A 144179-nucleotide genomic window follows, 5' to 3' on the forward strand; every position below is an offset into this window, starting at 1 on the left:
TAGCTACAGCTGTGGACTACCGTACTGCGTCTGCTAGTATAGAGATAATAATGATATAAAAAAATATATATATATCACTACTGCAGGTATATATAATATAATGACGGACCTGCTGGACACTGTCAGCAGACTCCTAAACTACTAGTATGAAGAAGATAGAAAAAAAAAACCCACCACAGGTAGGTATACAATTATGGACGAGCACTGACGACACAGAGGTAGCCACAGCCGTGGACTACCGTACTGCATCTGCTAATATAGAGATGATAAAGATGATAGAGATGAACAAAAAAAATATAACACTACTGCAGGTAAATATTTATATAATATAATGAATGACGGACCTGCTGGACACTGTCAGCAGAATGCGTTTATAGAATAAATAAAAAAACACCACAGGAGTGTTTAACTTTTTCAGGCAGACAATATACTGGTGGTCACTGGTCAGTCACACTGGCAGCAAAAGTGTGCACTGTACTCCTGCTATAACTGCACCCCAGTCTCCCCCACAATTCAGCTGTGTGAGCAGTGAGCACTCAGCACAGTCAGATATACATAGATGATATTATCATGCAGCACACTGAGGCTGAGCACAGATATGGTATGTGACTGTGTATCGTTTTTTTTCAGGCAGAGAACGGATTATATTAAATAATAAATAAAACTGGTGGTGGTCAGTCACTAGTTACTAACTATCAGCAAAACTCTGCACTCTGAGTACTCCTAATGCTCCCCAAAATTACTAAGTAATCAACTCAAGTGTCTCTATCTATTCTAACGGAGAGGATGCCAGCCACGTCCTCTCCCTATCAATCTCAATGCACGTGTGAAAATGGTGGCGACGCGCGGCTCCTTATATAGAATCCGAGTCTCGCGATAGAATACGAGCCTCGCGAGAATCCGACAGCGGGATGATGACGTTCGGGCGTGCTCGGGTTAGCCGAGCAAGGCGGGAAGATCCGAGTCTGCCTCGGACCCGTGTAAAAAGGCTGAAGTTCGGGGGGGTTCGGATTCCGAGGAACCGAACCCGCTCATCTCTAGTTTGGAGGCCATGTTATAATATGCTTGTGCTTGTCTACCACTGGACTCCATATGAATTCATAGAAACAGAGGTCTTCACCAATAGCGAGTTGCCTTTATGGTAGAGCATTATGGGGTCTATTTACTAAGCTTTGGAGAGAGCAAAAGTGGACGGAGGTACCATCCAAACAGCTCCTAACTGTCATTTTTCAATCACAGCCTGTAATATGGCAGTTAGGAGCTGATTGGCTGGTATTTTATCTCTCTCCAAGGCTTAGTAAACAGACCCCTATATGCTTAAAAACACATGGGTGCCTCTGGAACTTAAAGCTCAGAGCAGTAGGGACTTATCTAAGTTCCAGCTAGCATAAGCAGAAGGAGACTAGTGAGGTAGTGGGTAGACTATAGACAGAGAGGTACACCAGAACCAGGATGGATGGGTGAGGAAGAACAAGCAAGAACAATCAAAGCGTCAAGAAGATAGACAGCAGACAAGGAGAATCCAGTAGCCAAAGTACTAGAAAAAGCCTGATTAGGTAGAAATCAGAAGCAGATACAGCATGCATTAATATAACAGGAAATTATGGCAAAGAAGCTCTGCACTGACTGCCATTTAAATTGCCAACAATCAGAATGCTACTAAGGGGAGAACCCCTATTCATACCATCAAGCAACGTCCCAGTTGCAATGCAACAGCCTCCAATATTATCAGAGAAAGAGCCATAGTATCTGAAAACTGGATTTTCCATATTTCAAAAACATTTAATATAACTGTATAGCAGTCACATGGTTACACTTCATTTGGACTCCTACCTTTAGCAAGTAATCTTTCTCCTATTGGAGTAATAGGTTAATAAAGAGCTGAGGCTGGATCCAGAACTCTTCATATATTATATATAGTAAGTGGCAGAAAATTTTCATGCTACTTGATACAGAAATCCCTGGTCAACAACAGTGGAGGGTTACACAATGCATGGGCCTAGACCTCCACTCTTAAAATTATGTAAACAGGTGGTGGGGGGGGGGGGGGCCTAAGAAGCTGGAGCCCCTAGACTCCAGGATCCTCTCGTCTGCCTTCTCCTTGGACATAAAATAATCTCACAGGTTCATGGTACAAAAGGAGATTTATGGTAAAACTTAATATTGTTAAATCTCTTTCTGCGAGGTGCACTGGATTCCACAGTGAATAACATCGGGGTGTAAAGTTGGATCTTGATCCGAGGCACCAACAGGCTAAAGCTTTGACTGTTCCCAGGATGCACTGCACCGCCTCCTTTATAGCCCCGCCTCCAGGCATTGGAGCTCAGTTTTGTTAACCAGTCCAATGCAGTAGCAGGGAAGAGAGATGGTAGATGTTAGTCACATAGACCTACATTCTCATGACAGGAGAAGGGACTAGCAGCTAATGCCATACAAACCCAAAGAAAACCAAAAAGTACAAAAAGGGAATCTGACCTGCTGATAGAGGCAGTCCTTTCCACATAAATACAGAGTGCCCGTACCACATCCAAAGACCGCTTTTTGGAGGACAAACCAGGAGAGACAAAGGCCGGAGCCATAATCTCTTGGTTAAGGTGGAAAGAAGACACCACCTTAGGTAGATAACCAGGGCGAGTTCTAGGTTCATGTTCCTATAGATGTGATTAAGACTTACGTAGACTCTGAGGGACGTTTTTTGATTTCTGAAGTAATGCTTTCTGAAACTAAACTGATATTGTGTACTGTCTACGCACCAAATGTATATGTTAAATCTTTCTTTCAGATACTGATAGCGAAATTACTTACCTATGGTGAGACTATGATGTTGATAGGCGGGTGACTTTAATTTAGTGGCATCCACCACATTAGATAAACAAGTCCAGAGGGGAACCCCTCATAGGCTCCCGAAAATGGGGATTCCTCACTTTAGCAGGTGCCTTCAAGTTCTTGACCTTTGGAGATTGTATAACCCTACTGAAAAAGCGTATTCCTGTTTGTCAGCGGCTACAGGATTCATGTCCAGAATAGATTACATTTTTTGTTCCCACACTCTACTGAATAGAATTAGTGAGGTCAACATGGAAGCAATTTGTCTCTCGGACCACGCCTTGGTGTGGTGTGATTTTAAACTGGGAATAGAAAGAAGCCCTGGTAGGACGTGGCGATTTCCGACTGCTATCTCCAATTCTTTGAGTTTTAGACAAAAATTGGAATCGTTATGGGAGGAGTTTAGCTTAGACAATTCTGTATGTATGGTGAAGGATCCGCTACTTTTTTGGCAATCAGCTAAGGCTGTGCTTAGAGGTGAATTGATTTCACACATGTCTTCTATACGAAGATCTCTTAGGAAAGACCATGTGCAGGCCCAGACAATGCTCACTGAATCATTTCAGATGTACCAGTCTGCCCCTACACATGCTAATAAAATGTCATACTTAGAAGCAAAGACGCATTATAAAGGGTTGCTGAACAAGATGGAATTAACATTTTCTTTCAAAAAAGATCAAAGGTTCTATAGATATGGGAATAAGAGTGGTAAATTGCTCTCAAATATTTTGAAAGGTCAGAAGGCTCCAATGGTGGTCCGACCTTTGAGACAAGGGGATGACACTTTAACCAATTCAAATGCTCAGATTGCTTCAGTGATGTCTGCTTATTACACTTCTTTATAAAGGAAATATTATCTGCGCAAACTCCTTAAAGGAATGGGGTTTAGAATTTAAATTTGCAGCCGTAGGACAAACCGTTACCCTTAATGGTTATAGATTTAGAATGCGAAATCCAGGCGCAGCATTTAAATTGGAAAGTAGAGAAAGGAAAAATACAGAATATATGGAAATACCAGACTAAATAATAAAATTATAACACATTTATTTACCACAAAATTTAAATAAAAATTATATATGAGCACAATAAACCATATCTAGAATCTTTTTCCCATATTAGTCCATCTAAGTATAAATTGATCCACACAGTCACAGCCTGAACGGCTTAAAATGTCCTGAGACCTGATTTCCTTGGCCACAAGGGCTTCCGGTATATAAAACAGTGTTCTTTATGGATAAAAAAGTGGTGTACTCTAGAACGTCACACTAAGGTCCCATCATTTGTTTCTATGGCAATAAAAATAGGACCATATACACCCGATATGCTGACAGAGTACTATTTAAGTTTCCTGATAGCAAAACGTATTACAGGTGTACCTTCTGCCCTTTACTCCGTCTGCCAGCTCTCCGTCTCCGTTCAGACTCCCTCCTCGGTTATCTGGCCAGCCGCCGCCTCCCAGAGCCTCAGTGCTCCTTCGTCCTGCACTGCCGGTGGGCTATGGAACGCACCACTCTGGCTTCCGGTTTCGCGGTCCGTGGCTTCCGGGGGTGTGAGCGGGGTGTGAGCGATCAGCGTTCACTCGGGTGATTGATTCTCGATGCAGCTCCAACGCGTTTCCCCCCCCTCAGGGGCTTCGTCAGGGATAGCTGCAATCCCAATCTATGTACTTTATATATGCTGAGTCCAAGCCTTGATTGAACTTAATCATTCAATCAATTATATGGTTGTTCCATTAATTAAAGCAAATTCAGTCTGGCATAAAAGAGAAGAAAGGGAAGGGGGGAAAAAAGGAAAAAGAAGGGAAAGATCAAGGTAATACAGGGGCATTGATGTTCATATTTATAATGAATCATTTTTATACTAAATCGTTTAATCATTGATTCACAAGAAGGCTGCTAAATCAAAATCTATATATAGACCATTTGGTGTAATTGTGTCGATCTGATAAATCCATTTTGCTTCTTCCTTGGATATCTCCATTATCTTATCGCCACCTCTCCAGTTGTTCCTGATCTTCTTGATACCCACAAATTTCAGACCTGTAGGATCGCTGTTGTGGAAATTTGTGAAATGTACTGGGACACTATGTGTTTCCACGTTCTTTTTTATATTCCGTATATGCTCTGTAATACGTATTTTTAAGGGTCTGATGGTTCTCCCGACGTATTGTAGCCCGCATGGGCATTCCAGCAGATAGATGATTCCCTTAGTGTCACACGTTACAGAATCTTCAATTTTGAATTCTTTTTTGTTGGTATTTGAACAGAAGGTCTGGACGCCCCTTGTGCTTGTTTGCTTTAAGTTTTTACAGTTCTGGCATCGTAGACAGTAGTGGAAACCTTTTCTTTCCCCACTGTTCATCCAGGTCTGCGTTTCCACCTTATTTGTGTTGGAATGTAGGGCACTTTTTACTAGTGAGGATCTAAGATTTTTTGCTCTTCGATATATCAGGCGTGGTTTCTTAGGGAGTAGTTGGTTCAATTTCTCATCTTTTAGTAGAATAGGCCAGTATTTGGTTAGAATTCCTTCCAATTCCCTTGCCTGGGAGCTATATTGAGTAATGAAGGACACTTCATTCTTTATCCCCTCTTCTTTTTCTTTTTCTTTGTTCTTGGGAATCATGAGGCTATTCCTGCTAAGTCCACCTACTTCTTCGTGGTTCCTTTTTAATTCAGTTTTGTCATATCCCTTTTCCATAAATCTTTTCGCCATATCCTCGGCCTGCTTCTGATATTCATCATTCTTAGAGCAATTTCTTTTTAATCGCTTAAACTGGCCCTTCGGAATATTCCGGAGCCAGTTTGGATGATGGGCACTGGTCTTCTCGATGTAGGTGTTACAATCAACTTCCTTTATATGGGTTCGGGTCTCAAGTAGATTGTTCTCCACATAAATTTCCAGATCTAGAAAAACTACTTTTTCTTTACTGTAGTTTGCAGTGAAGCGAAGATTTAATTCATTCTGGTTCATGTATATAATGAATCTATCCAGATCCTCTTGTGTTCCTGACCAGATGAATATCACATCATCTATGAATCTTTTCCACAATTTTATATTATTTTTCATTGGATTATTATTCCAGATCCTTTGGTTCTCCCATCCCACCACAAACAGGTTCGCGTACCCCGGCGCGAATTTCGTTCCCATCGCGGTCCCGCGAACCTGCCTTTAACAAAAGAAATATAGAAGAGATCTTCAAGATCATAAGGAAGGCTATGGGAAAAAATCCATCAACAAACCTCAAGCCACTAATTATCAGCAATTTAATCAGAAAAATAAATCCATCGTAGTAATTATTATCAGGACCAACAATTCCGGGGAAGAGGTCGACTATATTCATCAAGAAAAACTGAATATGTAGGTAATAAGTGGAATTACCACAAAGGAAATTATGAGAAAAGTCGTAAAAGGCAATATACCTACCCTAAGGGGTATAGATACCAAAATGAATGGAGGAACAATGGAGGTAGGAATAAAAGTCAGAGAAGAGACAGAACGCCATTTAATCAAAGGAACCAGATGGGTAATCAGGATAGCAGATTAGGATTTGGTCAACGGTCCACCAAAGCATGGGAAGGTTATCAAAAGGGGATCAATGAAGCAAAGAAGGAAAGTGTCAAAACTAGAAGGGAACTCCTTATGAATTTAGAAACTTATACTAAAGGAGTAGGAACGATAGGAAAACATCGGAATGAAAAGAACGATCAGGATTACGAAAGTGCTGAGGAGAATATGAATCATTTTTTAGAGTTAGCAGAGCAGAGCATGCCTATGGAGAAAGCAGAGTGGAGTTTGACTCAAAAAAGAAAACTAAGACCAAGCGAGGAAAAAGAGGAGGAATGCGCAAGAGGAGCAAGGGCGAAAATAAGGAAGTAAAGACCGAAGGGATCTTCAACATTAGCAGTGTCACTTTAACGAAACAACAAGAAACAGTTTTGAGTAAAGGGTTAAAATATGCACCCCAAAAGAACTTAAACAAATTTGAAACGTATATTAGTTTACATAAATTCGTAAGGAATCTGACACTGAAAAAATACTTTATGAAAACCCGGGAGGAGAATGCTGGCGCAATGGAATCCTCCATCTATCAACACACCACTCTGAAAAAGAAGTCCAAATTCTACCCTATTCATCAAAAGGGTCCCTTCATAAAGACATTCCAACGTATGGTGGAGAAGGAACTAGAAGATCTTACAACACAAAAATAAGAAGTACAACTTGACAACGCAAGAGCACAAGGCATTAAAAGAATTAGAAGCTAATCTAGATATATGTATCAAACCAGCAGATAAGGGAGGCGGTCTGGTGATTATGGATAGGTCGCAATATTTAGGGGAAGCCATGAAAATTTTAGAAGACACTTCCACCTAGGAGAAGCTTTCCAAGGACCCCACAGGGGAATTTCAAAGAGGAATTGAAGATTATGTTAAAAGAAGCACTCGATTTGGGGATTCTAAACAAAAAGGAGTATGATTACATCTACCAAGACCACCCTAAATTGCCGGTGTTCTATATCCTGCCGAAAATCCATAAGGATAGGAGGAATCCGCCAGGCAGGCCCATAGTGGCAGGAATAGATTCCCTTACCAGCAATCTCTCAGAATACATCGACCAATTCCTTCAGCCACTAGTACCTAAACAACAGAGTCATTTAAGGGATTCCATGGATATTCTACAAACCCTAGCGGAGTTTGATTGGAAAGAAGGTTACACTCTAGTTACTTGTGACATCACCTCATTATATAGTGTGATTGAGCATGAAGAGGGATGTGAACACGTGGAAAAAATCCTATGTGAAGACAACATCATCCATCATCGACAGATTAATTTCATCATTGAGGCAATTAGATTCATCCTGAGCCACAACTATTTTTGGTTCAAAAATACATACTACAGGCAGGTTCGCGGGACCGCGATGGGAACGAAATTCGCGCCGGGGTACGCGAACCTGTTTGTGGCGGGATGGGAGAACCAAAGGATCTGGAATAATAATCCAATGAAAAATAATATAAAATTGTGGAAAAGATTCATAGATGATGTGATATTCATCTGGTGAGGAACACAAGAGGATCTGGATAGATTCATTATATACATGAACCAGAATTAATTAACTCTTCGCTTCACTGCAAACTACAGTAAAGAAAAAGTAGTTTTTCTAGATCTGGAAATTTATGTGGAGAACAATCTACTTGAGACCCGAACCCATATAAAGGAAGTTGATTGTAACACCTACATCGAGAAGACCAGTGCCCATCATCCAAACTGGCTCCGGAATATTCCGAAGGGCCAGTTTAAGCGATTAAAAAGAAATTGCTCTAAGAATGATGAATATCAGAAGCAGGCCGAGGATATGGCGAAAAGATTTATGGAAAAGGGATATGACAAAACTGAATTAAAAAGGAACCACGAAGAAGTAGGTGGACTTAGCAGGAATAGCCTCATGATTCCCAAGAACAAAGAAAAAGAAGAGGGGATAAAGAATGAAGTGTCCTTCATTACTCAATATAGCTCCCAGGCAAGGGAATTGGAAGGAATTCTAACCAAATACTGGCCTATTCTACTAAAAGATGAGAAATTGAACCAACTACTCCCTAAGAAACCACGCCTGATATATCGAAGAGCAAAAAATCTTAGATCCTCACTAGTAAAAAGTGCCCTACATTCCAACACAAATAAGGTGGAAACGCAGACCTGGATGAACAGTGGGGAAAGAAAAGGTTTCCACTACTGTCTACGATGCCAGAACTGTGAAAACTTAAAGCAAACAAGCACAAGGGGCGTCCAGACCTTCTGTTCAAATACCAACAAAAAAGAATTCAAAATTGAAGATTCTGTAACGTGTGACACTAAGGGAATCATCTATCTGCTGGAATGCCCATGCGGGCTACAATACGTCGGGAGAACCATCAGACCCTTAAAAATACGTATTGCAGAGCATATACGGAATATAAAAAAGAACGTGGAAACACATAGTGTCCCAGTACATTTCACAAATTTCCACAACAGCGATCCTACAGGTCTGAAATTTGTGGGTATCAAGAAGATCAGGAACAACTGGAGAGGTGGCGATAAGATAATGGAGATATCCAAGGAAGAAGCAAAATGGATTTATCAGATCGACACAATTACACCAAATGGTCTAAATATAGATTTTGATTTAGCAGCCTTCTTGTGAATCAATGATTAAACGATTTAGTATAAAAATGATTCATTATAAATATGAACATCAATGCCCCTGTATTACCTTGATCTTTCCCTTCTTTTTCCTTTTTTTCCCCCTTCCCTTTCTTCTCTTTTCTATTTTATGCCAGACTGAATTTGCTTTAATTAATGGAACAACCATATAATTGATTGAATGATTAAGTTCAATCAAGGCTTGGACTCAGCATATATAAAGTACATAGATTGGGATTGCAGCTATCCCTGACGAAGCCCCTGAGGGGGGGAAACGCGTTGGAGCTGCATCGAGAATCAATCACCCGAGTGAACGCTGATCGCTCACACCCCCGGAAGCCACGGACCGCGAAACCGGAAGCCAGAGTGGTGCGTTCCATAGCCCACCGGCAGTGCAGGACGAAGGAGCACTGAGGCTCTGGGAGGCGGCGGCTGGCCAGATAACCGAGGAGGGAGTCTGAACGGAGACGGAGAGCTGGCAGACGGAGTAAAGGGCAGAAGGTACACCTGTAATACGTTTTGCTATCAGGAAACTTAAATAGTACCTACTGCGATCCGGAACAACTCTGTCAGCATATCGGGTGTATATGGTCCTATTTTTATTGCCATAGAAACAAATGATGGGACCTTAGTGTGACGTTCTAGAGTACACCACTTTTTTATCCATAAAGAACACTGTTTTATATACCGGAAGCCCTTGTGGCCAAGGAAATCAGGTCTCATGACATTTTAAGCCGTTCAGGCTGTGACTGTGTGGATCAATTTATACTTAGATGGACTAATATGGGAAAAATATTCTAGATATGGTTTATTGTGCTCATATAGAATTTTTATTTAAATTTTGTGGTAAATAAATGTGTTATAATTTTATTATTTAGTCTGGTATTTCCATATATTCCGTCTTTTTCTTTTCTCTACTTTCCAATTTAAATGCTGCGCCTGGATTTCGCATTCTACACTTCTTTATACTCTGCCCTATACCTTCCCCACAAGTAGAAGTAGATCAATTCTGGGAAAACTTGCTGATACCCCAAGTACCGACTGCCCTTTCAGACTTACTGACTAAGCCTATCACAGATGACGAGGTGTCCGGGGCTATCAAGAATCTGAAAACTGGCAAGGCCCCAGGTCCGGATGTATACCCCCCGGAATTTTTCAAGATTCTTTCTTCTAAATTGATACCGTTGTTAACTAAGTGTTTTAATAAGATCATGCAGCTGGAACCTCTCCCGCTATACTTCAATTCGGCCATAATTAATGTTATTCCCAAACCCGGTAGGGATTTATCGAATCCTGGCTCATACCGCCCTATTTCATTGTTAAACACTGATTTTAAGTTGTTAACCAAAATAATGGCGGACCGTTTAAAACACGTATTGACACATGTCATACACAAAGACCAAACAGGTTTTATTATTGGCAGAAGCTCAACCCTTAACATACGTAGGGTACTGGCGGTGATAGAACAATCTCAAAACCCTGGGTGGGACTCCCCGGAAGCGATCTTGGCGTTAGACGCTGAGAAAGCTTTCGATATGGTACATTGGGAGCATCTTTTTTCGTCTTTAGATCGGTTTGAGTTCCCGGCTGGGTTTATTAAAGTGTTGAGGTCCTTATATACTAGACCAGAGACTCGGGTGCTGTGCAATGGTTATCTAACTGAGCCATTTCTTATTCAAAAGGGAACGAGGCAGGGATGCCCGCTTTCCCCACTGTTGTTTGTGGTGGCGTTGGAGCCATTGGCTATAACCCTGAGGCAGTCGCCTTTATATCAGGGTATCATGATTGGATCTACAGATCTTCGTCTGGCATTATTCGCAGATGACATGATACTATTTATGTCTAACCCACACTACTCCCTACCGATAATAATGGATGCTATTGCACAGTTCGGGACTCTTTCCGGCTATAAAATTAATACCAATAAATCTGAAATCATGTTACTGGGCCCCACTGATAAATCCTTGACGGTGACAGGTGACATTAAAGTAGTCAAATCACACTTTAAATATTTAGGGGTGCACATCCCGAAACAGATGTCAAAACTTTATTCTTTGAATTTTAAGCCTTTGATTACATTTGTGCTTAAGTTACTGGACTCTTGGCAATCTCTAACTTTATCCCTGATGGGTAGAACAGCCGTACTCAAGTCAGTTATCTTCCCTAAAATTATGTATACTATGCAAATATTGCCCATTCGATTGTCTGACTCAGACATAAAGAAATTATATAATGGTTTTAGTACTTTTCTCTGGAGATCCAAACGTCCCAGGATTGCTCGGGTTAAACTGCAGTTGTCCAGAGCACAGGGGGGCCTGGGTCTTCCAGACTTAAGTAAATTTTCCCATTACGTATTTTTTCATTACATATCTGACTGGCTGTTGGAAAGAGAGCTATTCTCAGTTTATGCATTAGATTGTTCGTTTAGCTTCCCATATTCACCGGGGGCATTACTTCACACACCGAAGCAGTCTCTACCACACTACATCCGCAATTTTTACAGATTTTCTACTATGCCTGATATTGAGACGGGAGTGGTGAGATTTTATCGAAAATGGGGACCGTACATAGAGTCTTTACCTGATAATACTAGACACAAGATTCTTCAGATTTTTGAAAATACTGACTGGTATCACTACCGGCAACTTTCTGAAACACGTATATAGCTGGAATGATATCAGATTGTCAAACAGTCTTACTTATTGTCAAGTTTCATATTTATAGAGAAGTATGCTAGTCAATACCTTAGTGATAACTCACTATATATACAGGAAGGTTTATTTGTAACTGAATTTATGAGGTTTCTCACACTTCGGCTTCGCCGCTAAAGTTGTGACATTCTAGTAATCCTTATGCGCATGCAGACATTTTTCATATTACTAATATGGTCAGTGGGGAAGACCCCCCCCCCCCCATCTTCCCTCCCCTTTCTTCCCTTTGTAATTGTCGTTTCTTCTTCTCTATTTCTTTCATATTTTCTTTGTTTATGGGATTTTTGTCTTATTTCAATAATATATTTAGTATATGGGATAGGAGACAGTAGCGGCATGTGTACCATTGTTTATACTTTTCCGCGATGCATCTGTTGTTAGAAGCCCTGATGTGCCTGTCTCTTATATGTCCAAATTGCTATCTTTATCTTTTGTATACACATTGAAAAACCAATAAATATATTTAAAAAAAAAAAAAAAAACAGGGCGAGTTCTAAGAACTGCCTGGTCACAGTGAAAAATCAAAAAGGGTGGACGACAGGACAAAGCGACTAAGTCTGACACCCTCCTAGCAGAGGCAATAGCCAACAGAAAAATGACCTTAAGCGTAAGACATTTAAGGTCCACAGACTCAAGAGGTTCAAACAGAGACTCTTGAAGGGCATTAAGAACAACAGACAGATCCCATGGAGCCACAGGAGGGACATAGGGAGGCTGAATTCATAGTATGCCCTGTGTGAATGTATGAATGCCAGGAATAGATACAATTTTTGCTAAAACCACACCGACACGGCAGAAATGTGAACCTTGAGGGAGGCCAGGCGAAGTCCTAAATCCAGGCCTTGTTGCAAAAAAGCCAGAATTCTGGAAGTACTAAACTTGTATACATCGTAATTCTTAGCAGCACACTAGGTGAAGTAAGAATTCCAGACCCTATAAAAAATCCGTGCAGAAGCCGGTTTGCGGGCCTTCAACATAGTTTGAATAACCGCCTCAGAAAAGCCTTTGGCCCTCAGGAGTGAAGCTTCAAGAGCCATGCCGTCAAAGCCAGTCTTGCCAGGTCCTGGTAAACACAAGGGCCCTGAACGAGGAGGTCTGGGCGTTGAGGAAGTAAAAGAGGACGCTCGATCGAGAGACCCTGCAGGTCTCAGAATCAATGCCGCCTGGGCCTTGCTGGAGACACTAGAAGCAGTATTCCTCCTTCTTGCTTGAACTTCCATAGTACCCTGGGCAGGAGTGACACTGGAGGGAACATGTATGGCAGCCGAAAATTCCATGGAATTGCCAGTGCATCCACGAACGCTGCTTGAGGCTTCCTTGTCCTTGCTCCGAAGAACGGAACGTTGTGATTGTGTCAAGACGCCATCAGGTCTACATCTGGTAGACCCCACTTGTCCACAATGAGTTGGAAGACCTCCAGATGAAGACTCCACTCCCCGGTGTGTACGTCCTGGCGACTGAGGAAGTCCGCTTCCCAGTTGAGGATCCCCGAAATGAACACTGCCGATATGGCTGGCAGATGGCGTTCCACCCATAGAAGAATTTTTTACACTTCCATCATTGCCATGGGGATTCGAGTGCCGCTTTGATGATTTATGTATGCCACCATGGTGGCGTTGTCTGATTGTACTTGAATAGGCCTGTTCTGTACGAAAGGCAGGGCCAGTGTCAACGCATTGAACACTGCTTGTAATTCCAGAATGTTTATCGGGAGGAGAGATTCCTTCCTGGTCCACCAACCCTGGAGAGAGTGCTGCTCCAACACCGCACCCCAACCCTGCAGACTGGCATCCGTCATTAGGAGGACCCAGTTGGAGATCCAGAAGGGACGACCTCTGCTCAATTGTTGGTCCTGTAGTCACCAACTCAGTGACAGACGAACCTCCGGAGTCAAGGAGATCATTTGAGACCTGATCCGGTGAGGCAGGCCATCCCACTTGGAAAGGATTAACCTCTGAGGGCGGGAATGAAATTGAGCGTACTCTACCATGTCGAAAGCCGACACCATGGGCATCCTTCTCTCCCCAAACTGCACCTTTTGTGTCATCCCACCTGAGCCCTCCCTCACCGTCTCCTCCTTTGAGGTCCACACTATCCACCTCTTCTATCCCATTCACCTCCTTGTGGCAGTGATCTACTGCCCCTCTGGCCACTGTTCACCTTTCCTTGACAACTTTGCTGCCTGGCTTCCCCACTTTCTCTCCTCCGACCTCCCCTCTGTCATCCTCTGTGACTTTAACACCCAGATTGATATCACTAATGCTGCTTCCACTAATCTTCTCGCCCTTTCCACCTCTTTTTGACTTTCTCAATGGACCTCCACCCCTACTCATAATCTTGGCCACTCCCTCGACCTTGAAAAGCAAACAAAAATTTGAGAGTTTTACTCCACCGGCGCTATATATAGCTGCCCTAAGTAATTTCCCACCCCAAGATGTCACCAAACATATAAGAAATACACAATATACAACACAAGTGGGGGGTATATAACCCTGGGCGCTTTAGATTGACATAAAGTTCTTATAAGTGAAATACATTCCTTTTCAGTTGGGTGTCTTCATATTCCTTTCTTGATCCTCTCTGTGCTTGATTTCCACTCAAAGTGATGCGGTGTATGCAAAAAAAGATTTTTGAACAAAAAAAATAAAAAAATATAGTGTAATACAGTTTTGTAAACAGTGTTCTTATGTGAACATATTTGATTCGTGGAAATCCAGCACAGAGAGGATCAAAAAAGGAACACGACGACACCCAATTGAAAAGGAATGTATTATACATATAAGAACTTTATGTCAGTCTAAAGCGCCCAGGGTTATATACCCCCCACTTGTGTTGTATATTGTTTACTCCCTCGACCTTGTCTTCACCCACCGATGTGATCTCTCTGATTTCTGAAACTCTTCCTTCCCTCTCTCTGACCACCATCTGCTTTCTTTCACCCCCTCATCCTCCCTCCTCCTCTCCACGCCCAGACTCACCACCACCAGACGCAATCCCGGGTCTCTCAACCCCACTTTCATGTCCTCCGTCAAGACTTTCCTCTCTCTTCTTTCCACTATGACCTGTCCTAACCAGGCAGCCTCCTTTTATAACTCTTCCCTAACCGCTGCTCTTGACTCTGTGGCTCCCCTCTCCTCTGTCCCCCTCCGCCGCTCCAAACCCCAACCCTGGCACACCAAACTAACATATTTCTTACAAAAATGCTCATGCTCCGCTGAATGCTCCTGGAAGAAATCTCACTGTCTGTTAAAGTTTATTCTCTCCTCCTACAGCTCTGCTCTTTCCCTCGCCTAGCAATCCTTTTTCCAAGTACTCATCTCTTCTCAGTCCTCCTGTCCACGCCGTCTCTTTGAAACTTTCAACACTCTCCTTCGCCCTCTCCTCCTCCCCTCCCATCCTCCCTCACTGCCACTGACTTTGCCTCCTTCTTCATCTCAAAAATTGAGGACATCCGACACGATATCTCCCGCCGTCACCCCTCTGCTACCCCCCTGCCCCTATTATCCCTCCCCTCCATCTATCCCACCCTGTCCTCCTTCCGTACCACTTCAGACTAGGAAGTACACTCCCTCATCTTATCCTCCCCCCCTCCACCTGCCCCCTGGACCCTCCCGTCTTCTCTGTTCCCTCTCCCCCACTGCCTACTCCCACCTTGCTCAGCTCTTTAACCTATCGCTCTCTACCAGCATCTTCCCCTCACCATTTAAACATGCTCTGGTCTCACCTATCCTCAAAGAAACCAACCTCGACCCTTCATCACCCACTAACTACTGCCCCTTCTCTCTTCTCCCTTTCGCCTCCAAATTACTTGAATGACTGGTCTACAGCCGTCTCACAAGCTTCCTCTCTGACAACTCCATCCTCGATTCACTACAATCTGGCTTTCGCCCACTTCACTGAGACTGCCCTGGTGAAAGTCACCAATGACCTGCTTTTGGCCAAATCCAGGGGCCACTTCTCTCTGCTCATCCTTCTGGACCTCTCTGCTGCCTTTGACACCGTGGATCATCCTCTCCTCCTCCGCACACTCCAAAATGCTGGCCTCTCTAGCACTGTCCTAGACTGGTTTTCTTCTTACCTTACTAACCGCTCCTTCTCTGTGTATGCCTCTGGCACCACCTCACACCCTTCCATCCTTCCTGTTGGTGTCCCTCAGGGTTCTGTCCATGGCCCCCTTCTGTTCTCCTTGTACACCTCTTCCCTGGGTGTGCTCATTAACTCATTTGGCCTTCAATATCACCTCTATGCTGATGACACACAACTCTACCTCTCCTCTCCTGATCTGTCCCCCTCTGTCCTCTCTCAGGTTTCAAGCTGCCTCTCCGCAATCTCCTCCTGGATGTCTGAGCGCTCTCTGAAGCTAAACATGGACAAAACTGAACTCATCATCTTTCCCCCATCCAGAGCAACACCCCCGACCAATATCTCTATCATTGTTGACAACACCACCATCTCCCCCGTTCCCCAACTCCGCTGCTTGGGCGTCACTCTTGACTCCTCCCTCTCCTTTGCACCCCACATCCAAGCTCTGGCACAATCCTGTCGGTTCCAGCTATGCAACATTGCTCATATCAGGCCATTTCTCTCCCAGAGTGCAACTAAACTTATCATCCACTCACTGGTCATCTCATGACTCAACTACTGCAATGTTCTCCTCACTGGCCTTGCCTGCACCCATCTTGCTCCCCTCCATTAGACTCTCCCCTACCTTGCAAATCTTCAAACTAACAATCCACCTATTCATCAAAGCTTACCCTCCCGATGCATAACCTAGTCCTGAGGCCACAACTCCATCCCCCAGCCTCATGCCTTGAACATCTCAGCTTTGCTTGCATACTGTCATCAGGCTACCTCCCGCTTGCTTGCACCTCATGTCATCTGTCTGTTGACCCTTTCCACTAGATTGTTAGCTCTTCAGAGCAGGGCCCTCTTTCCTCTTGTTATCTAAGCCCTCTTCTCTACACATTTCACTCGCAGCTCTCCCCTACTCAGCGACCATCTTTATCACTTTTTCTCCTGCTGGTAAAGGCTCATCTCCATCTATGTCCACCAGCCCCTAGTAGTACGATGATCACTCTCTCACTACTTACATCTTAGCTGTATTATGTTTTGAGAATGTGTGGTGCTCCTTGTTACCTGTACTCTATTTTTGTTATTTATTTACTGTAATGCTAAGTTTTGTCTCCCTGTACTGTCCTTTGCACGGTGCTGCAAAACACTTGTGGCACCTTATAAATAAAATGTAATAATAATAATAATACTTGCATCACCGAGTGTATCGACACTCTTTGGTGAGAGAGGAAGCATCTGATTCTGTCTTGAAGTTTCAGGACCTTCTCTGGAGACAAGAACAAATGTTGGTTGTGTGTGTCTAGTAATGCCCCCAGGTGCACCATGCTCTGAGCAGGGACCAGTGAGGATTTCTTTCAGTTGATGAGCAACCCGTGGGCTTGTAGGAATTGGACCGTCAGTTCCAGATGATGGAGGAGAACCTCTGGAGAGTTCACCAGGATCAACAAGTCGTCCAGATACGGCAGGATCCTGATACCCTGACGGCGGAGAAGGGCCGTCATGACAGCCATGACCTTAGTAAAGATTCTAGGAGCCGTGGTCAGTCTGAAAGGCAAGGCTTGGAACGGATAATGAAAGTTGCCAATAGCAAACTAAAGATATTGCTGATCCGACATGGCAATAGATATGTGTAGGTAAACATCCTGTATGTCCAGGAATACCATATAGTCCTTGGGTTCCAAAGCCAGTACAATAGAATGCAGAGTTTCCATACGGAATTTGGACACCCTCACAAATTTGTTCAAAGATTTGAGGTTGAGTATAGGCTGGGGGGATCCATTCGGCTTCGGAACTAGAAACAGCATAGAATAGTATCCCCTGCCTCTCTGAGACAGAGGAACCGGCACTATCACTCCTATATCCAGGAGGGATTGGACAACCAAATGTAGAGTTTGCGCTTTTAACAGATCCGAAGGGATAACCATTGAGCAAAACTGGTGAGGGGGACGTCTCTTGAAAGAGATTGCGTACCCGTGAGAGACAATTTCCTGCACCCAAGCGTCCGAAGTAGTCTTTAATCATGCCTGGTCGAAATGCAGATGTCGACCTCCCACCCTGGGGTCCGGTTTGGAAGCAGGCTAATGGACGGCCCAAGAACATTTAGGTTTGGGCTTAGAGGATTTGGAAGTGCGAGCCTTTCTCAGGTACGCCAGACCCTTTGCTTTACCTGAAGGTTGAAAGGAATGAAAAGTAGTAGTCTTAGCCTTCGGAACCGAAGGATTAGTACTTGGGAGAAGCACAGTCTTGGCCAACGCCAAGTCGGTAACAATCTTGTTCAGATCATCTCAAAACAGTATATCTCCCTTAAAAGGGAGCACCTCCAAGGTCTTCTTAGAGTCCAGGTCCACCGATCAGGACCGTAACCACAGAATCCGGCGAGCCAGGATAGACGTAGTAGATGCCTTGGCCGCCATAACGCCTGCATTAGAGGCCACCTCCTGAATATAGTGAGAGGCTGTGGTAATATATGACAGATATTGTCTGGCAGTGTCAGAAAAATTCAGAGTTAGCTCATCCTCAATTGCTTGAACCCATGCTTCAATGCCTTTTGCAGCCCTTGAGGCTGCCATAGTGGGTCTATGTACAGCACCTGTAAGAGTGTAAATAGACTTCAAGCAACCCTCCACATGCTTATCCATCTGTTCCTTCAAAGAGGTGACAGGCAGAGTAGATGACACCACAAGATGGGCTACTTGTGAGTACACTGGTGGCGGGGCTTCCCACTTGTTACTCAACTCCACAGAGATAGGATAACGAGCTAGCATCTTTTTAGACAGGGAAAAAAATTTCCTGGAGAAGACCAGGATTCCTGACGTTTGTCAATTAAATGGTCAGAATGTGGTAAGTCTAATTTAGTAACCTTCTGGCGTTTGAACTTATCAGGTTTCTTAGACGTATCAGGAGGGTCAAGCTCATCATCAATCTGAAGAATCAGCTTGATAGCCTGCTCTAGGTCAGGAACATCAACCTGTGTTGTAGAATCTTCATCCGAAGCAGCAGTATCAGCATCTGATGGATCAGTATATTCCCCATCTGAATCGGAAGAATCATCCAAAATATTAGTGGATTGTGAGGAAGAAATGACCCGCTTAGATGACCCTTTGGTCCCAGTAGGGCGAGGGTAAGGTTTTTGTTTAACCAAGGAATGATTTAATTGCTGTAACTGGGTTGACAGAGTCTCCGCCCATGGTGGATTAACTATGGGGACAATATGTGGCTGTAATGGCGCAGGAGGTCCCACAGGGGGCATAAGTCTTGTTAGAAGTATAGTCAGCATATTTGAAAATGCAGCCCAAGGTGGATCCTGATTTGCCACAGGTGCTGCGGGCTGACTAGGGGGTGCAGAACACCCAGTAGCTGAACCCTCATCAGAGGTCTTTTCCTCGGGTAAATCCGTGGCGCCAGCACTGCATGATGCAGGAGCATCTGCGGATTTCCCGCCCTGTGTAGCAGACATTATTGAGAATGTAGCCTTAGGGCGTATCAGAACAATATAGCCAGACAAACATAATACCTGACAAAACCCCCCTATGTTATGTGACCGCAAATGCAGAGCACAAACAGAGGATTTAAGTGGTATGAGGTGACTTAAACACACAGTGAAAAATACAAAACAGTATATCCTGTGGAACGCTATATGGTATATGAGACCCTGACGCACTTAGACCCCCCCAGGGCACAGAATATAGTGATAGCAATATGTGTGATACACAGAATAGAATCCACACAGCAGCTATAGGCACACACAGTCATAGGTACAATGCAGAAAGTATTGCATATAAAAAATAAAACTGCACTGGACTAGCAATACTACAAAAAGATATGCATGTATACATATATAACAATGCACAGTAACCAATGGATGTATATCACAGAATACTTGTACTAAATATTCATATAGAAGTGCACTTGTTCTTAACAAACGCTGTCTAAACGACATATAAAATACTTAAGTGTCTGTAAATACACAGCGCTGATGAGACAGGCGGCTTTACAGAGCAGACAGTGCCCAGCAGTCCCAGGATTAGTGCAGCTCTGTGAAATGGTGCCCAAACGCTGACAGGGACTGAGGGAGAGAGAGAGATGCAGCTCCACGGTGGGAACACCTGCTGTAGATGGCACCTGGAGCTGGGGGAGGGGCTACAGGTCAGCACCTTATCCCCTCTGCTGGACTTAACCACCGGGTACTATGGAGCCTATAATAAACGGATTTTAATAAATCCGACCTGTGCTCCCTGCCCTGGTGGATATAGTGGGGTCCCTGCGCGGCCACAATGTCCACGCCAGTGACGCGGTCCGTTTCCTGGGACCACGACTGGATCGCGATTTCGGCGGGTCCCACCTGGGGGACCCTCTTACCTCCTCCCTGAAATGCGACCACGCGATCCAGGAAAGCATCAGCGGTGCCTGATGACCGGAGCGCCTCCGCTGCAAGTACCTGGCAACCAGGGCGCGGGAGTATGCAGCACCTCTGGGGGAGGTGAAGGAGCCGCAGCACAGAATGTAAGCATGACATACACAGCATCTAGTGTCTGTGCTGCGGCCCTTGAAGTCTTCTTGCTTCTTAAAAAGCTCTTATTAGGGCTGCCTAGCGCAACCCCCCCTGTTAGTGACCTGCACTGCAGGCACCAACTTACAAACTAAGCTCCAGTGCCTGGAGGCAGGGCTATAGAGGAGGCGGTGCAATGCATCTTGAGAACAGTCAAAGCTTTAGCCTGTTGGTGCCTCGGATCAAGATCCAACTCTACACCCCAATGTTATTTCCTGTGGAATACCAGTGAACCCCGCTGCAGACATTCAGATTTCAGAATTTGAGATAATACTCAGAATTTCAGAATAGGGACACACCCCTGACTGCTATATCTTGGGGAACTAATAAGAATTTCACAAAAGTCAATGGCCTTTTTACTCACACAACTATATTCATGCAAATATGAAAATACATTCAGAATTAACACTTCAAAGTTTTAATTACTTTTCATAACGTTCAATTAAATGTCTGACTGCTGTGACTGGTGAATACTTTTGTTAGAAATTAATGCCTGGGAAGTCAATACATTCTGTAAGATTTAAATTATAAATTTAAATTTTAAAGATTTAAATTCCTAGCAAAAAAAAAACCCCTGCAGACGTTATGTTAGTAGTTTATCAAATTCAGTTGTTTTTACGTTGCTTAAGATGAATATTTCCAATCACTTGCTGGAAGCAGAATGGTAAATAGAATAGTCTTTATAGCAATCTAAGAAAATTAATTCACGTTATTGTCACACATCGGCATAATACAGTCTTCCCTTCCGTTTACTCCTCATATTCCGTGTAACCACCTGTGTATATGTTAGTTTCTTTTTTTGTTTTTTTATCAAACACTTGTCAGTTACCATACTGTAGCTCATTTATACTTTTCAAGCTGGTATAGTGAATAAGATCAGTTTATACTAGCAGTTGGTAAAGAGGCACCAAGAAAATGAAACTGTGGTCCATAGCTTTGTCCTCTGCGCTTATTGTCTACTTTATAGAGTTGAAAGTTGTAGCGGCTGCTTAGTGGGCAGTACCCCGGAACCAGAATAGTGATCAATGTCAAGATGCCGGTGCTGCCATTCCGAGTTATGTTGGGATTCCGGTGGCGGTATTTTGGCTGGGATCCTGACCGAATCCCATAACTTCTTCCACATTACATGACCTCATCCACCTGCTGCAGGATGGCAAGCAGCACATCCAATCAGAAGAGGCGGAGGGAGTACAGTGTATTTTCCACTATTGCTCTCCTTCTTCCTTTACTGCTGGCACCAAACTAAAGGTTAAGACCCAAATGTATTAAGCCTTAAAAAGTGATAAAGTGGAGCACTTAGAGAGTGATAAAGTACATGTAACATGGCAATTAGGAAACTGTTTGGCTGGTACTTTATCACTCTTTAAGTGTTGCACTTTATCACTTTTGAAAGCTTAATACATTTAGGCCTAAGTGTTTTATCTACAGCTCACTTAGGTAGTGAGGGGAGAAGCCTGAGTGGTATATGGCATGTGTCGAGGTCTGCGAGCTATGTGTATGGCATGGGGGAAAGGGGCGTCTGAGGGGTTTGAGGATGACATGGCAGGAGGTATGATAGGTATGTGGTGGAGCATGTATAGAAGTCTGTACTGTAGGATGATTACTCTATTGTATTGCGGGGACTGGATGCTCTCTTTATTATATGGCGTTCGCTAGGACCTGTAATTTCTAGAGGTTGCTGGGATGCTCTCTGTATTTTATGGTGGTCACTGGGGTACTCTCTGAATTGTAAGGAGGTTTTGTCAGATGTTGTTAGGTATGGTGTTGTGTGAGGAGTATATCAATTTGTTAGGTAAGCTGCCAGGGAGAGGTGATGAATGAAAGTTATTTCAGTGGTTAAGGTGTGGCGCCAAGTAATGGTGATTATTGATGACTGTTTCAGTGGGTGAGGTATGGTTTCAGGGAGTTGTGGTGAATGATGACTATCTCAGTGGGTGAGGTATGGTGCCAATGAGTAGTGGTGGGAAAATGGGATTTCAGTTGGTGAGGTATGGTGCCAAGGAGTAATGGTGAGTGACGGCTATTTCCGTGGGTTAGTTATGTAGGGTGATGTAGTAGTGATGGCTGAAGGATATTTCAGTGGATGAGGTATGATGCCAGAGAGAAGTGACATGTGAAGAGGCTTTCAGTGGGTGAGCTATGGTGTTGAAGAATAAGGATGGACCCCCACAATGAGATGTATTGTGAGTGAGGTGAATTTTAGCGTGCAAGGGATGGTGTCTGTGAGTAGTAATGGGTAAAAATGTATTGTATACTGTGTTTATAGATAGATGATACATGTTTCAGTGGTTAGGTGTTGTATTTAGTCAGGGGTAGGTGTGCTGTATGGTACAGTTAGCAGTACTTACCTCTGTGTCCTGTCCTGCACCTAGTTTGCCTGTGTTCTCTGCACCTCATTCCTCCACAGATGCTCTATTTAACAGCAAAGACATTCTGAATATCTCAGTACCATACAATAAATGCAGCAGGCGCTGTCACCTTAACAATGTGCTTAAAAATGATCTGTGCTTTCCCCCTACAAACAGTTCAGTCTTTACAATGGATACAACTGTGTTGAAGCAGTGAATGTGAGATTCACATTGTGTTATATAATATATGGCAAGTACAAAATTGGGGTTGGAAGGTTAAGCTGTACTTCAGAGGCTAAGAAAAATGGAATTTACTGTGTTATATAATAATAGACCCGTATATAAGGCGGTGTGAGTGACGTGCAGCGCCAGTGTTGTCTCTTTTCTCGGGCGCTACACTGCGGCAGCTCAGCTTTCAGTCAGTATCTCGGACTAGTTAATCTAGATTCTTCTTGAAATGTGGAAATCTTAACACATTTAATATAAAATAAAAAATAGATTATTAAATGAAATATTTATTTAATCCCGGCATGCTATCTGAAAAATAAAACATAAGTCATTTAACATATACATATAGTTTAACAACACAAAGAATAGCAAATTACATATATATATATATATATATATATATACACTGTGTGTATATGTATATATATATATATATATACACACAGACAGACAGACAGACAGACAGAGATAGAGGTGTTGTCTGGACCGGCACTCCGCTCTAATATGCACACAATGCTCCGGTGTCCCCAGTATAGAATGAGGTATTACCATATAGAAGAAAGTCTGCGGCACTCAGAGTCTTTGCAAATGGAAAACATGTATTTAAAAATTAACACTCCATACCAATGTTTTGGGGCTGGCACGCCCCAGAGTCTTTGCAAATGGAAAACATGTATTTAAAAATTAACACTCCATACCAATGTTTTGGGGCTGGCACATTGGTATGGAGTGTTAATATTTAAATACATGTTTTCCATTTGCAAAGACTCTGAGTGCCGCAGACTTTCTTCTATATGGTATGTATGTATATATATATATATATATATAAAATACAACACTATACAATAGATTAGCAATCGTTAAAAGTGATATCTCGTTTTTAGAGGGGAATAAAATAGATCATGTCTTAGAGGCAGAACGAACAATGGGGCAGATATATTAAGCCTAGAGAAGTGATAAAGCAGTTTTAAAGCAGTAATAACTGGAAAGTGATAACACTCCAGCCAATCATTACGCTTTGAGAAATGACAGTTAGGAGCTGATTGGCTGCTGCATTATCACCTTCCAGTTATCACTGCTTTATCACTTCTCCAGGCTTAATAAATTTGTTGGCGATTAATCTAAGTTAATTGATAGCCCTTATAACACATGGAAGAGAGTAAATGAGGTGGGAGCTTGCCAGTATATATCTCATTGCGGGGGTCCATCCTTATTCTAAAGCTCATTGTAGCACTTAAGTATACTATTCTAAATACATATGAAATTACAAAAAATAGACACACAGGGAATGGTTGTAAGCAAAGTAAATAAAATAATGTTGTCCTATAGACTCATGTATCCATCCAGTTTAAAATCCCCTTTTTTTATTTTTATCTTTTTATTTGTTACAGCAGAGAGAAAAGGAAGGAGAACTGACATTCAAAATAACTCATTGATAATAATGCAGAATGTGAATGAAAATCTAAACAGTCAAAAACCAAAAAGCACTAAGACCAGCTGTCAGGATATGGGCATAATGGATCTGCTGGAACTTTTTATTTTATTGTAAGCACAGTACCATAGAAATGGGAGAGAAAAAAGAAAGGAAGGAAAAGAAAGTAAAGGAGGAAGGGAGAAGAAAATAAACGGTATCTACAAAAATGGCAAATATATATAATGGAGCCATGTGGACATACACTTACTATTTTAATATCCAACCATAACACATTTACTGTTATGGCATATCTATATTTTATTTTCAATCAGGTCCTGGTATCATATATGTTAAAATTGTATACAAATATTTTGTGACACTTTTGTATTATGTGTCAATTATCTGAAACAGACGGTGTACATGGTTCTACATCCAAGCCAGAAGAAAACTGTGCCACCAAAACGGTTATTTAATATACAGTGATTAGACAGACAGCATTACCTTCTGCTGCATACATTTATTAAAACATACTGACCAATTATACTGCAGTCAAGCATAATACAAAAGGAGTGTATTTAATTAGAGCTAATGGTGAGGTTCATAAACAGATGGAATGCCATATTGCCCACTTAGGCAATGCTTGGGTGGAGCCGCTACATCAGCCACTACCAGGGTATTGCAGACATTTAGGGGTAAATTTACAAAGTTGGGAGTTCTACTTAAGATGGGATGTTGCCTATAGCAACCAATCAGATTCTACTTTTCATTTATCTAGCACCTTCTAGAAGATAATTCCTGATTGGTTGCTATGGACAACATCCCATCTTAAATAGAACTCCCATCTTAGTAAATTTACCCCTTAGTCACTCTCGCGGTGTGAGCCGCACTGTTATCATGTAATCTCAGATAGGGTAAAAATGCTCAAGTGCTTCCTTATTGGAAGGAAATGGTGCCAAGTAACAAAGTTTCTATTACTCCCATTCCTCTCCCCCCTACCTGAGTGGACAGGCAGTGAAGCTAACCTAAACCAGGTGAGAATCTGTTCAATCCCAACCTCAGCTTATAACCCTCAGCTTTCTGGAACGGAACCCAGTTTTAGCAGCACTTGAGGGGAAAAGTATTAAAAAAAACAAAAAAACAGCAAGAGCAAAAGGAGAATTGGAGAGTGTTTGGGATATAGGAAACAGAAGTTGGAGAAGAACACGTTAGTGAGTCTATAAGGGCACCATTCATTAAGGATCATAGAAGGCAAAAGACAAGAATCAGGCACGGACAGATTATTAATGTGAGGATGGGACTACCTCTCTTAGGCCTTCACATAAAAATAGGCCCATTATCATGATAGCATAACGAGGACCAGCTGCCCAGTTGTCCACACAGTTATAAATCACAATTATTACATTTGTATTTCTATTTTCCTCACAAAAATAATGCAATTTGCCTACTTTTATGTAATTAGAGAAAGATTGGGGCTGATAGAGTGAGGTGGGAGGTGGGTACACTTCTACATGGCACTGACCACAGCCACCCAGCAATGGCCACACCTCCTTCGCTTCCACACAGTAGGTCCTTGATTATTTGAGGCCTGGCCCGAATACAGAAGTATAAAGGTCTAATTTACCCTCCTGCTTTGTTCAGCCATAATGAAGTTATGCACACTGATGTAGTCATGAGTGAAAAGGAAGCAGCATTTTCCATTGGAGACTATGTGTAACTATAGACTGACTGGCTATTATTTCCATTCATATGGAGAGTTGGAGACCCTCCAGTTCAAAGTGCAGAGCGCACTCTGGTTATGCAGACTTCTAATGCTGTCCACACCTTCCTAATGTTGTCCAAACCCCCACCACTGTAATACTGCTCTCTCTAGGTGGCATGTCTCCTTACTGCACCTCTGCTGCTCACACATACAGTGCACATGCATAGTAGCCAGGTGGATGTTGCACTGTGCAGCCTGAATTACACTCACTCCATCGCAGTCTAGGCACCTATGCACATTAATTGGTCAATATACAGTATAGTAATATTTAAACCAAGGTTAAACTTGAAGAAAGTTTGATAGATTTTTTCTTAATGCATGCAATATTATACAGAGACATAACTATGGATATTGTAGAATCTTGATGCTCATCTTCACTTTTTATCCGTTATGTTCTAGTCACAGAAGAAATCGATAGCCTGCAATAGAGACATAAAGAAGATATTTGCAATTAACACCAAAAGGACCGTACAAGCAGTCAGTATATATCTATGCCATCAAAGAAACCTTTGGGGAACATGTACTAAGCAGTGATAAAAGTGGAGAAGTGAGCCAGTGGAGAAGTTGCCCATGGCAACCAATCAGCTGCTCTGTATATGTTTATAGTATGCAAATTCTAAATGTTACGTCAATGCTGATTGGTTGCCATGGGTAACTTCTCCGCTGGCTCACTTCTCCACTTTTATCACCGCTTATTACATGTCTCCCTTATTCACTAGAAAAGAGCTTTCCTTACCCCCTCATTCTATTATACAGAGGATTACTTCAGAAATAATGGCTGGTCTGAGCCCAATATCTTGTACACACAGTACGTATAATGACTGGCGTCACAAGGTGGGTGCGGGGGGTGCGGCCCGCACCCAGGTGTCACCCGCCAAGGGGTGACACAAAAGTGGCAGCTCCTGTTCAGTGACAGGAGTCGGGTGCTGGACTGTAACATTACGTGCAGCAACCCGGCTTCTGTCACTGTGTAGGAGAAGGCAACAGAGACACGCTAGTCTCCAGGGACAGCCCACACTTCCCGTACCCACGGAGTGACGAAAATGCGGGTCGGGACACGAAGCCACGCCCCTCCCGTGAAGCCATGGCGCCTCCAGAGGGACGCTTTCTTAGCCACACCCCCACAAAGCCACGCCCCTTTTGCTGCCTGCGGACGCACTGGGTGTAAAAGAGGTGAGTGACGCTTCTGAGTATAATGGATAATGATCAGTAACAGAAGTTCTTGCAAGTGATAATTTGGGCACCTGTACTCACATTATCATCATAGATCACTCATGCACCTAGCACAGGGCAAGACATCTGTGATGACACTAATGGTGCTGGTTGCAGCTGGTGGAAAATCAGTGGGCAGTGCGGGTTTCTGCTTGCAGACGCATGAACATTCGCATTAGCCTAATGGATTCTCACATGAGCATAAGGTAGTAAGGGGTCTATTCATGAAGCAGAGAAAAGTGTGGAGAAGTGAGCCAGTGGAGAAGTTGTCAATGGCAACCAATCAGCATTGAAGTAACATTTATAATTTGCATACTATACAATTGTACGTAGCAGCTGATTGGTTGCCATGGGCAACTTCTCCAAATGCTCACTTCTCCACTCTTTTAACTGCTTCATGAATAGACCCCTAAATCTGACTTCTGCAGCTGCTCGCAAGGCCGCAACTACAGCCACTTGGCTCAGAATCAGCCGCTATTAATGGTCTTTAGGCCTCTTATTCTTACGCTACCGGCAAACACCCGGTTACACCAGTTTAGTCCAAGTGGAGATGCAGGTGAGATAGGTTCTACTCTGATTCTCTTGCAGTCACCGGTAGTTGGGTATGCTCAGCTTGGATGCATACGCAGTGCAAAGAAGAAGAAAAAATCACAATATTTTAGAGATGAGCAGTTTGATTTTGACTCCCTTCTTTTTACTTATAGCATGTTTGGATCTGAAAACATCATCTTATTGGCTACCCATAGCACAATAAAACCGGATAGCCAATAAGATGATATTTTAAGATCCGAATTTAACAGAGTCAAACCGAACTGCTCATTTCTACAATATACACAAAATGGACTTGTGTGCAACTGTGAATCAGCCGCACAGTGCTCTCCATAGTATGGGTACAACAAAGTCAAAGTTGATTCAGATAGTATATGAAAATATAAAACTCTAAAAATCTCCCTTTCATTAATGGGTTGTTCTTTTCATATATGCTTTAACAGGGATCCGGTTATACTGACGCCGGAAACCTGACACTGCTTGGAACGCTGGCGCCGGAATCCTGACTGCCGGGATCCCAACCAAGGCTTTGCTATGTCTGCGGACAGATAAGCCATGGGGGGGGGGGGGTTAAGGTTTAGGGTGCGGGGTTAGGATTAGGCTCTGGGAGAGGGAGGGTTAGGGTTAGGCTGCAGGCAGTGAGGTTAGGTTTAGGCACCCCCAGGGAGGGTTAGGATAAAGCTGCGGGGAGGGAGGGTTAGGGTTAGGGGGACATTGTGGGAAGGTAAGTATACTTACTTAGCCCTGTCAGTATTCTCACCATGCAATTTATTAGTATTAGGCTTTTTATTTTTATTGAAGAGATGTCGAATAAATCAATACAGATCAAACAAGAGACGATGACACCAAATAAATGCAAAAGAACACACATGATATCCCATAGGATATGAAGAAACATAAAAAATAAGGGGTGCATCAGCATAACAATAGAAGTATCGACAACAAATTTTCTGTAATTCAACGATAGACGAGAAGAGAAAAGGAAAGAGAAGATCAGGGATGAAAAGAGAAAGAAAGGGAGAAGAGGGAGGATGGGGAAGGAAAAGGAGACCACTAAGGGGGTACCCCTGGTTACATTGCTACATGGGGATGGCCATAACTACCATCAGACCTAAACATAGTGAACAAATGCTCGAAGGATTTGGCCCCTAAACAATAAGGCTTCGACACAGTATATCACACCCGGGAAATAGAGGTTTTAGCATAATTGAACCAGGGTTCCCATGTTCTCATATATTTGTCCGACCTATCACGCAAGGAAGCTGTGATTTTCTCCATCGTGGAGATATACCATATTTTGGACAACAACATGCTCATGGGGGGGGGGATACTGGGCTTTTTCCAACATTTAGCAAACATTAGACAAAGGGAGGCCCAGCAAAGCCGTCCAAGGACCCAATGTAACTTGGATGCCAAGAACAGATCCAATAAGGTTCTCCACTTGGACCCAGAAAGGGCAGATTTTGGGGCAGGACCACCAAATGTGTTTGATTTCTCCAATCTGACCACACTTTTGCCAGCACAATGGGGAGGACCCAGGGAAAATCCTATGCAATGTCGCTGGGACCAGATACCATCTGGTATATACTTTATAGGAGTTTTCCTTTATTAGGGAGGAAATAGAGGACTGGGCGACATTTTGCCTAATGATCTCCCAGGAATCCTCCCCAGGTGGGGGGCCCAAGTCCTGCTCCCATTTGCTTTCATAAGGCGGTGTGTCTGCTGAGTTCAGTGAGCGTAACAGACTATACAATATAAAGATAATACCTTGTCGCATAGGAGAGTAAACACAGAGTCGTTCAAAAGGGGTAAGTTGGCGGATGACCTTGGACTTTGGAAGGGAACTTAAGAAAGAGCGGAGCTGTAGAAATTCGTATAGAACAGGTTGGGTGATACCATATTTGTCACTTAAAGCGTTTAAGGAGCGCCAGGAAGAACCCTCAATAAAATAAAAAAACAGTTCCGGACGTGGGTTCAGGTGGAACCACGAGTGGGAACATAGGGTGGAGCCAGGAGGGAAATCCTTGGTATCCCAAATAGAAGTGATGCGGGATGGGAACGTAGAGAGACCATAGTGCCGAATGCAGAAAGACCATAGGGAGCAAGTGAGTTTTGTAGTGGGAATGCACGATTGTATCTTCTGGTTAGGCTTAACAGATGTAAGTAAGGAAACCAGAGTGGAAACCTTGGCCGACAAGAGTTCAATTTGTATCCAGGGTAGGTGGGGTGTTTGAGAGAACCAGGTAAGTGCCTGGCTCAGGTGAGTGGCATGATAGTATTTGCGGATATCCGGTAAACCTCTGCCTCCAGCCACCGGGTTCCTTATCAGGGTGGAAGTCCTAACTCTAGGGGGTTTATTAGACCATATGAATTGTAAGAAGAGTTTCTGCATTCGACACAAAGCCTCCGCGGGGATGCGTACCGGGATTGTTTGGATCAGATATAAAAGCCTGGGTAAGATGTTCATTTTCACTGAGACTATACGTCCAAACCAGGACATGATCTGTTTGTCCCAAGCTCGTAGACCAGATTCAATACAATTAAAAAGGGTTGGGACATTTTTGGAATACAGAGACCCATAGGAACTCGTGATAAACACACCTAAATATTTAATTTTCTTGGAGCGCCAAGAGAAATTAAAATTAGTGGCAAGGAGAGACCTGGTTTCCTCACTGAGATGCAAGGGGAGGGCCTCCGACTTGGAATAGTTGATGCGGTACCCTGAATAATGAGAATATGATGATAGAGTTTTAAATAGGTTAGGGATGGATGTATGGGGAGAGGAAAGAGTTAACAGGACATCATCTGCAAATAATGATAATTTAAACTCCACATCCTCAACTAATATACCTTTAATATCAGGGTTCGCCCTAACCATACATGCCAGGGGCTCGATAGTCATAGCAAAAATTAATGGTGACAAGGGACACCCCTGGCGCGTACCATTGGTAATTTGGAATAAACAAGAGTCTTTGCCATTTACCCGAACTCTGGCCGAAGGGTTGGAGTAGAGAGCCTGAATGTCCTGGAGTAGGCTTCCTCCCAGGCCGAACCTACGCAAGGTAGCAAACATGAAGGGCCACAGTATTTTATCAAAAGCCTTCTCTGCATCAAGCGAGAGAAGGATAAAAGGCATTTTAGCTTTGTTAACAAGATGAACTAAAGTAATAGTTCTTCGGGTATTGTCTCTAGCTTGTCGGCCCGGGATGAAGCCCACCTGGTCAGCATGTATCAATTGCGGGAGAACGGAGTTCAATCTCAGGGCCAGGATTTTGGCGAATAGTTTAATATCATTATTTAACAAGGAGATAGGGCGATAACTAGAACACGAATTGGGGTCTTTCCCTGGTTTGTGAATTAAGACAATCCGAGCCTCCAGTATTAGGCTTTTTGAGTGTTGACACAGTGATTGCCAGCAGCCTTTTATTGGTCATTCAAGAGTCACAAAAATGTTGGGTTACATTAGGCTGCTACTATTGGGGCATGCCTAGGTGTTAGTATGCCTAAACATCACGAAGACTAGATATCTATGTATAATAGAAAAGCAATACACCTGAGGAAAATCAGCGTTTAAAGTTTACACAGAACTCTAGGCTAGATGCATCATCGCTTAGAAAGTGATAAAATGGAGAGTGAAAAAGCACCAGCCAATCAGCTCCTAACTGACATCTCACAGGCTGTGTTTGAAAAATGTCAGTTAGGAGCTGATTGGCTGGTACTTTTTCACTCTCCATTTTATCACTTTCCAAGCGATGATGCATGTCACAGAAATTGGGTATAGCAAAGAAAGAATTTGGAATATTTGGAAATTGAAACTTTATACTATACTCAGCAATCAGCATTTACTATGTCAACCGAAGAAAACAACTGCAGGTGATAGAAAAATTAACTGGGAAGAAAATCTCAAGAGCTTCAATCAAGATTCATATGGATTACATCTAATAAGGACTGAGTCCCAGGGCAATGATTGACTATGCATGACTTAGGGGTCTATTTACTAAGCCATGGATGGAGATAAATAGGAGAGAGATAAAGTACCAGCCAATCAGCTCCCAACTGCCCTGTTACAGGCTGTGTGAAAAGTGACAGTTAGGAGCTGGTTGGCTGGTACTTTACCTCTGTCCCCTTTATCTCAATCCAACCCTTAGTAAATAGACACCATAGTAAGATGACTGGATGTAACGTGACCTGGGTATAAACTCATGGGAGCATTGGACAGTGCTTACAAGAGTATTCTAGCTGCAGGTGCAGGTATGGTAACAGGGACTGAGTAACCCACAAGTGGTACAATACGTATATGTTACTGACTGTAAAACTCAGGAAGTCCTGAGCTTAGCACACTAGCTGGCAAATGTAATAGTAGACAATGACTGAGGCAGAAGTCTGGGTTAGATCAGGAGATCCAATACACTAATAGTCATTCCAAGAGGTGGCACCCTGAATCATAGTCAAAATCAGAGCTGGGTTTGGTACATAATCAGACACTTCAGGAGCAGACAAGGGCAAAGACAGATTCTAGCGGTAATGTTCTGGCCTGATACATAGGAGAGTAAGCAGTAAGGTTTGAACAAAAACAAGCAGAGTTCCAGTACACAGACGTCAGAGCGTGTAAAAGGAACAGACAGATGGTCACAACATTGAGCTGAGGTCAGTACACTAGCCATACCTCCCAACTGTCCCGATTTTCGTGGGACAGTCCCATTTTTTGGGGACTGTCCCGCTGTCCCACCCGCGGGCCACAGTGTCCCGCGGTGGGGGGGTCAGTTGGGAGGCTCTGTCAATCGCTGCTCTGCTTAGCGCATGCGCACAGCGTCTATTCAGTGGAGTCAGAGGGAGAGGGAGCATGCCAGCGGCTCACAGAGCGCTGGGCATGCCCCCTCAGTGATGAAAACGGGGGCATGGCTCGCGATCGCGGGTCCTCCCGCGAAGCCACGCCCCCTTTTCATAGACCACGCCTCCTTTTCGGGAGCACGCGCGGCTTCGCCGCGCGAGTGTCCCGCTACACAAAACTGCAAAGTTGGGAGGTATGCACTAGCTGACAGTAGAGCATCAAGGGGTAGATGTATTAAGCCTGGAGAAGTGATAAGTGAAAGGTGATAACGCACCAGCCAATCATTACGGGTTTGAAAAATGACAGGAGCTGATTGGCTGGTACTTTATCACCGTCCACTTATCACTGCTTTATCACTTGTCCAGGCTTAATACATCTGCCCCCAAATGCTAGTTTTGCCCCTGCTTTATAGCATCAGGGGGGAGGAGCCAAGAGCATAAGTTCTTGCTGCCAAATTGTACATGTGCGGTTGCACTTTCTTTTCTCCAGGCCTCACAAATTCTGTCACCTGTTCTCCGTAATGTTGATGCATTTCACATACAAATGTTCATGAATGTCCCAAGTTTACATAAAAAGCACCTTAACCACAGGTTTTCCCACTTACTTCTGGCTCTATTCATACAGTATGTCAACTCATTAAGGGGAAGGGGGAATGACTGACTTCTAAATGTAAAATAATACCTTTGTTTCTGCCCCTAAAATTGTGGAAGACCTTATGAAAAATACATATACTTTGCAGCAGGAAAATGTTGGATTTGTTTGCAAAAAAAAAAACTTAAACTGGGTTTAGCAAAAATCATGAAAAAGTGTTTTTTGCCTACTTTTCCTATATAAAGACCTTAAAATAGTAATTTATTGATATACATGAGCTAACAACCCTTTCTCTCCTGAAAATAAAAAAATTGCCGGATACAACTATAGAAACGTTACTCCCGGGGACACCAATGAATGCCCAGAACATAATGGGAGACAGTATGGCCATTTTCCTATATCCCTAGTTACTGGCCAAGTGACACCACTTAGTAGTTTATAAATGTCACTTATGACAAGACCTCACCATAAAAATGACATTTCAAAATGTCATTGTGCTTTTGATGGTGACAGTTTGTCACAATAATTGGAATAGAGGTATATATTCCTCTTACAAGTCTACATGAGCACACAGTTGTCTCCGCAGTCATGACTGGGATGACCAGTGACATTGGGCTTATAGCTGGGAACCGACAGGGACAGTTCCATGTCCAGCAATAACTGTGATAACAAAAGTTGAAAAGTAAGCAGGGTTGGACTGGCCCACAGGGGTACAGGGGAAACCACTGGTGGGCCCCACTGCCTGGGGGCCCACCTCCTCCTCTATGGATCGACTGTGCACTTGAATTGTACATTATACTTATTATCTACAGTGCATTGCAGTTATTAATCTGGTACATTATCATGCATGCACTAGCAGTATATACATAGGCGTGCGCACGGGGGGTGCCTGGTGCGCACAGGCACCCCCTAATGTCCGGCACCTCCTGCACGTCACGCCTGCGATCCGATCATCGCGGTCTGTGTGCTACAGCAGCACACAGATAGCAACGATCGGATCACTTGCATCGCTGCCCGGCGGTTACATCCCCTCCCACTGCGCCACCGCCGGTCACCGGCAGCTTCATAGTCTGAGTGAGTGACTCGCGATGTGACGTGCTGACATCACACCGCGTGCCCTCCCTCCCTGGCTGCCCTGTGCTGGTCTCCCGGCTCCGAGTCTTGCCCACGCTCAGTCTCTCTCCAGTCTGGTTGAGAGTCTGTGGGGGGGGGGGGGTAGAATTCAGTATATATGAAGGGTTGTTACTTTATGATATATATATATATATATCTGGACCAGCTGGACGGCGCTCACAGAGGCTGAATGAGGAAAATAACTGACAGCTCACAAGCTTGTGAGCTGTCAGTTATTTTCCTCATTCAGCCTCTGTGACTGCCGTCCAGTTGGTCCTTTGTACATACAGTTCTTCCAGGTCGGGCACCGGAGCATGGTGATTTATACAGTCCACGGGAGTGCCAAGCATTTGCATATATATATATATATATATATATATATATATATATATATAATTTATATATTGGCTGAGCCTACAATCTATCAGTGCACTCAGTAAACTACTGATTACTTGGCTCAGCTAATATATATATATATATATATATAGTAGTGGAGAAAAAACGTCACTCAGGAAACTTCAAAGTAGCAAAGATAATTGGTCAAGGTTTCGGAGACCTTTAATCTCCTTCGTCAGGACATTGGGGGTCATTCCGAGTTGTTCGCTCGCAAGCTGCTTTTAGCAGCTTTGCACACGCTAAGCCGCCGCCTACTGGGAGTGAATCTTAAAATATTAAAATTGCGAACGAAAGATTAGCAGAATTGCGAATAGACACTTCTTAGCAGTTTCTGAGTAGCTCCAGACTTACTCGGCATCTGCGATCAGTTCAGTGATTGTCGTTCCTGGTTTGACGTCACAAACACACCCAACGTTCGCCCAGACACTCCTCTGTTTCTCCAGCCACTCCCGCGTTTTTCCCAGAAACGGTAGCGTTTTTTCACACACTCCCATAAAACGGCCAGTTTCCGCCCAGAAACACCCACTTCCTGTCAATCACATTACGATCACCAGAACGAAGAAAAAACCTCGTAATGCCGTGAGTAAAATTCCTAACTGCATAGCAAATTTACTTGGCGCAGTCGCACTGCGGACATTGCGCATGCGCATTAGCGACTATTCGCTCCGTTGCGACAAAAAAATAACGAGCGAACAACTCGGAATGACCCCCATTGTCCTGACGAAGGAGATTAAAGGTCTCCGAAACGTAGACCAATTATCTTTGCTACTTTGAAGTTTCCTGAGTGCCGTTTTTTCTCCACTACTATATTTATTTCTGATTCTGGCACCGGGACCAGCTGAGACACTTGTTGGAGTGCCGGACACCTTTGTCTCCTATATATATATATATATATATATATATTAGAGATGAGCGCCGGAAATTTTTCGGGTTTTGTGTTTTGGTTTTGGGTTCGGTTCCGCGGCCGTGTTTTGGGTTCGACCGCGTTTTGGCAAAACCTCACCGAATTTTTTTTGTCGGATTCGGGTGTGTTTTGGATTCGGGTGTTTTTTTCAAAAAACCCTAAAAAACAGCTTAAATCATAGAATTTGGGGGTAATTTTGATCCCAAAGCATTATTAACCTCAAAAAACATAATTTACACTCATTTTCAGCCTATTCTGAACACATCACACCTCACAATATTATTTTTAGTCCTAAAATTTGCACCGAGGTCGCTGTGTGAGTAAGATAAGCGACCCTAGTGGCCGACACAAACACCGGGCCCATCTAGGAGTGGCACTGCAGTGTCACGCAGGATGTCCCTTCCAAAAAACCCTCCCCAAACAGCACATGACGCAAAGAAAAAAAGAGGCGCAATGAGGTAGCTGTGTGAGTAAGATTAGCGACCCTAGTGGCCGACACAAACACCGGGCCCATCTAGGAGTGGCACTGCAGTGTCACGCAGGATGTCCCTTCCAAAAAACCCTCCCCAAACAGCACATGACGCAAAGAAAAAAAGAGGCGCAATGAGGTAGCTGACTGTGTGAGAAAGATAAGCGACCCTAGTGGCCGACACAAACACCGGGCCCATCTAGGAGTGGCACTGCAGTGTCACGCAGGATGTCCCTTCCAAAAAACCCTCCCCAAACAGCACATGACGCAAAGAAAAAAAGAGGCGCAATGAGGTAGCTGACTGTGTGAGAAAGATAAGCGACCCTAGTGGCCGACACAAACACCGGGCCCATCTAGGAGTGGCACTGCAGTGTCACGCAGGATGTCCCTTCCAAAAAACCCTCCCCAAACAGCACATGACGCAAAGAAAAAAAGAGGCGCAATGAGGTAGCTGTGTGAGTAAGATTAGCGACCCTAGTGGCCGACACAAACACCGGGCCCATCTAGGAGTGGCACTGCAGTGTCACGCAGGATGTCCCTTCCAAAAAACCCTCCCCAAACAGCACATGACGCAAAGAAAAAAAGAGGCGCAATGAGGTAGCTGACTGTGTGAGAAAGATAAGCGACCCTAGTGGCCGACACAAACACCGGGCCCATCTAGGAGTGGCACTGCAGTGTCACGCAGGATGTCCCTTCCAAAAAACCCTCCCCAAACAGCACATGACGCAAAGAAAAAAAGAGGCGCAATGAGGTAGCTGTGTGAGAAAGATAAGCGACCCTAGTGGCCGACACAAACACCGGGCCCATCTAGGAGTGGCACTGCAGTGTCACGCAGGATGTCCCTTCCAAAAAACCCTCCCCAAACAGCACATGACGCAAAGAAAAATAAAAGAAAAAAGAGGTGCAAGATGGAATTGTCCTTGGGCCCTTCCCACCCACCCTTATGTTGTATAAACAAAACAGGACATGCACACTTTAACCAACCCATCATTTCAGTGACAGGGTCTGCCACACGACTGTGACTGAAATGACGGGTTGGTTTGGACCCCCACCAAAAAAGAAGCAATTAATCTCTCCTTGCACAAACTGGCTCTACAGAGGCAAGATGTCCACCTCATCATCATCCTCCGATATATCACCGTGTACATCCCCCTCCTCACAGATTATCAATTCGTCCCCACTGGAATCCACCATGTCAGCTCCCTGTGTACTTTGTGGAGGCAATTGCTGCTGGTCAATGTCTCCGCGGAGGAATTGATTATAATTCATTTTAATGAACATCATCTTCTCCACATTTTCTGGATGTAACCTCGTACGCCGATTGCTGACAAGGTGAGCGGCGGCACTAAACACTCTTTCGGAGTACACACTTGTGGGAGGGCAACTTAGGTAGAATAAAGCCAGTTTGTGCAAGGGCCTCCAAATTGCCTCTTTTTCCTGCCAGTATAAGTACGGACTGTGTGACGTGCCTACTTGGATGCGGTCACTCATATAATCCTCCACCATTCTATCAATGGTGATAGAATCATATGCAGTGACAGTAGACGACATGTCCGTAATGGTTGTCAGGTCCTTCAGTCCGGACCAGATGTCAGCATCAGCAGTCGCTCCAGACTGCCCTGCATCACCGCCAGCGGGTGGGCTCGGAATTCTGAGCCTTTTCCTCGCACCCCCAGTTGCGGGAGAATGTGAAGGAGGAGATGTTGACAGGTCGCGTTCCGCTTGACTTGACAATTTTCTCACCAGCAGGTCTTTGAAACCCAGCAGACTTGTGTGCGCCGGAAAGAGAGATCCAAGGTAGGTTTTAAATCTAGGATCGAGCACGGTGGCCAAAATGTAGTGCTCTGATTTCAACAGATTGACCACCCGTGAATCCTTGTTAAGCGAATTAAGGGCTCCATCCACAAGTCCCACATGCCTAGCGGAATCGCTCTGTCTTAGCTCCTCCTTCAATGTCTCCAGCTTCTTCTGCAAAAGCCTGATGAGGGGAATGACACTGCGTCTGAACTGACTTCACGTGTGGCAAGTTCAAAAGGTTGCAGAACCTTGCACAACGTTGAAATCATTCTCCACTGCGCTTGAGACAGGTGCATTCCACCTACTATATCGTGGTCAGTTGTATAGGCTTGAATGGCCTTTTGCTGCTCCTCCAACCTCTGAAGCATATAGAGGGTTGAATTCCACCTCGTTACCACCTCCTGCTTCAGATGATGGCAGGGCAGGTTCAGGCGTTTTTGGTGGTGCTCCAGTCTTCTGTACGTGCTGCCTGTACGCCGAAAGTGTCCCGCAATTTTTCTGGCCACCGACAGCATCTCTTGCACGCCCCTGTCGTTTTTTAAAAAATTCTGCACCACCAAATTCAAGGTATGTGCAAAACATGGGACGTGCTGGAATTTGCCCAGATGTAATGCACGCACAATATTGCTGGCGTTGTCCAATGCCACAAATCCACAGGAGAGTCCAATTGGGGTAAGCCATTCCGCGATGATCTTCCTCAGTTGCCGTAAGAGGTTTTCAGCTGTGTGCGTATTCTGGAAACCGGTGATACAAAGCGTAGCCTGCCTAGGAACGAGTTGGCGTTTGCGAGATGCTGCTACTGGTGCTGCCGCTGCTGTTCTTGCGGCGGGAGTCCATACATCTACCCAGTGGGCTGTCACAGTCATATAGTCCTGACCCTGCCCTGCTCCACTTGTCCACATGTCCGTGGTTAAGTGGACATTGGGTACAGCTGCATTTTTTAGGACACTGGTGACTCTTTTTCTGAGGTCTGTGTACATTTTCGGTATCGCAACCCTAGAGAAATGGAACCTAGATGGTATTTGGTACCGGGGACACAGTACCTCCAACAAGTCTTTAGTTGGCTCTGCAGTAATGATGGATACCGGAACCACGTTTCTCACCACCCAGGATGTCAAGGCCTCAGTTATCCGCTTTGCAGTAGGATGACTGCTGTGATATTTAATCTTCCTCGCAAATGACTGTTGGACAGTCAATTGCTTGGTGGAAGTAGTAAAAGTGGTCTTACGACTTCCTCTCTGGGATGACCATCGACTCCCAGCAGCAACAACAGCAGCGCCAGCAGCAGTAGGCGTTACACGCAAGGATGCATCGGAGGAATCCCAGGCAGGAGAGGAATCGTCAGAATTGCCAGTGACATGGCCTGCAGGACTATTGGCATTCCTGGGGAAGGAGGAAATTGACACTGAGGGAGTTGGTGGGGTGGTTTGCGTGAGCTTGGTTACAAGAGGAAGGGATTTACTGGTCAGTGGAGTGCTTCCGCTGTCACCCAAAGTTTTTGAACTTGTCACTGACTTATTATGAATGCGCTGCAGGTGACGTATAAGGGAGGATGTTCCGAGGTGGTTAACGTCCTTACCCCTACTTATTACAGCTTGACAAAGGGAACACACGGCTTGACACCTGTTGTCCGCATTTCTGGTGAAATACCTCCACACCGAAGAGCTGATTTTTTTGGTATTTTCACCTGGCATGTCAACGGCCATATTCGTCCCACGGACAACAGGTGTCTCCCCGGGTGCCTGACTTAAACAAACCACCTCACCATCAGAATCCTCCTTGTCAATTTCCTCCCCAGCGCCAGCAACACCCATATCCTCCTCATCCTGGTGGACTTCAACACTGACATCTTCAATCTCACTATCAGGAACTGGACTGCGGGTGCTCCTTCCAGCACTTGCAGGGGGCGTGCAAATGGTGGAAGGCGCATGCTCTTCACATCCAGTGTTGGGAAGGTCAGGCATCGCAACCGACACAATTGGACTCTCCTTGTGGATTTGGGATTTCGAAGAACGCACAGTTCTTTGCTGTGCTTTTGCCAGCTTGAGTCGTTTCATTTTTCTAGCGAGAGGCTGAGTGCTTCCATCCTCATGTGAAGCTGAACCACTAGCCATGAACATAGGCCAGGGCCTCAGCCGTTCCTTGCCACTCCGTGTGGTAAATGGCATATTGGCAAGTTTACGCTTCTCCTCCGACAATTTTAGTTTAGGTTTTGGAGTCCTTTTTTTTCTGATATTTGGTGTTTTGGATTTGACATGCTCTGTACTATGACATTGGGCATCGGCCTTGGCAGACGACGTTGCTGGCATTTCATCGTCTCGGCCATGACTAGTGGCAGCAGCTTCAGCACGAGGTGGAAGTGGATCTTGATCTTTCCCTAATTTTGGAACCTCAACTTTTTTGTTCTCCATATTTTATAGGCAGAACTAAAAGGCACCTCAGGTAAACAATGGAGATGGATGGATTGGATACTAGTATACAATTATGGACGGACTGCCACGGTTAGGTGGTATAAAAAAACCACGGTTAGGTGGTATATATTATAATAATAATACAATTATGGATGGACGGACTGCCTGCCGACTGCCGACACAGAGGTAGCCACAGCCGTGAACTACCGCACTGTACACTGGTTGATAAAGAGATAGTAGTATACTCGTAACAACTAGTATGACACTATGACGACGGTATAAAGAAAGAAAAAAAAATACCACAGTTAGGTGGTATATATTATAATAATAATACAATTATGGATGGACGGACTGCCTGCCGACTGCCGACACAGAGGTAGCCACAGCCGTGAACTACCGCACTGTACACTGGTTGATAAAGAGATAGTAGTATACTCGTAACAACTAGTATGACACTATGACGACGGTATAAAGAATGAAAAAAAAACCACGGTTAGGTGGTATATATTATAATAATAATACAATTATGGATGGACGGACTGCCTGCCGACTGCCGACACAGAGGTAGCCACAGCCGTGAACTACCGCACTGTACACTGGTTGATAAAGAGATAGTAGTATACTCGTAACAACTAGTATGACACTATGACGACGGTATAAAGAAAGAAAAAAAAATACCACAGTTAGGTGGTATATATTATAATAATAATACAATTATGGATGGATGGACTGCCTGCCGACTGCCGACACAGAGGTAGCCACAGCCGTGAACTACCGCACTGTACACTGGTTGATAAAGAGATAGTAGTATACTCGTAACAACTAGTATGACACTATGACGACGGTATAAAGAATGAAAAAAAAACCACGGTTAGGTGGTATATATTATAATAATAATACAATTATGGATGGACGGACTGCCTGCCGACTGCCGACACAGAGGTAGCCACAGCCGTGAACTACCGCACTGTACACTGGTTGATAAAGAGATAGTAGTATACTCGTAACAACTAGTATGACACTATGACGACGGTATAAAGAATGAAAAAAAAACCACGGTTAGGTGGTATATATTATAATAATAATACAATTATGGATGGACGGACTGCCTGCCGACTGCCGACACAGAGGTAGCCACAGCCGTGAACTACCGCACTGTACACTGGTTGATAAAGAGATAGTAGTATACTCGTAACAACTAGTATGACACTATGACGACGGTATAAAGAATGAAAAAAAAAACACGGTTAGGTGGTATATATTATAATAATAATACAATTATGGATGGACGGACTGCCTGCCGACTGCCGACACAGAGGTAGCCACAGCCGTGAACTACCGCACTGTACACTGGTTGATAAAGAGATAGTAGTATACTCGTAACAACTAGTATGACACTATGACGACGGTATAAAGAATGAAAAAAAAACCACGGTTAGGTGGTATATATTATAATAATAATACAATTATGGATGGACGGACTGCCTGCCGACTGCCGACACAGAGGTAGCCACAGCCGTGAACTACCGCACTGTACACTGGTTGATAAAGAGATAGTAGTATACTCGTAACAACTAGTATGACACTATGACGGTATAAAGAATGAAAAAAAAACCACGGTTAGGTGGTATATATTATAATAATAATACAATTATGGATGGACGGACTGCCTGCCGACTGCCGACACAGAGGTAGCCACAGCCGTGAACTACCGCACTGTACACTGGTTGATAAAGAGATAGTAGTATACTCGTAACAACTAGTATGACACTATGACGACGGTATAAAGAAAGAAAAAAAAATACCACGGTTAGGTGGTATATATTGTAATACAATTATGGATGGACGGACTGCCTGCCGAGTTCCGACTGCCGACACAGAGGTAGCCACAGCCGTGAACTACCGCACTGTACTGTGTCTGCTGCTAATATAGACTGGTTGATAAAGAGATAGTATACAATACATACAACAATATACTACTATACTGGTGGTCAGGCACTGGTCACCACTAGTCACACTGGCAGTGGCACTCCTGCAGCAAAAGTGTGCACTGTTTAATTTTAAATTAATATAATATTATGTACTCCTGGGGGCTCCTGCTATAACAACCTGCAGTGCTCCCCAGTCTCCCCCACAATTATTATAAGCTTTGCCTTTTATACATTGATGTGCAGCACACTGGGCTGAGCTGAGTGCACACAGACTGAGTCACACTGTGTGACTGGCTGCTGCTGTGTATCGTTTTTTTTCAGGCAGAGAACGGATATAGCAGAGAACGGATATATTATATTAAAATAAATAAAAGTTAACTAACAACAACTGCACTGGTCACTGTGGTAAACTCTGTCTGACTCTGCACAATCTCTCTCTCTCTTCTAATCTAATTTCTAATGGAGAGGACGCCAGCCACGTCCTCTCCCTATCAATCTCAATGCACGTGTGAAAATGGCGGCGACGCGCGGCTCCTTATATAGAATCCGAGTCTCGCGAGAATCCGACAGCGTCATGATGACGTTCGGGCGCGCTCGGGTTAACCGAGCAAGGCGGGAGGATCCGAGTCTGCTCGGACCCGTGAAAAAAAACATGAAGTTCGTGCGGGTTCGGTTTCAGAGAAACCGAACCCGCTCATCTCTAATATATATATATATATATATGTGTGTAGTGCTCAAAGTGGGCTGGTATACACCGGTATGGAATAATGGCACTTCGAGCACTGACTGAAGATCCCCGCCCCCGCATCCGCTGGTCACAGAGCTCTCACAAACCGGCAGCCAATCAGGAGCGGCCACGCGGCCTCCTCATCCACCGCACCGCAGTCCACAGCCTCTGCCACAGCTAAATAGGTGATTTTACCCTGCTGCCTTTTTCTCTCCCCAGTCCCTACTGTATGCTCTTGCTGTCCCTCTCCCTCTGTCACTCTCCCTGTCAGTATGGCCATGCTGTCACTCTACCTGAATTTTGTCTCATTCCGTGTGGCATAATGTGAATTTCGGCTCATACCGTGTGCAATAATGTGAATTTCGGCTCATACCATGTGCTGTAATGTGAATTTCGGCACATACCGTGTGGTATAATGTGAATTTTGATTCATACCGTGTGCTATAATGTGAATTTCGAATCATACCGTGTGCTATAATGTGAATTTTGGCTCATACCGTGTGCTATAATGTGAATTTCGATTCATACCGTGTGCTATAATGTGAATTTCGAATCATACCGTGTGCTATAATGTGAATTTTGACTCATACCGTGGCTATAATGTGAATTTCGGCTCATACCATGTGCTATAATGTGAAATTCGGCTCATACCGTGTTCTATAATGTGAATTTCGGCTCATACCGTGTGCTATAATGTGAATTTCGATTCATACCGTGTGCTATAATGTGAATTTCAGCTCATACCGTGTGCTATAATGTTAATTTGTATTCATACCGTGTGGTATAATGTGAAAGGGGCAACAGTATTAGATAGTATAAGGGATCCTACTATTGTGATGTGAGTGGTGACTGGAGGGGACAATGTGTGTGTAGGGTGATTGGAGGCACTGTATGATCCAAGATGGGGGAGGAGGCAGACTGGCCCTTTCCCACCCCATGTGGTTTGTGCCACTTTTTTATATATATATTTTTAAGCAGGGACCTGCGGCAGTGTGGTGCATTCAAGGGGCATACAGCAGCACTGTCAACGCAGTACTAGCAGGAGGAGGCTATCCAGTCTCTCCTTTCACCTTTTCTTCTCCTCTCTGATGCTGTTGCCCGACGTCACAATCCAGCAGAAACCAGAAGAGGGGAACCGCTGCTGCCGGTACTGAAAGGGGGACCCGCCACTGCCCCAGGTACCCAGTGCTTCTTGTATTGAAGACACACACACACACACACACAGTGATGCTTGTAATAGGGGGTATGGGGACAGAACGAGCTACACATTGCCATCTGTACCCCCTCTCTCTCTTAACCCTCTGTCTCGCATCTCTCTTTTTCTCCCTCTTTCTCTCTGACTGCTGCCTAATATATGGTGCTAGGCATGCCCGGTAGGCAGAGCAAGGCACGCCACTCCAGTTGTGCACCCCCTTATAAAATGTGCTGCGCTCGCCTATGAGTATATACTATATATATCTATAATGGGGCCCATACCATGTTAGTCCAGCCTCTGCGGCAGCTGGTAACAAGGCAGTTGAGAGCCCGGCTGGGCCCTGTTACTTTTCAGGGGGCGTGGCCTAATCACGGGAGGCATGGTCATGCACCCTTATAAAAAATACTGAAAAAAATTGTATTTTAAGCACCTCCATGGCCACACCGCAGCCCAGTACATAGCAACGTCTGCTGGGCTGAGGATAAGAGCTGCTGCTGCCAGGTAAGCAGAGGGGACCCGGGCCCCCTCTGGGCCCTCACTGGGCCCCTCCATCAGACCTGGGCCCAGGTAATTTGTACCGTCCCCACCTCTCTCGGCACCACTGGCTGGCAACACCCCTAAGCATGGGCCTTTATCTCTGCATTCCCCCGGTGGGCCCTCCATGCCCTAGTCCGATACTGAAAGTAAGTAGTAAAAAAAGAATAAGGGATATGTTAGGCAATCACCCGCAGGGATTGGTAGATGGTATGCCCATTTCATTACTGGTCATTAGGTTGGCATTCCAAATGACACTGTAATCAGTAGGGAAAATTATGACACAGTCGAAACGGCAACTGGAAAAGTTGACAGACACAATATCAACAAGACAAATTTCAACACAGTCCAAATGTTAGTGTTAGGATTAGTCTGGTGACAGCATTTTAATTGTTATCATTTTGTACCTGTCGACTTTTGGTGTCTGTATTTTTGTGATACCCTGAAACTGCAGCCCAAATCAACTGTGGCACTACAGGTGCCAGCATGACTTTAATAAAAGTAAAATGTTTGCTGGAGTTGCATAGCACTGTGCCAGCAGCCTACGGCTTGCAGCACAGAAGGAGTTAACAGCACAGTTCATAGCTATACAGATTAGTCTGCAAAATGCAAAGGGCATGACTCACTCATTTGCAGACTCAGAGCGGGAAACTGAGAGCGGGAAACACAGAGCGGGAAATCCCAGATAGAATGTGTACCTGGAAATGCAGGGTTATAAAAAGGTTGTCCTGCAGCAGCCTAGGAAGGGGACAGTCAGTGAGGACAGTGAGCAGACAGTGAGGTGGATTTAGCCAGAAAGATGTAGCCCCAGTGAGGGCTCCCCACATGTTTAGGTGGGGAGTGATGCCAGCCACAGCAAAGCACTTGATGACAGAGGGAGACATCGCAGTGTGAGAGCAGCAGTATGCAGAATCCAGTGAAAGGGTGATGCCAGGAGAAAAGTGTGCTAATGGTGTGAGTCTCAAGAGGTATCTGGGTGAAGTGGTCGGAAGCCACGCGGCGTGAGTAAGCGCCCCCATGGAAAAGTATCTCGAGAGGTATCTGGGTGAAGTGGTCGGAAAGCCACGCGGCGTGAGCAAGCGCCCCCAAGGAAAAGAATCCTCGCTAAGTAAGAGAGAGAGAGACGGTCACCTGATGTGTAGCACTACTGGTCACAGAATGCCCTGGTACGTAATGCTGTTTGCCATGTATATGCCGCTGCGACTAAGCGATGCGCTGGAGGAGGTGCCCTGATGTGTGATCCACTGTAACTTATGCTTTGTGCTGGAGGAGTGTTCACAAGTTATCCCTGCAATCTCCCTGTTTGATGTTTAAATAAACTTTATGCTGTTTTTCTGAGCTGGCCTGGCGCCCAATTCTTTATGCGCTGCACCGACACCTGTAGTCCACACCCACAATGCACTTGTAGTTAAAGACCTGATTCTTCAGGGGACCCTCTGGTAACTGTGCCTGAACCCATGACCAGCCGGGGCAAGGTAAGGGTGATGTACTATACACAGTGACTGCAGATCTTGCATACCTAATACTAGTGGGCTATCACATTTGGCGTCCGCGAACAGGATACGAGCAACCATGGTTACCAACGTGGGGCTCTAAGGGCAATATTTGTGGAGGTGGAACTCATGTAACAGGACATCGGGACTATGCAGTGCACCCGGTCGGAGCAACACCCTTGGGGGCACTGTGTTTGTCCATTTCTGAGTGTCCGAAAGAGCCAAGGATCGCAAGGGGAATGTAGTCCCCTATATCTATTTTCCTAAAGTTGGAGAAACTTGTTTAATGGGAGGGGCCCACGAGAGCCACCTGTCTCTTTTGACCCAGACGTGGGGGGAGACAAGGGCAGGCGAGGGCAGGTTCTCTGTGTTTGGCGCAATTGCCACAAGATGTCTGGAACATTTTACTATCACATGTGACTCTGGACTGTAACTCGTTTGAAAACCGCAACAGAATATGTGATTTGTATGTAATGTGATGTTTGACATGCCATGTTTTCCTGAATATGTGATTGTTGTTTTTTTGTCACATGTACTGTCATTTTCTCTATCGTCCTAGTGGATGCTGGGGTTCCTGAAAGGACCATGGGGGATAGCGGCTCCGCAGGAGACAGGGCACAAAAGTAAAGCTTTCCGATCAGGTGGTGTGCACTGGCTCCTCCCCCTATGACCCTCCTCCAAGCCAGTTAGATTTTTGTGCCCGGCCGAGAAGGGTGCAATCTAGGTGGCTCTCCTAAAGAGCTGCTTAGAAAAGTTTAGCTTAGGTTTTTTATTTTACAGTGAGTCCTGCTGGCAACAGGATCACTGCAACGAGGGACTTAGGGGAGAAGAAGTGAACTCACCTGCGTGCAGGATGGATTGGCTTCTTGGCTACTGGACATTAGCTCCAGAGGGACGATCACAGGTACAGCCTGGATGGTCACCGGAGCCTTGCCGCCGGCCCCCTTGCAGATGCTGAAGTAAGAAGAGGTCCAGAATCGGCGGCAGAAGACTCCTCAGTCTTCTAAAGGTAGCGCACAGCACTGCAGCTGTGCGCCATTTTCCTCTCAGCACACTTCACACGGCAGTCACTGAGGGTGCAGGGCGCTGGGAGGGGGGCGCCCTGGGAGGCAAATGAATACCTATTTTGGCTAAAAATACCTCACATATAGCCTCCGGAGGCTATATGGAGATATTTAACCCCTGCCAGAATCCGTTAAGAGCGGGAGACGAGGCCGCCGAAAAAGGGGCGGGGCCTATCTCCTCAGCACACAGCGCCATTTTCCCTCACAGAAAGGCTGGAGGGAAGGCTCCCAGGCTCTCCCCTGCACTGCACTACAGAAACAGGGTTAAAACAGAGAGGGGGGGCACTAATTTGGCGTATATGCTTATATATTAAGATGCTATAAGGGAAAACACTTATATAAGGTTGTCCCTATATAATTATAGCGTTTTTGGTGTGTGCTGGCAAACTCTCCCTCTGTCTCTCCAAAGGGCTAGTGGGTCCTGTCCTCTATCAGAGCATTCCCTGTGTGTGTGCTGTGTGTCGGTACGTGTGTGTCGACATGTAGGAGGACGATGTTGGTGAGGAGGCGGAGCAATTGCCTGTAATGGTGATGTCACTCTCTAGGGAGTCGACACCGGAATGGATGGCTTATTTAGGAAATTACGTGATAATGTCAACACGCTGCAAGGTCGGTTGACGACATGAGACGGCCGACAAACAATTAGTACCGGTCCAGATGTCTCAAAAACACCGTCAGGGGTTTTAAAACGCCCGTTTACTTTAGTCGGTCGACACAGACACAGACAGGGACACTGAATCCAGTGTCGACGGTGAATAAACAAACGTATTCCTTATTAGGGCCACACGTTAAAGGCAATGAAGGAGGTGTTACATATTTCTGATACTACAAGTACCACAAAAGAGGGTATTATGTGGGATGTGAAAAAACTACCATAGTTTTTCCTGAATCAGATAAATTAAATAAAGTGTGTGATGATGCGTGGGTTCCCCCCGATAGAAAATTATGGGCGGTATACCCTTTCCCGCCAGAAGTTAGGGCGCGTTGGGAAACACCCCTTAGGGTGGATAAGGCGCTCACACGCTTATCAAAACAAGTGGCGGTACCGTCTATAGATAGGGCCGTCCTCAAGGACCAGCTGACAGGAGGCTGGAAAATATCATAAAAAGTATATACACACATACTGGTGTTATACTGCGACCAGCGATCGCCTCAGCCTGGATGTGCAGAGCTGGGGTGGCTTGGTCGGATTCCCTGACTAAAAATATTGATACCCTTGACAGGGACAGTATTTTATTGACTATAGAGCATTTAAAGGATGCATTTCTATATATACGAGATGCACAGAGGGATATTTGCACTCTGGCATCATGAGTAAATGCGATGTCCATAACTGCCAGAAGATGTTATGGACACGACAGTGGTCAGGTGATGCAGATTCCAAACGGCACAAAGGTGTATTGCCGTATAAAGGAAGAGGAGTTATTTGGGGTCGGTCCATCGGACCTGGTGGCCACGGCAACTGCTGGAAAATCCACCGTTTTTTACCCTAAGTCACATCTCTGCAGAAAAAGACACCGTCTTTTCAGCCTCAGTCCTCTCGTCCCTATAAGATCATATCTGCCCAGGGATAGAGGAAAGGGAAGAAGACTGCAGCAGGCAGCCCATTCCCAGGAACAGAAGCGTTCCACCGCTTCTGACAAGTTCTCAGCATGGCGCTGAGACCGTACAGGACCCCTGGATCCTACAAGTAGTATCCCGGGGGTACAGATTGGAATGTCGAGACGTTTCCCCTTCGCAGGCTCCTGAAGTCTGCTTTACCAAGTCTCCCTCCGACAAGGAGGCAGTATGGGAAAAAATTCACAAGCTGTATTCCCAGCAGGTGATAATTAAATTACCCCTCCTACTACAAGAAAAGGGGTATTATTCCACACTATATTGTGGTACTGAAGCCAGAAGGCTAGGTGAGACTTATTCTAAAAAATTTTTTTTGAACACTTACAAAGGTTCAAATCAAGATGGAGTCACTCAGAGCAGTGATAACGAACCAGGAAGAAGGGGACTATATAGTGTCCCGGGACATCAGGGATGCTTACCTCTATGTCCCAAATTTGCCCTTCTCACTAAGGGTACCTCAGGTTCGTGGTGCAGAACTGTCACTATCAGTTTCAGACGCTGCCGTTTGGATTGTCCACGGCACCCCGGGTCTTTACCAAGGTAATGGCCGAAATGATGATTCTTCTTCGAAGAAAAGGCGTCTTAATTATCCCTTACTTGGACGATCTCCTGATAAGGGCATAGTCCAGGGAACAGTTGGAGGTCGGAGTAGCACTATCTCGGATACTGCTACAACAGCACGGGTGGATTCTAAATATTCCAAAATCGCAGCTGATCCCGACGACACGTCTGCTGTGCCTAGGGATGATTCTGGACACAGTCCAGAAAAAGGTGTTTCTCCCGGAAGAGAAAGCCAGGGAGTTATCCGAGCTAGTCAGGAACCTCCTAAAAACAGTGCATCATTGCACAAGGGTCCTGGTAAAAATGGTGGCTTCCTACGAAGCAATTCCATTCGGCAGATTTCACGCAAGAACTTTTCAGTGGGATCTGCTGGACAAATGGTCCGGATCGCATCTTCAGATGCATCAGCGGATAACCCTATATCCAAGGACAAGGGTGTCTCTCCTGTGGTGGTTATAGAGTGCTCATCTTATAGAGAGCCGCAGATTCGGCATTCAGGATTGGATGCTGGTGACCACGGAGCCCAGCCCGAGAGGCTGGGGAGCAAAATTTCCAGGGAGTGTGATCAAGTCTGGAGACTTTTCTCCACATAAATATACTGGAGCTAAGGGTAAATTTATAATGCTCTAAGCTTAGCAAGACCTCTGCTTCAAGGTCAGCCGGTATTGATCCAGTGGGAAAAACATCACGGCAGTCGCCCACGTAAACAGACAGGGCGACACAAGAAGCAGGAGGGCAATGGAAAAAACTGCAAGGACTTTTCGCTGGGCGGAAAATCATGTGATAGCACTGTCAGCAGTGTTTCATCCCGGGAATGGAAACTGGGAAGCAGACTTCCTCAGCAGGCACGACCTCCACCCGGGAGAGTGGAAACTTCATCGGGAAGTTTTTTCCACATGATTGTAAACCGTTGGGAAATACCAAAGGTGGACATGATGGCGTCCCGTCTGAACAAAAAACGGGACAGGTATTGCGCCAGGTCAAGAGACCCTCAGGCAATAGCTGTGGACGTTCTGGTAACACCGTGGGTGTACCAGTCGGTGTATGTGTTCCCTCCTCTGCTTCTCATACCTAAGGTGCTGAGAATTATAAGACGTAGAGGAGTAAGAACTATACTCATGGCTCCGGATTGGCCAAGAAGGACTTGGTACCCGGAACTTCAAGAGATGCTTACAGAGGTCTTATGGCCTCTGCCGCTAAGAAGGGACTTGCTTCAGCAAGTACCATGTCTGTTCCAAGACTTACCGCAGCTGCGTTTGTCGGCATGGCGGTGGAAAGCCGGATCCTAAGGGAAAAAGGCATTCCGGAAGAGGTCATTCCTACCCTGGTCAAAGCCAGAAAGGAGGTGACCGCACAACATTATCACCAAATGTGGCGAAAATATGTTGCGTGGTGTGAGGCCAGGAAGGCCCCACAAAGAAATTTCAACTCGGTCGTTTCCTGCATTTCCTGCAAACAGGAGTGTCTATGGGCCTCAAATTGGGGTCCATTAAGGTTCAAATTTCGGCCCTGTCGATTTTCTTCCAGAAAGAATTGGCTTCAGTTCCTGAAGTCTAGAAATTTGTCAAGGGAGTATTGCATATACAACCCCCTTTTGTGCCTCCAGTGGCACTGTGGGATCTCAACGTAGTTCTGGGATTCCTCAAATCACATTGGTTTACAACCAGTCAAATCTGTGGATTTGAAGCATCTCACATGAAAAGTGACCATGCTCTTGGCCCTGGCCTGGACCAGGCGAGTGTCAAATTGGCGGTTTTTTCTCAAAAAAGCCCATATCTGTTTGTCCATTCGGACAGGGCAGAGCTGCGGACTCGTCCCCAGTTCTCTCCCTAAGGTGGTGTCAGTGTTTCACCTGAACCAGCTTATTGTGGTGCCTTGCACCTACTAGGGACTTGGAGGACTCCAAGTTGCTAGATGTTGTCAGGGCCCTGAAAATATGTTCCAGGACGGCTGGAGTCAGGAAAACTGACTTGCTGTTATCCTGTATGCACCCAACAAACTGGGTGCTCTTGCTTCTAAGCATACTATTGCTAGTTGGATGTGTAATACAATTCAGCTTGCACATTCTGTGGCAGGCCTGCCACAGCCAAAATATGTAAAGGCCCATTCCACAAGGAAGGTGGGCTCATCTTGGGCGGCTGCCCGAGGGGTCTCGGCTTTACAACTTTGCCGAGCAGCTACTTGGTCAGGGGCAAACACGTTTGCTAAATTCTACAAATTTGATACCCTGGCTAAGGAGGACCTGGAGTTCTCTCATTCGGTGCTGCAGAGTCATCCGCACTCTCCCGCCCGTTTGGGAGCTTTGGTATAATCCCCATGGTCCTTTCAGGAACCCCAGCATCCACTAGGACGATAGAGAAAATAAGAATTTACTTACCGATAATTCTATTTCTCGGAGTCCGTAGTGGATGCTGGGCGCCCATCCCAAGTGCGGATTATCTGCAATACTTGTACATAGTTACAAAAATCGGGTTATTATTGTTGTGAGCCATCTTTTCAGAGGCTCCGCTGTTATCATACTGTTAACTGGGTTCAGATCACAAGTTGTACGGTGTGATTGGTGTGGCTGGTATGAGTCTTACCCGGGATTCAAAATTCCTCCCTTATTGTGTACGCTCGTCCGGGCACAGTACCTAACTGGCTTGGAGGAGGGTCATAGGGGGAGGAGCCAGTGCACACCACCTGATCGGAAAGCTTTACTTTTGTGCCCTGTCTCCTGCGGAGCCGCTATCCCCCATGGTCCTTTCAGGAACCCCAGCATCCACTACGGACTCCGAGAAATAGAATTATCGGTAAGTAAATTCTTATTATATGTTATGTTGAAAACTGCTGTTGCGTGAGGACACGCAAGATTTCAGCAGGGGTGCATGTGATACCCTGAAACTGCAGCCCAAATCAACTGTGGCACTACAGGTGCCAGCATGACTTTAATAAAAGTAAAATGTTTGCTGGAGTTGCATAGCACTGTGCCAGCAGCCTACGGCTTGCAGCACAGAAGGAGTTAACAGCACAGCTCATAGCTATACAGATTAGTCTGCAAAATGCAAAGGGCATGACTCACTCATTTGCAGACTCAGAGCGGGAAACTGAGAGCGGGACACACAGAGCGGGAAAACCCAGATAGAATGTGTACCTGGGAATGCAGGGTTATAATAAGATTTTACTCACCGGTAAATCTATTTCTCGTAGTCCGTAGTGGATGCTGGGAACACTGTAAGGACCATGGGGAATAGACGGGCTCCGCAGGAGACTGGGCACTCTAAAAGAAAGATTAGGTACTATCTGGTGTGCACTGGCTCCTCCCTCTATGCCCCTCCTCCAGACCTCAGTTAGGATACTGTGCCCGGAAGAGCTGACACAATAAGGAAGGATTTCGAATCCCGGGTAAGACTCATACCAGCCACACCAATCACACCGTATAACTCGTGATACTATACCCAGTTAACAGTATGAAATATGACTGAGCCTCTCAACAGATGGCTCAACAATAACCCTTTCGTTAAGCAATAACTATATAAAAGTATTGCAGACAATCCGCACTTGGGATGGGCGCCCAGCATCCACTACGGACTACGAGAAATAGATTTACCGGTGAGTAAAATCTTATTTTCTCTGACGTCCTAGTGGATGCTGGGAACACTGTAAGGACCATGGGGATTATACCAAAGCTCCCAAACGGGCGGGAGAGTGCGGATGACTCTGCAGCACCGAATGAGAGAACTCAAGGTCCTCCTCAGCCAGGGTATCAAATTTGTAGAATTTAGCAAACGTGTTTGCCCCTGACCAAGTTGCAGCTCGGCAAAGTTGTAAAGCCGAGACCCCTCGGGCAGCCGCCCAAGATGAGCCCACTTTCCTTGTGGAATGGGCTTTTACTGATTTAGGATGCGGCAATCCAGCCGCAGAATGCGCCAGCTGAATTGTGCTACAAATCCAGCGAGCAATAGTCTGCTCAGAAGCAGGAGCACCTAGTTTGTTGGGTGCCTACAGGATAAAAAGCGAGTCAGTTTTCCTGACTCCAGCCGTCCTGGAAACATAAATTTTCAAGGCCCTGACTACGTCCAGTAACTTGGAATCTTCCAAGCCCCTAGTAGCCACAGGCACTACAATAGGTTGGTTCAAGTGAAAAGCTGATACCACCTTAGGGAGAAACTGGGGACGAGTCCTCAATTCTGCCCTATCCATATGGAAAATCAGATAAGGGCTTTTACATGACAAAGCCGCCAATTCTGACACACGCCTGGCCGAAGCCAAGGCCAATAACATGACCACTTTTTTCCACGTGAGATATTTCAGATCCACAGTTTTAAGTGGCTCAAACCAATGTGATTTCAGGAAACTCAACACCACGTTGAGATCCCAAGGTGCCAAAGGAGGCACAAAAGGGGCTGAATATGTTGCACTCCCTTTACAAATGTCTGAACTTCAGGCAGTGAAGCCAGTTCTTTCTGGAAGAAAATCGACAGAGCCGAAATCTGGACCTTAATGGAACCTAATTTTTAGGCCCATAGTCACTCCCGACTGTTAGTGATGAGCGGGTTCGGTTTCTCGGAAACCGAACCCCCCCGAACTTCACGCTTTTTACACGGGTCCGAGGCAGACTCGGATCTTCCCGCCTTGCTCGGTTAACCCGAGCGCGCCCGAACGTCATCATCCCGCTGTCGGATTCTCGCGAGGCTCGGATTCTATCGCGAGACTCGGATTCTATATAAGGAGCCGCGCGTCGCCGCCATTTTCACACGTGCATTGAGATTGATAGGGAGAGGACGTGGCTGGCGTCCTCTCCGTTTAGAATAGAATTAGATAGTGAGAGTGAGACACTTGATTTACTGGAGCTTAGGAGTACTCAGAGAGTGCAGAGTTTACTAGTGACTGACCAGTGACCACCAGTGCAGTTTTATTATTATTTAATATAATCCGTTCTCTGCCTGAAAAAAAACGATACACAGTGACACAGTATACCATATCTGTGCTCAGCCTCAGTGTGCTGCATCATCTATGTATATCTGACTGTGCTGAGTGCTCACTGCTCACACAGCTTAATTGTGGGGGAGACTGGGGAGCAGTTATAGCAGGAGTACATATATTTAACAGTGCACACTTTTGCTGCCAGAGTGCCACTGCCAGTGTGACTGACCAGTGACCAGTGACCACCAGTATATTGTGATTGTCTGCCTGAAAAAGTTAAACACTCGTCGTGTGGTGTTTTTATTCTATAAACGCATTCTGCTGACAGTGTCCAGTAGGTCCGTCATTATATAATATATACCTGTCCTGCAGTAGTGATATATATATATATTTTTTATATCATTATCATCCAGTCTATACTAGCAGCAGACGCAGTACGGTAGTCCACGGCTGTAGCTACCTCTGTGTCGGCAGTCGCTCGTCCATAATTGTATACCTACCTGTGGTGTTTTTTTTTTTTTTCTATCTTCTTCATACTAGTAGTTAACTTTAGGAGTCTGCAGTGCTGACAGTGTCCAGCAGGTCCGTCATTATATAATATATACCTGTCCGGCTGCAGTAGTGATATATATATATATTTTATATCATTATCATCCAGTCTATATTAGCAGCAGACGCAGTACGGTAGTCCACGGCTGTAGCTACCTCTGTGTCGGCAGTCGCTCGTCCATCCATAATTGTATACCACCTACCTGTTGTGTTTTTTTTTTCTATCTTCTTGATACTAGTAGCTTACTTTAGGAGTCTGCAGTGCTGACAGTGTCCAGCAGGTCCGTCATTATATAATATATGCCTGTCCGGCTGCAGTAGTGATATATATATTTTTTTATATCATTATCATCCAGTCTATATTAGCAGCAGACGCAGTACGGTAGTCCACGGCTGTAGCTACCTCTGTGTCGGCAGTCGCTCGTCCATCCATAATTGTATACCACCTACCTGTTGTGTTTTTTTTTTCTATCTTCTTGATACTAGTAGCTTACTTTAGGAGTCTGCAGTGCTGACAGTGTCCAGCAGGTCCGTCATTATATAATATATACCTGTCCGGCTGCAGTAGTGATATATATATATTTTTTATATCATTATCATCCAGTCTATATTAGCAGCAGACGCAGTACGGTAGTCCACGGCTGTAGCTACCTCTGTGTCGGCAGTCGCTCGTCCATCCATAATTGTATACCACCTACCTGTTGTGTTTTTTTTTCTATCTTCTTGATACTAGTAGCTTACTTTAGGAGTCTGCAGTGCTGACAGTGTCCAGCAGGTCCGTCATTATATAATATATACCTGTCCGGCTGCAGTAGTGATATATATATATTTTTTATATCATTATCATCCAGTCTATATTAGCAGCAGACGCAGTACGGTAGTCCACGGCTGTAGCTACCTCTGTGTCGGCAGTCGCTCGTCCATCCATAATTGTATACCACCTACCTGTTGTGTTTTTTTTTCTATCTTCTTGATACTAGTAGCTTACTTTAGGAGTCTGCAGTGCTGACAGTGTCCAGCAGGTCCGTCATTATATAATATATACCTGTCCGGCTGCAGTAGTGATATATATATATTTTTTATATCATTATCATCCAGTCTATATTAGCAGCAGACGCAGTACGGTAGTCCACGGCTGTAGCTACCTCTGTGTCGGCAGTCGCTCGTCCATCCATAATTGTATACCACCTACCTGTTGTGGTTTTTTTTTCTATCTTCTTGATACTAGTAGCTTACTTTAGGAGTCTGCAGTGCTGACAGTGTCCAGCAGGTCCGTCATTATATAATATATACCTGTCCGGCTGCAGTAGTGACATATATATATTTTTTATATCATTATCATCCAGTCTATATTAGCAGCAGACGCAGTACGGTAGTCCACGGCTGTAGCTACCTCTGTGTCGGCAGTCGCTCGTCCATCCATAATTGTATACCACCTACCTGTTGTGTTTTTTTTTCTATCTTCTTGATACTAGTAGCTTACTTTAGGAGTCTGCAGTGCTGACAGTGTCCAGCAGGTCCGTCATTATATAATATATACCTGTCCGGCTGCAGTAGTGATATATATATATATTTTTTTTATATCATTATCATCCAGTCTATATTAGCAGCAGACGCAGTACGGTAGTCCACGGCTGTAGCTACCTCTGTGTCGGCAGTCGCTCGTCCATCCATAATTGTATACCACCTACCTGTTGTGTTTTTTTTTTCTATCTTCTTGATACTAGTAGCTTACTTTAGGAGTCTGCAGTGCTGACAGTGTCCAGCAGGTCCGTCATTATATAGTATATACCTGTCCGGCTGCAGTAGTGATATATATATATTTTTTATATCATTATCATCCAGTCTATATTAGCAGCAGACGCAGTACGGTAGTCCACGGCTGTAGCTACCTCTGTGTCGGCAGTCGCTCGTCCATCCATAATTGTATACCACCTACCTGTTGTGTTTGTTTTTTTTTCGATCTTCTTGATACTAGTAGCTTACTTTAGGAGTCTGCAGTGCTGACAGTGTCCAGCAGGTCCGTCATTATATAATATATACCTGTCCGGCTGCAGTAGTGATATATATATTTTTTTTATATCATTATCATCCAGTCTATATTAGCAGCAGACGCAGTACGGTAGTCCACGGCTGTAGCTACCTCTGTGTCGGCAGTCACTCGTCCATCCATAAGTATACTAGTATCCATCCATCTCCATTGTTTACCTGAGGTGCCTTTTAGTTGTGCCTATTAAAATATGGAGAACAAAAATGTTGAGGTTCCAAAAATAGGGAAAGATCAAGATCGACTTCCACCTCGTGCTGAAGCTGCTGCCACTAGTCATGGCCGAGACGATGAAATGCCAGCAACGTCGTCTGCCAAGGCCGATGCCCAATGTCATAGTACAGAGCATGTAAAATCCAAAACACCAAATATCAGTAAAAAAAGGACTCAAAAATCTAAAATAAAATTGTCGGAGGAGAAGCGTAAACTTGCCAATATGCCATTTACCACACGGAGTGGCAAGGAACGGCTGAGGCCCTGGCCTATGTTCATGGCTAGTGGTTCAGCTTCACATGAGGATGGAAGCACTCAGCCTCTCGCTAGAAAAATGAAAAGACTCAAGCTGGCAAAAGCACAGCAAAGAATTGTGCGTTCTTCGAAATCACAAATCCACAAGGAGAGTCCAATTGTGTCGTTTGCGATGCCTGACCTTCCCAACACTGGACGTGAAGAGCATGCGCCTTCCACCATTTGCACGCCCCCTGCAAGTGCTGGAAGGAGCACCCGCAGTCCAGTTCCTGATAGTCAGATTGAAGATGTCAGTGTTGAAGTACACCAGGATGAGGAGGATATGGGTGTTGCTGGCGCTGGGGAGGAAATTGACCAGGAGGATTCTGATGGTGAGGTGGTTTGTTTAAGTCAGGCACCCGGGGAGACACCTGTTGTCCGTGGGAGGAATAGGGCCATTGACATGCCTGGTGAAAATACCAAAAAAATCAGCTCTTCGGTGTGGAAGTATTTCAACAGAAATGCGGACAACATTTGTCAAGCCGTGTGTTGCCTTTGTAAAGCTGTAATAAGTAGGGGTAAGGACGTTAACCACCTCGGAACATCCTCCCTTATACGTCACCTGCAGCGCATTCATCATAAGTCAGTGACAAGTTCAAAAACTTTGGGCGACAGCGGAAGCAGTCCACTGACCAGTAAATACCTTCCTCTTGTAACCAAGCTCACGCAAACCACCCCACCAACTCCCTCAGTGTCAATTTCCTCCTTCCCCAGGAATGCCAATAGTCCTGCAGGCCATGTCACTGGCAATTCTGACGAGTCCTCTCCTGCCTGGGATTCCTCCGATGCATCCTTGCGTGTAACGCCTACTGCTGCTGGCGCTGCTGTTGTTGCTGCTGGGAGTCGATGGTCATCCCAGAGGGGAAGTCGTACTCGTAAGACCACTTTTACTACTTCCACCAAGCAATTGACTGTCCAACAGTCCTTTGCGAGGAAGATGAAATATCACAGCAGTCATCCTGCTGCAAAGCGGATAACTGAGGCCTTGGCATCCTGGGCGGTGAGAAACGTGGTTCCGGTATCCATCATTACTGCAGAGCCAACTAGAGACTTGTTGGAGGTACTGTGTCCCCGGTACCAAATACCATCTAGGTTCCATTTCTCTAGGCAGGCGATACCGAAAATGTACACAGACCTCAGAAAAAGACTCACCAGTGTCCTAAAAAATGCAGTTGTACCCAATGTCCACTTAACCACGGACATGTGGACAAGTGGAGCAGGGCAGGCTCAGGACTATATGACTGTGACAGCCCACTGGGTAGATGTATGGACTCCCGCCGCAAGAACAGCAGCGGCAGCACCAGTAGCAGCATCTCGCAAATGCCAACTCTTTCCTAGGCAGGCTACGCTTTGTATCACCGCTTTCCAGAATACGCACACAGCTAAAAACCTCTTACGGCAACTGAGGAAGATCATCTCAGAATGGCTTACCCCAATTGGACTCTCCTGTGGATTTGTGGCATCGGACAATGCCAGCAATATTGTGTGTGCATTAAATCTGGGCAAATTCCAGCACGTCCCATGTTTTGCACATACCTTGAATTTGGTGGTGCAGAATTATTTAAAAAACGACAGGGGCGTGCAAGAGATGCTGTCGGTGGCCAGAAGAATTGCGGGACACTTTCGGCGTACAGGCACCACGTACAGAAGACTAGAGCACCACCAAAAACGCCTGAACCTGCCCTGCCATCATCTGAAGCAAGAAGTGGTAACGAGGTGGAATTCAACCCTCTATATGCTTCAGAGGTTGGAGGAGCAGCAAAAGGCCATTCAAGCCTATACAACTGAGCACGATATAGGAGGTGGAATGCACCTGTCTCAAGCGCAGTGGAGAATGATTTCAACGTTGTGCAAGGTTCTGCAACCTTTTGAACTTGCCACACGTGAAGTCAGTTCAGACACTGCCAGCCTGAGTCAGGTCGTTCCCCTCATCAGGCTTTTGCAGAAGAAGCTGGAGACATTGAAGGAGGAGCTAACACAGAGCGATTCCGCTAGGCATGTGGGACTTGTGGATGGAGCCCTTAATTCGCTTAACAAGGATTCACGGGTGGTCAATCTGTTGAAATCAGAGCACTACATTTTGGCCACCGTGCTCGATCCTAGATTTAAAACCTACCTTGGATCTCTCTTTCCGGCAGACACAAGTCTGCTGGGGTTCAAAGAACTGCTGGTGACAAAATTGTCAAGTCAAGCGGAACGCGACCTGTCAACATCTCCTCCTTCACATTCTCCCGCAACTAGAGGTGCGAGGAAAAGGCTCAGAATTCCGAGCCCACCCGCTGGCGGTGATGCAGGGCAGTCTGGAGCGACTGCTGATGCTGACATCTGGTCCGGACTGAAGGACCTGACAACGATTACGGACATGTCGTCTACTGTCACTGCATATGATTCTCTCCCCATTGAAAGAATGGTGGAGGATTATATGAGTGACCGCATCCAAGTAGGCACGTCAGACAGTCCGTACTTATACTGGCAGGAAAAAGAGGCAATTTGGAGGCCCTTGCACAAACTGGCTTTATTCTACCTAAGTTGCCCTCCCACAAGTGTGTACTCCGAAAGAGTGTTTAGTGCCGCCGCTCACCTTGTCAGCAATCGGCGTACGAGGTTACATCCAGAAAATGTGGAGAAGATGATGTTCATTAAAATGAATTATAATCAATTCCTCCGTGAAGACATTGACCAGCAGCAATTGCCTCCACAAAGTACACAGGGAGCTGAGATGGTGGATTCCAGTGGGGACGAATTGATAATCTGTGAGGAGGGGGATGTACACGGTGATATATCGGAGGATGATGATGAGGTGGACATCTTGCCTCTGTAGAGCCAGTTTGTGCAAGGAGAGATTAATTTCTTCTTTTTTGGTGGGGGTCCAAACCAACCCGTCATTTCAGTCACAGTCGTGTGGCAGACCCTGTCACTGAAATGATGGGTTGGTTAAAGTGTGCATGTCCTGTTTATACAACATAAGGGTGGGTGGGAGGGACCAATGACAATTCCATCTTGCACCTCTTTTTTCTTTCATTTTTCTTTGCGTCATGTGCTGTTTGGGGAGTAGTTTTTGGAAGGGCCATCCTGCGTGACACTGCAGTGCCACTCCTAGATGGGCCAGTTGTTTGTGTCGGCCACTTGGGTCGCTTATCTTAGTCACACAGCTACCTCATTGCGCCTCTTTTTTTCTTTGCGTCATGTGCTGTTTGGGGGGTGTTTTTTGGAAGGGCCATCCTGCGTGACACTGCAGTGCCACTCCTAGATGGGCCAGGTGTTTGTGCCGGCCACTTGGGTTGCTTATCTTAGTCACACAGCTACCTCATTGCGCCTCTTTTTTTCTTTGCGTCATGTGCTGTTTGGGGGGTGTTTTTTGGAAGGGCCATCCTGCGTGACACTGCAGTGACACTCCTAGATGGGCCAGGTGTTTGTGTCGGCCACTTGGGTCGCTTATCTTAGTCACACAGCTACCTCATTGCGCCTCTTTTTTTCTTTGCGTCATGTGCTGTTTGGGGGGTGTTTTTTGGAAGGGCCATCCTGCGTGACACTGCAGTGCCACTCCTAGATGGGCCAGGTGTTTGTGTCGGCCACTTGGGTCGCTTATCTTAGTCACACAGCTACCTCATTGCGCCTTTTTTTTTCTTTGCGTCATGTGCTGTTTGGGGGGTGTTTTTTGGAAGGGCCATCCTGCGTGACACTGCAGTGCCACTCCTAGATGGGCCAGGTGTTTGTGTCGGCCACTTGGGTCGCTTATCTTAGTCACACAGCTACCTCATTGCGCCTCTTTTTTTCTTTGCGTCATGTGCTGTTTGGGGGGTGTTTTTTGGAAGGGCCATCCTGCGTGACACTGCAGTGCCACTCCTAGATGGGCCAGGTGTTTGTGTCGGCCACTTGGGTCGCTTATCTTAGTCACACAGCTACCTCATTGCGCCTCTTTTTTTCTTTGCGTCATGTGCTGTTTGGGGGGTGTTTTTTGGAAGGGCCATCCTGCGTGACACTGCAGTGCCACTCCTAGATGGGCCAGGTGTTTGTGTCGGCCACTAGGGTCGCTTATCTTAGTCACACAGCTACCTCATTGCGCCTCTTTTTTTTCTTCTTTGCGTCATGTGCTGTTTGGGGAGTAGTTTTTTGAAGGGCCATCCTGCGTGACACTGCAGTGCCACTCCTAGATGGGCCAGGTGTTTGTGTCGGCCACTTGGGTCGCTGAGCTTAGTCATCCAGCGACCTCGGTGCAAATTTTAGGACTAAAAATAATATTGTGAGGTGTGAGGTGTTCAGAATAGACTGAAAATGAGTGGAAATTATGCTTATTGAGGTTAATAATACTTTGGGATCAAAATGACCCCCAAATTCTATGATTTAAGCTGTTTTTTAGGGTTTTTTGAAAAAAACACCCGAATCCAAAACACACCCGAATCCGACAAAAAAAATTCGGTGAGGTTTTGCCAAAACGCGTTCGAACCCAAAACACGGCCGCGGAACCGAACCCAAAACCAAAACACAAAACCCGAAAAATTTCCGGAGCTCATCACTACCGACTGTAGGAAGTGCAGAAAACGACCCAGCTGAAATTCCTCTGTAGGGGCCTTCCTGGCCTCACACCACGCAACATATTTTCGCCAAATACGGTGATAATGGTTTGCGGTTACTTCTTTCCTGGCTTTTATCAGCGTAGGAATGACTTCCTCCGGAATGCTCTTTTCCTTTAGGATCCGGAATTCAACCGCCATGCCGTCAAACGCAGCCGCGGGAAGTCTTGGAACAGACAGGGCCCCTGCTGTAACAGATCCTGTCTGAGCGGTAGAGGCCATGGGTCCTCTGATATCATTTCTTGAAGTTCTGGGTACCAAGCTCTTCTTGGCCAATCCGGAACCACGAGTATCGTTCTTACTCCTCGCCTTCTTATTATTCTCAGTACCTTTGGTATGAGAGACAGAGGAGGGAACACATAAACCGACTGGTACACCCACGGTGTCACTAGAGCGTCCACAGCTATCGCCTGAGGGTCCCTTGACCTGGCGCAATATCTCTTTAGCTTTTTGTTGAGGCGGGACGCCATCATGTCCACCTGTGGCCTTTCCCAACGGTTTACCAACAGTTTGAAGACTTCTGGATGAAGTCCCCACTCTCCCGGGTGTATGTCGTGTCTGCTGAGGAAGTCTGCTTCCCAGTTGTCCACTCCCGGAATGAACACTGCTGACAGTGCTAAGACGTGATTTTCTGCCCATCGGAGAATCCTTGTGGCTTCTGCCACGCCATCCTGCCTCTTGTGCCGCCCTGTCGGTTTACATGGGCGACTGCCGTGATGTTGTCTGATTGGATCAGTACCGGCTGGTTTTGAAGCAGAGGACTTGCCTGACTTAGAGCATTGTAAATGGCCCTCAGTTCCAGAATATTTATGTGTAGGGACGACTCCTGACTTGACCAAAGTCCTTGGAAATTTTTTCCCTGTGTGACTGCCCCCCAGCCTCGAAGGCTGGCATCCGTGATCACCAGGACCCAGTCCTGTATGCCGAATCTGCGGCCCTCTAGAAGATGAGCACTCTGCAGCCACCACAGCAGAGACACCCTGGTCCTTGGAGACAGGGTTATCAGCCGATGAATCTGAAGATGCGATCCCGTCCATGAGGTCCCACTGAAAAGTTCTTGCATGGAACCTGCCGAATGGAACTGCTTCGTAGGAAGCTACCATTTTTTCCAGGACTCGCGTGCAGTGATGCACCGACACCTGTTTTGGTTTCAGGAGGCCTCTGACTAGAGATGACAGCTCCTTGGCTTTCTCCTGTGGGAGAAACACTTTTTTCTGTTCTGTGTCCAGAACCATCCCCAGGAACAGTAGATGCGTCGTAGGAACCAGCTGCGACTTTGGAATGTTCAGAATCCAGCCGTGCTGTTGTAGCACTTCCCGAGATAGTGCTACTCTGACAAACAGCTGCTCCCTGGACCTCGCCTTTATAAGGAGATTGTCCAAGTACTGGATAATTCTTTCGGCCATTACCTTGGTAAATACCCTCGGTGCCGGGGACAGACCAACGGCAACGTCTGGAATTGGTAATGACAATTCTGTACCACAATTTTGAGGTACTCCTGGTGAGGAGGGTAAATAGGCACATGCAGGTAAGCATCCTTGATGTCCAGTGATACCCTGAAATTCTCCAGGCTTGCAATAATCGCCCTGAGCGATTCCATTTTGAACTTGAACCTTCGTATATAAGTGTTCAAGGATTTCAATTTTAGAATGGGTCTCACCGAACCGTCTGGTTTCGGTACCACAACATTTTTGGAATAGTAACCCCGGCCTTGTTGAAGGAGGGGTACCTTGATTTCACCTGCTGGAAGTACAGCTTGTGAATTGCCACCAGTACTAACTCCCTATATCCGAGGGCAGCAGGCAAGGCTGATGTCAGGTAACGGCGAGGGGGAGTCGCCTCGAACTCCAGCTTGTATCCCTGTGATACTACTTGCAGAACCCAGTAATTCACCTGTGGGCAAGCCCACTGGTCCCTGAAGTTCCCGAGACGCGCCCCCACCGCACCTGTCTGTGGAGCCCCAGCATCATGCTGTGGACTCAGAGGAAGCGGGGGAGGATTTTTGATCCTGGGAACTGGCTGTCTGTGCAGCTTTTTCCTTCTTCCCTTGTGCAGAAAGGAAGCGCCTTTGGCCCCCTTGCTTTTCTGAAGCCGAAAGGACTGTACCCGATAATACAGTGCTTTCTTAGGGTGTGAGGAAACCTGAGGTAGAAATTTTTCTTCCCAGCTGTTGCTGTGGATACAAGGTCCCAGAGACCATCCCCAAACAATTCCTCACCCTTATAAGGCATAATCTCCATGTGCCTTTTAAAGTCAACATCACCTGTCCACTGCCGGGTCTCTAATACCCTCCTGGCAGAATGGACCTTGCATTAATTCTGGACGCCAGCCGGCAACTATCCCTCTGTGCATCCCTCATATATAAGACTACGTCTTTAATATGCTCTATGTTAGCACCATATTCTCCCTGTCTAGGGTATTAATATTATCTGACAGGGTATCAGACCCTGCTGCAGCAGCACTATTCATGCTGAGGCAATTGCAGGTCTCAGTATAATACCTGAGTGTGTATATACAGACTTCAGGATAGCCTCCTGCTTTTTATCAGCAGGCTCCTTCAAAGTGGCCGTATCCTAAGACGGCAGTGCCACCTTTTATGACAAACGTGTGAGCGCCTTATCCACCCTAGGGGATATCTCCCAACATGACCTATCCTCTGGCGGGAAAGGGTACGCCAGCAGTAATTTTTTTGAAATTACCAGTTTCTTATTGGGGGAACCCACGCTTCTTCACACACTTCATTCACTCATCTGATGGGGGAACAAAACACCGGCTGCTTTTTCTCCCCAAACATAAAACCCCTTTTATGTGGTACTTGGGTTAATGTCAGAAATGTGTAACACAATTTTTATTGCCGAGATCATGCAACGGATGTTCCTAGTGGATTGTGTATATGTCTCAACCTCGTCGACACTGGAGTCAGACTCCGTGTCGACATCTGTGTCTGCCATCTGAGGTAACGGGCGTTTTTTTTTTTGAGCCCCTGATGGCCTTTGAGACGCCTGGGCAGGCGCGGGCTGAGAAGCCGGCTGTCCCACAGCTGTTACGTCATCCAGCCTTTTATGTAAGGAGTTGACACTGTCGGTTAATACCTTCCACCTATCCATCCACTCTGGTGTCGGCCCCACAGGGGGCGACATCCCATTTATCGGCATCTGCTCCGCCTCCACATAAGCCTCCTCATCCAACATGTCGACACAGCCGTACCGACACACCGCGCACACACACAGGGAATGCTCTGACTGAGGACAGGACCCCACACAGCCCTTTGGGGAGACAGAGAGAGAGTATGCCAGCACACACCAGAGCGCTATATAATGTAGGGATAAACACTATCACTGAGTGAATTTTCCCCAATAGCTGCTTGTATAAACAATATTGCGCCTAAATTTAGTGCCCCCCCTCTCTTTTTAACCCTTTGAGCCTGAAAACTACAGGGGAGAGCCTGTCTTCCAGCTACACTGTGAAGAGAAAATGGCGCCAGTGTGCCGAGGGAGATAGCTCCGCCCCTTTTTCGCGGACTTTTCTCCCGCTTTTTTATGGATTCTGGCAGGGGTAATTATCACATATATAGCCTCTGGGGCTATATATTGTGATTATTTTGCCAGCCAAGGTGTTTTTATTGCTGCTCAGGGCGCCCCCCCCCCCCCAGCGCCCTGCACCCTCAGTGACCGGAGTGTGAAGTGTGTATGAGGAGCAATGGCGCACAGCTGCAGTGCTGTGCGCTACCTTGGTGAAGACTGAAGTCTTCTGCCGCCGATTTTCCGGACCATCTTCATGCTTCTGGCTCTGTAAGGGGGACGGCGGCGCGGCTCCGGGAACGAACACCAAGGACGGGTCCTGCGGTCGATCCCTCTGGAGCTAATGGTGTCCAGTAGCCTAAGAAGCCCAAGCTAGCTGCAAGCAGGTAGGTTCGCTTCTTCTCCCCTTAGTCCCTCGTTGCAGTGAGCCTGTTGCCAGCAGGTCTCACTGTAAAATAAAAAACCTAACATATACTTTCTTTCTAGGAGCTCAGGAGAGCCCCTAGTGTGCATCCAGCTCGGCCGGGCACAGAAATCTAACTGAGGTCTGGAGGAGGGGCATAGAGGGAGGAGCCAGTGCACACCAGATAGTACCTAATCTTTCTTTTAGAGTGCCCAGTCTCCTGCGGAGCCCGTCTATTCCCCATGGTCCTTACAGTGTTCCCAGCATCCACTAGGACGTCAGAGAAAAAAAGGTTGTCCTGCAGCAGCGCAGCCTAGGAAGAGGACAGTCAGTGAGGACAGTGAGCAGATAGTGAGGTGGATTTAGCCAGAAAGATGTAGCCCCAGTGAGGGCTCCCCACATGTTTAGGTGGGGAGTGATGCCAGCCACAGCAAAGCACTTGATGACAGAGGGAGACATCGCAGTGTGAGAGCAGCAGTATGCAGAATCCAGTGAAAGGGTGATGCCAGGAGAAAAGTGTGCTAATGGTGTGAGTCTCAAGAGGTATCTGGGTGAAGTGGTCGGAAGCCACGCGGCGTGAGTAAGCGCCCCCATGGAAAAGTATCTCGAGAGGTATCTGGGTGAAGTGGTCAGAAAGCCACGCGGAGTGAGTAAGCGCCCCCCAAGGAAAAGAATCCTCGCTAAGTAAGAGAGAGAGAGACGGTCACCTGATGTGTAGCACTACTGGTCACAGAATGCCCTGGTACGTAATGCTGTTTGCCATGTATATGCCGCTGCGACTAAGCGATGCGCTGGAGGAGGTGCCCTGATGTGTGATCCACTGTAACTTATGCTTTGTGCTGGGGGAGTGTTCACAAGTTATCCCTGCAATCTCCCTGTTTGATGTTTATATAAACTTTATGCTGTTTTTCTGAGCTGGCCTGGCGCCCAATTCTTTATGCGCTGCACCGACACCTGTAGTCCACACCCACAATGTACTTGTAGTTAAAGACCTGATTCTTCAGGGGACCCTCTGGTAACTGTGCCTGAACCCATGACCAGCCGGGGCAAGGTAAGGGTGATGTACTATACACAGTGACTGTAGATCTTGCATACCTAATACTAGTGGGCTATCACATTTTCATTGTCCACCGTTTGTACCTGTTGACATTTGTACGAATTAGGAGCATTACAAAATTAGTATCAACAGGGACAGACAGGGGGCAAGCAGAGATAGTCACAGGACAAGCACTAGAAAACGGTCTATATGGGAGCAGGGTATGATATATCCTTCATGCATTAGCCTATCCTGAATGGACACCAACTAGGCATGGACATTTGGTTGACTGTTTGGGTTTTGATAGGATAATATAAAGAAATTACTTATGACACAGAATATGTGTCATAAGTATTTTCTTTATATTATTTTAATCATTAAAGACAGGAGAGGCACTGCCTCCCCCGATTGCACGTCCCTGGTGTGGGGCCCCCCTGTATGTGGGGACCCCAAGGCAACTGCCCTTGTTGCCCCACCCTAAATCCGGCAATGATTTATACAATACGCAGCATTAGCATATTATTGCACAGGCTCTGCGTACATAAACATTTGTATAACAAGCTCTCCAGAATATATATAAAAATATTTTAGGGAAGTGAGGAGAAAAACATAAAATGCTATTGTAAAGTATGTGTATTCAATGATCCATCTGTCTAGAACTGAGAGGCGTAAACAACGCTGCCAAATGTTGCCTCGTTTCCACGTGCGCACTTACAAATATCTTAATAAACAACTGTTCATTTTGCTGGTAAGCAATCTGCTGGGTGATTTGCAGCTACAGTTCAGAATGCAAAAACAAATACAATTTTGTTTGAATGCATTGTTCAAATGACCTTTGAATACATATTAAATAAACAATTATATTAGCTGTTGACTGATTATTTTGATGTTAAGAATATATTAATATTATTCAAATAAAAAGCTCTGCTGCCAATGGTTGGTTGGAATGGTGTCCAAACTAGATTTATAATTAGGCATGATTGATAAGTGCCCCTGCCCTGACCACCCACATGCTGGAACATTTTATCCATTCATCCTTTCACACCACTTACTCACCATCTCTACTGATTCATAGCCTTATCTATTATGTCTGCCTGCAGCATCATTCTATGTATAACTACAACCGCATTGGCTTCTTTCTCTACACCTGAACTCTCCATATGGCTCTGAAGGTATAAAGCCTTTTTGAACTTGAAGTTGCATGGCTCACAGAGGGGGTCATTCCGGCCCGATCACACGCTGCAGTTGTTCGCAGCGCAGCGTTCGGGTCGGAACTGCGCTGGCGCCGCAGTGCGCCGGCGCATGCCAGATGGCCAAAGGCCGTCGTTACCTAGTGATCGCCTCTGCCTCATTGACAGGCAGAGGCGGTCGCTGGCCGGGAGGGGGCAGCATGGCGGCGTTTGTCCGCCGTTTTCGGGGCACGGTCGGGCCAACGTGGGGGGATGGGCCGCAGCGGCTGCGTGACGTCACATGCAGCCGCTGCAACCCGGGGCAGCGACGAGTAACTCCCGGCCAGCCGCAAGAGTTGCGCTGGCCGGGAGTTACTCTTCCAGTACAAAAGCATCGCCGCTGTGCGATGCTTTTGTACTTGTGCGGGGTGGGTGGGGGGGGGGGGGGGGGTGAATTGACATAACTGACATGCGGGGTGGACTAGCCCTGTGCTGGGCGTCCCCCCGCATGTCTGGGAAGATGATTTAGCACAGCTACGATCAACTCGGAATGACCCCCTAAGACAACACCCCTTTTTCAATTGTATAACTGTACAAATCCATAGATGTTAAATAGATTCCAGGGAAACTCTACTGCAGGGGATGCACACCTGCAGACCACAGTCACAATGTTGATATTTAATATGCCGAGATGGAGGATGCCGACACTGTTGTAATGTTAATATATTAACTAGAGATGAGCGCCTGAAATTTTTCGGGTTTTGTGTTTTGGTTTTGGGTTCGGTTCCGCGGCCGTGTTTTGGGTTCGACCGCGTTTTGGCAAAACCTCACCGAATTTTTTTTGTCGGATTCGGGTGTGTTTTGGATTCGGGTGTTTTTTTCAAAAAACACTAAAAAACAGCTTAAATCATTGAATTTGCGGTCATTTTGATCCCATAGTATTATTAACCTCAATAACCATAATTTATACTCATTTTCAGTCTATTCTGAACACCTCACACCTCACAATATTATTTTTAGTCCTAAAATTTGCACCGAGGTCGCTGTGTGACTAAGATAAGCGACCCAAGTGGCCGACACAAACACCTGGCCCATCTAGGAGTGGCACTGCAGTGTCACGCAGGATGGCCCTTCAAAAAAATACTCCCCAAACAGCACATGACGCAAAGAAAAAAAGAGGCGCAATGAGGTAGCTGACTGTGTGAGTAAGACTAGCGACCCTAGTGGCCGACACAAACACCGGGCCCATCTAGGAGTGGCACTGCAGTGTCACGCAGGATGTCCCTTCCAAAAAACCCTCCCCAAACAGCACATGACGCAAAGAAAAAAAGAGGCGCAATGAGGTAGCTGACTGTGTGAGTAAGACTAGCGACCCTAGTGGCCGACACAAACACCGGGCCCATCTAGGAGTGGCACTGCAGTGTCACGCAGGATGGCCCTTCCAAAAAACCCTCCCCAAACAGCACATGACGCAAAGAAAAAGAAAAGAAAAAAGAGGTGCAAGATGGAATTGTCCTTGGGCCCTCCCACCCTTATGTTGTATAAACAAAACAGGACATGCACACTTTAACCAACCCATCATTTCAGTGACAGGGTCTGCCACACGACTGTGACTGATATGACGGGTTGGTTTGGACCCCCCCCAAAAAAGAATCAATTAATCTCTCCTTGCACAAACTGGCTCTACAGAGGCAAGATGTCCACCTCATCATCACCCTCCGATATATCACCGTGTACATCCCCCTCCTCACAGATTATCAATTCGTCCCCACTGGAATCCACCATCTCAGCTCCCTGTGTACTTTGTGGAGGCAATTGCTGCTGGTCAATGTCTCCGCGGAGGAATTGATTATAATTCATTTTAATGAACATCATCTTCTCCACATTTTCTGGATGTAACCTCGTACGCCGATTGCTGACAAGGTGAGCGGCGGCACTAAACACTCTTTCGGAGTACACACTTGTGGGAGGGCAACTTAGGTAGAATAAAGCCAGTTTGTGCAAGGGCCTCCAAATTGCCTCTTTTTCCTGCCAGTATAAGTACGGACTGTGTGACGTGCCTACTTGGATGCGGTCACTCATATAATCCTCCACCATTCTATCAATGTTGAGAGAATCATATGCAGTGACAGTAGACGACATGTCCGTAATCGTTGTCAGGTCCTTCAGTCCGGACCAGATGTCAGCATCAGCAGTCGCTCCAGACTGCCCTGCATCACCGCCAGCGGGTGGGCTCGGAATTCTGAGCCTTTTCCTCGCACCCCCAGTTGCGGGAGAATGTGAAGGAGGAGATGTTGACAGGTCGCGTTCCGCTTGACTTGACAATTTTGTCACCAGCAGGTCTTTCAACCCCAGCAGACTTGTGTCTGCCGGAAAGAGAGATCCAAGGTAGGCTTTAAATCTAGGATCGAGCACGGTGGCCAAAATGTAGTGCTCTGATTTCAACAGATTGACCACCCGTGAATCCTTGTTAAGCGAATTAAGGGCTCCATCCACAAGTCCCACATGCCTAGCGGAATCGCTCCGTGTTAGCTCCTCCTTCAATGTCTCCAGCTTCTTCTGCAAAAGCCTGATGAGGGGAATGACCTGACTCAGGCTGGCAGTGTCTGAACTGACTTCACGTGTGGCAAGTTCAAAGGGCATCAGAACCTTGCACAACGTTGAAATCATTCTCCACTGCGCTTGAGACAGGTGCATTCCACCTACTATATCGTGCTCAATTGTATAGGCTTGAATGGCCTTTTGCTGCTCCTCCAACCTCTGAAGCATATAGAGGGTTGAATTCCACCTCGTTACCACTTCTTGCTTCAGATGATGGCAGGGCAGGTTCAGTAGTTTTTGGTGGTGCTCCAGTCTTCTGTACGTGGTGCCTGTACACCGAAAGTGTCCCGCAATTCTTCTGGCCACCGACAGCATCTCTTGCACGCCCCTGTCGTTTTTTAAAAAATTCTGCACCACCAAATTCAAGGTATGTGCAAAACATGGGACGTGCTGGAATTTGCCCATATTTAATGCACACACAATATTGCTGGCGTTGTCCGATGCCACAAATCCACAGGAGAGTCCAATTGGGGTAAGCCATTCCGCGATGATCTTCCTCAGTTGCCGTAAGAGGTTTTCAGCTGTGTGCGTATTCTGGAAAGCGGTGATACAAAGCGTAGCCTGCCTAGGAAAGAGTTGGCGTTTGCGAGATGCTGCTACTGGTGCCGCCGCTGCTGTTCTTGCGGCGGGAGTCCATACATCTACCCAGTGGGCTGTCACAGTCATATAGTCCTGACCCTGCCCTGCTCCACTTGTCCACATGTCCGTGGTTAAGTGGACATTGGGTACAACTGCATTTTTTAGGACACTGGTGAGTCTTTTTCTGACGTCCGTGTACATTCTCGGTATCGCCTGCCTAGAGAAGTGGAACCTAGATGGTATTTGGTAACGGGGGCACACTGCCTCAATAAATTGTCTAGTTCCCTGTGAACTAACGGCGGATACCGGACGCACGTCTAACACCAACATAGTTGTCAAGGCCTCAGTTATCCGCTTTGCAGCAGGATGACTGCTGTGATATTTCATCTTCCTCGCAAAGGACTGTTGAACAGTCAATTGCTTACTGGAAGTAGTACAAGTGGGCTTACGACTTCCCCTCTGGGATGACCATCGACTCCCAGCAGCAACAACAGCAGCGCCAGCAGCAGTAGGCGTTACACGCAAGGATGCATCGGAGGAATCCCAGGCAGGAGAGGACTCGTCAGAATTGCCAGTGACATTGCCTGCAGGACTATTGGCATTCCTGGGGAAGGAGGAAATTGACACTGAGGGAGTTGGTGGGGTGGTTTGCGTGAGCTTGGTTACAAGAGGAAGGGATTTACTGGTCAGTGGACTGCTTCCGCTGTCACCCAAAGTTTTTGAACTTGTCACTGACTTATTATGAATGCGCTGCAGGTGACGTATAAGGGAGGATGTTCCGAGGTGGTTAACGTCCTTACCCCTACTTATTACAGCTTGACAAAGGGAACACACGGCTTGACACCTGTTGTCCGCATTTCTGGTGAAATACTTCCACACCGAAGAGCTGATTTTTTTGGTATTTTCACCAGGCATGTCAACGGCCATATTCCTACCACGGACAACAGGTGTCTCCCCGGGTGCCTGACTTAAACAAACCACCTCACCATCAGAATCCTCCTGGTCAATTTCCACCCCAGCGCCAGCAACACCCATATCCTCCTCATCCTGGTGTACTTCAACACTGACATCTTCAATCTGACTATCAGGAACTGGACTGCGGGTGCTCCTTCCATCACTTGCAGGGGGCGTGCAAATGGTGGAAGGCGCATGCTCTTCACGTCCAGTGTTGGGAAGGTCAGGCATCGCAACCGACACAATTGGAGTCGGACTCTCCTTGTGGATTTGGGATTTCGAAGAACGCACAGTTCTTTGCGGTGCTACTGCTTTTGCCAGCTTTAGTCTTTTCATTTTTCTAGCGAGAGGCTGAGTGCTTCCATCCTCATGTGAAGCTGAACCACTAGCCATGAACATAGGCCAGGGCCTCAGCCGTTCCTTGCCACTCCGTGTGGTAAATGGCATATTGGCAAGTTTACGCTTCTCCTCCGACAATTTTATTTTAGGTTTTGGAGTCCTTTTTTTACTGATATTTGGTGTTTTGGATTTGACATGCTCTGTACTATGACATTGGGCATCGGCCTTGGCAGACGACGTTGCTGGCATTTCATCGTCTCGGCCATGACTAGTGGCAGCAGCTTCAGCACGAGGTGGAAGTGGATCTTGATCTTTCCCTAATTTTGGAACCTCAACATTTTTGTTCTCCATATTTTAATAGGCACAACTAAAAGGCACCTCAGGTAAACAATGGAGATGGATGGATTGGATACTAGTATACAATTATGGACGGGCTGCCGAGTGCCGACACAGAGGTAGCCACAGCCGTGAACTACCGCACTGTACTGTGTCTGCTGCTAATATATAGACTGGTTGATAAAGAGATAGTATACTCGTAACTAGTATGTATGTATAAAGAAAGAAAAAAAAACCACGGTTAGGTGGTATATACAATTATGGACGGGCTGCCGAGTGCCGACACAGAGGTAGCCACAGCCGTGAACTACCGCACTGTACTGTGTCTGCTGCTAATATATAGACTGGTTGATAAAGAGATAGTATACTCGTAACTAGTATGTATGTATAAAGAAAGAAAAAAAAACCACGGTTAGGTGGTATATACAATTATGGACGGGCTGCCGAGTGCCGACACAGAGGTAGCCACAGCCGTGAACTACCGCACTGTACTGTGTCTGCTGCTAATATATAGACTGGTTGATAAAGAGATAGTATACTCGTAACTAGTATGTATGTATAAAGAAAGAAAAAAAAACCACGGTTAGGTGGTATATACAATTATGGACGGGCTGCCGAGTGCCGACACAGAGGTAGCCACAGCCGTGAACTACCGCACTGTACTGTGTCTGCTGCTAATATAGACTGGTTGATAAAGAGATAGTATACTCGTAACTAGTATGACTATAAAGAAAGAAAGAAAAACCACGGTTAGGTGGTATATACAATTATGGACGGGTTGCCGAGTGCCGACACAGAGGTAGCCACAGCCGTGAACTACCGCACTGTACTGTGTCTGCTGCTAATATATAGACTGGTTGATAAAGAGATAGTATACTCGTAACTAGTATGTATGTATAAAGAAAGGAAAAAAAACCACGGTTAGGTGGTATATACAATTATGGACGGGCTGCCGAGTGCCGACACAGAGGTAGCCACAGCCGTGAACTACCGCACTGTACTGTGTCTGCTGCTAATATAGACTGGTTGATAAAGAGATAGTATACTCGTAACTAGTATGACTATAAAGAAAGAAAAAAAAACCACGGTTAGGTGGTATATACAATTATGGACGGGCTGCCGAGTGCCGACACAGAGGTAGCCACAGCCGTGAACTACCGCACTGTACTGTGTCTGCTGCTAATATATAGACTGGTTGATAAAGAGATAGTATACTCGTAACTAGTATGTATGTATAAAGAAAGAAAAAAAAACCACGGTTAGGTGGTATATACAATTATGGACGGGCTGCCGAGTGCCGACACAGAGGTAGCCACAGCCGTGAACTACCGCACTGTACTGTGTCTGCTGCTAATATATAGACTGGTTGATAAAGAGATAGTATACTCGTAACTAGTATGTATGTATAAAGAAAGAAAAAAAAACCACGGTTAGGTGGTATATACAATTATGGACGGGCTGCCGAGTGCCGACACAGAGGTAGCCACAGCCGTGAACTACCGCACTGTACTGTGTCTGCTGCTAATATATAGACTGTTTGATAAAGAGATAGTATACTCGTAACTAGTATGTATGTATAAAGAAAGAAAAAAAAACCACGGTTAGGTGGTATATACAATTATGGACGGGCTGCCGAGTGCCGACACAGAGGTAGCCACAGCCGTGAACTACCGCACTGTACTGTGTCTGCTGCTAATATATAGACTGGTTGATAAAGAGATAGTATACTCGTAACTAGTATGTATGTATAAAGAAAGAAAAAAAAACCACGGTTAGGTGGTATATACAATTATGGACGGGCTGCCGAGTGCCGACACAGAGGTAGCCACAGCCGTGAACTACCGCACTGTACTGTGTCTGCTGCTAATATATAGACTGGTTGATAAAGAGATAGTATACTCGTAACTAGTATGTATGTATAAAGAAAGAAAAAAAAACCACGGTTAGGTGGTATATACAATTATGGACGGGCTGCCGAGTGCCGACACAGAGGTAGCCACAGCCGTGAACTACCGCACTGTACTGTGTCTGCTGCTAATATAGACTGGTTGATAAAGAGATAGTATACTCGTAACTAGTATGACTATAAAGAAAGAAAGAAAAACCACGGTTAGGTGGTATATACAATTATGGACGGGTTGCCGAGTGCCGACACAGAGGTAGCCACAGCCGTGAACTACCGCACTGTACTGTGTCTGCTGCTAATATATAGACTGGTTGATAAAGAGATAGTATACTCGTAACTAGTATGTATGTATAAAGAAAGGAAAAAAAACCACGGTTAGGTGGTATATACAATTATGGACGGGCTGCCGAGTGCCGACACAGAGGTAGCCACAGCCGTGAACTACCGCACTGTACTGTGTCTGCTGCTAATATAGACTGGTTGATAAAGAGATAGTATACTCGTAACTAGTATGACTATAAAGAAAGAAAAAAAAACCACGGTTAGGTGGTATATACAATTATGGACGGGCTGCCGAGTGCCGACACAGAGGTAGCCACAGCCGTGAACTACCGCACTGTACTGTGTCTGCTGCTAATATATAGACTGGTTGATAAAGAGATAGTATACTCGTAACTAGTATGTATGTATAAAGAAAGAAAAAAAAACCACGGTTAGGTGGTATATACAATTATGGACGGGCTGCCGAGTGCCGACACAGAGGTAGCCACAGCCGTGAACTACCGCACTGTACTGTGTCTGCTGCTAATATATAGACTGGTTGATAAAGAGATAGTATACTCGTAACTAGTATGTATGTATAAAGAAAGAAAAAAAAACCACGGTTAGGTGGTATATACAATTATGGACGGGCTGCCGAGTGCCGACACAGAGGTAGCCACAGCCGTGAACTACCGCACTGTACTGTGTCTGCTGCTAATATATAGACTGTTTGATAAAGAGATAGTATACTCGTAACTAGTATGTATGTATAAAGAAAGAAAAAAAAACCACGGTTAGGTGGTATATACAATTATGGACGGGCTGCCGAGTGCCGACACAGAGGTAGCCACAGCCGTGAACTACCGCACTGTACTGTGTCTGCTGCTAATATATAGACTGGTTGATAAAGAGATAGTATACTCGTAACTAGTATGTATGTATAAAGAAAGAAAAAAAAAACCATGGTTAGGTGGTATATACAATTATGGACGGGCTGCCGAGTGCCGACACAGAGGTAGCCACAGCCGTGAACTACCGCACTGTACTGTGTCTGCTGCTAATATAGACTGGTTGATAAAGAGATAGTATACTCGTAACTAGTATGACTATAAAGAAAGAAAAAAAAACCACGGTTAGGTGGTATATACAATTATGGACGGGCTGCCGAGTGCCGACACAGAGGTAGCCACAGCCGTGAACTACCGCACTGTACTGTGTCTGCTGCTAATATATAGACTGGTTGATAAAGAGATAGTATACTCGTAACTAGTATGTATGTATAAAGAAAGAAAAAAAAACCACGGTTAGGTGGTATATACAATTATGGACGGGCTGCCGAGTGCCGACACAGAGGTAGCCACAGCCGTGAACTACCGCACTGTACTGTGTCTGCTGCTAATATAGACTGGTTGATAAAGAGATAGTATACTCGTAACTAGTATGACTATAAAGAAAGAAAAAAAAACCACGGTTAGGTGGTATATACAATTATGGACGGGCTGCCGAGTGCCGACACAGAGGTAGCCACAGCCGTGAACTACCGCACTGTACTGTGTCTGCTGCTAATATATAGACTGGTTGATAAAGAGATAGTATACTCGTAACTAGTATGTATGTATAAAGAAAGAAAAAAAAACCACGGTTAGGTGGTATATACAATTATGGACGGGCTGCCGAGTGCCGACACAGAGGTAGCCACAGCCGTGAACTACCGCACTGTACTGTGTCTGCTGCTAATATAGACTGGTTGATAAAGAGATAGTATACTCGTAACTAGTATGTATGTATAAAGAAAGAAAAAAAAACCACGGTTAGGTGGTATATACAATTATGGACGGGCTGCCGAGTGCCGACACAGAGGTAGCCACAGCCGTGAACTACCGCACTGTACTGTGTCTGCTGCTAATATAGACTGGTTGATAAAGAGATAGTATACTCGTAACTAGTATGACTATAAAGAAAGAAAAAAAAACCACGGTTAGGTGGTATATACAATTATGGACGGGCTGCCGAGTGCCGACACAGAGGTAGCCACAGCCGTGAACTACCGCACTGTACTGTGTCTGCTGCTAATATAGACTGGTTGATAAAGAGATAGTATACTACTAATATTATATATACTGGTGGTCAGGTCACTGGTCACTAGTCACACTGGCAGTGGCACTCCTGCAGCAAAAGTGTGCACTGTTTAATTTTAATATAATATTATGTACTCCTGGCTCCTGCTATAACCTATAACTGGCACTGCAGTGCTCCCCAGTCTCCCCCACAATTATAAGCTGTGTGAGCTGAGCACAGTCAGATATATATATACATTGATGCAGCACACTGGGCTGAGCAGTGCACACAGATATGGTATGTGACTGAGTCACTGTGTGTATCGTTTTTTTCAGGCAGAGAACGGATATATTAAATAAAACAAACAACTGCACTGTCTGGTGGTCACTGTGGTCGTCAGTCACTAAACTCTGCACTCTCTTCTACAGTATCACAGCCTCAGGTCAATCTCTCTCTATCTCTCTCAACCCTAATCTAAATGGAGAGGACGCCAGCCACGTCCTCTCCCTATCAATCTCAATGCACGTGTGAAAATGGCGGCGACGCGCGGCTCCTTATATAGAATCCGAGTCTCGCGAGAATCCGACAGCGTCATGATGACGTTCGGGCGCGCTCGGGTTAACCGAGCAAGGCGGGAGGATCCGAGTCTGCTCGGATCCGTGAAAAAAACCATGAAGTTCTGGCGGGTTCGGATTCAGAGAAACCGAACCCGCTCATCTCTAATATTAACTGTTCTGGTGGTATATACATTCAGTATCACCGGAATCCCAACAGCAGTTAGACCATCGATGCCGGAATCCTGACCAAGACAGCATCCTGACGCCGGAATACCGACAGCCGGGATCCCAAAGGAAAGTATAGCTGGGAGGGTTACAGTTTGCGGGGAGGGGGGTTATGGTTAGGCTTCGGGGAGGACGGGTTATGGTTGGACATTACCAGGGGTGGTTAGGTTTAGGCAATAAGGGGGAAGGGTTAGGGTTAGACTGCGGTAATGGAGGGCTAGGGTTAGGGGGTGGCAAAATAGTTACCTCATCCCTGCTTGGGCTGTTAACATCGGGGTGCTGGCATTGGTATTGTGACCGTCGGCATCCCGTCCGCCGGGATCACGTACTGATCCCGTCCTGGCAGCATAACTTTACACATGATCATAAAGCATCATATTTAAAGTTATAATGCCAACACAGTTAAAAGGCTTTAAATAACATTACAACCAATGATGGTGTCAGCATATTCACTGTTGACATAGTGACTGTCAACAATATAACTATGTCCACTACTGCTAGGCTGATGCATTTACACGTCAGACTCGTCAGTCCTCGGAACATAACAATACTCATCATGTCTTATGTACTCAGTATCATTTTAACATATTGTCCTTTTCGAATTTCTAAATATTGCTGTACATAGCCAGGGAAAAATTCTAGATCATAAGCATTGCATCTAACATGGCATTGTATCATTGGTCAAAAATTATGTGTGAAAAGCAGAGGCATTTATGGGGCGAGGAAAGAAAGCAGGTCCAAACGCGCTGTCACAGCTGCCAGCAAGGGATTGTCAATCCCAAAGAAATTTTTAACAAAGAAAACCAATAGAGCTGGCGCTAGGTGTTTCTCCAATAATAAATAATTGAATGACTGTGGATGAATGTAAAATCACAATTTAGTTTATTAACTAAACATCACGTACTAAAACCATGAATAAAAATTCACATATACACATAAAATTTAGGGCATAAATTGAGCTATGAATCAATTGAGAATGGCTGCTAGTGAGTGTCCACAGAGGATCCCGGACTATAACAATGGGCAAAGTTCCTTGGGGAAAGGAAATGAATACAGCTGGTGTTACCCGTGATGACGGAGACTTCCAGAGGCTTGAAAATTATCAGCAAGCAAGCTGTGCCATTTGTGCAGAAACTGGGTCTCTCCAATCGGTGCTGTAAAATCAATGTCCCACAGAGAAGGTTCCAAGGCAGGTTTTCCAAGGCAGAAATTTATTAGAAGTCCATATCTGGATCCTTTAAAGCGTGAAGCACTTGTAGTAGTAGTAGCAGCTTTTACACTTTTTAAGTGTAAAAGCTGCTACTACTACTACAAGTGCTTCACGCTTTAAAGGATCCAGATATGGACTTCTAATAAATTTCTGCCTTGGAAAACCTGCCTTGGAACCTTCTCTGTGGGACATTGATTTTACAGCACCGATTGGAGAGACCCAGTTTCTGCACAAATGGCACAGCTTGCTTGCTGATAATTTTCAAGCCTCTGGAAGTCTCCGTCGTCACGGGTAACACCAGCTGTATTCATTTCCTTTCCCCAAGGAACTTTGCCCATTGTTATAGTCCGGGATCCTCTGTGGACACTCACTAGCAGCCATTCTCAATTGATTCATAGCTCAATTTATGCCCTAAATTTTATGTGTATATGTGAATTTTTATTCATGGTTTTAGTACGTGATGTTTAGTTAATAAACTAAATTGTGATTTTACATTCATCCACAGTCATTTATGGGGCGAGGCCTAGTGACAAGACACGCCCAGTCCCAGCCCCCACAGTGACCAATTTCACTCTCCCAAATAGGGAATTGTAAAATCTGGCAAGTACTGTATGTATATAATAGACAGTTAGGTTGGTATAGCTACACTGTAGTTCAGGAGAAGAGGAAAGATGTATCAAACCTAACCAATCAGCTATCACTTATCTAGCACAGGGGAGATGTATCAAACTTTGGAGAGAGATAAAGTCTGTATGGCAGACTTATCCTGACTCACAGCTATTCCTGCTTCTTCATGAGGCGAAGCGGGAACAATAAGAAAACTCCCCCGTCTGGCGATACCTGCCAAAGACACAGCGCATCAGCCCAGTGCAGGTCATCCCCACTGCGCATCCGCGAGATCTCAGAAACATTGCGAGATCTCCCATGGGCAGCCAGACACCCAGCAGCGGCATCAGGTCAGCACACATACTGGCAGGAAATCCTTGCTGATATGTGAAATGACGTTAAGCCACAAATGTGCGCTAATGGCTTTTTATTACATCTGAATGACCGTATATGTTTGCAGATACTTTAGAGAAAAGTGACATTATCTGCTTTCATACCTGCCGAAGTTGGTTGTAAGTGTCAAATAGTGCTGGTTATGGCGCATTTAGGGAGGATATGTACTAAGTAGTGATAAGAGTGGATAAGTGAGCCAGTGGAGAAGTTGCCCATGGCAATCAATCTGCATTGAAGTAACATTTATAATTTGCATACTGTAAAATTATACAGAGCAGCTGATTGGTTGCCATGGGCAACTTCTCCACTGGCTCTCTTCTCCACGCTTTTCAATGCTTAGTACATCTCCCCCTTAGCACTTACCAACTCTTTTACACCTCCCCCTGTATTTGAAAAATGAGTTAGGAGCTGATTGGTAGTTGGTTTATCTCTCGCCAGTGTTTGATAAATCTCCCCCCTTGTCTTTAAAACAACAGCCCATTGTTTGTTATGAGCAACTAATACCACTGTATCTCTTTTCAGGGCTTAATACATTTCCAAGGCTTGCTACATCTTAAACAATGATAAGAAACACAATGAATGTGCATTGTGTGTTACAGATGCATTTCAATGGGTGGTCTTCAGTATGCCGGCTGTCGGGATCCCGGCGCACAGTATACCGTATACAGTATACCGGCGCCGGGATCCCGACACTTATTCTCCCTCGTGGGGGTCCACGACCCCCCTGGAGGGAGAATAAAATAGTGTGGCAGCGCGCCACCGTGCCCGTAGCGTGGCGAGCGCAGCGAGCCCGCAAGGGGCTCATTTGCACTCGCCACACTGTTGGTAAGCCGGCGGTCGGGCTCCCGGCGCCGGGAGCCCGACAGCCGGCATTTCGTAGTGAACCCATTTCAATAGCTTGCTGACTTACTGTTGTGGGTAATTCCTGAAGTGTGTCCTGGTAGACACTCAACTCTTCGATGAGACTGCTAGGAAAATATCCAACAACTCCTGTCTGGTCCCTGTATTGGTCACTATACACCTGTCAATGAGAAAGAGAATTAGACAGGATCGTCGTGCCTCCAGGTTGCACTGAATTGGTACAAGCTGCTGTCGCGTCTGCTCAGCAATCAATATTTTCAGTGAATAATCAAACAAAACTTACAAAATGCCCTACCAGCCTACCAGATGGGCTGCATGTGGTAACAATAAGTGGTAAGTTATATCTCTAATGTAAAGATCATTAGTCAAGGGGCTCCTTAACCTACATGTTTTATACAGTCTGAGAAGTCATTAACAAAACATTGGCTACTGTATTATGTGAGACTTCAAAACAGCTAGACATCACCATTAGCTGAATGCAGACCTGCAAGATCGCTGCTTTTGTAAATGTGCAATTAAGTGATTTGAAAAGACATTTAAATTAATGACATGTTAAACCTCTGATACAAGCTTTCAGCACTTGTTTTAAATGCTCAGAATATGATTAATTGTTCCAGGCTATACCAGGACAGTTCTGATTATGGTAATTTAGGTATAAACAAAGAAAAGGTTCCGAGGGCAAATGTAATTCCCAAAGCGCTAAGGAAGATTATATCATCTGATTAGCAAATAGGGAACTGTGGCCAAACTAGTAACTGCTAACTCGTTATATATTCAGCCAATGGCAGTGCAGCTGTTGATGAACTACAACTCCCAGTATATTCTCTGCCACACAGCGCAGCTCCCGGCTCTCTGGTTTGTCTCCCGCTGCTGCCGCCGCCAGACGTGCCCCCTTGCTGAGTAATATGGGGGTGTGCTGGGAGTACACACCCCCTGACTCGTGACACACCCCCATTTGCAGTGTCTGCGCACCCTCTTTCACGCTCGCGCATGTATGCCAGTGCCGGACGGAGTCCCTAATCCATCCCTGAGTGCAACTATGTTTTTGGTCGCAGGTATAAATGCTCATTCCTTCACAGCAAACTTCTACCATACTTAGGTTGGTATTCAATTGTTTGAAAAGTCAGTTGGGTGTCTGTTTTTTCCTATCTAATTTTCAAACAATTGAATTCCCCCTAAATGTTAATTTTATATGCCGTTTTAAAGTCCTCTGCTAGTTTTAATATAATTGCATTAAAAGACTTTCCAGTATGGTACTTCATGAAGCAGTGAAAAGTGTGGAGAAGAGAGCCAGTGGAGAAGTTGCCTATGGTAACATAGCCATAATGCCAACTCTGTGCATGTCAACAATTGGCATGTTGACATAACTTATTTCTACTGTGATAGACCTGTAATGTCGACATTATGGATACTGACATTCACATGTTTCATAGGCAAACGTGGGGGTGGGGGATTCCAGTTGCCCGGAAACCACCCTTCCCCACAGCCTGGCTCTTTTCTGCCAAGACTGCTTTGTGGATCTGAGTGCTCAATCATCGCACCAGACAGAGAATTTGGTAGGTTGCTTATGGTGATCACTGGGCCTGCATCATAGGTCTGATGTACTGTATTATATAAACTACATTGTGTTTAGGGCAGAATATTGTTACATGCTAATTATGCATCCTTCATGGGCTGGTGACACATGCTCTAGAATTAAATATTTGGAAACCCCCCGACAGAAATCCTGCATTTGCCCATGTATACTGTCAATATTATATATGTGTCAAAATTCTGAATGTCAGCATTTTGACTACATCCCCTAGCAGATTTATTTATTTAAACATGAACAAAAATTTATTTAAAAAAAAATCAACAACTCAATTAAATTATAGCTGAAAAGTTTGCTTCAGGGCATGCATAAGACAACAAATGAAAGTAATTACAAAAATGGAGACAGCTGTAAAACATATAGTAGATTTGTGTAACCTTATCAATAATAAAGATTAGGCAAAATGGAAATGAAGTTGATATTAAAGATCTGCTAATAAAAAACTGACAAGATGACAATAATCTGCGTACAGACTGCTGAGAACATAACCCAATTGTCAAGCATCTTCTACAGGAAGTTCTGCTGGCATATAATGAATGCATCAATGCAAATTGGATCAATATGTACAGTATATCATCATTATTATAACTATGGCCCTCATTCCGAGTTGTTCGCTCGCAAGCTGCTTTTAGCAGCTTTGCACATGCTAAGCCGCCGCCTACTGGGACTGAATCTTAGCATAGTAAAATTGCGAACGAAAGATTAGCAGAATTGCGAATAGAAAATTCTTAGCAGTTTCTGAGTAGCTCCAGACTTACTCGGCAACTGCGATCAGTTCAGTCAGTTTCGTTCCTGGTTTGACGTCACAAACACTCCCAGCGTTCGCCCAGACACTCCCCCGTTTCTTCAGACACTCCCGCGTTTTTCCCAGAAACGGCAGCGTTTTTTCACACACACCCATAAAACGGCCAGTTTCCACCCAGAAACATCCACTTTCTGTCAATCACATTACGATCACCAGAACGAAGAAAAAACCTTGTAATGCCGTGAGTAAAATTCCTAACTGCATAGCAAATTTACTTGGCGCAGTCGCAGTGCGAACATTGCGCATGCGCAATTAGCGGAAAATCGCTGCGATGCGAAGAAAATTACCGAGCGAACAACTCGGAATGAGGGCCTATGTTTTTACTGAAATGTGTCAGCATCAATAGCAGATAGCTTTTAATTATGGTTTATTTTATTTTTTAGAAGAAAAACTTCATTTTCCAGTCCATGTAGGTATATCTTTTTAGGCCACCTAAACAAAGTGGAAGTCCTTATTTAATTGGGTGATTCAATTGTCCTATCAACACCTGATTGATGTTCTTTTAGTGAAGACGTGAACATTGGTTCAGTCTGCAGAATGGCTGCCTGGGAGCAAGCGATGGCACTAAATGATGACGCGTTACACATTTCCGTATATACTTCTGGTATAGGGATATTTTGGGGTTGGGTATGCCATACTGACGCTGGAATCCCGGCTTGCAGATGGGCGGCGGGGGGGAAGGCTAGCAGAACGAAGCCCCTTGCGAGCTTGGTGGCGAACTGTGCTCGCCACGGGTTATATTCCCACTCTATGGGTGTCGTGGACACCCACGAGTGGGAATAGTCCCTTTTAGTCGGCAATCTTTGTCCTGGCAAAGGGCTAGAAACACAAATAACTACTGTTATCATTGTGCTTCCGAGTTTATTGTCCTCTGTGGTGGCCAATGGGGAGGGCTACTATGGGCTAACACCATCTGAAAATTACATTAGCTACTTGGCCAAGCCCCAGAATGCTTTGCATTCCAGAGCTTATTAAATCAGACACCTTAGCACCCCTCTAAATCTATGGGGGCTACTTTTGCAGGTGGAAATGGATCAACCATAGCAGATCTTGGATATATATTATCTGCTGTCACTTCTTTGTTACATCCTGGGAATGATTTGCGTAGCTCCCCTGAAAATTAGTGTTTTGGGAGGATTTCCCTCAAAAGATCTTTAGCAAATACCACCCCCACCCCAGTTTTCTAAAACACTATTAACGTTACAATGTGATTAGGAAAAATGACAAAAAAATGGCAGGGGTGAGAAAACCCTCAGTAGCAAAGAGATTAAGGAAATCCAGAAAACATGACCTTTTGATGGTATCCGAGGACTGTAGTTGAAAATGGGTTGGGTATGTGTAGAATACCGAAGGCGAAATCCCGGGAATTTAGATGCCCGGCAGGGTAGGGGGGAGTGCAATGAAGCCCCTTGCGAGCTTGGTTGCGAGCTGCGCTCGCCACAGGTTCTATTTCCACTCTATGGGTGTTCCCACGAGTGGGAATAGTCCCTGTTGGTTGGCATGCCGACCGTGGGGACAGTGAGGGTCTGGGATGTAGATGCCACACTACATCCCTTGAAAACAACTTATTTGAAAGGAGTGATTACCTTAGTACCTAGCAATATTAATTATATTGGTGATGACGATCATGAATATATTACATGCTTGGTGGAAAACCTACAACCCAGGACATTTCGGTATATAGTATATGTAATCTTACACTTCCAGACCAGAATTCTCCCGAGTTCTCATCTTCCTTTACCAGTTTAGTATAGACATAGACCAGATCATCTCTCTTGATGTTAATAAATCTGCAGTCTGGAGCGTTATAATCATCTACAGCTTTCCCAAGTGAGATAGCATCTGTAGGAGAGGAGACACAAAGAATATTCAGAAAACATTAGTAGTCAACTTAAGTAGACCAACAAGTTTCTTTTCATTTAATTAGTACTTTTAATTGTTTCTACTGCATAAACGTGTGCAAATCTTTATATCAGCAGTAGAAGCCAGAGCAAAATACAGTAAAAAATATCTTTAGTACTGAAAACAACTGTAAATCATTCATTTTATCTTCTCTTTAATGTATTAAAATGAAACATTTAATAAATAGTAAAACTCAATTTTTTCTTGTGTCCAAGTGAAACATACATAGAGATGTACACATGGGTTCGGTATGTATTACCAGCGGATGGGATGCTGGCTGACCATATCCCGACAGCGGCATCCCACCCGCCAGGATGCCGGCAGCGGGGCGAGCGCTAAGAGCCCCGTACACACAACAGGTAGCTTACTAATTACTATACAAAGTCACAAACTACAAGTCGCTTACAATAACAAATACTGTAGACAGGGTGATGATGGGTGGTCTTCAGTATGGCGCCAGCCGGGATCCCGGTGACCAGCATACCGGCGCCGGGATCCCGACCGCCGGCATGCTGACACATATTCTCCCTCTCCGAGAGGGAGAATTAATAGCGTGGTGAGCGTAGCACGCCACCATGTCCGCAGCTTGGCGAGCGCGAGCCCCGCAAGGGATCCCGGCCGCCAGCCACTCATACTACACCCGATGATAGGGGTCATTGCAGAGGATGTAGCAAGTGGGACCTGTCAGGATCCTGGCTGTTGGAATACCGGCGCCGGAATCCCGACACTTTTCGGAATGCCGACACTGACACATCCCGAATAGGTTCACTATCCCGTCACAGGAATTCTGACAGCCAGGATGCCAAACGACAAGCCAGCGGGACTCAGGAAAGGTAAGCTGCGTAATAGGGGAGCAGGTTTAGGATGCGGGGGGGGGGGGGGGGGGGGTAGAGTTAGGCTGGGGCCCTGGGGGGTTAGGTGTTTACGCTGCAGGGATGCGGGGTTAGGGTTAGGCACCCCTCTCCCACCCAGGAGGGTCAGGTTGGGTGGGAAGAGGGCTAGGTTAAGGCTGTGGGGAGGGGGGGTTAGGTTTCGGCACTACTGCTGAGAGCTAGGGGTAGGCTGCAGGGGGGGGGGGGGTTAGGGTGCTAAGGGTTGGGGGTAAGTATACTTACCTTCCCCTGTCGGATTTTGCCAAATGCTGGCAAATACAGCCCAACCTATAGTAAATATCCTGGCAATCTCCATCCTGACTGTCAGAATGCCATCAGTGGCATCCCAGCGGACATAATCCTGAAGGTAAGTACTGGGGGTACAGTTAGGGTTAGGCACTAAGAGGAGGGTTCGGGTTAGGCTGCGGTGGAGGGGGGGTGGTTTAAGGTTTGGGTGTGGGAGGGGATGGTTAGGTTAGGCTGCAGGAGGGGTGGGATAGGGTTAGGCAGCGGGTAGGGTGGGATAGGGTTAGGCTGTGGTAAGGGTGGGATAGGCTAAAGCTGTCGGAGGGGGAGATTAGGGTGAGGGTTAGGGCAAGGGATAAAATACTCACTGGGATCCGTCGGAATTTTGAAAGTCTGCATGCCGCTGTTGGCATTCTGTCCATTAGGTTGGTGACTGCCCGGATATTGATACCAACCCCAGAAGTTGTACATTACATTTTTACATGTGAAGATTTGTGTAACATACTCACAAAAATGTGGAAAGGAAAGGGAACATGGTAAACAAAACTTACAGTAGGATTAGAGAGATGCAGTATTAGTAAAAGTTGTAATACAAAAAGGTAATATTTAGCCAAGTGAATGTGGATATAACAGGAAAAATCATTAGCCATAGTAACGTAATTCACAATAGTGCATGAAATCGAAATCCTTGGCAAACTTACAAACACATTCATCGTCCGCACAAAGTTTCTTGCTTGACAACTTCTGCATGAAAGCCCCATTAGCCTCCTGATGTACAAATCCAAGACACAAGAATATAACCACAAAATAAACAGCCGGAGACATTTCTCCCAATGTTTCCTCCCAAGGACCTCAGTCAGTGTCGTAGTAAGAAATACTGCGTTACTCCAGTGCGTTTATGCAGAAGCTGAACATCTGGAAAAATCCAGACAGCCAATAGGAGATGACTAGTGCAGCATTCCAGTCACTCACACGGGCATGTGGAAACAAGAGGGCTCCTGTGCCGCTGCTTATGAGAGACAGGCAGAAGCTTCCTTTACTTTGAAAAATAAACTTTATGCATGCAGAGTATTTCCTTGTCTAGCAATTCCAATGTGCCATACACAGTACAGTATGCTTTTAAATAAATAATTACTAAAGGTGCTTAGTCCTTATATTACATATTAAACCCACACACAGACACACAAACATTTACACAACACACATATACTGTAGTTTCGGACTAATATACTTTTGGAAAATTATTAATTTTACTAGTACCCCTTTCAATTTGACAATAGCCAGGTTGCACCTGGGAATTTGTACACGGGTGCTTCCCGGGTGCGACCCGGCTTGAGACCCCTTTCAGACGTGCGGCCCGACCTGGCATATTGCCGGGTTGGTGACGTCACTGCTGATGCTAAAGGAGGCGGAGCTTGGAGATGATCATCTCCAAGCACCGCCTCCTCTTATGCAAAGAACAGGTGCCGGGTCGCCTTGTCCCAGCTTACCCGTTCACACTGCACCGCATCCCGGGACGATTCTGGCTTCAACCCAGGTCGCGACCTGGAATGAAATGCCGGGACACTCGACCCGGGATATTGCTTTAGGACCCTTTCAGACTAGGCAAAATCCTAGGTTGATCCGCATTCATGTGCAATAACCCGGGAAATTATTGGTAGTCTGAAAGGGATATAAGTAGTCCCGTTATTTTACTCTGTTTTTCACCAAGGCCTTTATATCATTTAGGTATAGTCATTTGTTATTGAGCACTAAATATTTCTATACAAGCTATTCTAAAGGTGCCCATACATCAGGCAGGTATCCTGTACTTCCCCGTTCTGCCGATGCCTGGGTTGGGGGATCGGGAACTTTCCACATGTTGGAAATCCTCGATTCCTTGATTTTTAACAATAAATGATTAGGATTAATGAGTCTGGATTTTTAACATGCTGTTATTTGACGATTCCCTGACAGATTGTCGAATAGGATCTGTAGAACATGGATTTGGGCCATAGATATACAGTATTGCCCACTTTACAGAGCATTTCTCCTGTGTCCTAATGGCAAACGTTCTTCGCTCATTTCTGGGTTATCTTGTTTTAATGTTAATTAGAGAAGCTGCTGTAATTGAATTCCATAAAATAAGCATATTGTCTTACCTTGGGCTGGAAGATACAGTATAGCACTTGCATTTCTAAAGTTCAGTTCTGAGTAAAACAATAAAATGAATAAAACATCATTCTCAGTAAATAAATCAGTCTCTTTTTTTGGAGAAACGAAGGCTATTCCATGCATCGGATTGCCAAGACGCAGAGTATGTCATAAACAGCTGTCCATTGTTGTCTTGGGAGAAAGGGGCAAACTGGACGTGGCCCAGATATACACCTGTACAAGAGGATAAGTCAGTGGTTTCCAAAGTTTTTTGAATCACGGCGCCCTAGAATATCAGAATATTTTTCACGGCACCCCTAAGCCAAAAATTTCTTAATGAGAAATGTAGAAAGAAATTTGACATTAAGTAGATTGCGTTTATATGTCATCCTTAGGGTCAGTTGTGTGGTGAGGGACAAGATGTGCTTCTGTTTGGCCACATATTTTATGACTGGCAGCCACCAGCACTGGTTTTGCCTATTATATTGACCATGAATAATTTGAATTGGTCCTGGACCACCAACCCAGGGCACCCCTGCAAGTGTCCCGAGGCACCCCAGGGAGCCACGGCACACAGTTTGGGAACCTCTGGGATAAGTATTTCAGAATCTGCAGTTTGAGAATAAGATTACAGATCCTGGGGCTGTAGATTTCTGAACCATTCAACTCAGTGGCGTATCTATAATGTGTGCAGTGTGTACGGTGCACAGGGGCCCCCTCGGATCCAGGGGGCCACACATCGCACAAGCTGCACACATTTCAGCCGTACTTACCTCTCTGAAGGGCCATGTCTGCTGCAGCAGCCATGCAATTTTTCCGGTGTTTTGTGCATGCGCAGTAGGAAAATCATTGGGAAAATGGTATCCACACAATTTTCACGGAACTTGCACATGCCCAGAAGACTCTAGCATGGACTAGACTAGCGTCTTGTAGTGCTCACACTGACTATACTGGGTGTGCTGCCTGGCTGTCTGATCAGCAGTGATGTGAATGACTGAAATATTCTCTAGAACGCTGCAGAATATGTGTACGCATTATTGTATCTTACTAACTAGCAGGCTATTGGAAAGAGCTCTCAGAATGCAAAGGGATTTCTCTAGCTCTGTCTTTCTCCTTTTGTGTGCATATGTGCACTCATAATTATATGGCGCTATCAGGCCCGCCATCCGGGAGGGACTGTCAGTCTGGAGTCCCGGGCCCTGATTAAGATGTGAGTCCAGCTCTGGACCTACAATGAACAGAGCGGCTTTGTTTTCCCTGGTCATTATTTGACGATGAGATATACTGTACATTGGAATAAGAAGGCTAATTTACATTTGTATATAAAATGATATCTACGGTATAGCTATAAATAGTAGTGGAGATCATGGATCAAGTGAATTAACAAATTGTCAACATAACACAAATGAATGAAGATCCTTGGGCATCACTATAGGGTTGCGGGTCTCAACCAGGTGTCACTCCTGGGGAATGACACCAAAATTCCAGCTCCTCCACAGTGACATGAGCCAGGTGCTGCAGTGTGACATTCTCCTGCAGCACTCCTGTCACACAGGAGCAGCCAGCACTTGGGATGGCCAGCGACCATCGATGATTCAAAATCATCAGTGGTCTATGACCAATGCACACAAAAAGAGAAGAGAAAAGGGGTTGCATATTAATGGTGCACTCTTGTATTTTTAAAATATAGCTTTTAATGTTAGCATTTAAAAGAAAGACATCTGGAGGCTTTTACACTTGCAAAATATATAGGATAAAAAACATATATGTTCTATCTTTTCCAATAAAGATGTAATAGTTTAAATCAAGTGTGTTTATTTATTATCTCGATTCACTTTATAAATAAACACACTTGATTTAACCTATTACATCTTTATTGGAAAAGATAGAACATATATATATATATATATATATATATATATATACTAGGTGCTTCATCGCGCCCTACGGGCGCTCTTCACACCGTCGCAAGGGGCTACGCCCCCTTAACCCTTGCATGCCTTTCTGGGGTTCAATATTTGTGTTATATGGAGTATCACCTGCATTCCTTTGTTAGTGGTTAAATATTGCACAATGAAAGGGTGTGCGATGGTGAAGGAGGCGCAGCCCCTTGCGACGGCGTGAACAGCACCTGCAGACCACAATGTACAGAATGTAGCGGGTGCGGGGGGGTACTGCGGATGGTGTCTGTAGATGCTGCGGATGGAGGGGGGGGCGGAAGTGGGGGTGGGGCCCGGATGGGGAAGGGTTGGGAGGTGCTGCGGGTGGGGGAGGGGCAGAGGAGTGGGGGATGCAGATGGGGGAGGGGTCCGGAGGCACTGCAGGTGGGGGAGGGGCAGGGGTGCCATGGGTGGGGGAGGGGCAGGTGTGGGGATGTTGCAGATGGGTGAAGGGTTCCGGAGGTGCTGTGGGATGGGAAGGGGCGGGAGTGCCACTGGTGGGGTAGGGGTCCGTAGGCGCCATGGGTAGGGGAGGGGCAGGTACGGGTGTTGCGGCAGATGGGGAAGGAGGTCCGGAGGTGCTGCAGGTGGTGGTGGCGCAGGTGCGGGGGTGCCATTGGTGGGGGAGGGGTGGGTGAGGGGGGGACCGCGGATGGAGGAGGGTGTCTGCAGATGCTGCGGGTGGAGGGGGGCAGGTGTGGGGGAGACATATAAGGGGGGTGAATGGTGGAGGGGGCCTGGAGATTGCTGGGGGTGGTGAAGGGGCGGAGGAGTGGGAGCCGCGGGTGGTGTAGGGGGTCTGGAGGCACAGCATGTGGGGGAGGGGTGGAGTGCCGCATGTGGTGGAGGGGAAGGTGCGGAGGTGTGGTGCATTGGGGAGAGGTCTGGAGGTGCTGCGGGTACTGTACCTGCCAAAAAGGTAGTTGGAGGGTATGCAGTAACAGGGCCAGGACAGGGGTGACAGGGTCAGAATAGGGTTGACTGGGCCAGGACAGGGGTGACAGGGTCAGAACAGGGGTGACAGGGTCAGAACAGGGGTGACGGGGCCAGGGCAGGGGTGACGGGGCCAGGACATGGGCGATGGGGCCAGGACATGGGCGACGGGGCCAGGACAGAAATGACAGGGACAGGATAGGGGTGACAGGGTCAGTGTAGGGGCGGCAGGACCAGGACAGGGGTGTCAGGGCCAGTATAGGGTTGACAGGGCAAGCACAGGGGTGACAGGGCCAGGATAGGGGTAGCAGGGCCAGCATAAGGGTGACAGGGCCAGGATAAGGGTGAAAGGGCCAGGATAAGGGTGAAAGGGCCAGGATAAGGGTGGCAGGTCAAGGCCAGGGGTTACAGGGACATGACAGAACACAGGGCACGGGAGAGATTGGTATTAGGGACAGAACAGTGGTGACAGACAGATGTGTCTTACCGGAGTCACTGCTGCTGCTGTTCCACTCCAACCTGTTGGCATCTGCTGCTGGTGGAGACTTGGCATGGCTGACTCTCTTAGGCTGTATTCCTGCTTCCTCTGCCCGTCCGCATCACTCCCCCCCTCCTCAGTCACACACCGCAGACCTCGCGCAGCTGCCGGGCACTGTGGTAAGGTGAGACTGGGAGTGACTGGTTAGCCCCCAGGAGATGCTGCGGCTGGAGGGAGGAGGGGGTCACAGCATGCACGTGGCGCGGACCTCACGGCTGCTGGGCACTATGGTAAGGGGAGACTGGGAGTGACTGGTTAGCTCCCAGGAGACGCTGATGCTGGAGGGAGGAGGGGGTCAGAGCCTGCAAGCAGCGCGGACTTCTGCAGCGCTACCCGCCGGCTAAAGTGTGTGAAGGAGCTGGGCGCAACTCACTGCGGGTGGCAGCGCTGCAGCTAGCGGTGGGGTCGCAGGGGCTGGAGATAACAGAGGCAGTACGGAAAGTGCACAGCGGCTGGTGACCCACAAAACTACAGCTAAGAAGCGTGGAGTGTGCCAGAATGTGACGCTCCTCCCTGCCAGAGAGACCCTGCTGAGTATGCTGATGTGGGGGTCAAGTATGGCATACCCCCTCACACACCCCCATACCTCCCAAATGTCCCAATTTTCGCGGGACAGTCCCATTTTTTGGGGTCTGTCCCGCTGTCCCACCCGCGGGTCGCAGTGTCCTGCGGTGGGGGGGGGGGGGAGCAGTTGGAAAGCTCCTGTACTCGCTGTTCTGCTTAGCAGAGCAGCGGTGAATAGTGGAGACAGAGGGAGAGGGGGCATCAGGGGGTACGGATTAAGGGGGGGTTCCAGCAGCAGAGCCGGATTAAGGGGGGGGGGCAGGCGGTATGTACCGTTGGCCCCACAGTTTTAGGGGGCCCCCTGGCTGGAGTAGCTCTGTCCCAGCTCAGAAGCTCCCCCGTCCTGCCAGCAACAGCGGCAGCATTGTGCTACAGTCAGCACACGCTGCTGCGTATTGGCAGGTCTGTGGTGTTGCAGGGAGGCAGCAGTCTCCCTGCTTTCTTCTGCCTGTGCGGGTGTGTAGGGGGGAGCGACCACCTCCTCTGGATTTACCTCTAGCTGAGGGGCCAAAATACCATTTAAAAAAAAAAAAAAACCCGGAATTTGCATAATGGGGCGTGGCCTCGCGTCCCGCTATTAGGCCACGCCCCCAACCCACAGCAGGCACAGCAATGAGATAGGGCTCCCCTGTCTCAAGTACCCTGTGCCCCCCGGACTCATAATCAGCCCCTGGGGCCATGCCAGCAGCTCACAGAGCGCTGGGCATGCCCCCTCACTGACGAAAACGGGGGCCCTCCCGCGAAGCCACGCCCCCTTTTCGCCGTGTGTGTGTGTGTGTGTGTGTGTGTGTGTGTGTGTGTGTGTGTGAAAGCTGGGAGGTATGCACCCTGCCTGTGCAATGTCCATACTATCTGCTTCTGCAGCTGCTCCTAGTGTCCTATAGATTTGGCCAGATCTGTGACTCATTTGACTAACTCCGCCCACTGTTGTGACTCCGCCCAGCGTTAGCAAATGAATCACAAGATCACAAAATAGGGCTATTATATAGGAGATATATATTTTTTTTTTTTTTCAAGGGCCTTAGTACTCATACAATAGGTGGAAATATATATCATCACACATAAATGTAAGTACCAATAATCAATAAACCAACGGAGCAGACATTCTTCATGTTTTAAATGTTTCCTTCACTGTGTCTATTTGTGAGCACTGATACTTTATGTACGTGATAGTTTTTTATTCTATATATTTCGCTGGTGTAAAAGCCTCCAGATGTCTTTCTTTTAAATGGTAACATTAAAAGCTATATTTTAAAAATACAGGAGTGCACCATTAAAATGCAACCCCTTTTCTCTTCTCTTTTTGTGTGGATATACCTTTGGTTGTAGCAGGTAGCACCCCATGGCAAAATAGAATTCTATCAGTATCTGATAACAGGGCATAGATCGCCAATTTACTTGGTGTATAAAAATTTATCTATCAACATAGTGTGCAGATCAACTCCAGCTTTGTCTATGACCAATGGTAATTACTTTTACCATCCATGGGGGAGAGCCAGATGGTTTCCCGCCATCAATGATAGAGACCTATTGAATTTATTTATTTTTCTCCAGGGTGTCAGGGACACGGAGCTCTGCCCCCTGACACCTGTGAAGCCATGTCCCCCGACCCTGATTGGCCCGCGACGAGCTCAGTACTAAAGTAGGGATGACCATCGATGGGTGAAACCATTGATGGTTCCATTACAGATGGTTTCCCACCTTTTAAATTATCCATCAATGCTTCCATCATTGATGGCAACCATCGATGAATAACCCACCAATGGCCATTCCTAACCAGCATTGCAGGCAGCCCAGTCTCCAGTGGCAGCACAGCATCTCCGGGAATGCTGTACACACCACTGTGGGATGTAATCGGGGGCTTTTCGTTTGGCCACGCTCCCCTATTGAGGTAAACGGATTTCCTGCAATGTCACTCCCCTTTATAATAGGCAATGAACTTTTCAGGTGCACGTGTCTCTGGATCTATCTTTTTGGGGGGGGCTGTGGCGTTTCACCATGGATGGTGTAGCGGTTAGCATAATTGCCTCAGGAGTACTAAGGTCATGAGCTCAATTCTCTGCCATGGCCTATCTATGTGGAATTTATATGTGCCTCTTATGTATGCGTGGTGTTTTCTCCCACACTCCAAAAACACATGCTATAGCTAGGGTAATTGGCTTCTGACAGGAAGAAAAAAAACCTAGCGTGTATATACTGTATGTGTCCATTTTATACAGAGCATAGATTGCAAGCTCCACTGGTGCAGGGACTGAAATACTGCAGAGTATGTGTATGTGTTAATTGATAATATAATAAAATAAATGTATCTTACTAGCTATCAGGCTCTTTGAAAGAGCTCTCAGAATGCAAAGAGGGATTTCTTCAGCTCTGTCTTTCTCTTTTTGTACACATGCGCGCTCATGATTATATGGGACAATCAGGACCGCCATCAGGGGCGGACTGTCGTTCTAGAGTCTCGGGCCCTGACAGAGAATGGGACCCAGCCCTGAACCTACAACTAACAGCGTGAAATACTGAAGGTAATGGTTATGCCCCTGCAATCTGGCCCTGTGCTGTGTGCATCCAACAACTACTTAAAAAAATACACTTCCCAGCAGCATGTGCTGTCTGGGACCAGACTAGACTAAACAATGTCTGCAACAGCTCTCAGTGACAGAATCTGCTCTGGATGGGAGGAGTGCTGCAGGTGGCATGGTGCACATGAGGAGAAGAGGAGGACAAAGCAAGATGCGCAGATCCAAAGAGGACGATAAGGGCAAAGGGAAAACTGTGCAGTTGTAACAGGGCTGGGGCATGATGCAGTGCCTGCTGCCATGCAGGTGTCGTCACTCTGCCTACCTGTGGCCGCTCTTGTTACATACAGTACGCGGAAGCGCCAGGAAACCCAACCTTCCGGATCGATCACCGACGCGAACACCTCTCAGCAGCGGTCGACGAGCAACCTAAAGGGAAGGAACGTATTGATTAAGACGTGCCAACCTCCTTCTGCAGAGCGGGGCACATCAGGGGTAGCTGCTGGGTGAAAGGTCATCACTGGCCAAAAGGCCTCAGCGCCCCATTTCTCACACACTCGCACTCTCATGCGTAGTGTGGTAAGAGGGGTCCTCACGGCCGTGAGCAAAACCCCTGACCGGTATACGGGGACAATAACAAACGGACACAGAGTAATACTCACTCCTGACTCGCTGGTCACCTTGATAGTCTCACCTCTCTGCTTCTGCTGGGGCAAAAAGAACAGCCTCCCTAACTGCAGGCTACTCTAACGGCTAACAACAAATTACAGCCTAACTACGCCTGCTTTAGCAAATTAACTTTAGCAACTGAGACTGCTGGTTCTATTCCAAACTAGCAGAGACCAGACTAACTAAACACAATCACTAAACAAGTCAGTAGAATAATTCCCCGGCACAAATGGTTACCCCGAATAACCAACTCCACTTACCGCATACTGATCGATAACTACTTCCTTCCGCTCTTTACTGAGGACGCGAGCGGGGTCTGTTATGGACAGCCGTCCACTCCAGATTAGCGGGAAATAGAGGCGTGTGGGACGGGAATGTTACTCCACACTCTCTCTAATCTAGGGGTGGGCAAAATACGGCCCGCGGGCCGGATGCAGCCCGCAAACCGATCCTACCCGGCCCACTGCCTCCCACTAGCGAGCAATCACTAGCGGCCCGACCAGCTGAGCTGCTTGTCATTGCTCTGAGCTGCAGTACCTCCAAGCTGCCAGCGGCGCCTCTCTCCCCTGCTGCTCCTGCTGCTGCGTTGTAGCAGCCTCCTCCAGAGTCCCCAGTGACAATGGCTGTGTTCAGCCGAGAAGGGGGCGGGGCTACGTGCCGATGATGGGCGGGGCTACACGGGACCTCAGGGGGCGGAGCTACACGGGACAAGAGCCAGACTGCTACAGATTAATCCTTCCTGTCACTGCCAGCCAGATCAGTAAGTTAATGGGAAAAGTGAAAGAAAGTGTGTGTGTGTGTGTGTGTGTGTGTGTGTGTGTGTGTGTGTGTGTGTGTGATAGTGTGCATATATTTGTGTGTGCGGGCAGTGGCGTCAGACTGTTTTTAGGTTTGGGGGAGAGATCCTTAGCTCTCGCTGTACCGACCCCTCCCGTGTTCTGTCACCATGTCACCCCCATGTTCTGTCACTATGTCACCCCCCCCGTGGTCTGTCACTGTGTCACCCCCCCTTGTTCTGTCACTGTCACCCCCCCCCGTGTTCTGTCACTGTGTCACTCCCCCGTGTTCTGTCACTGTCACCCCCCGTGTTCTGTCACTGTCACCCCCCCGTGTTCTGTCACTGTGTCACCCCCCCGTGTTCTGTCACTGTCATCCCCCCGTGTTCTGTCACTGTGTCACCTCCCCGTGTTTTGTCACTGTGTCACCTCCCCTTGTTCTGTCACTGTGTCACCCCCCCCCCCCGTGTTCTGTCACTGTGTCACCTCCCCGTGTTCTGTCACTGTGTCACACACCCCCGTGTTCTGTCACTGTGTCACCTCCCCGTGTTCTGTCACTGTGTCACCTCCCCGTGTTCTGTCACTATGTCACACCCCCCGTGTTCTGTCACTGTGTCACCTCCCCGTGTTCTGTCACTGTGTCACACCCCCCGTGTTCTGTCACTGTGTCACCTCCCCGTGTTCTGTCACTGTGTCACCCCCCCGTGTTCTGTCACTGTGTCACCTCCCCGTGTTCTGTCACTGTGTCACACACCCCCGTGTTCTGTCACTGTGTCACCTCCCCGTGTTCTGTCACTGTGTCACCTTCCCGTGTTCTGTCACCGTGTCACCTCCCCGTGTTCTGTCGCTGTCAACCCCACCATGTTCTGTCACCATGTCACACCCCCCGTGTTCTGTCACTGTCACCCCCACCGTGTTCTGTCACCCCCCCTCCCCGTTTTCTTTCACTGTGTCACACCCCCCGTGTTCTGTCACCGTGTCACACATCCGTGTTCTGTCACTGTCACCCCCACCGTGTTCTGTCACTGTGTCACACCCCCCGTGTTCTGTCACTGTCACCCCCCTCCCCGTGTTCTGTCACCGTGTCACCCCCACCGTGTTCTGTCACTGTGTCACCCCCACCGCGTTCTGTCACCGTGTCACAACCCCCGTGTTCTGTCACCATGCCACACCTTTCCCCAGGGGCCATAAGACACTGGATAATTTGCTTGCTGCACAATAATTATCCTAAATAAAATGTTAATGTGTTAAAAGGATCTCTACCTGCCGTAATGTGTGTAAAAGGGGCTCTTCCTGGTGTAATGTGTGTAAGTGGCGCTGTGTGGCGCAATTTGAATAATGGAGACTATTGTGCAGCCTAATATGAATCTGTATTATTTTTTGCCCACACCCCTTCCACATGAAGCCACGTCCCTATATTTTTGGCAAGTGGGGCGAGCTGCTATTTTGTATGTGGCCCTCGGATACTGACAGGAAATGTCAAGTGGCCCCTCAGCTGAAATAATTGCCCACCCCTGCTCTAATCCCTTGTATTATACACCGCGTGGGACCAGCCGGTTCCTCATACCCGGCCAGACACGAATCCCTCGGAAGCTGCCGTACAGACCCACTCCCAGCCGATCCTGTCCGGGCCGGTCTGTACAATACCACCCCGGGTCCAATAAGATTCAGTGGCGCAGGCCGGAGGCCTGGGTGAGGCGCAGGCCGGAGGCCAGGGTGAGCATGAGGGAAGGAACACACCAAATACAGCAGGGGTGTATCTAGGTGCCCGAGCGCCCATGGCAAAATAAGGGACTGGCCCCCTTCCCCGGGACACAGAGGGGAAGTTACAGGGGAGGGGAGGGACACTGAGGGGGAGTTGCAGGGAGGCTGAGAGCAGGGACACTGAGGGGGAGTTATAGGGAGGGTGAGGGCCGGAACACTGAGGGGTAATGGAAACAGACACGGGGGGGGGGGGGTCAGAGAGACAGAGGGGTCATGGAGATAGGCACGAGGGGGGGTTGGTGTCAGAGAGACAGAGGGGTAATAGAGATAGACACGGGGGGTGTCAGAGAGACGGAGGGGGTAATAGAGACAGACATAGGTGGAGGGGTGTGTCAGAAACACAGGGGGTGATAGATAGAGACAGACACAGGAGGGGCAGAGTAACAAAGGGATGGGGGTGTTAGAGAGACAGAGGGGTAATGGATATAGACACAGGGGTGTTTCTGAGACAGAGGGGTAATGATGATACAGACACGGGGGGGGGGGTTCAGTGGCAAACGCAGGATTTGCATGGGGGGGTTTCCAGAACTGGGCGGAGCCAATCACGGGGGTGGGGACTGAGGTGACCCAGTATATGCTGGGTCCGTAAAACTAGTGTGTCTGTGTGTGTGTGTATATATATATATATATATATGTAAAACATATATATATATATATATATACATATATCTACACACACATATATATATATATATATATATATATATATATACATACACACACACATACATATACACGGGTGGTCTTCAGTATGCCGGCGGTCGGGCTCCCGGCGACCAGCATACCGGCGCCGGGAGCCTGACCGCCGGCATACCGACACTTATTCTCCCTCGTGGGGGTCCACGACCCCCCTGGAGGGAGAATAGAATAGTGTGGCGCGCGTAGCGTGGCGAGCGCAGCGAGCCCGCAAGTGGCTCATTTGCGCTCGCCACACTGTTGGTAAGCTGGCGGCCGGCCTCCCGGTGCCGGTATGCTGGTCGCCGGGAGGCCGGCCGCCGGGAGATCGTAGTGAACCCATATACACATATACATAGCATATTAAACATGCATACATATATATATATATATATATACACACACGTACAGTACACATATATATACACATGTATATATATATATATATCATATGTGTGTGTGTGTTTATATGTATGTATGTATGTATATACATGTGTATATATGTAGGCACATGGATATATATGTACTATAATTAAAATAAAGTAAACTTTTATTGCACTTGCAAGTGCCACCAGGAAGACAGCAGGCTGCAGAGGACGCTAGACAGTCATTAATAATACTCATGCAGCTAAAAAAAAAAAAAAATTTTTTTTTTTTAGTGGAGGGGGGTTTCTGGGTACTCGGAAACCCCCCCTGGGTGCGCCACTGGGGTTGGTGTCAGAGAGACAGAGGGGTAATGGAGACAGACACGGGGGGGGGAGGCTGGTGTCAGAGAGACAGAGGGGTAATAGAGATAGACACAGGTGGAGGGGTGTCAGAGAGACAGAGGGGTAATAGAAATAGACACGGGGGGGGCGGTGTCAGAGAGACAGAGGGTGATAGAGACATGGTGAGGAAAAGGAGGAGTCAGAGAGACAGACAACATAGGGGAGAGGAAGACGTAAAGGGTGGGCTGGAGAAATAGGGCAGACAGACTTGTCTCTGATCACCTACCCCCTCTTCTACTGCCACTGACCGTTCCCTGTGCACTCCACAAGGCTCCACATCAGACATCTGCAGACTCCGTGGCCGTGCTGCAGCTTCAGTGATCATAGCAAGTGTAGAGGCAGGGGTGGGGCAACAGCCACACATACACAGTGCAGTGCACTACAAATGCTGACTGCTGTTAAAGACTGTACGCTGCCTTACTATTTAAAAAGGCAGCATGCAGCACAAGTTCTCATGGCACACAGATTTACTAATGGCGCGCATCTCGCATCGGCACGGCAGGAGCGGACATCAGGGAGACCAGAGCTCTCGCTCCGCTCACGTTACACCTCCAATTGCCGGGAGTTAAATGTCCTGCTCTGATGATAACTGCTCCGATTAAAGTCCCACCCCGCTGATTTAACATAAGCTAGCAGCAGCTCGCAGGCGGCAGCTCTGAGAGCTCCGATCGCGGTAGCGGCAGTCCCCGGCTCAGCGCAGAGCGCACTTTGTGCATCGGCCCAGCAGAAGGGAGGTAGGGCCGGCTCACCGGTGACTTGCATGGTGGGGTACCTTGCTGCATACGGCCCCTGGCTGCATACGGCGCCATCTGTTGCCGCTACTCGCTTCATTGACCTGTCAGGCTGTTTCACATGTGGATCCATTCCCTACCCGCCAGTGTCTCCTTGTCCCCGTGCTCTGTAATCCACTGCTGCGCTGCTGTTAGTGAGCCAGCTGGGTTCCCCCCCCTCCCCCCACGCTTAATACAGCTCTGGCCCGCCGCGTGTGGCACAGCCAGGCAGCGCCCCCTCTCGGCCAGCGCCCCTGGCGAGTGCCATCCTCGCCAAATAGTAGATACGCCCCTGAAACACAGCACCAAACACAATTGAGCATGAGGGAAGGAATGCATTGTTCCCCAGACTGCTTAAAAGAAAAGGATTCAGTGGTAAGTGACCAAAAATCTTAGTTTCTCTTGCAGCAAGGCTGGGGGACACTGGACCATGGAACATTCAACAGCCGCACCAAGGGGAAGTAACCACCTGGTGGCATTATGAGGTAATTTGGCTGCTTAGTCCCCATAATAGAACACGCTGTGTAATGATAATAATGTAGTGATATTATAATAATAATAATAATTTTATTTATATAGCGCTCTTTCTCCAACAGGACTCTAGGCACTTTACAGACCTCTAAAACAATGCACACAGGGGGGTATATTTACTAAAATTCGCATTTTTCTGAATGAGGTTAAAGTTCAAACACGTATGACATCGAATGTGTGAATTTGCAACTTTTTTAATTTTGTACGCCTCATTTACTATGCTGTCGTATTCTGCATTTTCGTTTTTTCCGATGTCGATGTCATTCGTAATTTCGGCCAGTGTTTTACGTGAGTGATTAGTAAAACACTGCCGAACTTAACACAATGAATCCCGGCCGGATCTGTGAGATGTGTACCTTTAAAACAGGGGTACCCTGGAGGAGTGGGGACCCCTTAAATCAAGGGGTCCCCCCCTCCAGCCACCCAAGGGCCAGGGGTGAAGCCTGGGGCTGTCCCCCCCATTCAAGGGCGGTGGATGGGGGGCTGATAGCCAAGTGTAAAAATAAGAATATTGTTTTTTGTAGCAGTACTACAAGTCCCAGCAAGCCTCCCCCGCAAGCTGGTACTTGGAGAACCACAAGTACCAGCATGCGGTGGAAAAACGGGCCCGCTGTTACCTGTAGTAGTACTACTACAAAAAAATACCAACAAAAAACAGGACACACACACCGTGACAGTAAAACTTTATTACATACATGCACACCTACATACACACATACTTACCTATGTTCACACGAGGCTCGGTCCACTTCTCCATGTAGAATCCACGGGGTACCTGTGAATAAAATTATACTCACACAATCCAGTGTAGCTTCTGTCCTAGTTGTAATCCACGCACTTGGCAGAAAAACAAACCAGAAAACCCAAACCACGCACTGAAAGGGGTCCCATGTTTACACATGGGACCCCTTTCCCCGACTGGCGGGACCCCCCGTGACTCCTGTCAAAGAGGGTCCCTTCAGCCAATCAGGGAGCGCCACATCGTGGCACTCTCCTGATTGGTTGTGCGCTCCTGAGCTGTCAGTCAGGCTGCGCACTGAAGATACAAAGTAGCGCATAGGCGCTCCATTGTATCCAATGGTGGGAACTTTGCGGTCAGCGGTTGAGGTTACTCGCGGTCAACCGCTGACCGCAAAGTTCCCACCATTGGATACAATGTATCTTCAGTGCGCAGCCTGACTGACAGCTCAGGAGCGCACAGCCAATCAGGAGAGTGCCACGACGTGGTGCTCCCTGATTGGCTGAAGGGACCCTCTTTGACAGGAGTCACGGGGCGTCCCACCAGTTGGGGAAAGGGGTCCCATGTGTAAACATGGGACCCCTTTCAGTGCGTGGTTCGGGTTTTCCGGTTTGTTTTTTTGCCAAGTACGTGGATTACAAATAGGACAAAAGCTACACTGGATTGTGTGAGTATAATTTTATTCACAGGTACCCCGTGGATTCTACATGGAGAAGTGCACCGAGCCTCGTGTGAACATAGGTAAGTAAGTGTGTATGTAGTAGTGATGGGAAATCTAGTTCACTTTGGTGATTACTTCATTATGATCTAGTTCACTCAAAAGATTAGTTCAGAAGATTAGTTCATGTAGTTCATTTAGTTCATCATTTCACTCACTGACTCTGAGACTGAAAGGAGTGATTAGATTTAGAACTAGTCTAGACTATTACACATAGAGTAGGTATTTCTAATACTAGCTCATTGTAGGAGATATAATCTTTTTCAAATGATCAGATATGTTTAAAATGTCAGATTTATTTTATTTTTAAGAAAAGCAATAAGTTATATAGCAACCTTATAGTGACATATGTATCTCTGCAATATTAATCCCATTGTTGGTATTCCTTTTTACTTCATAATATGCAAGTGAAAGGCCCAAATTCAGAGTAATGTCATAAGTCACTTTTTTTCTGCTTTTAAAATACAGGTTGAGTATCCCTTATCCAAAATGCTTGGGACCAGAGGTATTTTGGATATCGGATTTTTCCGTATTTTGGAATAATTGCATACCATAATTAGATATCATGGTGTTGGGACCTAAATCTAAGCACAGAATGCATTTGTTACATATACACCTTATACACACAGCCTGAAGGTAATTTTAGCCAATATTTTTTGTAACTTTGTGCATTAAACAAAGTGTATCTACATTCACACAATTCATTTATGTTTCATATACACCTTATACACACAGCCTGAAGGTCATTTAATACAATATTTTTAATAACTTTGTGTATTAAACAAAGTTTGTGTACATTGAGCAATCAAAAAACAAAGATTTCACTATCTCACTCTCACTAAAAAAAAGTCCGTATTTCGGAATATTCCGTATTTCGGAATATTTGGATATGGGATACTCAACCTGTACAATAATTAAAAGAAAAAAAAGTCCCTTTGCCCCAATGTAACAGACCTTAGAGAGAGATAAAGTGGAGCTGTTGTAAAGTAACCAATCAGCTTCTGTCATTTATCTTCAACAGTCTATAAAGTGACAGAAGCTGATTGGTTGCTAGGGGCAACTGCTCTACTTTATGTCACTTGAAGGTTCATAGTACATATCCTCCTGTGTCTTCTGTGGAGTAATCTACCCTACACTACAGGATAGCATGCAGCACTCAGCACTGTGTCTTTAGCTGATCTGGAGTGTAGCTTGTCACCTAATATACTGGGGGAATGAATCATGGCTATATGCTGTTCAGTATCAGCTCCATACAATGCATATGCCTGTGCACAGCAGTGCCACACATGGTAGCTTAGACGTACTGTACTGACTCATATGGCTGTATGAGTCATTGAGTCAGTGAACTGATCAGTGATCTGTAATGAATCACTGACTGAACTATTGAGCTACTTGCAAGGAGAGTGACTCATGAGTCGTCAGGACAATGCAGTTCAATCAGCTCCACAGAGTCCACTGACTCCGTGAGCACAGCAGTGACCCCTGTGGCAGCTGAGGTAAACTGACTCATGATGAGTATTCAGTATTCACTCTCTCTCTCACACACACACACACACACACACACACACACACACACACACACACACTGATTGGTTGCTATGGGCAACATCTCCACTTCTATAGAACTACCTAAGTATATGTACCATCATATTTATAATTATTTCAAGACTGAAGGTTCATCAGACAAACATACATATCCCCCTATGTCTTGTGTAGAGTAATCAGACCCTACAGGATAGAATGCAGCACTCAGAACTGTGTCTTTGGCTGATTGGGAGTGACAGTGTACCTCGTGACCACCTAATATGCTAGGTGAATTAATGATGGCTATATGCAGTTCAGTATCAGCTCCATACAATGCATATGCCTGAGCACAGCAGTGCCACACATGGTATCTTAGAAGTACTGCACTGACTCGTATGGCTGTATGAGTCATTGAGTCAGAGATCTGATCAGTGAACTGTAATGAATCACTGTACAACTGAACTACTTGCTAGGAGAATGACTCATGAGTCGTCAAGACAATGCAGTTCAATCAGCTCCACAGAGTGAGTCCACTCCATGTCTGAGCACAGCAGTGACCCCTGTGGCAGCAGATATGTACTGACTCATAAGTATTGCTGAGTGAGAGCTGAATAACAACAGTGCTGCTGCAGCTGCACCTACACAACACCCAGCAGAAGATTTAGCACAGCAGTATGCACAGGAGCCAGTAGTACCAGAAGTAGCAGCAAGTGTTTGGACATCTGGACTAATAGGACAGTGATTATATTACAGAAAGGTGAGCAGCATGACCACACATGCTCACTCACAAACACACATAGACTTTGGCTAGGCAGTGCAGATGCTATTTTTTTTTTATTAGATATGTATTACTGGGCTGTGTTGTACTTTTAACTTTCATTTTACAGCATCAGATTCAGGAAGTGAAAATCCAGTGAAGTGAATGAGACAGTGAGAAGCCTAATGCAGCTGCTGGCTCTATTCTGCTGGCTCTACCCATCACTAGTATGTAGGTGTGCATGTATGTAATAAAGTTTTACTGTCATGGTGTGTGTGTCCTGTTTTTTGTTGGGTATTTTTTTGTAGTAGTACTACAGGTACCAGCGGCCCCGTTTTTCCACCGCATGCTGGTACTTGTGGTTCTCCAAGTACCAGCTTGTGGGGAGGCTTGCTGGGACTTGTAGTACTGCTACAAAAAACAATATTCTTATTTTTACACTTGGCTATCAGCCCCCCATCCGCCACCCTTGGATGCGGGGGACAGCCTCGGGCTTCACCCCTGGCCCTTGGGTGGCTGGAGTGGGGGGACCCCTTGATTTAAGGGGTCCCCACTCCTCCAGGGTACCCCGGCAAGGGGTGACTAGTTAGTGATTTAATGCCAGGGCCGCAGGGACCTATATAAAAGTGTCCCCCGGCTGTGGCATTATCTCTCTGACTAGTGGAGCCCAGTGCCGGTTTTGAAAATACGGGGGACCCCTACGCTTTTTGTCCCCCGTATTTTTGGCACCAGGACCAGGCGCAGAGCCCGGTGCTGGTTGTTCAAATATGGGGGATCCCCAGTCAATTTTTTCCCCATATTTTTACAACCAGGAGTGGCTCAAAGAGCCTGAGGCTGGTTATGCTTAGGAGGGGGTCCCCACGCAATTTTTTTTTCTGATTTTTAACCCTTTCACACCCCTTCCCACTGATAAACATGCACGGATCTCACGGATCCGTGCATGCCTATCAGAACACGGTAAAAAAAAAGCAGGTCTATTTTAAAACTGCTTTTTTTTACGATTTGTATATTTTCACGGCAGTGTTTGGCTATTGCCGGCAGTGTTTGTGAATAAGAATTTTTAGCAAATTACCGAGTTGTATCAAATAACAGGCGTATTTGACCGATGGTGTATTCATTCGTATTTTTTTTCTTTGACTTCCAAAAAAATACGAATGCCCTCATCACTGCCGAGATTTTAGTTTAGTAAATTCCCGAGATGACACTATGATGAAAAAACACCAAATCGGTCAAAATTGGGAGCTTAGTAAATATACCCCAGGGAGTCATTCAGAGTTGATCGCTAGCTGCATTTGTTCGCAGCGCAGCGATCAGGCAAAAAAACGGCAGTTCTGCGCATGCGTATGCGGTGCAATGCGCACACGCGACGTACGGGCACAACGAACGATGTCGTTTTGCACAGGGTCTAGCGATGCATTTCAGTTGCACTGCTTGTGTAATACCCTGTTTTATTGCAGTACATTGGTAGAGTAGTTAATAAAAAAAAAATGTGTGTAATAAAAGTATTTAAGGTTGTGGCTCTCATGGAGGGCACCAGGACTTGTGCAGCAGTTTTCCTACCCCTCTGTGGGGAATAAAAGGAGATAGGCTCGCGACCGCAAGAATGGCCTATTAGCCACTACAAGGGAGCTCTGGTCCCCTGTCAGCTCGTGGAGTCGGCGCGTGCAAGAAGGTAGAACGGCGGGACTGATCCGGGCACTTGGGGAGAGATTATTTAAGTGCTGCTGAGAGGACGGAGCGCGACTGCCTGAGGAGATCGCGGTACGCGAAGAGACTGCCCGGCTCAGGACGGACGTTGTACGGTGGCGTCCTCTGACAGAAAAGGGAACCGGAGGAGACTCACCCGCGGGGATCTCGGTGTCCAGGGTGACGAGAGACACGGAGGCTCTGGTGGAAGAAGCTATCCGGAGACGCGGCTCCAACAGGATCAGCGGTGAGCAGGAGAGCTCTGGCAGGGGAGTGTCTCCGAGAGACGGCCCCGATGACGCCCTAGGGGAGTCGGCTAAACGAACACAGGACCAACCGGAGTGTGAGTGATTACACAGGGGAAGTGAGAGGCGGATCAGATAACTCCATATTAGGTCGGGGGCGGACTTATATCCTTCTGGCAATGAAAAGGGTCTCTCATAGAAGGGTAATTATCCTTATACTCTCCTATACCTCATTTATTGCAGACTCTCCCAGAAGGGGATTTACTGAATAAAGTCACCCCACTTCAGCCAATTAGCCTCCTACTGAAATAATAAAAACGGATCTCATATGAACAGTCAGCAAAGTGTAATAGGTGAACTTGGTCAGGGATAGACTTACCTCATCTATATTGCAGACACCGTTATTAGTCCCCGCGTCAGTCATTGGCCTCATACCTGTGCAGCCTGACCTGAGAAATAAAAGAGAAACACATCCGTATATTATAAACTGCAGAATAACACTGAGATTACTGTCAGCAATTCCCTGTGATATCTACTGTGTGGGTATTCCATTGAATTCAGTTGGTTCTACCGTCACTAGAAAGAGCAACGATGGATATAAATAGTAGAAGAGAAATATAGTCAGCTACACCTCTTAGCACACTTGATTACCTTGTGGAGTACAAATTAATAACTTCCTTTTATAAAGACACTACAAAGGATTTTGGTGGAGCGTAGTTTGTGCTTCAGCTACAACAATAGTCTAGCTACATACGATACTGGATACAGGAGCGAGAGAGTTATGTGCACCAACGATATGGCCATTTACGAGTGAATAACTGCGCAGTATTAACTTTTAGTGTTATTTAAAGATACCCGTATTAGTATATGATATAGATTCCATATTGTCTACTTAGACAGTAGAAGAGAACAAAGTTGTCTCATATAGCTTTTATGTAAGGAAATATCATATTGTAACAGTAAAATATTGTAATTGTTTCTTTATGCATATTCCAGCAAGTGTATTGTCTTCAGTATAGTAACCTTTTTATTGTTTCCGAATCAATTAATAACATATGTTGCAGAACAATAAATAGTAATTTATCTGATAAATTCTTTTCAAATTATATATTATTAAATAAAAACTTTAATTGGTGCATCTGAAATCCTTCTCCACTATAAAGAGGAAAATTCAGGCAACAGCAGCAGGAAAGAAGAAAACGAATAATTGGATGCTCATCATTATTATCTGTAAGTAGTATTCGAAAATTACTACATAAATTTGGCGTCTACGAACAGGATAGAATGTCAGAGCCACAGAAACCTCAGACTCCTACATCAACATCTATCCGTAGGAAATTGCCCGCATCACCTGGTCAATCTCCGGCAGGGCGGAATCAAGGGTTAGCCACGCCCATCACGATGCCATATTATTTTGGCGCTTCCTGGCTTCCTACCTACTCTGGAGACATGCGGACCCCAGGTACCAGCCAGATTAAAGAGTTTAGGAATAAAATGCGTTCCATGTTCAGATTGTACCCGCTGAGCGAAGTACAGAAAGTGGAGATTGTATTAGGACAATTAAAAGGGTCTGCATTGCGGGAAGCAGAAGCATGGTCAGAGGAAGAGAAGGAGACCGCGGAAGGCATCTTGGAAAAATTGGGGTGTATCTTTGCCTTGAAAACTATTTCTAACTTAAAAAGCAGACTGTACGCTAGAAAACAACGAGCTGGGGAAACACTACGGGATTTTGCTTTGGGATTGCAGGAGGCAATGAGGGCAGTTCAAGCCTTGGAACCCCATGAAGTACAACAGGCTGATGAGACCTTAATTAATCTTTTCATCGAAGGAGCACAAGGGGAAGCCATTCAGGCTCAACTGAGGATGTGGAGGCGTCAAAAGCAAAGGTGCTCTTTTTCGGAGTTTAAGGAAGAAATTTTGCAAATTCTGGGACTCAATTCCTGTGAAGATTCTGAATATGAGGTATCAGCGGAATCAGAGGAGGGAGCAGAATTAAAGGAAACAAGATTGCGTGCAAAGACGGAGGTCGCATTGCCTAAGACAGTCACCCAACAGGCGCAAACTTCATCTAGTCAGGATTCGATGGGGACCTTAAATTCGAAACTTACGGAGCTTACCCTGCACTTAGCTAGGATGGATCGGAAACTGGAGGAGTTGAGTCAAAGTCAAAACGTTGGCCGACGTCGGGAATGGCGGCCAGATCGAGGCGCAAGGAACCGATCTCGTTGGGATGTACCAGTAGGAACAGGCAGACGTCCTACTGATCAATTTGACGCGCAGGGACAGCCTATATGTAGGGGTTGTGGACAAAGTGGTCATATAGAGAGAAATTGTCCCAATGCCGCTTTAAACGAGGAGACCCCGAGGCAGGGGACCGACCCTCGGGAGGAGATATATCAATAGGTCCGACGTCGCAGGAGTGGTGGCCCAGGTATGTCGGGGAGTGCCCTCGCCTGAAAATTCAGATCAATGGCGTGGAGATGGCTGCTCTCCTGGATACAGGATCTCAAGTTTCAACCATCCGACTTACTGAGTTTCTCCAACACTGGGAGGAACAAACAATCATTGCCCCACCGACTACCTGGTTACATCTGTTAGCCAGTAACGGACAACCTATCACCTACCGTGGTTACTGGGAAGCTGACATAAAAGTGGGGCAGGCCAATTTGATCAGACAAAGGTGTCTAGTGACAACGGTAGCGAATGACTTTCTGCCTCCAGTTATACTCGGGATGAATGTCCTTAGAAACTGTCCTGATGAATTAGTCGAAGCCTTGCGCACAGAAATGAAGACCGCTACCCCGGGGAAGCGGAGAATGCTTCAACAGACTATTCGGCTCATAGAGGGTCAGAAAAAATTTGTTAATGACCAAGGAGAGGTTGGGAAAGCAAGGATTGCCGACCGGCGGCCTGTAATACTAATGCCCAACTCGGAGAACGTAGTCTGGTGCAAAGTACGGATAGGTCCTGGTGGACAAGGTTATGATGCTCTCATAGAATCGGGTGACCCGGATGGACAGCTGCCCTTTGCAGTGGCCAGGACCCTGGCGAAAGTAGAACAGGGTAGAGTACCTGTTCGTATCTTGAATCCTCAAAACCACCCTGTACGACTCTTTCGACACTGCATAGTAGCCAGGGTGTCTCAAGTACATTTTCAGGATGTACTGGAAGAAAATATATCAACCGCATATCAAGGGACAATGACCGAAGGTGTGTCTGCTACTGAGAATGAGGATCCCTGGTGGAATGAGATCCAGATTGGAGACTTGAATACATCAACAGAGCAGCGGGAAGGAGTATTACGACTTGTACAAAAAAATTCTGTGGCTTTTAGTAAGAACCCCTCTGACTTTGGGAAGGCTGAAGGCGTGTACCATCCCATTCACACAGGAAATAATCCTCCCATAAAAGAGAGACACAGACCCCTACCACCCGCAATGTACCAACCCGTGCGAAAAATGATTGCTGACATGAAGGCCGCAGGTGTCATCCGTGAGAGCTACAGTCCATGGGCAGCCCCATTAGTTATAGTTAAAAAGAAGGATGGAAGTCTCCGGTTTTGCGTGGACTATCGCAAATTGAATGCTGTGACCCATAAAGATGCCTATCCGCTACCCAGGATAGAAGAATCCCTAACGGCCTTAAAGACAGCGGCTTACTTTTCTACGCTAGACCTCACTAGCGGATATTGGCAGATTCCAATGGCACCGGAGGATCAGGAAAAAACTGCCTTCACCACGCCGATGGGATTATTTGAATTTAACCGAATGCCCTTTGGACTGTGTAATGCACCGGCTACCTTTCAACGTGTAATGGAGCATTGTCTAGGACATCATAACTTTGAGATGGTCTTACTGTATTTAGATGACGTTATAATATTCTCAAAGAATTATGAAGAACATCTCAACCATCTTGAAGAAGTATTCAAGCAGCTCAGTAAAACAGGATTAAAGCTCAAGCCGGCCAAATGTCATCTTCTCAAACCAGAGGTCCATTACTTGGGGCATATTGTCAGCGCTCAGGGTGTCAAGCCAGATCCCGAGAAGATACAGGTGGTACAGGAGTGGCCCACCCCAAAGACAGTAAAGGATGTCCGGAGTTTCTTGGGTTTCGTGGGGTATTACAGACGATTCGTGAAAAATTTTGCAAAACTAGCTACTCCCTTGCATGAACTTCTGCGCGGCACCTCTGGTCAGGAAAGAAGAAGCTCATCCTCAATTATATGGGGCCAAGATCAGCAACGTGCCTTTGAAACCCTTAAAACCTCTCTAGTGACTGCTCCCCTACTCGCTTATCCCGATTATGAAAAGCCTTTTCTCGTTTATACCGACGCCAGTCATCGGGGGTTAGGAGCTGTGTTGTCACAGATGCAAGATGGCCGAGAAAGGGTGATATCATATGCCAGTAGAGGCCTTCGTAAAACTGAACGGAACAGCGAGAACTATAGTACCTTTAAATTAGAGTTACTTGCTCTTATATGGGCCATCACTGAGAAATTCAAAAATTACCTGGCTGCTTCTCCGGTTGTTATTATGACTGACAATAATCCATTGGCTCATTTGTCAAGTGCTCGATTGGGAGCACTCGAACAACGATGGGTATCTCGCTTAGCCAACTTTCAGTATACAGTCGAATACCGGAGTGGAAAATCAAATGGAAACGCTGATGCCTTATCCCGCCTACCAGTTGCTGATCTTCCGGAGATGGAGGCAGACGATGCTGAAGATGTCGAGACCCCGGTGTTTCATCCTGTGGCCCAAGAACGGGTCGCAACATCTAATCCAGTCTCTGTTTCCACTCCCGCCCCGCCTGAAAGTCCTCATCCTACCCTGCCTGAGGTGGATTGGATAACCATGCAGCAACGAAGCCCTGTTTTGAACAAGCTAATGGAACTTATCCGACAAAAACGCTCCCTGAACAAAACACAGCGAGCAGAAGCTGATCCTGAATTAATTAAATTACTGAGACACAGAAGGCGCATCCGGGTAAAACACGGACTTATAATGCGTGACAGCCTTGACCCCAGCACGCATCAACCTAATGCGCAAATAGTAGTTCCAAGACATCAGGCTACCCTTTTGCTTGAGGCATATCACAATAAGTCTGGACACTTCGGCACGCAGAAAACTGAGACCGTGTTACGAAAGAGGTACTTCTGGGTTGGAATGAGAGAGGACATTGAAAAATGGTGCCGTGATTGTGTATCTTGCAACATCAAAAGGTATCCCGACAATAGTCAAAAAGATCTACTGCATTCCATTAAGAGCGGACGCCCTCTGGAGATTGTCGCCCTAGATCATGTGAAATTGGAAGCCAGCAACATGGGATATCAATATGCATTGACTATGACGGATCATTACAGCAAGTTCCTTGTCGTCATCCCTGCCAAAGACTTAACTGCACGAACCACGGCTGAACTCTTCTTGAAACATTTTGTAAGACCATATGGGTACCCGGAACGCATTCTGACCGACCAAGGCCCCGCCTTTGAATCACAGCTGTTCCATGAACTTTGCTCCCTATATGGCTGTCTCAAAGTAAGAACCACCGCATACCACCCACAGGGGAATGGGTTGTGTGAACGAGCAAACCGAACCATCATTGGAATGCTTCGTAGTCTGTCTGTGGAAAACCGTGCCCAATGGCCTGTGCTTCTTCCTGAACTTACCTACTTATATAATAATACCGAACACTGTTCCACCGGGTTTACACCATACTACCTAATGTTCGGCAGGCAGGGCAAGCTGCCTAGGGATTTGGAATTTAATCCCGTTGTGATCGACCCCGTCGATCTCCGAGTTGATTGGGTACGGGAACATCAGCGCCGAATTGAAATCGCTAGACGGATTGTAGAACAAAGGATAGAGGCAATCCACCAAAGACAGGGGAGAGCGTATAACGCCAATGCTCGGCCCGTTCCTTTACATGAAGGCGACCAAGTCTGGTTAAAAAAAAATCATCGCTCTAGTAAACTCGATGCTTTATGGGAGGACATCCCTTACGTCGTGGTCAGCGTTCCAGCAGGTGATATTTACACCTATCGAATCCGTCGTGGTCAAGAAGGACCAATTAGAGTTGTGTCCCGAGATCAACTAAAACCCTGCACGATGGAAGTCCGGAGGGCCAAAGAAGACTTAGTCTTAACAACAGAGTCGCCAATCACCGGGGAACTTCCAATACAAGATCCCATAGAGCTCTTGTTGTTCATGGGGGGCACCGGTCCACAAAGCTCAACAAAAATTGTGGCCCCAGAAACTATAGTGGAGAAATCCCTCGAATATAATGATTTCTTTTATGTTGGGGATAGTCAAGTTAAAGATGGGGTATTTATCCCAAACAGTAGAAAGTCCACACGTAGTACTAAAGGTATACTACCTCTAAGGTATCGTGATTAAGATAGTTGGGAGACCTACTAGTATTACTGTGTTTGTAAATGTCTATAAAAAATTGATCTGAGTTCAAATGTATAAGATGCGTGGGGACACGCATAGTTCCAGAGGGGAAACGTGTAATACCCTGTTTTATTGCAGTACATTGGTAGAGTAGTTAATAAAAAAAAAATGTGTGTAATAAAAGTATTTAAGGTTGTGGCTCTCATGGAGGGCACCAGGACTTGTGCAGCAGTTTTCCTACCCCTCTGTGGGGAATAAAAGGAGATAGGCTCGCGACCGCAAGAATGGCCTATTAGCCACTACAAGGGAGCTCTGGTCCCCTGTCAGCTCGTGGAGTCGGCGCGTGCAAGAAGGTAGAACGGCGGGACTGATCCGGGCACTTGGGGAGAGATTATTTAAGTGCTGCTGAAAGGACAGAGCGCGACTGCCTGAGGAGATCGCGCTACGCGAAGAGACTGCCCGGCTCAGGACGGACGTTGTACGGTGGCGTCCTCTGACAGAAAAGGGAACCGGAGGAGACTCACCCGCGGGGATCTCGGTGTCCAGGGTGACGAGAGACACGGAGGCTCTGGTGGAAGAAGCTATCCGGAGACGCGGCTCCAACAGGATCAGCGGTGAGCAGGAGAGCTCTGGCAGGGGAGTGTCTCCGAGAGACGGCCCCGATGACGCCCTAGGGGAGTCGGCTAAACGAACACAGGACCAACCGGAGTGTGAGTGATTACACAGGGGAAGTGAGAGGCGGATCAGATAACTCCATATTAGGTCGGGGGCGGACTTATATCCTTCTGGCAATGAAAAGGGTCTCTCATAGAAGGGTAATTATCCTTATACTCTCCTATACCTCATTTATTGCAGACTCTCCCAGAAGGGGATTTACTGATTAAAGTCACCCCACTTCAGCCAATTAGCCTCCTACTGAAATAATAAAAACGGATCTCATATGAACAGTCAGCAAAGTGTAATAGGTGAACTTGGTCAGGGATAGACTTACCTCATCTATATTGCAGACACCGTTATTAGTCCCCGCGTCAGTCATTGGCCTCATACCTGTGCAGCCTGACCTGAGAAATAAAAGAGAAACACATCCGTATATTATAAACTGCAGAATAACACTGAGATTACTGTCAGCAATTCCCTGTGATATCTACTGTGTGGGTATTCCATTGAATTCAGTTGGTTCTACCGTCACTAGAAAGAGCAACGATGGATATAAATAGTAGAAGAGAAATATAGTCAGCTACACCTCTTAGCACACTTGATTACCTTGTGGAGTACAAATTAATAACTTCCGTTTATAAAGACACTACAAAGGATTTTGGTGGAGCGTAGTTTGTGCTTCAGCTACAACAATAGTCTAGCTACATACGATACTGGATACAGGAGCGAGAGAGTTATGTGCACCAACGATATGGCCATTTACGAGTGAATAACTGCGCAGTATTAACTTTTAGTGTTATTTAAAGATACCCGTATTAGTATATGATATAGATTCCATATTGTCTACTTAGACAGTAGAAGAGAACAAAGTTGTCTCATATAGCTTTTATGTAAGGAAATATCATATTGTAACAGTAAAATATTGTAATTGTTTCTTTATGCATAGTCCAGCAAGTGTATTGTCTTCAGTATAGTAACCTTTTTATTGTTTCCGAATCAATTAATAACATATGTTGCAGAACAATAAATAGTAATTTATCTGATAAATTCTTTTCAAATTATATATTATTAAATAAAAACTTTAATTGGTGCATCTGAAATCCTTCTCCACTATAAAGAGGAAAATTCAGGCAACAGCAGCAGGAAAGAAGAAAACGAATAATTGGATGCTCATCATTATTATCTGTAAGTAGTATTCGAAAATTACTACACTTGCAGCAGAGTGACTGACATGAAGTGGGCGTTTCTGGGTGGCAACTGACTGTTTTCAGGGAGTGTGCGGGAAAACGCAGGCATGCCAGGAAAAACGCAGGCGTAGCTGGGCGAATGCTGGGCGGGTTTGTGACGTTAAATCTGGAACTGAATAGTCTGAAGTGATCGCAAGCGCTGAGTAGGTTTTGAGCTACTCTGAAACTGCACAAAAAATTTTTGTAGCCGCTCTGCGATACAACCGTTCGCACTTCTGCTAAGCTAAAATACACTCCCAGTGGGCGGCAGCATAGCGTTTGCACGGCTGCTAAAAACTGCTAGTGAGCAATTAACTCGGAATGACCCCCACAATACAGAAGATTTAAGTAATAAAGCAATTTACAAGCCACACAGACATAAAAAGAAAACCTTGAGCACACAGTAAGCATAATGCAGGATTGGTGTAGGCATTTTGGGTAACAACTTTTAAGGGTTGTGTATTCCACCCTCACAAGGTACCAGATGAGGCAGCCATCTTGGGTGCACTGCGTAGGATTACATTGGGCGGAATAGTCTACCACTAGAAGATCTGATACAAAATAGGGAGATTGTAACGTCTTAATGCTCAGAGTAGGGTACCAACAAAACCATCAAGACCATGTATTTTTCATCCCTTCCACAAGCATATCAGATGAGGCAGCCATGTTGGGTGCACTACGAAGGTTACACTGTGGAAGGTGAGCCATACAAGGGTCCATACATGGGAAAACTGACTTGTGTAGCAGTATTATATACCCAATATGGAAAGATCCACATGAAGAACATCCTGCCCACAGAGGAACCATCCAAGGCCACAATCTGGGGTGCACTGCGTAGGTCACACTGGCAGGGTGTGCAAACAGTGGAGGTACACATTACAGGAACAGCGCACAGTGGGGTGGAAGAGAGAGAGAGAGAGAAAAAAAACACATGGTAAGGAAACATTCACAGGTAAGCAATGGAAGGGGCAAAATTGGGATAACATTTTGATAAAATTATAAATGTCCTGGTCTCATGGGAGTGGAACGGGTGGGTATGAGAATGTGAGGAGCACACTCACGTCCGAAATGTCACTGCTGAGCCTGGTTCTGGTGCTCTCCCCCCATAGCTCCCTTCTTACGTTGAGGGTTAGGCCTGGGGCCAGACCTAATGTTCTCAGCCGGAGGGATTGTAAGCCTGGTCCTGGAGTTCTCATTGCAGGGGTGTGGAGAGGCCACATGACTCTGAGCTTTGAGGTTGTAAGCAGTCCTTCTGTAGTAATGTTGGCTTGTTGTTTGTTTGCCTTCAGTTTAAAGCAGGTATAACGCTGATATTGAATTTAAGCTGCCACTTTATAACTAGCGAATCCATATACTAGGCACTGTAGCGTCCGACTCCTAACTTATACTGAATATATACGACTACTGAAATGTGTCCATCCTGATTACAACCCCCATATATTGATAATTGATATTATTATAATAATAATAATAATAATATTAATTCAGACTGGAGTAGAGGTGTGTGGGAAAGACAAATATGTGCTACATGTTGGGGGTGTGGGCATTTGATACCAAGGTGACTGGAGAGGATGTCATGTGTTACAGGGAAAGGGCATGGCACATTCCCTATGTAATATGGCCTTTTTGCACTCCCTCTGGACCAAGAAAATGTTGTGCATCAGATTAAGTATACTTTCATCAATTACACTACATATACTAAAGTATAGAGATACTTTCATATATAATGAGATCCAAGCAGGCTTGGACTGGCCCACAGGGGTATAGGGGAAACCACCGGTGGGCCCCACTTCCTGGGGGCCCACCTCCTGCTCTAAGGATCAGGTTCCAGACTGTGCACTTGGATTATACATTATACATTTGTTACCTTATACTGGACTATGTGTATTTTCTACAGTGCATTGCTGTTATTAACCTGTTATTAATCTGGTACATTATCATGCATGCATCAGATGAATTTATTGCATATATTTATGAAGGGGCCCAGACGTTGCACTCTCTAATGGTTAGTCAAACCAATGAGGTGGCAGGTCACACCCCCTCTGTGGACTGGCCACACCCCTAAACATGGGCCCCTACCACTGCAGTCTCCTGGTGGGCCCTACATGCCCCAGTCCGACACTGGATCCAAGTATGACATTACTTACAAGGGTTAAAGGGCGGATGGTGCTGGAGAGAAGCAGGGGTGTTGGAGAGCTGCAGGAGGGGATGGTGTTGGAGTCATGCAGGGGGGTGAAGCTGGTGAGACATAAAGGGGAGCTGGAGAGATGAGGGGAGGGATCGCACTGGAGAGACGCAGGGGGGATGGTGCTGGAGATGTAGGAGCATGATGTGGAAAGTATGTTTGATTATGGAAGGTCACAATTTACCCTGACCCAAAACTGCTATTACTATGTATTTATCTGGTTGAAACCTCTGTTGTATGAAGATATCATGATATCCAATATGCATACTGAATACCGTCAAGACACTGTCTGCCTAGGGAGGCTCAAGCATACAGATAATGGCCAAAAACAAAAAAAACATAATTTGTGTATTGTTCCGCCATGTGGAGCCATTATGGCTTGCATGGACCATGGCATGTGTCAGCGTCCGGAGCCTTACCGGTACGCTGGGGCCGCGGGGCTGGCTTCCCTGGCGGTGTGCGGTCAGCAGCGGAGGTGGGCTGCTGCGCCTGGTCCGTGGGCAGCAGTGGCGGCGATAAGGGGGTCCGCTCATGGCGGCGGGATGCCGCTACTGCGGGTCGCTCTTGCTGAGCCATTGCTAGGAGACCAGGGGTAGTGAGCAATGTGGCTTTACAGAAAGGTCTGCATTACTGGGCGCCGCCATGTTGGAGACCAAGTTTTAGCATAGTTGCTGTTTCCTGTTTCTTCCAGCCATTCCAGGGGAAGCTCTCCATATAAAAGGGGGCTGGTTCAGGACAGGGACGCCAGTGCTTCAAGTTACTTACAACCCTGTTGTAGGTGCTTTAGCCTGTGCTCCCAGGATCCTTGTCGTATTCTGGTTACTCCTGCTCCTGCTTGGTCGGTTCCCTATTGCTGCTGCAGTCCTGCTTTTCCTAACCTGCTACTGCCTGTGGAAGCGCTCCTGGAAAACCGGTCCAGTAAGACTCTTTGGGCACAGTCGGCCCCGGGTCTTCTGCCTCGTCTTTCAAGCCATACTCCACAGATCTACTTCACCAGCCACGTCTTTGTACCACTGACCACAACCTGCAGATTGTTATCTTCAGCCTCATCCTGCACACCACAGTCCACAGTCCTTGTCTCCAGCCACGTCTTCAACTACCATCCACAGTTCTACAGTTCATCGTCTACAGTCTCTTCTTTCATATCACAGTCCACAGTTCTTTGCCTCCAGCCACGTCTTTTGGCCACCATCCGCAGTTCATTATTCACAACCTCGTCTTTCAAGCCACAACCTGCAGTTCTTTATCCGCAACTACGTTCTTTAACCATCGTGCTCCAGCCACAGTTCCCTACCTCAGCTCTGTACATAGTAAATACGATTTATTGACTTTCAACCCCGCCTACGTTCTTCATTGCTCTGTGTCCCATGCAAAGGAACTATATCCAACCCCCTCATCTTGTTCACCCACAGCCATCTACCTCCTCGGGCAAGTCTCAGCTGCCGGATCCTCAAACTTTGCTAGACATGACAGTAAGCACTGGCCAAATGGATTAGACGGGTGATCAGGCCTCAGGAGGGGATTCAACTGCAGATATCTGGTCTCGCTTAAGTAAGCAGGAGGCCACACAATCTCAAATTGTGCAGTTCATGCAGAATATGTCCGAACGTCTCGACTCTCTCTGTGCTGCCATGACGGCCCCTCAAGTATCTACAGCTGCTCCCACATTAGCACCTCCGGTCCCGCTTCCTCCTGTACCAGTACCACTTCCACGGTTGCATTTGCCATCTCCCAGTAAGTTCGATGGGAATCCAAAACAATGCCGCGGGTTTCTTAACCAATGCGAAATCCAGTTCGAACTACAGTCGGCCAACTTCCCATCAGCACGAACCAAAGTAGCTTATATAATTTCTTTACTTACCGGGCAAGCGTTGGAATGGGCTTCACCCTTGTGGGAGAGGATGGATCCCATCCTGTCTAACTATTCAGAATTCGTGGCTACCTTTCGAAGAATCTTTGACGAACCGGGCAGGACTTCTGCTGCCTCATTGGAGATCATGCGCCTGCGTCAGGGCACGCGTACGTACGGTCAGTCAGTACGTGATCCAGGTTCGTACTCTCTCCTCAGAACTGAACTGGAACGAGGAGGCTCTCATTGCAGCTTTCTGCAGCGGTCTCTCCGAAAAGATCAAAGATGACCTCGCAACTCAGGACGTACCTTATAAGTTGGATAAATTAATTTCTTTATGCAATAAATTAGACCTGAGGTACAGAGAATGCTGTGTGGAGAGGTCGCGGTCAGATCGCCCTAAGCCTAGAGTTGTTCTTCCACCAACACTATCATCACCAGCTGCGGAAGAACCCATGCAGATCAATCGCTCCAGCCTCTCCAACGAAGAACGTCAGAGATGGCGACAAGGGAACCTCTGCTTGTATTGTGGTGCATCTGATCACTTTGTCAAAACCTGCAATCTACGTCCGGGAAAACGCCCGCTCCTAGCTTGTGCTGGAGAGGTCAAGCTAGGAGAATTCTCAGAATTACATACCAAGAAAGAGTCTGTCTTGTTAACTCAATTGGAGCTCCCTTCTTCTTCTCATCCCTGCACTACTCGACTCCGGAGCCGCCGAAGCTTCATTACATCAGCTCTGGTCAAACGATCTGGAATACAAACGGTTCCTTGGATCGTACCATTTCTGTTACTGCGGTGGATGGAAGTTATATCCCTGAGGGTATTATATCCTTTCGTACTATCCCTCTCAAGATGAAGGTCGGAGTTCTTCATTCAGAAAAAATCCCTTTCGTTGTAATTCCTAAAGCCTCTCATGAACTGATCCTAGGGTTTCCATGGTTAATCAGGCACAATCCCCACATAGACTGGCAAACTATAGATGTTCTCTCGTGGGGACAAGACTGCTTCCAGAACTGTTTACCTTCAGTAAGACCTCTCTGTTCTTCCAGTCCTTCCAGCCATCCTGTGGAATACCAAGCCTTTCAAGAAGTTTTCAGTAAGCATGGGGCAGACACCTTGCCCCCGCATCGTACTTGGGATTGTCCCATTGAGCTAGTACCTGGTAAGACTCCTCCCCGAGGTCGAATCTACCCTCTCTCACTTCCTGAGACACAGGCCATGTCGGAGTATATCCGGAGAACTTGGATAAAGGTTTCATCAGGTCTTCCACATCTCCGGCCGGGGCAGGGTTTTTCTTTGTCAAGAAATGGGATGGGGGTTTGCGGCCCTGTATTGACTATAGAGGTCTCAATGACATAACAATTAAGAACAGATATCCATTACCCCTGATTCCAGAACTGTTCGACCGTGTTAAAGGAGCTACTGTATTTACTAAGCTGGACTTACGGTGGGCCTACAATCTTATACGTATTCGCCCAGGTGACGAATGGAAGACAGCATTTAATACCCGCGACAGCCATTACGAATACCTGGTAATGCCTTTTGGCCTATGTACTGCCCCAGCCGTCTTTCAAGAGTTCGTTAACTAAATCTTCAGAGACCTCCTCTATGACTGCTTGGTAGTGTATCTGGATCACATCCTCATTTTTTTCTAGGGATCTGAAGACCCATCGGGAACAAGTCAGAGAAGTGCTAACTCGTTTACGAAGGAATCAATTATTCTGTGTCAGGTCTCTGGTTTTGTCTGTCCCCGGCGGGGGCGCTAGTGGGTCAGTGTTGGTGCGATGTATAAAGCGTGGAGGCAATATAAAAGTCCTGCGCATATGCGCTGATGTTTATTAGCACAGAGCAGATGGTATAATACTGAATAAACTGAAAACCGGTAATGTAGAAAACAATGATAGGTAACTGAATCACTGAATCCAAACAACTGAAAGTCTCTTGCAGTAAACTGTAACACAACTTGATACTGAATGCAGATGATATAAACAGAACTCCAATAGTTCTTGAAAGCACACAGTCTCTGTATAACACAAGATGAGATAAACTGACAACTGTTGGAAAAGCAGAACTCCGGTTTATTTGAGAAACACACAGTCTCTATATAGCACAAGTCCATATAGCCACACTAGGCTTAAGCAGGAGACAGTCTCTAAGCAAATAGTTGGTATAACTGCTGAGATGCACAGATGGTATGCTGATAACGAGTGCACAGGTAAGGTAATGAAATGAACACCTGAGGAGAGTCTCTTACTGCTGATGGGTTTGTGGCTGGATGTAGCTGGAGTCCGGAGTAACAGGAGAATTGTAGGAATGGTAACTGGAACAATTAAGATAACCACGGGGAAACGCTGGAAACAGGAACGCTGGAAACAGGAACACAGGAACCAGGAGAACTAGGCACACGGTATGTGACTCGTTGTCTGAGGCGATGTGAGTGAGCCACGGACTGGAACTTATACCCCTTGCTCTGCAGTGATTGGTCACTGAACTCTGGCTGGAAACACAGCGCTGGATTGGATGCCGGGATCAGCTGAGTGCAGATGTCATGGCAGCGCCCATACAGGCCGGATGCCGGCACACAGCAGAATACACACACAGGACCAGACTCAGGGGTACTCAGTGACACGGGAGATGACGCTCGCGGTCAGCGCATCCATGCAGCCGCAACTGGGGCCATGACCTCCGGAGGCCTTCACACCAGCGCGCTGGTAAGTGAGACGCAGCTGAATGCCGATTCCTGACATTCTGAAAATTAGAGAAGTGCACCTTCGAAGTACCCACGATTTCATTCCTCGGTTACATTCTTTCAGGGCAGAGGTTACAGATGGATCCCGCTAAAGTCCAGGCGATTCAGGATTGGGCACTTCCAGCTACCCTTAAAGGAGTTCAACGTTTCCTGGGTTTCGCTAACTTCTACCGAAGATTCATTCAAAATTATTCTTCTGTCATAGCTCCCATAACTGCATTAACTAGGAAAGGAGCCGATCCTGCCAAGTGGTCTCCGGAGGCTTTGGAAGCCTTTTCGTCTTTAAAGGAGGCCTTCATGACCGCTCCGGTTCTTCAACAGCCTGATCTCAGCCGTCCGTTCTTGGTGGAGGTTGATGCCTCTACTGTAGGAGTAGGTGCAGTATTATCCCAGCTCTTCGAGGACAAGAAGGTCCATCCTTGTGCGTTCTTCTCGCGAAGATTTTCCCCCGCTGAACAAAATTACGCTATTGGGGAACAGGAATTACTGGCGATTAAGTTGGCATTTGAAGAGCGGAGGTATTTGTTGGAGGGAGCTCAGCATCCAATCTCGGTAACCACGGATCACAAGAACCTCCTGTATCTACAGTCAGCCCGATGTCTGAACCCACGCCAAGCAAAATGGGCACTCTTCTTTACCCATTTTAACTTTAAACTTAGCTACCGACCAGGTTCCCTCAACAAAAAGGCAGATGCATTATCTCGCTCCCTAAGTTCTGAAGAACCCTCTGACCGTTCAAAAGAGCAATTCATCCTGGAATCCACCTTTTTTTCAGCAACTAATACCTATCCACTTCCTCCTCCGGGAATGATCTGCATTGCACCAAATCTTCGCAAAAAACTTCTTACATGGGCTCACTCCTCCTCCTTCATGCCATGCAGGCGATCATAAAACACTCAAATTCATTCAGCGCTCCTACTGGTGGCCTCATCTGAGGACTGATGTTCAGGAATTTGTGGCTGCCTGTCCAAAATGTGCCCAGCATAAGAGTCCCAAAGGTCCTCCAGCCGGGTTACTCCATCCGTTACCTGTGCCACTAAGACCATGGACGCATATTTCTATGGACTTTATTACTGATTTACCTATGTCTGATGGACGGTCCTCAGTTTGTGGCCAAGTTTTGGAGATTCCTATGTTCTGCTCTTGGTGTGAAATTGAACTTCCCCTCAGGATATCATCCCCAAACGGATGGTCAAACAGAGAGAGTGAACCAGGATCTGGAGACTTTTCTGCGTTTATTTATGTCCTCCTCACAGGACGGCTGGCTGAACTTCCTCCCGTTCGCAGAGTTTGCCCATAACAATCTCTATCACTCTGCCACAAAATCTTCTCCATTCTTCATTAATTATGGTTACCATCCGAGAGTTCCTGACTTCCAACTTCTGCCTACGCTTGAGGTTCCTGCCGCAGAGTCAACACTTCGACAATTTACTGAAACCTGGAAACAAATTCACAAGGCCTTGCTCAAGTCATCCAAGAGGTATAAGACTTATGCAGATCTGAAGTGAAAAGCTGTACCAAGCCTTAAGGTAGGAGATCGGGCTTGGGTTTCCACACGTAACCTAAGGTTAAAGGTTCCTACAAAAAAGTTTGCTCACAGATTTATTGGGCCCTACCCAATCGAAAAAGTTTTGAATCCTGTGGCTTATAAAGTGAAATTACCTCCGCATTTAAGAATCCCTAATGCATTTCAAATTTCTCTCTTAAAACCTTTGGTACTTAATCGATTCAGAGCTGCTTTGCCTAAATCACCCAAGATCCAATCAGCACAAGGAGACGAATTTGAGATTCACAAGATCCTCGATTCTCGCAGACGTTATGGTCGCCTCCAGTACCTTGTTGATTGGAAGGGATATGGACCAGAGGAGAGATCTTGGGTAGATGCAGAAGATGTCCATGCTCCAAGACTTCTTCGGGGGGTTACTGTCAGCGTCCGGAGTCTCACCGGTATGCTGGGGCCGCGGGGCTGACTTCCCTGGCGATGTGCGGGCAGCGGTGGAGGTGGGCTGCTGCACCGGGTCCGTGGGCAGCAGTGGCGGCGGTGAGGGGGTCCGCTCGTGGTGGCGGGACGCCGCTACTGCGGGTCGCTCTTGCCGAGCCGTTGCTAGGAGACCAGAGGCAGTGAGCAATGTGGCTCTGCAGAAACGTCTGCATTACTGGGCGCCACCATGTTGGAGACCAAGTTTTAGCATAGTTCCTGTTTCCTGTTTCTTCCAGCCAATCCAGGGGAAGCTCTCCCTATAAAAGGGGGCTGGTTTAGGACAGGGACGCCAGTGCTTCAAGTTACAACCCTGTTGTAGGTGCTTTAGCCTGTGCTCCCAGGATCCTTGTCGTATTCTGGTTACTCCTGCTTGGTCGGTTCCCTATTGCTGCTGCAGTCCTGCTGTTCCTAACCTGCTACTGCCTGTGGAAGCGCTCCTGGAAAACCCGGTCCAGTAAGACTCTTTGGGCACAGTCGGCCCCGGGTCTTCTGCCTCGTCTTTCAAGCCACACTCCACAGATCTACTTCACCAGCCACGTCTTTGTACCACTGACCACAACCTGCAGATTGTTATCTTCAGCCTCATCCTCCAAACCACAGTCCACAGTCCTTGTCTCCGGCCACGTCTTCAACTACCATCCACAGTTCTACAGTTCATCGTCTACAGTCTCGTCTTTCATATCACAATCCACAGTTCTTTGCCTCCAGCCACGTCTTTTGGCCACCATCCGCAGTTCCGCAGTTCATTATTCACAACCTCGTCTTTCAAGCCACAACCTGCAGTTCTTTATCCGCAACTACGTTCTTTAACCATCGTGCTTCAGCCACAGTTCATAATAATTCTTGCACCACAAGTTGAAATTTGAAATTTATCCACAGTCCACCCGTGCTCCTTCGAATTAATGCACAAACATGACACTGGTGCCCTCTGATTACTGAAGGTCCTGCTGAATACGCCACAACGATCACCACGCTCTGCTCTTGCAGTCATGCTACCTATAAGCAACCATAGCAGTCCAACATTTTTAAAAAATTACCCTGACCATGCTGGGGTCTTATTTGCTTATTAACTACATGATAATATATAATGAGTGATATAATTAGTGGTACTGTACCTGTGAAAAAAGTGGGTTAACAAAATTGCTACAAAAATGTTTATAACTCTTTTGAGTATGTATGGTGAGAGCTGGGAGCGGTAGATGTTCTGTCCAATAGTCTCCGGTATTACTGGGAGGCTGCTAACTATCCCTACCTTTAGTCCTAGCCGATGGTATTCCTCTCCTGCCGGTATCATCCACACCTGAAGCAGGTGCGTGTGCATCTGGCCGCTGGCATTGACGTCACGGTTGAACATGTTTTTAAGGCTAGCAAAAGCACAAGTGAAAAACACATATTAAATGCAAACACAAGTTTCTTACTAATATTATGAGGTCACTGGAAGTCACTGTTTGCTTTTGCTGACCATAAACGTGTATGCAGTGTATGGATAAAGCCATATGTATTCAGAAAGAGGCAGATGTAATTTTACATAGATAAAAGTTGGGCTATACAACAAGGGCACGGCTGTTAGAATGACAAACAAAACTAAAGAGTTGCACATTTTATTCAGGATTACTGTAATAATTAAATACACAGAACTCTGCAAGAAACTCATCAGCTCTACAGAGGCGCTTAGATTGTCTTTGAACCCACTAAATTCTGCTGACAATACACATTTCAATTAAGTGCCAGATTGGCAGCTTTTAAATGAGCAGCATACACTGTACTTGCGCATTCATGACAAATACTGAACTCAAATATATTTAACTTGATCAATACAAATATATTGTTGTTTGTGTGTGATGTTTACAATAGGATAATGGGTCTTTTTTAATTTTATTTTTATGATCATTTCATAGTATAACAGGATGGAACACTGTAAATAAGCAAATTAAGCCAATAGTTTTACAAAAATGTAACAGTGGAAGTGACCTCTGTAGTAGGTTAAATAAAGTAGCATTACTTTAAATACATCTCACATCAGTATTCTGTCACAGTGCTTCAGGGGATGACTGATGTCCAACAGCTGTGACTCGGGGCTGGAATCAAGAAGGCTGAACTCTTTTGCATGAAGCTTGGGTAGCAGTGAGAACTGTCTTTGATATGTATTGCTGGTAGTTGACCACTGAGTGGTTCTGTACCGAATTGGTTACCAGTTGAAGAATAAAACTGGACCGGACTGATTACTGGCTGAAAAATTAAAGCTGAACCGGACTGGTTACCGGCTGAAGAGTTAAAGCTGGACCAGGCATAGCTGCACAGGAGACAGGATGCACATTCACTTGACATTCACATAATGTAAAAAGTTGCACAGACCCCTTCCTGTTCCTGGAGACCTGCTTATTACCCTTAGGTAGACTGCCATTGGTGATAGTAACCAGCACTCCTACTGGTGAACAGTCTGATCAGCTGACCAGGAAACATGGCTGCTGGAACTTCTTGTGAACACAATGGACAGAGATACCAGAAGCTGTACACAAGTCTGCATTGAGCTTGGAAGACTGAGATAAATCCTGGAGTCCGTGCAGAACAGAAGGTAAGGAACAATGAACACTTAGAACATGCATGAAAATAGGATTTTAATTACCTACCAGTAAATCCTTTTGTCGTAGTCCGTAGAGGATGCTGGGGTTCCATTTAGTACCATGGGGTATAGACGGGTCCCTTGGGAGCCATGGGCACTTTAAGAGTTTAATGGTGTGAGATGGCTCCTCCCTCTATGCCCCTCCTACCAGACTCAGTCTAGAAACTGTGCCCGAGGAGACGGACATACTTCGAGAGAAGGAAATACACAGATAGTGGTAAGAATCACACCAGCTCACACCGAATTGAAAAACCATGCTGACCATCACGCAACATCGAGAAATCATGCTAACCAGCATGCAACATGGAGAAACCATGCAAACCAGCATGCAACTTGAAGAAAGCAAGCGAATCAGCATGAAACATGAAGACACCATGCCAACCGGCATGCAACATGAAAGAAATCATGCTAACCAGCAGGAACATGAAGAAACCATGTTAACCAGCATGCAACATGAAGAAACTATGCTAAGCAGCATGCAACATGAAGAAACCATGCAAACCAGCAGGAGCTAGAAGAAACCATGCTAATCAGCAGGAAAGATGAATAGCAACAACTGTACCAATAAGTAACCAAGCAACAATGCAGGAAAATTAAGCACTGGGCAGATGCCCAGCATCCTCTATGGACTATGAGAAAAGGATTTACCGTTAGGTAATTGAAATCCTATTTTCTCTTATGATCTAGAGGATGCTGGGGTTCCATTTAGTACCATGGGGATGTACCAAAACTCCCAGTATGGGAGTGAGAGCGCGGAGGCTCCTGCATTGACCAAACCGAAGGTCGCCAGAGGCCAAAGTATCGAACTTGTAGAACGTAGTAAACGTGTTCGACCCTGACCAAGTAGTTGCTCGGCAAAGCTGTAAAGCCAAGACACCCCGGGCAGCCGCCCAAGAAGAACCCACGTTACGAGTAGAGTGCGCCTTAACAGATTTTGGACATGGCCAGCCTGCCGTAGAATAAGAATGCTGGAAAGTAAACCTGATCCAACTAGAAATCACCTGCTTAGAAGCAGGACCCTCCAACCTTGTTGGGATCATAAAGGACAAATAAAGCGTCATACTTCCTGTGACGAGAGGTTCTCTTCACATAAATCTTCAAAACTCTCACAACATCCAAGGACTTTGATGTGATTGAGGAGTCAGTAGATACTGGCACCACAATAGGTTGGTTGGTTGGTTGATATGAAAAGCCGACACAACCTTTAGAAGAAATAGCTGACGCATTCTGAGCTCAACTCCTATCTTCATGGAAAATCAAGTAGGGGCTCTTGTAGGACAATGCCCCCAATGCTGACACACGCCTAGCAGATGCCGACGCCAACAGTGTGACAGCCTTCCAAGTAAGAAACTTGACCTCAACCTCCTGTAGAGGTTCAAACCAATCCAATTGCAGGAACTGTAGCACCACATGAAAATCCCACGGTGCCATAGGAGGCACAAAAGGTGGTTGGATGTGCAGAACCTTTTCAAGAAAGTCTAAAACTCAGGGAGAGCAGCCAATTGTTTCTGGAAGAAAATGGACAGGTCCTATATATGGACTTTTATGGAGCCCAAGCGTAGCCCCACATCCACACCTGCTTGCAGAAAGAGGAGAAACGATCCCAGTTGAAACTCCACCATAGGAAACTTCTTGGATACACACCAAGACACATACTTTTTCCAAATCCAATGGTAATGTTTAGACGGTACTCCCTTCCTAGCCTGTATCAGGGTAGGAATGACATTTCTCGGAATGCCCTTCCGAGATAAAATCAGGCGGTCTATTTCCACGCCGTCAGACCTAGCTACGTTAAGTCTTGATAAGCGAATGGCTCCTGTTGCAGAAGGTCCTAGCGAAGAGAAAGAGGTCTCGGATCCTCCAGCAGTAATTTCAGAAGATCCGCATACCAAGCCCTTCTTGGCAAGTCCAGAGCAATGAGGATTGCCTTAACTCTTGTTCTTTTTACTAGTTTGAGAATCCTTGGGATGAGCGGAAATGGAGGGAACACAGACACCGACTGTAACACCCATGGAGCTACCAGGGTGTCCACCACCACTGCCTGTGGGTCTCTTGAATTGGAACAGGACCTCCAAAGCTTCTTGTTGAGGCGAGAGGCCATCATATCTATCTGAGGTACACCCCATCGGCTTGTTACCTCTGCAAATACCTGTGGATAGAGGCCCCATTCTCCTGGATGGAGATTGCATCTGCTGAGGAAGCCGGCTTCCCAGTTGTCCACTCCCGGAATGAAGATTGCTGACAGCGCTAGCGCATGTCTTTCTGTCCAGAGGAGGATACTCGTTACCTCGACATTGCAGCTCTGTTCTACGTTCCGCCTTGCCTGTTATGTAGGGTACCGCTCTGACATTGCCCAACTGAACTTGAATGGCTTGATCTTTCAGAAGAAGTGCCGCTTGTAGAAGGCCATTGTATATGGAAGGAAAACTTCCTGACTTGACCACTTTCCTTGGAAGTCTTCCCCTTGGGTGACTGCTCCCCAACCTCTGAGACTTGCATCCATGGTTAGGAGAATCCAATTCTGAATCCCGACCCTGCAGCCCTCAAGTAGGTGAGAAATTTGCAGCTACCAGAGGAGTGAATGTCTGGTTTTCGGCGACAGGCGTATCCTCTGGTGCATGTGAAGATGTGCTCCTGACCATTTGTTCAGGAGAGCCAGTTAGAAGAACTGTGCATGGAATCTTCCTAATGGAAGGAAAGCACATAAGGGAAGAGAGCCCTGCTCGTCAGAGCTTACATTTTAAATGGGAGGGGCAGAAGGGGAGATGTGACTCAGAAAAGGACAGTGAGCATGGAACTGATTGTTAGGATGAGAGATGGCTGGGTTTGATGAAGTGGGTCTTGAGAGCCCTTTTGAAGTTTTGTAGAGGAGTGGAGAGTCTGTTAAGGAAAGGGAAAGAACACCTGAGGTAGGGAGCAGAATGGGCAAAATCTTAGAGGCGGGAGTGGGAGGAAGTACTAAATTGGAGTGAGAACAAAGAGAAGGTTAGAGATGTAAATTTGAGATGATTCGATGAGGGCTTTGGGGGTGATTCCGAGTTGTTCGCTTGCTAGCTGCTTTTAGCAGCATTGCACACGCTAAGCCGCCGCCTACTGGGAGTGTATCTTAGCATAGCAGAATTGCTAACGAAAGCTTCGCTAATTTTCTCGTAACGATTACCCCGCAGTTTCTGAGTAGCTCCAGACTTACTCAGCCATTGCGACCAGCTCAGTCCTTTTCGTTCCTTGTTTGATGTCACAAACACACCCAGCGTTCGCCCAACCACTCCCCCGTTTCTCCAGCCACTCCTGCGTTTTGCAACTCGAACGCCTGCATTTTTCCGCACACTCCCATAAAACGGCCAGTTTCCGCCCAGAAACACCCACTTCCTGTCAATCACACTACGATCAGCACAGCGATGAAAAAGCTTTGTTATGCCGTGAGTAAAATACCTAACTTTTGTGTAAAATAACTAAGTGCATGCGCTCTGCGAACCTTGCGCATGCGCAGTAAGCGACTAATCGCAGTATAGCGAAAATTGGCAACGAGCGAACAACTCGGAATGACCCCCTTTGCAAGAGAGTATGAGAAGCTTGATTTGGGTTCTGAAGGGGAAGAGGAACCAGTGTAGGGCTTGCAGGAGAAGGAAAACAGATGTGGTACATTTGGAGAGGACGAGGAGCCCGGCAGCTGCATTGAGGACATATTGGAGTTGAGAGAGGCGGGAGACAGGAAGGCCAGATAGGAGGTTACAGTATTCCAATCTGGAGATGACCAGTGAGTGGATGAGGATCTTAGTAGCATCCAGGATGAAAAAGGGTCTGATCCAGGAAATAGTTTTGAGATGGAAACAGCAGTAGGAAAATTGCAGAATGTAATTACAGAGAGTAAAACCAATCCTAAAAAGTTTTTTAAATACATAAACGGTAAAAGGTAAAAAAAGGAGACTATAGGTCCATTAAAAGATGAATTAGGAGAATTGATAAATGATGACGAAATAAATACTGAACAAATTCTTTTCATCAGTATTCACCAGTGAAGAACTGATGGTGGGAGTAGAGAATAACAATTGTGACAGTAATGATTCATGGTTAGATACTTGTTTAAGCGAAGAAGCAGTCCAGGAGAGACTAAGCAAAATTAAGATTAATAAATCATCTGGTCCTGATGGACTTCACCCGAGGGTTCTTATGGAGCTTAGTTCACAACTAACACAACCCCTATACTTTATTTTCAATAGTTCAATTAGATCAGTCATGGTACCGAAGCATTGGTGTATAGCTGAGGTAGTGCCATTATTTAAAAAAGGATCCAAAAATCTTTCGGGAAACTACAGACCAGTTAGTTTAACATCTATTGTGGGGAAAATATTGGAAGGAATTCTAAGGGACGTCATACAGGAGTATCTAAAGTCCACTAGGATTATTAGCAAGAACCAGCATGGGTTTGTGAGGGACAGGTCATGTCAGACTAACTTAATTAGCTTCTACGAGGTAGTGAGCAATAATCTTGATCAAGGAAAAGCAGTGGATGTGGTCTTCCTAGATTTTGCAAAGGCCTTCGATACAGTTCCTCACAGGAGACTGATGATCAAATTAAAGGAGATTGGCCTAGGAAAAACTATTTGCACATGGATAAGCAGCTGGTTGGATAGCAGGGTACAGCGAGTAGTGGTCAACGGGAAGTCCTCAACCTGGTCCCCAGTAGTCTGCGGAATACCACAAGGGTCCGTACTCGGACCACTACTGTTCAACATATTTATCAATGACCTAGAAATAGGCCTGGAAAGCACAGTGTCAATATTTGCAGATGATACTAAATTGTGTAAGGTAATTAGCTCAGAATTGGATGTGGAGTCCTTGCAGAATGATCTATCTAAACTTGAATTCTGGGCGTCTAAATGGAAAATGAGGTTCAATACAGACAAATGCAAGGTTATGCATTTTGGGACTAAAAACAAACTTGCATCCTACATATTAAATGGGGAACGCCTAGGGGAAACAGAGGTGGAAAAAGATTTGGGGGTATTCATTGATAATAGGCTTAATAACCGTACACAATGTCAAAACGCAGTAAAGAAGGCAAATAAGGTGCTAGCGTGCATAAAAAGGGGAACTGAGACAAGGGACTCGGATGTAATCATGCCGCTGTATAAGGCATTGGTACGTCCGCACCTGGAATATTGTGTTCAGTTTTGAGCACCAATGTATAAAAAAGACATCAGTGAACTCGAAAGTGTTCAAAGGCGGGCTACTAAATTGATTAAAGGCCTAGAAGCACTGGACTATAAGGAAAGACTTACTAGGCTGAATATGTATACAATAGAAAAGAGGCGCCTAAGAGGAGATATTATTAATATCTTCAAATATGTAAAGGGACATCACAAAGAGTTATCAGAGGAATTATTTATTAAAAGAACACAGTTTAGGACACGTGGGCACTCGCTGCGACTGAAGGAGAGAAAGTTCCGAACGCAACGGAGGAAAGGGTTCATCAGTGTTAGGGCAATCAGGATGTGGAATTCCCTGCCAAGGAAGGTGGTAATGGCGGACTCTGTAATTGGATTTAAAAAAGGAATGGATACATTTCTGAATGAAAAGGCTATCCAAGGTTAGAATACTTAAAATATCAACGTGGTTAATCCGGGGGTAACATGAGTTATAGTAGCTAACTAGTCATAAAGCATTATTTAGCAAGTATGTAGAATCATCACAACTTAAAACAGGTTGAACACGATGGGCAATTTGCCCCTATTCAACCTCAAATACTATGTTACCTATGTGTGGTTTGAAGGGGAGGAAGGAGTAAAGGATAACTTAAAGACAGCACACTTGGGGGCTAGAGGAGATGGTTGTGCTGTCAATAGATAATGAAATTGTTGAGGTTATGCAGGAGGGTGGGAAGATGATCTGCTCAGTCTTAGACATGTTATGTTTAAGAAAGTTCTGCAACATCCAGTAAGAAATAGCAAAGAAATAGTTGCCGTTACAAGTGAGAAAAGAGGTGGAGAGGCCAGGGGAGGAAAGGTAGATCTGACTATCATCACCATGGAGCCAGGGATGAGGTGTGGATCTGTGAGGGTGAGTAGCGATCTCTTGACATAGGGCCTAATTCAGATCTGTTCGCTCGCTAGCGTTTTTTGCTGAGCAGCGATCAGGTAACAACTGCACGTGCGTATGCACCGCAATGCGCAGGTACGCCATACGGTTACAAAGAGGATCGTTGTTGTGCACTGGTTCTAGCAAAGAAACCATTCGCACAGCTGTTCTCAAGGAGATTGACAGGAAGAGGGCGTTTGTGGCTGGCAACTGACCATTTTCTGGGAGTGGTTGGAAAAACGCAGGCGTGTCAAAGCGTTTGCAGGGCGGATGTCTGATGTCAATTCCGGCCTCGAATAGGCTGAAGTGATCACATCGGCTGAGTAAGGTCAGAGCTACTCAGAAACTGCACAAGCTGTTTTTGTACAGGGCGGCTGCACATTCGTTCGCACACTTGCAAACCTAAAATACACTCCCCTATAGGCAGCGTCTATCTGTTCGCAGCGCTGCAATACATAGCTAGTGAGTGAACAGATCTGAATTAGGCCCAACGATCTTCAAGGTTCGCACAGCATGCAATGCCTCCGGAGGAGTAGAAGCGCCAGAATTGATTGTAATCGCAATAGGCTGATTCAAGTGAAACGCAGAGACAACCTTCAGCAGGAACTCTCCTTGTAAAAGACCAAGTGGGACTTTTACACGACAAGGCCCCCAGTTCTGAGACACGTCGAGCAGAAGCCCAGGCCAGTAACATCACCGTCTTCCACGGGAGGTACTTGTCTTCTACCGTCATCAGAGGTTCAAACCAGGAGGACTGTAGAAATTCCAACACCACATTCAGATCCCAGGGTGACATAGGCGGTACAAAAGGAGGTTGGATGTGGAGTACCCCTTGCAAGAAGGTCTGAACTTCTGGCAACACTGCCAATTTCTTTTGAAAGAAAATGGAGAGGGCTGAAATCTGGACCTTAATGGAACCTAGCCCTTATCAACACCAGCCTGCAGGAAATGTAAGAAACATCCCAAGTGAAACTCAGTAGGCGGATACGTGTGTTCCTCGCACCAAGAGACATATCTCCTCCAGATATGATGATAGTGTTTTGATGTCACAGGTTTCCTGGCCTGAACCATGGTAGCAATAACCTTCTTGGAAAGGCCCATGTGAGCTAGGATGTTCCGCTCAACCTCCATGCCGTCAAACGAAGTCGCCATAAGTCCGGGTAGATGAACGGTCCTTGTTGAAGAAGATCGCTTCTCAGTGGTAGAGGCCAAAGGTCTTCAACGGACATGTCCAGAAGATCAGCATTCCACGCCCTCTGAGGCCAATCCGGGGCAATCACAATTGCCTGGACACTTTGATTCCTGATTCGCTTTAGCACGCTTGGGAGCAATGGAATTGAAGGAGACAGGTAGACCAGCCTGTAAGGCCAAGGCGACGGCAGTGCATCCACTGCCCTTGCCTGAGGGTCCCTGGTCCGTGATCAATACCAGGGAAGTTTCTTGTTGAGATGAGAAGCCATCATGTCTATTTGTGGGCAACCCCACCAGTCGATGATCTGCTGAAACACCAGATGGTGGAGCCTCCACTCCCCCGATCATGATGACTCAGGTAGTCCGCCTCCCAGTTGTACACACCCGGAATGAAGATTGCTGACATTGCTCTTGCATTTCTTTCCGCCCAGAGGAGTATGTTTGACACCTCTTGCATGCAGGCTCTGCTTTTTGTCCCTCCTTGTCGATTGATATACGCCACTGCCGTGGCGTTATCCGACTGTACCTGGATTGCGTGATCCTTGAGCAGAGGAGAGGCCTGAAGCAGAGCATTGTAGATCACCCGAAGGTCCAGAATGTTGATCGGAAGGAGGGCCTCGTGGGCTGACCACCTGCCCTGGAACTGTGCCCCTTGGGTGACAGCTCCCCATCCCCATAGACTTGCATCCGTCGTGAGGATAGTCCAATCCTGAATCCCGAAACTCCGGCCTTTCAGGAGATTGGAGGACTGTAGCCACCACAGGAGGGAAATCTTGGCCTGAGGTGACAGTCGAATCATCTGGTGCATCTGTAGATGCGCTCCGGACCACTTGCTCAGGAGATCCAACTGAAATGTTCTGGCATGGAACCTCCCATACTGGATCGCCACTCGAGTAGGTCGGAGCACCATGTGGTCCATCTCCTGAAGTGTCACCACCTTGTCCTGTGGTAGAAACGCCTTCTGGGCCACAGTATCAAGCAATATGCCCATGAACAGGAGCCTCTGAGTTGGCTCCAGGTGGGACTTCTGTAAGGTGAGGATCCACCCATGGTGTGACAGAAGATGGATAGTGCAGTCAATAGGCTCTCAATATGGAGCAACAAAAGCTCCTTAAATCGTGCTTTTATCAGAAGATCGTCCAGATAAGAGACAACATTGACCCCCTGGACCTGGAGTTGGAACATCATCTCCGCCAAATCGGAATATGGAGGTAGGCACCCTTGATGTCCAAGGACACCATAAAGTCCTGTTCTTCCAGGCCCACAATCCCTGCTTGCAGGGATTCCATTTTAAACTTGAACACCTTCAAATAAGGATTCAAGGGTTTTAGATTAAAAATGGGTCTGACCGAACTGTCCAGTTAATGGCACCACAAACAGGTTTGAGTAAAACCCTTTGCCACATTGCGGTATTGGTACTGGAACAATGACGTGGGACTGGACCAACTTTCGGATGGCCTGTTGCAACGTATCTTGCATATCCTCCAAAGCTGGTAAGCTTGATTTGAAAAATCGTTGGGGAGGAGTACTGTTGAACTACAGCTTGTAGCCCCGAGAAACGAGATCTCTGAACCAGGTATCCTGTCTTCCAGATGCAGCTGAAGTGAATCTGTCGAGTTCCCACCTCGAGATCCCCTCGGGGTGGGGGGGCACCGTCATGCTGAGGCCTTAGAGGACGCAGAACCGGTGGACTGTTCCTGAGAGCCGGTGCTTGCAGGTTTTCTGTACTTACCTCTGGTGCCTCTAGTCACATAGGAGGCACCTCTCGCCTTCTATCGAAATCTGTGAGACCGAAAGGACTGGACAGATGGCCTTGGATAGGAGCGTCTCACCGGCGGGGCCCAAGAGGGAAGAAACGTGGATTTCCCAGCCGTAACTTTGGAAACCCAGGTATCCAATTCAACCCCAAAGATCCATTCCCCACAAAGAAGGAGGGATTCCACACTATGTTAGGATTCTGTGTCCGGTATCCACTGACGCAACCACAAGGCCCTGCATGCCGGCACTGCCATGGCAGAGGTCCGAGCATTAATATTCCCCATTTCATTGAGGGAATCGCAGAGGACACGGGTAGTGTCCTGAAGGTGTTTTAGGAGGGTTACCATAGTAACTAAGGGCATATCCCCCGAGAGGCCCCCCTGAACCCGCAATGACCAACCTTTGTGATATACCAGCTACTGTGTATATAGACTTTAGGGTAGTCTCTATCTTCCTATCCCCAGGATCCTTCATGGTAGCATTGCTTTTTTAGACAGGCGAGAGATGGATACATCCACCTCAGGGGGTTCCTCTCAAAATTTTCGACCTTCAGGAGCAAATGGGAAAGTGCGCAAAAACTTTTTGGACACTTGGAATTTTTTGTCTGGATTTTTCCTGGCCTGTTTGAATAGGTCATCTAACTCTGTAGAGTCAGGAAAAGTGACAATAGGCTTGTTTTGTACAGAGAAAAATGACTGCTGTGATGCAGTGTCCTCTAAAGGGAGCTTTAACACATCCCGTATAGCCAGAATTAGGGGTTCAATATCATGAGCAGAATCGGGATCCCCACTAACAGGATCCAGGTCATCCCCATCCTCCTGTATAGCATCATCTGTATCAGAGAGTAGAGCAGGTAACCCATGTACGTATCTGTGGACCTGCATGAGAGGGGGCTGTGCATCTGCCTAGCAGCTAAATCTGCAACAGCTTGTTGTAGTAGCTGAGTCTTCTGCACATTAGCAGTGAGCTGGGATGACATATCTGACATCATAGTTTTAAGAGACACTAACCAGTGGGGCTCTGGACTCTCTCCCCCAGCCCCTTCACTGATTTGTGAAGATTGACTGCATTGTTCACATGAAACAGAATCAGCAGATAATGGAGAGAATCTGGGTTGACATACGCTGCACAGTTTATGCTTACCTATGTTTCACAGTAAGGACAACAACATACACACAGAGAGTGATATTGCAAGCCTGCCCTACTGTATGTGAGAGGAGACAGAGAGAGAGAGAGAGAGAGAACACCAGCACACCCTGAGCTGAACAGCCCCAGTGAGGCTGTCAGCTCCCTATAATACAGTAAACACTAACAATTTCTGTCCTAAATAGGATCCAGATAGTGTACACAAGCGGCTCTCCCCCTTTGCTACGCCCTGTACCAGATATCCAGTGTGGCTGAGGAATCAGGAGGTGCTGTGTGTGCTGTGAATGGCTGCAGTAAGCTGAGGAAGGCGCCAAAACGTCTCAGGTCCCGCTCTGATGTAGCTCCGCCCCCTCCTATGGTGCCGGAGTTACACTAATATATTATACTGGCAAAGTCTCCTTTTTCGCTCAAAACATCACAAGTGCTAGTCAAGCGTTTTTGTGCTAGTTCCACATGCGGGATCTTAGCGGGACCCCCTTGGGAGGGTCCGGTACGCCGCGTCCATGGTCAGCCACTCTTTAAACCGGGGGACCCCCCTAGCCCCCGATTTGTACTCACCACCGATGTCACCTTCAGGCGGCGTTAGGGGTGTGACAGCCAAGGCACAGTGCCCCGCTGAACAACAACCCGGTGGTCCTGGGTCCTGCAGCGGGGAAGCGGCTCTGCACCTCGGAAGACCGGTGACTCCCCCCCCCCCGCTTAACTCCCACGGTGCAGGTATGCTGTTGCCCAAAGAGCATACCGAAAATAACAAACAGAAAAAACGAGATTTAAGGTAAGAACTTACCGTTGTTAAATCTCTTTCTGCGAGGTACACTGGGCTCCACAAGGATTAACATCAGGGTGTAGAGTAGGATCTTGATCCGAGGCACCAACTGACTCAAAGCTTTGACTGTTCCCAAGATGCATAGCGCCGCCTCCTCTATAACCCCGCCTCCGTGCACAGGAGCTCAGTTTTCATTAACCAGTCCAATGCAGTAGCAGGTAACAGAGATGACAATCATTAGAAGCCACACACACCACACACTCACGAGAGGAGAGGGTGTCAGCGGCTAATGCCATACCAACCCAAAGAAGCTAAGTGCGTCAGGGTGGGCGCCTTGTGGAGCCCAGTGTACCTTGCAGAAAGAGATTTAACAATGGTAAGTTCTTACCATAAATCTCTTTTTCTGTTGCGGGGTACACTGGGCTTCACAATGATTAACATCGGGGATGTCCTAAAGCAGTTCCTTATGGGAGGGGACGCACTGCAGCGAGCACAAGAACACAGCGTCCAAAGGAAGCATCCTGGGAGGCGGAACTATCGAAGGCATAGAACCTTATGAACGTGTTCACTGAGGACCACGTAGCCAACTTGCACAATTGTTCAAGGGTCACACCACGGCGGGCCGCCCAAGAAGGTCCAACAGACCGAGTAGAATCGGCTTTGATGGTAGCAGGAGCTGGAAGGCCAGCCTGTACATAAGCATGTGCAATATGTGCAATCACCATTCTAATCCATCTGGCCAAGGTCTGCTTGTTAGCAGGCCAGCCACATTTGTGAAATCCAAACAGCTCAAAGAGAGAATCAGACTTCCTAAAGGAGGCAGTTCTCTTCACATAGATACGGAGAGCTCTTTGGAGGACAACTCAGGAGAACTAAAGGCCGGAACCACAATCTCCTGGTTAAGGTGGAAGAAAGACAAATAACAAGGGCACGTTCTAAGAACAGCCCGGTCATGGTGAAAAATCAGATAGGGAGACTTACAGTATAAGGCACCTAAGTCCGAGACCTTTCTAGCAGAGGCAATAGCCAGCAAAAACAAAACCTTAAGGGAAAGCCACTTAAGATCTGCAGATGCAAGAGGTTCAAAAGGACACTCCTGCAAGGCCTCCAGAACCACTGACAAATCCCAAGGGGCCACTGGTGGTACATAAGGAGGTTGAATCCGTAACACCCCCTGAGTGAAAGTATGAACATCAGGCAGGGTAGCAATCTTTCTCTGAAACCATACCGACAAGGCAGAAATGTGAACCTTGAGGGATGCCAGACGAAGGCCTAAGTCCAGGCCCTGTTGTAGGAAGGCCAAAAGTTTGGCAGTACTAAACTTGAAAGCGTCATGATTGTTAGATGTGCACCAAGCATGGTAAATCCAAACAGAAGCTGGCTTACGGGCCTTCAACATAGTCTGAATGACCGCCTCAGAAAAATCCTTGGCCCTCAAGATGGAAGCTTCAAGAGCCATGCCGTCAAAGCCAGTTGGGCCAAATCCTGGTATACATAAGGGCCCTGAACGAGGAGGTCTGGTCGTTGTGGAAGTAGAAGGGGACACTATCAAGAGACCCTGTAGATCTGAGAACCAGTGCCGTCTGGGCCACGCCGGAGCGATCAGGAGCAGGGTTCCTCCTTCTAGTTTGAACTTCCTTAGTACTCTGGGCAGGAGTGAAACCGGAGGGAACACATATGGTAGCTGAAAGCTCCATGAGATTGCCAGTGCGTCTACGAATGCCGCTTGAGGATCCCTTGTCCTTACTTCGAAGACCGGAACCTTGTGATTGTGTCGAGACGCCATCAAGTCCACATCTGGAAGGCCCCACTTGTCCATGAGGAGTTGAAATACTTCTGGATGGAGGCTCCACTCTCTGGCGTGTACGTCCTGATGACTGAGAAAGTCTGCTTCCCAGTTGAGGACACCCGGAATGAACACTGCCGATATGGCTGGTAGATGGCGTTCCACCCATTGAAGAATCCTTGATACTTCCCTCATCGCCATGCGGCTTCGAGTGCCGCCATGATGATTTATGTACGCCACCGTGGTGGTATTGTCTGATTGTACTTGAACAGGTCTGTTCTGTATCAAATGCTGGGCCAAGTTCAGTGCATTGAACACCGCCCGCAGTTCCAGAATGTTTATCGGGAGGAGAGACTCCTCCTTGGTCCACCGACCCTGAAGGGAGTGTTGCTCCAACACCGCGCCCCAACCCTTCAGACTGGCATCCGTCGTCAGAAGGACCCAGTTGGAGATCCAGAAAAGACAACCCCCGCTCAATTGGTGGTCCTGAAGCCACCAGCTTAGTGACAGACGGACCTCCGGGGACAAGGAGATCATTTGAGACCTGATCCGGTGAGGCAGGCCGTCCCACTTGGCCAGAATCAACTTCTGTAGAGGGCAGGAATGGAATTGAGCGTACTCCACCATGTCGAAGGCTGACACCATGAGACCTAGCACATGCATTGCCGAATGTATCGACACTTGTGGACGACATAGGAAGCATCGAATCTTGTCCTGAAGTTTCAGGATCTTCTCCAGAGACAAGAACAACCGCTGGTTGTGAGTGTCCAACAATGCCCCCAGCTGTACCATGCTCTGAGCAGGGACCAGGGAAGATTTCTTCTAGTTGATGAGCCACCCGTGAGTTTTCATAAACTGGATTATCACGTCCAAATGACGTAGGAGAATTTCTGAGGAGTTCACCAGGATCAGCAAGTCATCTAGATATGGAAGGATCCTGATCCCGACGTCGTAGCACAGCCGTCATTACCGCCATGACTTTGCTGAATACCCGCGGAGCCGTGGCTAAACCAAAAGGTAACACCCAAAACTGGTAATGAAGGTTGCCCACCGTAAACCTCAGGTACTGCTGATGTGACATTGCAATAGGAATATGCAGGTAGGCATCCTGTATGTCCAGGGAGACCATATAGTCCCCAGGCTCCAAGGCCAGAACAATAAAGCGTAGAGTTTCCATACGAAACTTGGAGACCCTCACATACTTGTTCAAAGGCTTGAGATTGAGAATGGGCCACGAGGACCCGTTCGGTTTCGGGACTAGAAACAGCGGTGAATAGTACCCAGTGGCGCACGCAGGGGGGGGGTTCCGAGTACCTGGAAACCCCCCCTGATGAGCCAACATGTACATTTTTGTCTCAGTAAAAGCTGCGATGCGGGAGCCGCTGCAGCAGAGAGCTACGTAGCTCCCTGTAGAGTGTCCCGGGGGAGCTGCTGGCTGCGCATGCTCAGCCAAAGCAGCTCCCTCCATCCAGACAGTGCCAACAGTCTGCTTCCGCCTCCCAGCCCCTGATGGAAGGTACAGTACTGCACAGTATATTTAAATAAGTAGTGTATACACTATACAGCATGGGAAGCTTGTGTGAATGTGTATATGTATGTGTGCTTGTGTATGTATGTTTGCATGTATATATGTGTGTCTGTATGAATGATTGTGTGTGCAATATATATATATATATATATATATATATATATACACACACACACACATATATATATATATATATATACACACACAAATGTGTGTGTGTGTGTGTGTGTGTGTGTGTGTGTGTGTGTGTGTGTGTGTATATATATATATATATATATATATATATATACTCACACAAACACACGGAAACCCCGCCGACTAAATCCTGCATTTGCCTCTGGTACCCCTTGCCTCTCTGAGCCAGAGGCACCTGTACTACCACTCCTGTGTCCAGGAGGGACTGTACCACCGAATGAAGAGTTTTTGCCTTCACCGGATCCGAAGGGACATCTGTCAGACAAAATCGATGAGGGGGACGATTCTTGAAGGATACAGCATGACCTCGAGTGACGACTTCCCGTACCCAGGCATCGGAAGTGGTCTTCAACCATTCCTGGGTAAATCCTAGAAGTTGGCCCCCCACCCTGGGATCCCCCAGAGGGAGGCCCGCCCCATGATGCGGCAGGCTTGTCTGTTTTGGAAGCAGGCTGACAGGCAGCTCATGCCCGCTTGGGTCTGGGTTTAGCAGGTTTGGAAGTACGAGCTTGTTTCGGGTACGCCGGACCTTTTGCCTTTCCTGGAGGACGAAAGGAGCGAGAGAAGGTACGTTTAGCCTTTGGCGCAGTACTCAGTAGGCAAGCCATTTTAGCAGAAGCTAAGTCAGCCACGATTTTATTGAGGTTTTCTCCGAAAAGAATGTCTCCCTTGAAAGGAAGTACCTCCAGGGTTTTCTTAGAATCCAGATCCAAAGACCAGGATCTCAACCAAAGGATAATTATGTCGAGCTAAGATGGACGTAGTCGCAGCCTTGGCCGCCAGCACCCCGGCATCGGAAGTCGCCTCCTTAAGATAATGAGAAGCCGTGGTAATACATAAGAGACATTGTCTAGCATGATCAGAAGCGTTGGAAGGTAGTTTCGCCTCCAGCTCCTGAGCCCATGCTTCAACAGCTTCAGCAGCCCATGTCGCTGCAATGGTTGGCCTATGCACAGCCCCTGTCAGGGTGTAAATCGCCTTTAGACAACCCTCCACACGTCTATCCGTCGGTTCCTTCAGACGGTAGTCACTGGCAGAGGTGAGGAAACTACCATCCATGCCACATGAGAATCTACTGGCAGAGGAGTTTCCCAATTTTTACATAGCTCCGCAGAGAGAGGGTAGCGAGCCAACATTTTCTTATGCGGCGTAAACTTTGTTCCTGGATTTTCCCAGGATTCCTGACGTATGTCAGCCAGGTGTTGAGAATGAGGCAAAACTTGTTTAACCACTTTCTTACATTTAAATCTGTCCGTATTTTTAGACACAGGCTCAGGTTCCGGTTCATCAGTGTCTGTGGGGTCAGTGTATGCACCATCCTCATCAGAGGAAGTGTCTGGAACGGTGGTGGATTGTGAGGAATTAGCGGCCCGTTTAGAAGATGCCTTAGTCTTAGGCAGGCGAGAGTTAGACTTCTTTTTAGTCAGTGATTGGTTCAAGTGCTGTAACTGTGATGAGATCTGATCTGCCCATGGCGGATTGACTGCAGGGACCATAAACTGCTGTACTGAAATAGGCGGTCCCACAGAGGGCGTAAGTTTAGTTAATAGCGTATTTAATAACGTGGAGAAGGTAGCCCAGGGCGGGTCATTGTGGACCCCCGTGGCTACAAACCCACTGGGGGGCAAAGAACCCCCAGAACCTGAACTCTCTGCTGCCATGTTTTCCTCAAATGTGTCTGCAGCGCACCACCACTCAATGTGGGGTCAGCCCCAGTTTCCGTTGCCCCTTGCAGCTGACATAATGAGAAGCTCAATATCAGGCAACCTAGTACAACATTAGCAGCACTATATCTTGCAAGAACTCCCAGTGTAGTGTTATCAGCACAAACCAGGAACCCAAGAGATATATGGTGACCAGAAATCACAGAGAAAAATACACAGTAAGTATATCTTGTGAAACACCTATATAGTCTAATAAACCTGACGCACTTAGCCCCCTCGGGTTACAGAATATAGGGGTAGCAGGCTGAGCTAAATACACAAAATGGCAGCCACTCAGCAACTACATGCACACACACAGAAAGTCACAATGTACAATGCAGAAGTTATATCATACAATAAGACTGCACTTGACTAGCAATACAAAGGATTACTCAGTATCAAGGGCGTAGCTACCATAGGTGCAGGCAGTGCAGCTGCTATGGGGCCCAGAGCTGAGAGGGGCCCACCTTCCCTGTCACAGTTACATGTGTTATATATACTATATATCATAACGTTAATTGGGGGTACTCTGAAATGTGACATAGGGTGAACTTAAGCACTATTACGATTCATAAAAGAAACTAGGGCACTACTATGGGGCATAACATTAAATAAGGCTCTACTATTATTCAGAAAATGAACTAGGGCACTATTATAGGGCATAAAATCAGTGGCGTGTGTTCGTCCAAGTTGCCCGGAGGCAAGATAAATATTGGTGCCCCCCTATTTCCTATAGCAAGAAAAATATATGAGTGTGTGTGTAGTGTAGTGTAGTGTTGTCTTTTATTTTAAATCACACATTTCTTAGCAGTCATACCAAGGATTAGAACCCATGACCTGTTACACTAACAGTAGACACACTGATGGAGCTATTTGCTCCTGTAGAGGAAGCATGAGAATGCTAACTATATGAAGTTACGTGTAATTGTCAGAGAAGTATCTTCATATAGTTAAAATTCTGACATTTCCTATACAGGAGCAAACAGCTTCATCAGTAAGGTGTCTGCTTCCAGTGTAATAGATTGTGGTTTCTAATCCTGGGTGTGACACTTGTAAAATGTGTATAATAAAGAGGGTGTGATTTGTAAGGTGCAGGGACCAGTGAGGAAGTCGGCCACTGAAAAGACAGTGGCAGCTATCAATAAACTTATTTCAATGGTGTCACAGAATGGGAGGAGAGGTGCCCCCCTTCAGAGCAGGAGCCCGGTGGCAGATGACTCCGTTGCCTCCCAGAGTTCTGCCTCTGCATAAAATTAACAACTGCTGCAGAGAAGTGTCTCTCTAGAAACATTGGGACGGGGGCCCCTTCAAAATGTTGCTATGGGGCCCACAAAGTTCTGGCTACACTCCTGCTCAGTATAGCTATATATAGCAAAACACAGCAAATACTGGATGTATATCAGAGGGTGTTTGTACAACACAACCCCGACTATGGGGTAAATTTACTAAGATTCGTATTTTCCCGTTTGAGGTCAAAGTTCAATCACGAATGACATCGCAAGTGTAAATTTGCAACTTTTTGAATTTATTACGGCTAATTTACTAAGCTGTCGTATTCTGCATTTTCCGTTTTACCGATGTCGATGTCATTCGTTTTTTTTGGCAGTGTTTTACGTGAGTGACTTGTAAAAC

The 144179-nt window shown here is 46.4% G+C and overlaps 1 protein-coding gene across 1 annotated transcript; it reads right to left on the reverse strand.

Annotated features, from left to right (window-relative positions):
* Window positions 1-24249: 24249 nt before the first annotated feature.
* OTOR (otoraplin) lies at window positions 24250-87380 on the reverse strand. The gene is made up of 4 exons (XM_063918521.1): window positions 87190-87380; window positions 85168-85310; window positions 81122-81232; window positions 24250-26499 (listed from the first exon to the last, which is right to left on the reverse strand). Exons 1-4 carry the CDS (start codon window positions 87311-87313, stop codon window positions 26476-26478), a joined length of 402 nt encoding a protein of 133 aa, XP_063774591.1. The 5' UTR covers window positions 87314-87380; the 3' UTR covers window positions 24250-26475.
* Between the last annotated feature and the right edge of the window lie 56799 nt (window positions 87381-144179).

This window comes from Pseudophryne corroboree, chromosome 4 (assembly GCF_028390025.1).
Source record: "Pseudophryne corroboree isolate aPseCor3 chromosome 4, aPseCor3.hap2, whole genome shotgun sequence".
NCBI lineage: Eukaryota > Metazoa > Chordata > Amphibia > Anura > Myobatrachidae > Pseudophryne > Pseudophryne corroboree.

Excerpts from the sequence above, each read along its gene's own strand:
- OTOR (XM_063918521.1), bottom strand. The coding sequence starts at position 87,313 with ATGTCTCCGGCTGTTTATTTTGTGGTTATATTCTTGTGTCTTGGATTT. Across the intron at positions 85,311-87,189 it reads TGCGGACGATGAATGTGTTT|ATGCTATCTCACTTGGGAAA; the intron begins GTAAGTTTGCCA and ends CCTCTCCTACAG. Across the intron at positions 26,500-81,121 it reads TTCAGGAATTACCCACAACA|GCTATCGATTTCTTCTGTGA; the intron begins GTAAGTCAGCAA and ends TCTCTATTGCAG.